Source organism: Gymnoscopelus microlampas (assembly GCF_963454915.1).
Source record: "Gymnoscopelus microlampas genome assembly, chromosome: 2".
NCBI classification, from domain to species: Eukaryota; Metazoa; Chordata; class Actinopteri; order Myctophiformes; family Myctophidae; genus Gymnoscopelus; species Gymnoscopelus microlampas.
In genome coordinates, this window is record NC_139939.1 from 36,214,844 (window position 1) to 36,354,282 (window position 139,439).

General features: G+C 42.3%; 2 protein-coding genes across 2 annotated transcripts; one reads left to right on the forward strand and one right to left on the reverse strand.

The window, feature by feature from the left end:
* Nucleotides 1-17,662: 17,662 nt before the first annotated feature.
* smox (spermine oxidase) lies at nt 17,663-41,758 on the forward strand. The gene is made up of 9 exons (XM_084082993.1): nt 17,663-17,766; nt 25,205-25,439; nt 28,580-28,806; nt 33,119-33,292; nt 34,019-34,489; nt 34,887-35,038; nt 36,619-36,776; nt 40,298-40,458; nt 41,324-41,758. The coding sequence occupies exons 2-9, from the start codon at nt 25,232-25,234 to the stop codon at nt 41,474-41,476; spliced, it is 1,704 nt and encodes a 567-aa protein (XP_083939119.1). The 5' UTR covers nt 17,663-17,766; nt 25,205-25,231; the 3' UTR covers nt 41,477-41,758.
* A 5,871-nt stretch (nt 41,759-47,629) lies between these two features.
* Nucleotides 47,630-121,633, reverse strand: fbxo41 (F-box protein 41). The gene is made up of 15 exons (XM_084043625.1): nt 121,571-121,633; nt 104,933-105,838; nt 104,335-104,564; nt 86,082-86,292; nt 69,744-69,817; nt 62,022-62,452; nt 58,228-58,466; nt 57,698-57,813; nt 56,890-57,042; nt 55,978-56,073; nt 55,755-55,873; nt 55,077-55,235; nt 54,791-54,906; nt 52,405-53,692; nt 47,630-52,093 (listed from the first exon to the last, which is right to left on the reverse strand). The coding sequence occupies exons 2-14, from the start codon at nt 105,494-105,496 to the stop codon at nt 53,630-53,632; spliced, it is 2,571 nt and encodes an 856-aa protein (XP_083899751.1). The 5' UTR covers nt 105,497-105,838; nt 121,571-121,633; the 3' UTR covers nt 47,630-52,093; nt 52,405-53,629.
* Nucleotides 121,634-139,439: the final 17,806 nt, after the last annotated feature.

Genomic DNA, 139,439 nt, shown 5'->3' on the forward strand with positions numbered 1-139,439 from the left:
CAGATTGACTATTTTATTATTAATACAATTTATATTCGAATATAAAAATGAATATTCTAATATAAAATGTTTATTAAATGTTTATTTGACAGCGACCATACAAAAACCAATGTATCAAGTTATAAAAACAAACAAAATATATTTGTTATTGGATCCGAGCACATCATTTTTGGAGTTAGCTGGTTTCTGCCCGACAGCAACGAATTATACAACCTCACATGAGCTGCATAGCTTTTTAGTAAAACAATAACTTACCACAGACTTGTGTGCTGGGACACACCCAGTGTTGTCACTAAATATAGAAGCCTCAACCAGTCCTCAGTTGAACTTGAACCAAGAGAGAGGTCTGATTTTACTTGACCCCACACACACACACACACACACACACACACACACACACACACCTCTCTGTCTCTATCGTCTTACCGAGGACCCTGTGTTCTCGCAACCAAGTCAAGTTGCGCGGCAGCAATCAAACACCCTTTATGACTGCACTGGACTATTCAGTCCTTTGTGCCTCCTCGCTGCTTTCAGACATTCAAAGTGATTGCTTTGCAAGATTCACGCACGTTAGGTTGTTGCCGGGGAAACACTTTTGCGCCATCACAAAAGGCAGCAGCAGTAGCAGCTAGCTGACTACACCAGCTCCCCGTTCCTCACAGGGTTCCTGTGCACTCACTGTCGAATATCCCATCACCCCTCCTCTGCCCCCGGTGAATGAAAAGCTAGCCCCACTCCACCCCTCTCTCCCCCATCTCTTTCTGGTCCATGGAGGATGTCCATGTGAGTGGACGGGGAGGTGGCGTGGGGAGACGTTGGACAATTCAGCAGTAGAGCCAATGCTGGCCACCAGGCTCACAATGTGAGGTCTCTAGTCTGTATACAGCACTGGACCAACACACAGAGAGTCCTTTCTCATGAGTCCTCTTGCTCAAGCAGTCCCACGCCAGCATTCCTCTGTTCCCCTAATTATGCAGCAAACACATGCCCATTCACGTGCCAATCACGTAACATGGCCACCTCAGCTTCGTGCCACTCAGTAACATGATTAAGAAACCAAGCCGGATGGTTTGGTCCAAGAGGGCAAACTTAAAGGAAGGTCAGAGATGAGTTGGAAAGTATTGCATAACAGTGATAATAAAAGACTGGTTGATAGTGTTGATGTGCCTTGAAGCGACAAACACGGCTCCATGCTGTGTTCCTTCTTTAAGGTCTATGAGCCTGGAGCTAGGGTTCATCTCATGTCAGAACCATAATCATATTAATAATATACCGTGTTCTATAGAACTTTCCCCCTCAGCCACCTGCACGTTTCCAACAAGACACTTGAATTTTTATTGCATTTAGCATGGGAGAAATTCACCCCTGTAACAAAAATAAGTCCCAGATATCCCAGCTGACAAGGTTCCATGAAAACATGGTAAACCATGCAGCAGAAATGAATACAAACAAAATGCATAAAGAAATGCAGAGCATGCTTCACAACAAATGAAGTATTTAAAGGGAGTGTAAGTGATATATTTTGGTTCAAATGTGATAAATTCCAATATTGCTATATCAATTCAATTACATTTCAATTCAATTCAATTACATTTTATCAAAGTGTCAAATCACAAGTAGTCTCAAGACACTTTACATGTAGAGCAGAGACCCAACATTGTTCCACCCTGAGCAGGCAATTTTGCGACAGTGGCAATGAAGAAGTCCCCCTTCACTGGAAGAAACGCCAGGCAGACCCAGGCTCTAGGGTGGGCGACCATCTGCCTCGACCGTGTCGGGGGGGAAAGAAAAAGAGAGAGAGAGGCGAGACAGAGGGAAAGAGATACAAGCAAATACAAGTAGTAGCAATAACAATAATAATAAATATAATAGTGTAAGATAGTGTAGTATATAATAATATAATATAGTATAACAATAATGTTAGATAGTATATAATGGTATAGTATAAGAATGTTAAGATAACATACAGTTGTGGTATAGTATAATATAGTAGCAATCCACAGTCGTGTTCCATGGAGAGGCCCGGACCACAGTCACTGCACTCGATGTGTGTGCATGTGAGAATGTCAGTGCAAGCTGACAAGGGGTTTCTATGGCACTGGGAAAAAAAGCACAATAGTTGAAGATTGCCAATTTTCCTAGACTTCAAATGTTACTGTCATATAAAAGAGAGAGCACTTTCCTTTTTTCTTTTTCCATTGAATATTTTAATGAGCAATGAAAATGTATGGGACACTCTTGGTACTGTACACTCTTCTCAGTGCAAGTCCAAATATTTTTTATACACTAAGCACTACCAACATCATGTTGATTATATCTTGGCCACGCACCAACTTTATTCTGTCACAAAGACAGAAAGAAACACTTAGGCAGGAAGGGAGGTGACGGCAGGACCCCTGTTGGGGGAAGTTGAGTGATTATTGGCTCATAGTCAGATCAAGTGCTAAGGCATGAAAACGACACCACTTGAGGTTTTGGACAGGCGACGAAGAGAGACTTCAGTTATCCATTTAAACTCATGTGAGAGAATACATTTTCCAGACATTAAACTAACCAAATATGGAGTTAGACAACACAACAATCTTTAGGAAGCCCACTGACAGAGACGACCTATTGATGTTTGAGACTCACCATCTAATGCCATTAAAAATAAATCTTCCAATTACTCAACTCTAGGTCTACAAAAAGATGCAATACGCTACACAGGTTCAGAGACGAGGGGTGTCCACTATCCAGACTTCCAGAGTCATGCCTTTACTCAGCGATAGAGCATTGAACAAAACCAAATCTAAGGACCTCACTCTGCTAATTATATATTAACACATTCAGTTCTGTTATTAAATCCACAGTGATGAAACGTTGGCGCGTTCTGGCATCTGACAGAACACAAAATAATAACTTTCAACATCTTCCTTTGTTCACTTTCAAAAGAATAAGAAAAGAAAGACATTGGCAGACAAGCAGACCAAAAGCATTCATTTCAGGAAATTTCCCTTGTAGATTATGCACCTCTTGTTCCACCATGGTGAAAACTGATAAACTCCATTACAGGCATAGAGGAAAAGAGAACAAAATCATGTCTCTAATTGTTAGAAAGGCCACACTGACCTTACCTAATGATCATGTGTATTGCCTTGAGGTCACACCGACCTTACTTAATAATTGTGTTCATTGCCTCCTGCTTCGGATTGGTTATTGATTCATACTAGTTTACTCTGATCACAGGTGCTATTCATTTGATTAAGCTACTTATACCAGCTGTTACTCATTGTGTTTGGCTCAGTTATAGTTTGAATGACCTGGCTGGGAATTAGTCCCTCTCTCACTCTTCAGTTAAACCGTGTACTACAGGCTCCTTCTATTCTTTATTTTATGCTGTGTGTGGATGCACAAAGACCACAGCTTTAATAAACCCCCTCAACTGGAAAAGTCTGGTTGTCTCCGCCAGGCCGAAAGGCATGGCGAGAGAGTATGTTTTGCCCCCTGTCTGTCCGTCCGTCCGTCCGTCCGTGTGTCATTCTGTCTGTGTACAGCTAATCTCCGGCACCGTTGGCTTGCTCGCAGTGAAACTGTGCACACACACTCCCTGGATGCCACAGAAGAACCTCTGCTCTGCCCACATTTTTTCACATGGGTCTTTTATAGCGTCCAGACCAGTCCGCACACGCATTATAGAACACATGAGTGCCATCAGACGCAAGGACATTAAATCTCCTATTGCCAGACACTTTATGGAAGCCGGTCACTCTGTAGCAGATCTGTCATTCTCAGTGATAGAACAAGTTAAAAAATCCAGAAGAGGTGGTGATTTAGACACCAAACTCTTACAAACTGAATCCAGATGGATTTCTCACTTGCAATCTGTTAACCCGGGTGGCATGAATGAAGACCTTTCCCTCCAATGCTACCTATAGGAACCCTGCATATAGTATTTTGTACTCATTTGTATAATTTATTTCCAAAAATCCTTAAATGTTACTAATGTGACTGTTTTAACAAATGTTTTTCAAAAATGTGTATCAAGAGAATGCTGACATGACTGGACTGGATGCATAAACTGTTTGCAAAGTGAACTTAGTGATTCAAATGTAACACAAATGTGTAATCCTGTTTTTTTCCTATCTGCAAATGATCTGTCCGCCCTATGGTAACCATGGTGATGACCTTGAGTAGTGATCCTCAGCACCTGAGCTGAGGTGATCAAGCACCCTATAAAAACAGTGTATTTGTCTTTGTCCAACCACTATAGCACTGACGAAGGTCCTGGCAGGACTGAAAACGTTTTGCTTTTTAATCCACTGAGCACCGAGCACACTATGGGCATCACAAAATAAAGAAAAATGTTTTTCTTTAAGTCTCGTCTAAGGAGTTTTTCCTATACCTCCATGCAGTGAGCGAGTCTCCTTCTGTCAGTTTACCTTTATGTTTTTCGAGACCACCGCACCTGCAGTTAATCTTCACCAAAAGGACAAAGAAAGGCGCAACAGTTCTCCTGTTCTTTTATAGCGCCACCAGGAGGCCGATTTGTGCAAAACATATTTTTTGACAGTACTCCTACAGATTTTGTCCAAAAATCCCGCAAATCGGTACACAGTATCTCTATAGACATTAATCGAAACGGGTCTTTCATATTTTTCATACTCCATCCTGATTGGCTAAAAATGGCTTCCAAAGTTTGCAGGAGTGCTCCGTTTTGAACAAAATGCCTCAAATCATGAACACAGCATGCAATTGCCTTGACATTTTGCACGTACATTTCCACTATGCCGAGGAAAAAATGCCAATTGAACATTTTCAAATCAGCCTCATGGTGGCGCTATAACAGGCCAATTCGTGTTTTTGCTGCACCGATCTGTGTAAAACTTTGTAAGCGCACTCCCTAGAGGTCAAGGAAAAACCCTTGCCCTGCATTTTTCACATCTGCCTTTTATAGCGCCACCAGGAGGCCGACTTATGTAAAACATTTTTTTAATATTGCTCCTTCTGATTTTATCCACATTTCACGCAAATCGGTACACATGATCTCTATAGTCATGTGATCAACACGGATGTGTTTGATTTTTCATATTCCATCCTGATTGGCTAAGATTTACATCTAAAGTTTGAAGTAATGGCTTGTTTTGAACAAAATGCCGCAAATCATGAACGCAGCATCCGATTGTGGTCAAACTTTGCACGCACATTCACACTATGTTGAGGAGCAAATGCCACCCTTTTAACATTGGCCTGTTATAGCGCCACCAGCAGGTCTAATTTAGCAAAACAATTGTTTTGAACAAAATGCCTCAAATCATGAATGCAGTGTCCGATCGCCGTGCAAGGCCTAAGAAGAAATGGCTACCTTTTCACATTGGCCTATTATAGCGCCACCAGGAGGCCACAATAACCTACCTGACCTGGCGGAGACCTGTGCTCCGAGGAGCACTTTTTCTAGTTTTCATCTTATTTTAGTTTTTCTTTTATTCTTGAGAGTATGTTTTGCACCCTGTCCGTCCGTGTGTCATTCTGTCTATCTGTGTACAGCTAATCTCCGGCACTGTTGGCTTGATTGCAGCGAATATGTGCACACACACTCCCTGGATGCCAATTCAGAACCTCTGCCCCACATCTTTCACATGGGCCTGTTATAGCGCCACCAGGAGGACACTTTTTGCAAAACACATTTTTGATAGTACTCCTACAGATTTTGTTCAAACATCACGCAATTTGCTACACAGTATCTCTAGTCATTAAACTAAACAGGGTCTTTCTGATTTTTCATATTCCATCCTGATTGTCTAAAAATGGCTTCCACAGTTTGCAGGAGGGCTCTGTTGTACCTACCAAAAAGTGACCTTTTCAAATGGCCCGGATTTACAGAGGACTAAGTCTAAAAAAAATCGAATGCAAATTCTCTCTATCACACACACACACACACACACACACACACACACACACACACACACACACACACACACACACACACACACACACACACACACACACACACACACACACACACACACACACACTTCCAATAACAGTCACAACACAACCGACCTGATAGTGTAGATCAGCCTTCAATTCCAGAGCCACAAACCAACAGTCACTGAACATGTTTCACTGCCACACCGGGCCCCAACAGCAACAGAGCTACAGCAACAGAGCGTGGGGTAGCGTGGGGTAGCTATGTGTGTGGGGGTGTATGGGTGGGTGGGTGTGTGTGTGGGGTGTGTTTGTGTTTATAAAAGCTCTGACAGCAACAGAGCTACATCTTGAACAACATCAGCACATGACACGTACAGCATCAACAGCATACAACAAAAACATCATACAACACAAACTGCAGCAGCAGAAGCAGCATCCAGCAAAGGAAAAGGTAGGTATGTCACAATTATTACATAATCACCTGATCGCAAGTATTTGAGATAATCGCAATACTTTTTCAGATAATCGGCATAATCATTTCCATGTTGAAGACATTGTTCATATGTTTTCAAACATTTTCAAAAATAGTGGAAATAGCAGACTGCTATTTCCACTATTCATGTTTTTTTTTAAAGTATAAAGTTATTGAATTACGCAAATTATTTGTCATATCTGACTGAAATCAATATGTCATAATCGTGACAGCCCTAAAGAGGTTCCTACTTTGAGTCGTCTTCATCAGCCGTCTTCAGGGGAAACCCCCGAGAAGGACGAGGTCTTCGGCCGTTCGGCCGTGCAGACCAAGTCTTCGGAGGAATCCACCATGCAGACAAACCCATGGATAGAGAGAGATCTCCAGATCTCCATCTCTAGGGCAGGGCATCCTCGGATGAGCCTTCCAGCAGGCGTCTCCCATCATCTTCATCCTCCATACATCAGGTTGGCTTCACCAGTACTTTACATCTCTCTGGTTAGCTTCACTAGTACTTTATTAGAGGTGGATGGTCTGGGAGGGTGTTACACTGTAGGTGAGAACCTCAGTCTTCTGGGCATTTACGTATGTGTGTGGGGGTGTATGGGTGGGTGGGTGTGTGTGTGGGGTGTGTTTGTGTGTGTGTGTTTATAAAATAAAAAAAGACTACATTAGGGAGTCATCTAGACCTCCTAGTTGTAGTAGTGAAGCCCAGTTCTTGCTCCCCTCCTCCACTGATGGCCTCTTCATAGTCCACGCTTATAATGAAGAGGAGGGGGAGGGGGGTGTGTCCCCTCCAACACCTCTGCCAGCCTTGAGTATCTGAATGAAAGAAAGAAAAATTCAAGTAACTGAGAGCCACATATACGTATACTGTATCCTGTCACAACATACAGCCTAGTATACGTAGAGCTTGTAGATCGGCTATTTTCACAATGTTTGCCTCTTTCTTACGTAATATTTGACCATTTGGCCAATTTAGTATTAAAAGTCATTAAATTGTAAACTTTATAAATGTGCAAATACCCTGTATACACTTATAGGGCATAGCAGTGGCGGCCATTTCGTGGTGTCACAGATAGAGAACCCATTAATTTTTCCCATGGAGATTTAAGAAAATATTTTTTTATAAATTATTAAGCCTGGAACCAAGCCATCCAGGATCCTGATGATACTTACTGATACTTGAGTAAAAGTACCAATACAGCAATTTTGAAATACTCTATTACAAGTACAAGTCTGGTATTCAAACTTTACTTCAGTAAAAGTACAAAAGTATTGGCATCAAAATATACTTAAAGTAACAAAAGTAAAAGTACTCATTATGCACAAGCGTTACGATGTGACGCGTTGTGACTTGTAGATCGGCTATTTTCAAATAGCCTAACTACTGTATATACAGTAGGCTATAGGGCTAAAGTGGTATGTTTTGTAATAATAATCCAAATCTACAAAGTAGGCCTAACTAGTAACCAAAGTTTTCAAATAATTGTAGTGGAATAAAATACTTGTCTCTGGGATGTAGTGGAGTAGAAGTAAAAGTATTGGAAATTTAAAATACTCCAGTAAAGTAAAAGCTCCTCAAAATTGTACAGTACTTGAGTACATGTACTTAGCTACTTTATACCACTGACTAGGCCTGCATAGCCTGTCTTAGCATCACAATCAAACACAGCTCAACAATACAACATGACATGTTCACTTCACATCACATCACACAACACAACAATGCTTAATCCTGACTAGTTGTTGCTTTACCAACTAAGTAAAATAAAATAAATTAAAATAAAATGAAATTAAACACACATTCCATCAATTCCTTTAATGCTAAGCCGCTAATTAGCTAAGCTAGTCACCTGCAGAAACTCACCTCTGTTTGGTCAGATGGAGAAAATGTCTTGTCACAAGCGTGTTTATAGCAGCTTTCACCACTCTGGTAAACACTGACAACTCTACTCAATGTTCATGTAGAGTAATGTTACATTATGAGTTGTTTATTTTGATCTTTTCCTCCAAACATTGCAGAGCCTGTAACAAACTGTGTGTGTCTGTCTGTCTGTGTGTGTGCGTGTGGGGGGGGGGGGGGGGGTTGACAATTGGAGGACTTATAAAGCCCGCCCTCTCTCCCTGCTTGGGAGGGAGGGGTGATAACCTCTCAGGGCAGGGTTTCTCAAAGTGGGTGCCCCTTGGCCAGTGGTGTGAAGTAACTAAGTACATTTACTCAAGTACTGTACTTAAGTAAAATTTTGAGGTATTTTCACTTTACTGGAGTATTTAGAAATTGCAATACTTTTACTTCTACTCCACTGCATCTCAGAGGAAAATATTGTACTTTCACTCCACTACAATTATTTGAACTTTATTTACTAGTTACTTTGCACTTTTGCAGATATAAATTATTACATTATAAATCATACATTAACCACTTTAGCCCTAGTTTATACATAGGCTATTTGAAAATATCCGATCTACAAGCTCAACAGGTTGTTGTGAGCTTGTATATATATGTATATAAAAAAAAAAAAAAAAAAAAAAAAAATATATATATATATATATATATATATATATATATATATATATATATATATATATATTGCCATGTATGCCATCCATTTATATTGTAGTTATGTTAGGTTCATTCTTTAATAAACATTTGTTATTTATTTTACACCTGATTTTCCTTCCCTTATTTGTCATGGATTTTAGCCAGCCATGACACTGGGGACACCCTGCCCCCCTGGATTCGCTGTTTATCTGTGCCAGATTACATTATCTGCCATATGTGTTTCTTCAAAACACACTACGGTCATGTGATCAAGATGTATGAGTCAGACCCCATTCCAATTAGCTATGACTGGCTTCCAAAGGGCCCTGGGTAGGCAACCCGGCCTGGCGGAGACCTGTGCTCTGAGGAGCACACTTTTCTAGTTCGTTCTGTGTCCTCTAAATCGGGACACACCTCCATACCTTGCGTCACTCTAAACCACATTCCCTTGAGACCCCTGTCTCCTTTACACTAATCATTGTCTCTCGCCAGGCCGAAAGGCATGGCGAGAGAGTATGTTTTTCACCCCGTCCGTGTGTCCGTGTGTCCGTCCGTCCATCTGTCTGTGAACAGCTAATCTCCGGGACCGTGGGCCCGGTCGCTGCGAAACTGTGCACACACACTCCCTGGATGCCAATTCAGAACCTCTGCCCCAAATATTTCTCATGGCCCTTTTATAGCGCCACCAGGAGGCCGATTTGTGCAAAACATATTTTTTGACAGTACTCCTACAGATTTTGTCCAAAAATCACACAAATCGCTACACAGTATCTCTAAAGTCATTAAACGAAATGGGTCTTTCAGATTTTTCATATTCCATCCTGATTGGCTACAAATGTCTTCCAAAGTTTGCAGGAGTGCTCCGTTTTGAACAAAATGCCTCAAATCATGAACACAGCATGCAATATCCGTGAAATTTTGCACGCATATTCCCATTAGGCCGAGGACGAAATGCCACTTGAAAGTTTTCCAATCAGCCTCATGGTGGCGCTATAACAGGCCGATTCGTGTTTTTACCTATAACTGCACCAATCTGTGTAAAACTTTGTGTGCACACTCCTTAGAGGTGAACAAAAAACCTTTGCCTTGCATTTTTCACATTTGTCTTTTATAGCGCCACCAGGAGGTCAACTTATGTAAAACACATTATTTTATACTACTCGTTCCAATTTTATCTTTCGATTGCGGTCAAACTTTGCACACACATTCACACTATGTTGAGGAACAAATGCCACCCTTTTAACATTGGCCTGTTATAGCGTCACCAGCAGGTCTAATTTTGCAAAACAAATGTTTTTAACAAAATGCCTCAAATCATGAATGCAGTCAAGGTCCAATTGTCGTGCAAGGCCTAAGAACAAATGGCACCCTTTTCACATTGACCTATTATAGCGCCACCAGGAGGCCACAATAGCCTACCTGACCTGGCGGAGACCTGTGCTCCGAGGAGCACTTTTTCTAGTTTGCAATGATTCACTCAGTGAAGAACCTGATGTATGTTGAAATGTGCTTAAAATATTGTTGACTATTGTTTATTGTGGTTTATTCCCATTTTATTATTATGGTTAATTACTATATATATTTCAATTTACACATACATCTTCTCAGGTGTAGGTGTCATCACAACGATTAGCAATTGGTAATCAGAAAGTATATCCACCTGTTATCAACCCTTCCCCCTTTAAAGGGGGAATTAATGCTGTCATTTGTACACACTGATGAAGGCTGGATGGCCGAAAATGTTCTGTAATTACATAATGGACGATTAAAGAACAAGTAGAAGTAGAAGAACTGATTCTTTCGGAATGCAAATCTTTTTCATTGATATGAAAATGACACCTGCCACCAGATTAAATGAGGTTATCGATGGAGGTCATGTGCAAGGCCAGTGGCTAAAGCCCCAATCGTAAACAAATAAAGCTGTTATGATTTATTTGACCTTGTAATCTGAATGTAGTGGGGGAAGCTTAATACAAAAGAGGATCAGCTCATTGACATGTCCACAGACTCTGCCAATTCTGTCATTTTATGAAGCACTTGTTAAGTTCTGGATGAGTCGTCAGACACAATTCATAGAGCTTACAGTAAAAGCAAATGTATTTTACCTTTTGTAACTAACATATCACTGTGACAGTGGTATTTCCACACTGGCACACCTGAAGAATTTGTACAGGGCAAGGACGGAGCCAGAAAATGACATAATAGTCTGTCCCTGACCACATCTATAGCCAAGAAGAGACATGGACCACCTGTAATTATGGTCCATGGACCAATGAACCAGTACACTAAATGACCTGCTGACCTAATGACGCGCCAATGTTGTCATTTACTGGGAAGTCGAAGGTCAAGAAGTTCCACACAAAAGTGTTATGGGAAAATGATATATCCAGTCAAGGTGAAGCTGATTAGAACCAATATGTTTATTTGTCGAATCCAACCACATCAAAAACAAAAACAAATTACAGATAGAATGGAATAATGAAATAATAGCACCCATACAATCATAAATGATAAATCAATATTTGACAGTCCAATACTGCCATAACAAAAGGGAGTAAGAATCTCAAGAAGGGAAAGTATCGTGCAATATCAAGCTAACAGTCATTATTTAATTTTAAGCTTCCCCCCCACACCATGGCCATTAAATAAAATACTTTCTTAAATTTTGCTGGTGGAAAACATATCCAGCAAATAAAAATAGTAGCAGGTATATAAAATCACAGATTAATGTGCATGGTTAAAGTGACATGGATAAGAAAGAAATCAGCAGGTATGAAAACACATGAAATAGCAGGGGGTATAAAATCATCGTTTCATGCTTAGTTAAGTGCTAAGCATGAAACGATTAACTTAGTGCTTAGTTAAAGTGGCTCGGCCATTATATCTCTATGGTAAGTCTGTGGCGCTGTTCCTCACTCGGCCAGCCAATCAAAGGGCTAGCTCACCTTTGTAGAATCAGCCATCTTTTGTTTGGCGTTTCTGCGGACAGGATCACAGAGTGGTAAATATGTTTTTATTTACTGATAGAACACAAAAGTACATTACTAAACACACATGTTTTGCATATCCGGTCTAGAGCGGACACGGAAACAGCTGTTAGTGTTCATGTATGTGTGAGTGGAAATAATCAGATACAGTAGGTGGGATCTAAACCCAGACTGAACGGTAAACAGAATGCTCTGTTCAAACTGCGCGCATACTACTACTTATCAGTGTGTCGTTGTCTGATAAGCCGTCTATTTGATTGATGAATGGCCCAAACAACACAGTTTACAGAGACCACCCATCCCCCATCTGACGACGTTGTCAGCGCTCTGTCTGACACAATAGCCTAGTTAAATTGTTCGATCATTAGAAACTCTGCACTCAGGTCAGGATTATATTACATAAAAATGAATAGCTTAATAAGAATGACATTCGCTATGTCTCTGAAACAGTGTAGTTGACAATACTTTTCAAGGGGTTTAGCTTGCGGTGAGCTGATATATATGACTGTGTCATTTCTTGTTTTCACCTTGAGCAGTTAAGAAACACACTACTACTCTGCCTGCTACTGTCCTGGCTCTTCAAAGGCTCTGGGGGGAAGTGTTAACTAACTCAAACCTCTCTCAGCTATTGGCCAGCAGACTATTGGCAGCCTGAGGTCCTAATAGTGTGCCATAGCTGTGCCCAACAGACCTAGCCCCCCCTGCCTTTTGGGTGAGTCAGGGATGACGAAAGGCGAGTACACCCCAACAAAAAAGCAAACCATGGCCTTGTGGGTAATGTCCGGGAGGACAAATAGGTTAAGGGAGCACACCTGACAGAAAAGCAACCTGATTACCCAGCCACTGGGGATGCACAAGTCGGTCCCAAGCCTAGTCAAATTGGGTAGGGTTGCATCAGGAAAGGTGTGTAAAACCTGCGCCAAATCAAATATGCGGACAACAAAACAGATTTCCATGTCAGATCGATTGCGGACCGGATTACCAACAACCGCCACCGGTACTGTACAACAGGGTACCAGCAGAAAGTATGCTACTGTTGGGCAAAGAAGGAGAGGTGGAAGGCAGTTCCGGAGGCAGCAGAGAGGAGGAAAGGTAAGAGGGTGGGGGTGAAAGTAGGTACTTTAAATGTGGGCACTATGACAGGCAAGGGCAGAGAGCTAGCTGATATGATGGAAAGAAGGAGGGTAGATATGTGCGTCCAAGAGACCAGATGGAAGGGGAGCAAGGCCAGGAGTATCGGAGGGGGTTTTAAACTGTTCTACCACAATGTGGACGGGAGGAGAAATTGCCTACTGTAGGTATAATCCTAAATGAAGAGTATATCTTGCAGTTAGGATGCAAGGAGTAGAGGTGGCAAAGGTGAAGGAGTTTAAATACCTGGGTCAACTATCCAAAGTAATGGGGAGTGTGGAAGAGAGTTGAAAAGGAGAACGCAGGCAGGATGGAACGGATGGAGGAAAGTGTCAGGAGTTATCTGTGACAGAAGGGTACCAGCAAGAGTGAGAGGGAAGATGTATAAGACAGTAGTGAGACCTGCCATGCTGTGCGGCTTGGAAGTGGTGGCACTGATGAAAAGACAGGAGGCGGAGCTGGAGGTGGCAGAATTAAGGATGCTACGATTCTCATTAGGAGTGACAAGGTAGGACATGATCAGAAATTACTACTTTAGAAGGTTTGGGGGTAAAACAAGAGAGGCGAGGTTGAGATGGTTTGGGCATGTGAAAAGGAGGGATGAGGGGTACATTGGGAGGAGGATGCTGAATATGGAACTGTCCGCCGTGCCAGGTAAGAGGAGAAGAGGAAGGCCAAAGAGGAGGTTCATGGATGCGGTGAGTGATGACATGCAGGTGGCAGGAGTCACAGAGGCAGACGCAGAAAACAGGTCCAGATGGAAACTGAGGATCCGCTGTGGCGACCCCGATGGGAATTAACCGGAGGAAGAGGATTAAGTTAAAGTGGCATGGTTAAAGAAAAACAGCAATGTAAAGCAGCGGGTATTGAGTCACCATCTCTTGTGCACGATATTAACTAAGTATATATTAACTCAATGGTTCCCAAAATGTGGGTCCCCAAATTATTTTTGTAAGGTTCCCATATGATTTGCTTAATGTGCAACATTGTTTTCTCACTCAGCAGCAAACAAACCAACATAGAGTATAAGTGTATACAGGGTATCTGTACAATTCTTAGGGTACAATTTAATGATTTTTAAGACATTTTTAATACCAAATTGTCAAATATTACGTAAGAAAGAGGCAAACATTGTGGAAAATAGCCGATCTACAAGCTCACAACGTGGTGAGCTTGTAGATCGAGTCAAATTAAATGTAATGCCTACAATTCTAAGTGCTTGTCAGGGTCCTCAGTTCAAATATGATTATTTTGGGGGGTCCCGGCCTGAAAGGTTTGGGAACCCTTGCATTAACTAATAGTGTCTGTTAGTGCTGCAGCAGAGAGTGCAGACATACTACTGTATGTCTGCACTCTCTGCTGCACTAACTAATGTATTCTAAGTGATATGCCTGAGGGAATACATGATGACAGGGCTCAGTCAGCACTTGTTCAGCAGTCTGATTGTTGTCAGGTGAAAACTGTTCAGAAGTCTGGTGGAATGGCTTCTGATACACATATCGCTTGCCCCGGCAACAGCAGTGTCAACAGGTTGTGGCTGGCATGGCGAGTGTCCTTGATGATCCGCCCAGCCATGGCTATTAGCAATATTACACTGATGTAAATAGGCTGTGATATGTACTGAATGCTCTGTCCTGTCCTCTGACTTGTGTTTGATTGTTTATTCATTGGAACTTTTAAGCAGTGGTTCTCAAACTTTTTAATGTCAAGGACCCCCCAAATTGATATGTAGTGTCCGCAGACCCCCTTCTGAAAAACATTTTGTACCAGGGACCCCCATAAGAGAGAAGACACTTCAGGTTTAAAATATACTATTCTTCTCTACTATTCTCTACTCTACTCTACTCTATTCATTCTACCATTTCTCCATGACTTGTTTGGACCTGTGAGATAAACTCACTTGACCGTGAATGCTGGCTCAGCCTCATTTTCACCTCTCATACAGTTACGGTGTCATTGGCTATGCAAAGCAGAACAGACAAAACGTTGATGACATCTGAGAAGTGAAACCATATGTGACTGAATTATGTCACTTGACCTCATGATCGAAACCCTGAGACCAAATGCATGGAGGTAACCTTTCTGAGATGTTGAAGTGTCAATTCCCCGCAGAAAGCCCATGAAACGAAGAAAACAAGAAAACAGCCAGCACACAGTAAATGTCCTTTTCACATATATTTTTTATTTGACCTCTCCACGGTCAGAGCAACAGACGTGTTTCAACCTAACAGTCTTCCTCAGTGTTGCCAAAAAGCCCAAAACAGGCTTCCCCTGCATCTTGTGGAGCTTCCTGCTCAGCACCTTGAAACTCCTGTAGACAGACACACATGTACATACAGTAGGCACTAGGCACACAGACATACATACATACATACAATTTCAAAACACACACACACACACACACACACACACACACACACACACACACACACACACACACACACACACACACACACACACACACACACACACACACACACACACACACACACACACACACATGCATAGGCCTATTAGGGTTTATAGGTAAAAAACTACAAGTTATAAGAAGTTAAAAATCTATAAGTAAAAAAAAACACAACACAGTTCAAAAACAACAACTATATCTACAATATAAATTAGCTGACCCAACTGCCACCCCCCACCCTCCCACCAGTGCTTCATTGTACAGTCTAATGTCCCTTGGGATAAAGGAGTTCTTAAATCTGTCTGTGCTGCACTTCTGTGATCCAAACCGCTGAAAATCACTGAATGTGCTCTTCTGTGAGAAAGGGCTGTGTGCAGTGGGTGGCTGGCATCATCCAGTATGGATACTGTCTTATAGCCAAAGTCCTCTTCTCTGCCATTGTGTGTCCTTCTGTCTAGCATTGCCTCCCCAGCAAACCACAGCATAAAAAAGGACGCTGGAAACCACTGTCTGATAGAACATCTGCAGGAGCTTCCTGCAGATGTTGAAAGAAGTCAGTCTCCTCAAGAAATACAGCCTACTCTGTCCCTTCTTGTAAAAACAGTCTGTGTTTTCTAACCAGACCAATTTGTAGTCAAGCTGCACCCCCACTTGTATGACTCGACCACCTCAACCTCCAACCCCCCGATGGAAACTGGCTGTGGGGTGGGGCGGGGTCTCCGAAAGTCAATCACAATCTAGTTGGTTTTGGAGACGTTGAGCTGTAGCTGGTTCAGCCGGCTCCAGCCCACAACGTCCTCAATCAGTTTCCTGTACTCTTCCCCCTTGATACACTGACGATGGCAGTGTCATCAGAGAACTTCTTCAGGTAGCATATCTCAGAGCAGTGTGTCAAATCTGCTGTGTACAGGGTGAAGAGAAAGGGGGGGGGGGGGGTGGATTGCATCTCCAATGCATGCAGCTACACCAAAATATTGAGTATGTTGTCTAACCACAATGTGTCGTCATGGCATCAGGTGCAAACAAATCACTCAGCTCCATATATTGGCACACATTGGTGCATTCCCATATACTGATGTCATCAGGGATCTCCATATATGGGCATTAAAGGGACAAGGACTGATAGATAGGCCTACAGAGATCTCCATATGGTTATATCAGCATGCCCACATGGGCATATATATACTGATAATATCATGGATCTCCATATTATATATGCATGGGCATAAAAGGGACAAGGACTGACATACAGGGATCTCCATATATGGGCATTAAAGGGACAAGGACTGATAGATAGGCCTACAGAGATCTCCATATGGTTATATCAGCATGCCCACATGGGCATATATATACTGATAATATCATGGATCTCCATATTATATATGCATGGGCATAAAAGGGACAAGGACTGACATACAGAGATCTCCTTATATGGGAATAAAGGGGACAAGGGCTGACAGATACAGAGATCTCCATATGTGGGCTAGTGGATTGGCAGTGCAACGTAGGTGTGAGGGCTGCGTAGTGGCTCGAACCTCTAGTTATAGCTAAAGTTGTGTTGGTGTTGTTGGTGTTGTTTTCTTACAGTGGTGTGTAGGCCACTGCAGAGTAATCTGACAAATGCAACCCTCAAAACTGTTTGTAATGCTGCAAGGTAAAAAAAAACTAAAAAAACATATCTACAAGCTCACAGTATAGATCGACTATAGGTTTGAAGTGGTTAATAAATCAATGCTTATTTTTATGGGGTATGGGGACCCCCTGGAACGCCCCCAAGGACCCCCTGACCCTTTGATAGGACCCTTTGAGAATCTATCTATCTATTTATCTATCCATCTATCTATCTATCCGTCTATCCATCCATCCATCCATCCATCCTTCCTTCCTTCCTTCCTTCCTTCCTTCCTTCCTTCCTTCCTTCCTTCCTTCCTTCCTTCCTTCCTTCCTTCCTTCCTTCCTTCCTTCCTTCCTTCCTTCCTTCCTTCCTTCCTTCCTTCCTTTCCTTCCTGCCTTCCTTCCTTCATGAGATGATCAAGCACAGCACACACAGTAGAACAGATGATGAGTCGCTCAGCACTACACGGCACAGGGCAGGCGCTCCGCACCGAGGGGCCGGTCTTCTTCCGCGGATAAACGACGTCATCGTCCTCCTCATATTTATTAATCGGAAGGCAACGGCCACGGAGAAACTGGCTGCTTCTGGTTTCAAGACACATCAATACAAAGCGGAGCAGCACCGGGTTGTAGGACAACACACTACACACAAAGCCAAGCGGAGCGTTTAGAGGCATTTAAACCTGAAGACCCACGGAGTGAGGTAAATGATGATGATGGTGATCACCGCCTGTCTGAGGCTTTGATTTGATTCATGACAGAACAGCTGACGTGTTAATGATCCCCGTCATTAGACACTAGTCTGTGGGAAATGTGGTGCTTAGATTCCACACTGTAAATGTATGAGTAGATCGCTGACTTTAGTTGTTGTTGTGAGAGATCAGATCCATCCTTTAGCGTAGCGAGTTATTTGATAGACTATAGCCTAATAAAATAATAAAACGATACATACATCTAAACAGAAGCCTATTACGTCAATTATGATGATATTATGCATGATATTTATACATAAATATTGGTGGGGATTTAGATTTTGATGTGTTACAGATCAGATGTAATATTTTCCGCTTTATTTGAAAAATAAATGTTATTGTATTAAAACAAAAATAGAAAACCCTATCCATATGGTCAGGGTTTTCTATTTATTTTTCTTATTTTTTTGCGATTTGCGTTATTATCATGGTTATCATAGTAACTGTAACTGAAATGAACTTGTGTCTTTGTTTCAAAGTGCAGAGAGCTGCCACTCTGGCACATAGCTACTTAATTACGTGGCAGCGATGACTGGGATACACCGTATAGCCTACTCACTGTTCGCTGCTGTCAGCAAAATAACAGATAAGACGAGGACAATGTCATCACCACTATCTTCACTTTTATGCTCAAGTCGTATTTTATGGTTTTACACATTCTCGCCGACTTGGCACATAATTCATTTATGTCTGTCTGCAGCCAAAAATCTAAATCGCCCAAGACAAACCGCGAAGAGTCGCTGTATTCCCGAACCTTATGTCCTCAAAGTTTTCTTTTTTGCCTTAATACTGTTTGTTTGGGGTAATTGTTGAGTTCACGTGAGGGTGACGGGTGAGGGGAGGGGGGGGGGTTCGCTCCCTGCTCCCCTCCAGCCCCAGTCATGAACTGAAAGTAGGAAATGTTTCAAACTGCATGAACCCTTCTAACAGAGAAACACCACCTGTCATTTTTATTGTTGGGTCGGCATTAACTGTACTGTACTGGCAAGTTCAACTTCTTTATGACAATGTGTGTTTACGTACAGTGTTGATACAGTATGGGCTCTGTGTCTATTTATTTAGATCATAACGGTGTGGAATTGATTGGTCAAGAAGGGAAGGAGAAAGAGTAGATATGAGTGGCAGTGGGGGTATCTGCCCTCTTGAAAAATATGTGTGTGTGTGTGTGTGTGTGTGTGTGTGTGTGTGTGTGTGCACACGTGCGTGCGTGTGTGTGCGTGCGTGCTTGTGTGTCATCTTCAACTTTGAGTCAAAGTTGTTGTTTTTTCCTCCCAACAAAATAACAACAACATGCTGTGTTGGTGGTGGTGGTGGTGTGTGTGTGTGTGTGTGTGCGTGCGTGCGTGTGTGTGTGTGTGTGTGTGTGTGTGTGTGTGTGTGTGTGTGTGTGTGTGTGTGCGCGCGCGTGTGGTTGTGTGTGTGTGCGCGTGTGTGCGTGCGTGCGTGTATGTACTGTATGTGGATGGAGAAGCATGGGGGAGGGGGGTATCTCTATTTCCAACATCCCTGCTTGGGAACTCCGGAGACGGAGTTTGAAGAGGTGTGGAATGTCTGGGTCTTGGCACAGGGCCCCATACACCAGACCAGAGCACACACACTGCCAGGGTATTATTATTATTTATGTTTAATGCGTTATAGGAAGTGTTGTTAAGTTTCCGTACAAGCACACCCTGGCAGAGACTGATAAAGCAGTTGGGGGAAATGATGGCATGCAGCTGTGTAGGGTGCAGTGTGAGGACAGTTGTCTGGATTTAAAGCAGATGGAAATGCCCAGCGTGGGTGGACCTGAGTGAGACCTCAGTCTGCCTCTCCATCAACATATACTGTACCTCCTGAGCCTCAGGGACCACCCATTCTCCTAGAGAAGAATAAATGGGTTGAGGGGAGAAAAACAATGAGTATGGGGGATTGTGTGTGTGTGTGTGTGTGTGTAAATTAGTTTGACATGACACCCCAGCCCTAATCCTGTGTAGCACTAGCCAGACGATTGCAGATCTCCGCCTACCGATCTGTACTGATTCAATGTAGAAACTAAAACTGAGTGGAAATAATTCGAAGAGGGGAAAAAACTGCAATGCAGACCAATGCAAAGTGTTAAGGGCGGCCCTTCGTATTGGGACACTGTCAGGATACGTTTTCAAAGCAGTAGACATGCATTTGTCAGCGGCCACACTCACCGCTGTTCTAGCCAATATATTGAATTTAGATGGTACCCAGACGGAGATCTCTGATCGTCTGGCTGTGTGAGACTAACCCGTCCTAGCTATCCCCACAGACTACATTGATTGTACAAGCGTTGTGTGACTAGACTACACGTTCTGTTTCATGGACGTTGATGTCAGATGGCTGTCACATGTCATGTGCATTTTCAGGCATTTACTGTAGTATGGACAGAGATGATTTAAGCTAAAACTCTCATGTGGAGAGAGATCGTGGGGGGCCTGAGTGGAATGAGAATGTTTTTGAGGACACAAAGGTGATAATTAAAGTGGCCCAAAGGTAGCAGTAAAATAGCTCAAGTCAAGTAGTCCGGCAAGTTTTATCAAGAGATTTGTAACCGGGACAGCAACATCTTGAAACGGCCGATTCTGCAAATGCCTTCTAAATCAGTAGTTCTCACACTTAAAAGATTTTTTTCAAAAATGTTCAAAAATAACAGTTGTACAAGCTTGCAGTGACGTGCTGTGAGCTTGTATATCTGCGAGTGTACAAATGTACAGTATTAGACCACGGTCACAGTTACAAATGGATAAATTAACACTGAGGATTGTGCGATGTAGGCCTAAATAACAATCAGTCCATTTCGTTCCTGCTCAGATCTGTCTTGACGCTTGGAGGATGTACTGTAGGGCAGCCGTTTCTAGGTCAGCCTTGGTCACCCCCACCTCCCAATGCCCTCCCTCACACAGGCACGTGTGCACACAAACACACGCTAGAAGGCCAGCCCACCAATAATCTGTGGTGGGTGAGTGCACTGCACAATCCTGACTGTTGATTTAACCCTGAGAGTGTAAAAAATGGGCTCACAGCGTTATATTAACACTCAGGATTTCCCAGGGTGGTGACATGTGGTGAGTGTATTAAGCAGAAGGAGATAATAGCAGCCACAGCCAGGGAGAGATGCACGGGCTGCATATCTCTGTGTCTGTCTGAGGTGTTCAGACACTTTCTATGTCAATGTAACTGCAGTTTTTGCATGTGTATATTTCTACGTTTGTATTTTTGTTGGTCTCTGGGTCTGTCCCTTTCTCTCTCCGTCCATCATTTGTGCGAATGATGTATGCAGTATGTACTGCTTTAGGAATCGTGATCTGCTGCACTGCTAAGATGAATCTGTGTTGTACATCATTTTAGATATAGGTCACATACATTTACAAGCAGCCGATGGTAAGGTGTCCAAGGGTCACCCTGGTCATTGTGTCGTGACTATGTTCCTGTATTCCTGGAAAGATTGTGCAAATGAATAGCTGAGAGAATATAAAGGAGACAAGAAGATGAAGGGGTGTAGAATTATTACTTTCTTTATGATGAGAAAAGAAAAACAATGCTGTATGGAATACAGAGATTTTGTCCTTTTTACTCAGCTACATTATAAAATGCAAGTGTCTTTGGCTCTTCTGGTCTCCACTCTATGGTCATGTGATGCAAGCAGCTGAGGGGTCAAAAGTGACAATGCTGAAGGGAACAATCTGTGAAGCTGTAATTGCTGTTCCTTAAAGAGGAATTTCTACCCATAATCTCATGGATTAAAGTTCTCAGTTACCACGACTGATTACAGTAATTTCTATAAGATTAAAGAGTATTGGAATGGGTCAAACTAGCAATTAAATGCATGTTCTATTGTTAAAATTGTAAATTGATGTTCATTGATTTATCTTCCATAAAACCCTAATGGTCTTGGATATTTCAAAGGTTAAACCATCTACAATTTCTTCAACTAGTTCGCTGTACGTAGAACAGAAAGAACATACTGTAGGTTTATAATGATAGTACCTAAACATCATAATTGTACATATTGTGCTAATTGTTTAGGAAACACAGCGCTATTGTGGAGGACTCCTTTCACGCTGTTTCACAAATCACAGATTGGGACAGCATAACAAAAACACTCAGTCGTGAGATTAGTTTTTGCTCTGCGTTAATCCCTGAATGCATCTGAATGTATCTTGTCTCAGGCATCACTGTAATTGTCTCCGCCAGGCCGAAAGGCATGGCCGAGACTTATGTTTTGCACCCTGTCCATCCGTCCGTGTGTGTGTGTGTGTGGTTCCGTCTGTGAACAGCTAATCTCCGGCACCGTAGGCATAATGCAAGCGAAACTGTGCACACACACTCCCTGAATGCCAGAGCAGAACCTCTGCCCCAAATTTCTCACATGGGCCTGTTATAGCGCCACCTGGAGGCCGATTTTTGCAAAACAATGTTTTGACAGTACTCCTACAAATGTTGTCCAAACATCACACAAATCGGTACAGAGTATCTCTATAGTCATTAAACGAAACGGGTCTTTCAGATTTTTCCTGATCGGCTAAGATTAGCTACCAAAGTTTGCAGTGCTCCGTTTTGAACAAAATGCCTCAAATCATGAACACAGTGTGCAATTTCCGTGAAATTTTGCAAGCAAATTCCCACTAGGCCGAGGAGGAAATGCCACTTGAACATTTTCAAATCAGCCTCATGGTGGTGCTATAACAGGCCCATTCACGTTTTTACCTATAACAGCACCGATCTGTGTAAAACTTTGTATGCGCAATCCCTAGAGGCCAAGGAAAGACCTTTGCCCTGCATTTTTCACATCTGCCTTTTATAGCGCCACCAGGAGGCTGACTTATGTAAAACAATTGTTTTGATATTACTCCTTCAGAGACAGTAGTGTTGTAGATGGCTAGTTAGATTAAGAGTCCATAAGCCTGAACAGACAGGTTTCTGACATGAGCCTTGCATATCTCATCGCCTGGAGGGACGATTGGTCTTTGATTGTTAATTCACAAAAAATATATAGTTGTTGAATTGACCTGCTGGCAGAATTGGCCTGCTGGCAGCATGCATAAGAGATATGGCGCTGATCAGCCTATTAGGATGCAGAATTAGAAACACACACGCACGCACGCACGCACGCACGCACGCACGCACGCACGCACGCACGCACGCACGCACACACACACACACACACACACACACACACACACACACACACACACACACACACAGACACACACACACACACACACACACACACACACACACACACACACACACACACAGCCACAGCTGTGAGTTGATGTTTGGAATAGAGTATTTTCAAGCAGTTTGACTCCAGCGTGTTTTCTCTCTACTGTACCATGTGGGCCTCCATGTGTCTAGTGTTGCTGCGGTAACAAAGCAGGGAGCTGGTTGGTTCCAGAGGCAAGGGCACGCAAAGCCATTGGCGTTCTGCTCACATACAGATGTCCATGAATCAACTCACCATATTGTTATTTAGAAGGTTACTGAACTTCAAAGCTGACCCCATAGCTATAATTCCAGATTATACAAGTGTAAGAGATTCAAATTATTGGGTTTTCCTTCAATTTGCAGCAAGACCCCTCAGAAAATATTGCAATGAAATAACAATGGAAACAAAAAACAACAACTAAAAGAACAGTGGGGGTGTCACCACAAATTTCACTATACGATACATGATATTGAGCTCACGATAATGATACGAGACAATATTTTAAGTTTTTTGTTTGTTTATTTATTTTCAAATTATCATCAACATCAACGTTGCCCATCATCTTCAGTTTGCTGTGGTGAAAGTTAATACACTTAATAATGTCAGGATCTGTCTCCTTGTACTTTTATTATGTAGTGATGTTTAGTGTTATCTGTTTTGCCTAGTTACTGTTACCTGTCTTGTCTCACCCAGAGTGTAGAAGAGAGAGTAACGTCAAACTTTGATCTCGCCGCAAAGCGGGCTGCTATGGGCTATAGTTCTAAACATTGGAACTATTTCATTGAGCTAGACAGAGCACTTTCGCATTGCATTCTTCCAATGTGATCAACAGTAGTGTCAGAACTCTCTTATATGGCTCTGGTCTCACCTTCCTGTGATTTCTCGTTTTCTCCACCTGTGTTCTGTTAGTCTCCCAGCCAATCCCTGTGTTGATTGTCTTTGAGTTTCACCTGTGTCTAGTTAGTCCTGACTCCTGTGTCTATTTAAATCCTCAGTTCCTTACCTTCTCTGTGCTAGATCACATCTTAAATGTTGTCATGAAGTAATGTTACAATCCTGTTCCTGTGTGTTAAATGAGAATAAATACTTAGCATTAGCACATGTCCAGTCCATATATGAACAGGACGTACAGTATCTGTGTGCTCGCAGTCGCCACAGAGACACCCTTGAACTTTATATAGTAGATATTTATTTATTCATTTATTTAAATGTGCAATTATAAATATAACGTTTCGGGTGCCTGTGTGTGGAATGTATTTAAATAATATGAATTATGTGCAGTGTGTGTTGGTCCTGCCTTAATAAAAATGTTGTTGTTTGAATGATTGTGTGTTGTGTATGCACAGCTGTGTGTGTGTGCGTGCGTGCGTGTGCGTGTGACAGGCAGACAGGTCCATTGTCCATAAGCCTCGTTGACTGGCTCAGGGTGATTGTGTAATTATTTTATAGCTTGTAAATGATGTGTTTGTCACGACCACTACATCACAAACAGGACTGTGTGAGTGAGTGGGTAGTGCTCTCTGCTTTCTGTTGTGTTATGTAGATGTTTAAAAAGCTGAGAGACAGCAAAATTAAGACACTAGTAGGATTTAATGAGGCCAGTTAATGATACATATGGATGCAGAGACAAACATCCTGACCACCAACAACGTTGATAGATGCATAATAGTGATTTTTCTGAGCATTTAAAAACAAAAAGTGGCTTGCTGAATAGGGATGGGCATTGGGGCATTTTCTTGTAAGTACACGTGGAGTGTTGACCTGACCGGTTAAACATAGCGTGATCCTTGATGTCATATTTGTACGATTTCATTTTACATGACCCATAAGCCTAACATGACAACTGTATCCCACGGTTAACCGTTTAAACGTTCCATCCCTATTGCAGACTACAAACTGTGTCTTTCAGTGGAACATTTGGATATATGCTCAGGTTTAGAATTAAATGAAATGGGTTGATGCAATAGATAGTGATTGAATAGGTTTTGAAGGAATGGTACTGTATATATTTCGCTTCCAACATATTCGGCCCCCATCTCTTACCCTCTTCTCCTGCGTAGAGGTCGGACGTCCCCCTCCCATTCCAATCACATGCTGTCTCCCTCTGTCTATGTTCTGTTTTCCAAACTTTTAACTAATTTATTTTCTTTTTTTCCTCCTCATCTGTCCCCCAGCACCCCTAGGAGACGAGCTTGGACGGCATGCAAAGTTGTGAAATTTCATCAGACGGTACTGATGATCCTCTTAGTAGCGGCTTACGCACTCGTCGGCAGCCTCGAATAGTGGTGATTGGCGCTGGCCTGGCAGGTCTGGCTGCAACCAAGATCCTCCTGCAACACGGCTTCTCTGATGTCACAGTCCTAGAGGCGTCAGAGCGCATTGGGGGGAGAGTTCAGAGCATTCAGCAAGGTAAGAAGATGTGATATTATTTTTTTATTGCCTTACGTCAATGGACAAATATGTTGTGCCAGGGACCGCCATAAGAGAAGATTTCACAAGATTTGTCAAATTGTTTTGAAAATAGCCAATCTACAACTTCACAGTTGATTTGCTGTGAGTTTGTAGATTGGATTTTTTTTTAAAAGCCAAACAATAAAATAGAGCTTGAGAGTTTAAACTGTTCCTCATTTTGCTGGGAACCCATTGGAACCCCCTCAATGACCCATGGGGGTCCCTGGACCCCACTTTGAGAAACAGTTGTTATGTACAAGCTTGCATAGCGGCACGAAGTGACCCGCTGTGAGCTTGTATATCTGCTATTTTTGAGAACCACTGTTCTAAAACCTGAACCTGAAACCTGAAAAACGTATGTTGCTATATATATAGCTGAAAAAGGTGACAAAGGGCATGCACATGAAACAACAATAAAATCCACACACCAGAATGTTGCTCCCTGTGTGGGTATTTATATATTATTATTATTATTATTATATACTGTATGTAGCTAAAATAAAAAATGACACAGATGCTTTCCCTGCAGGCCTCTCTGTTAATTCAGTTACTGGCAGAAGCATTGTGTATTTTGCCTTTGGGAGGACTTCATATTTGCCTTTACTTAGTGTCTTTGTGCTGCATATGATGAATTCAACTGCAGTTAAAGGTAGGGTAAGTGATTTGCATTGGTTAAAATAAGTGTTAAATAGCTCTATATTCTGATAGTACTCATTGCTATAGAGTGTTTGTTCAGTAGTAGGAGTCTCCTTGTCTCTCCAGCTCTTTATTAAACAGAAAATGCATTTTCGTTTCAGTTTCAGTTTCATTTCCAATTTTATCCAACCAGGACAGAGAACTCAATCAGGATACATATTAAACAAGTGAAATTGGAAGTGATGACACTAAGAAATGAGCAGGCAAAATTGGAACTGGAACACTATACAAATTAAGCTTAAAATTGGTACTTTCTCCTGATTGGCTGAGATTTTGACACCTACCGAAAAATGTATTTTCTGCTTATTAAAGAACTGGAGAGACATGGAGACTCCTGTTACTGAACAAACACTCTATAGCAATGATTACTATCAGAATGTAGTATTTTAACCTTTTAACAAAATACATTTTGTTTTAACCCAAAAATATCACTTACCCTACCTTTAAACTATTAACTGATTAGTCAGCATCTAATGTCTCTGTTTTCCATGGAACAAAGTTTAACTGCCTCAATAGTGGATATCATAGGATATACAAACCTTTGCCAGATTATGATCAATGAACGATTATTTAGAAAATATATATCTACAAGCTCACAGTGCATCGCATCGAGCTTATAGTTCGGCAATTTTAGCAATTTTTGTACAAAGAAATATAATACAGGGTTAAGTGGTTAATCAGATAAATCAATTCAGTCAATTATAAAATATCTATTCCAATTTTTCCATGTCGATTCAATGACATATAAGAAATAAACCTTGCTCCTCGATTATTTGGTTATAAGTCAGTTTATTGGTTCTAAATATCAGTTTCGATATATTTTTGGTTAATTTCCCAGCCCTAGCTGGAGCCTGGGAGCCTAAAGGATCTTGTGTTTCATGATTAAGATTTGTGTCATGTAAATCTTTGTTCATCCTCAGCCTATCTTATATAAATTAATCTCAAAAGACATCCGCTACTGACACTGGGTTGGTCCATTGTCCTCTGGGAAAACTATGAAAGTGACACCATTCGTATGTAGGTTTTAACTGGGGTGTTGATTGAATTGACTCTTTCCTTTGACAGTCTTATCACCCCATCACACCAGCCTCTGTATTGCAGCTAAGCAGCGAGCACATTTTGTTTTTGTATCTTGCAGTTTCATTCACTGTGAACTTATGTAAGTGCTCTTTTAAATTCGTGTCATGATAATCTCACGGTAGGCATTGAAGTTGAAGGGATACATTTTACGTAATGCTTATTGCTTACACAGCACACCATATGCAAGAGTAGAGTCACCATGAGAGGACAAATCCATGTTTCATTAGAATAATTCTAATACAACAAGTTCATTCAGGTTTACTCTTCCAGGTCTGGTTGTTCTGCTTTTTACCTCTGAATGACATCTCCTCTCCCATAAAGTCCTCCTCTGCCTACTCTAATAGGCCTTCTTTGATTGAAAATGAAGGGTTAGGGGTTGATCATTATATGATAACGATGATTAACCTTATTGTCTGCATGCAATGTTGATGCTCCACGACTGAAAGATTAATTCTACTGTTGCTCTTTATGTAAATCACCTGCAAAAGCCCCTAAAGGAAGAAAGTAAGAGGAAGACTATCATAATCAATGTCTAAATAGTTCTTCAAAGCAGTCTAAATACGCAAGAATATGCTTCCAGCATGGTTTCTTCAGGAGTTTGCAAAGTAACAAATATAGCCTAAAAGCCTTTACACTGATCTCAGCAGACGTGAACGGGAATCATTTGTGTTTCCCGTTCAAATCTGCTGCTGAGCCAATCAAACAAAGCTATGGAACACTGAACCGGGACAGGAAACGGGTATGCCACCCTATGGAAACCTGAGACTACAGTTATGCACAGAGCTTATAGGCTACAAGTTAAATCTGAGTCTGAAAGGGTTTCAATGTTCATTTGTCAGTGCCGTGCATTCTACACTTCTCATCTCTGGCCTACCTAGAGGGAAAACGAAGTCACAGCGACACATTGCCGGTGATCGATCAAGCAGCACTAATAAACGTTTTGTGTCCCCTCTCTTCTCTTGTCTCTGCCTAGTAGACTACTAGAGGAAATACATACTCTGACAGTAACACTTGTCACGTGTGTTGCGCGTGAACAAAGACACACACACAAGCTGGTGTACGAGGAAGCAGCCCCAATATCACTGTTTCACACGCACAATGTAGATTTGCTTCATTCTTGTTAGTCTGGCAGTCCCACACTGGTCTCTTGTGTATTTCAGAGGCTGACTAAATACATGCGTAATGTGTGCATATCAGGTATCTATCTATCTATCTATCTATCTATCTATCTATACCGTATATATACAGTACATAAGAATCTATCCTACCCTATTCTAATCCAACCTTCCTGTCCAATTCTAATTTCATTGTGCCTCTTACAGGAACAGCAACTTTGGAGCTAGGAGCCACCTGGATCCATGGAGCCAACGGTAACCCAGTGTATCACCTGGCAGAGGACAACAGGCTGCTGGAGGACACCACGGACGGGGAGCGGAGCGTGGGACGCATCAGCCTGTACACCAAGAATGGCGTGGCCCACTACCAAACGAGCAGTGGCAAAAGGATCCCCAAACACCTGGTGGAGGAATTCAGCGACCTATACAACGAGGTTGTACATGTACATAATGTCTACGGTACTTACTGTATGAGTGTATGTGAAAATGTGCTTCTATGTGAAACATAGAAGATAAAATATGATACAAGATACAAGGTTTCCGGCCGACGATATACTGTATGTGTTCACATGCACATGGGTCATGATATATACACCTACCCACTCAATTCCAAAGCATTTGCACCTGGGGTCAAACACACACACACACGCACACGCACACGCGCACGCGCACGCGCACACGCACACGCACACACACACACACACACACACACACACACACACACACACACACACACACACACACACAGAGAGAGGAAGAAGTACACTGGCCCACTCAATTGAAAACATGTCTATATTTGCTTGCATCTGTGCACAATGTATTGTGCAGTGACCTATCGGGGAGCTGGATTGAGGTTACATAAAACCTCATATAGCATATTTGAACCAGAAGCACATACAGTATGAAGGTTTGAATTATTTGATCACCCAGGTGCGCATGCAGCCCCGCTGCACAGGCACACCGTACTACACGTTTTGATGTGGCTGTGCCTGTACTAGTGACACGTCTCTGTGTGATCGCCTCCTTAGAATGTAGATAGCAACACAGAAATAATATGTTAAGAGCCAGATGCACAAAACTATAAAGACAATTGTCTTATATTACTGTTCCCTGTCACAAGCAACTCAGATGGCCTGACCCTTTAAAATGCCAGGTGCAGGGCAGAAGCAAATATCAATGAAAAATAGAGGCCGCACACTGGGTCATGCTCCAAAAGATTAAGGATGTTGAGGACGTCTGGGGATACACTGTAAATGATCAATGAAATTACACTGCTGTGTGCGTAAATGCACACAGCTTCCCTCAGCGAGGGAGAGAGACCTATCATTTCTACTTTTTATGTTTACGGTACTAGTTAACGTTAGGGAAGGGCTACTTCAGAAACAATAATTTAAGTCACTGTGTCGCTCAAATACCGGCAGAAGTGGATGTCTCAGTGGTCCATGAGTTGATGCAGTTTTCCCAGTGGGATAATTTGACAGCGCGAGAAATAGGCTGTGTGTGGAGTGACTGCGTGTGAAGAACATCATTTGTGTGTGTCTCGCGATCATTGCGTGACAGTCGGTAGCTCTGTTAAAATGCTGAAATTCTACCAGCTAAAATAGTTTTCCGTTTGACAAGGTAGCTTCAATAGCTGTGGTTTCCATTAAGGTGAACAAGGTATTCTGTGTTGATGAGAATTATGGTATTTTCCTATTTTCTTGTGATAACCTTGTTACCCACTTTGGGTGACAGTGAAGCCGTCGGCCTTGCAGAGGTTTATTTTGGACCCAAAGAGAATGGGTTCAGTTTTACCCTGGTGTAATGATAGTTTGTTATCAGAGAGCCAGGTGCAGATTTGACAGAGTTCAGAGCTAAGGGTTTTTTCAACCTGCAGTTTGTCCTTGTTCGCGACCAGGAGAGCCGAGTCATCCATAAACAAGAACAAATTGCAGTCACAAGCTGATGTCATGTCGCTTCATATACTAGGAACAGTAAAGGCCTAGTATGCTTCCTTGCAGAACGCCACAGCTCACTGGGAGGGGTGGGGACAGGGTTCCGTTCACCTCCACCACCTGTTCTCTTCCCTCCAGATAGGAATGCATCCAGTTCACTGATGTGCTATCAAAACCGATTGCTTTTAGCTTATCAATCAATATAGATAGAGTGATTTACGGTGTCGAATGCCTTTTGGAGATCCAGCATGACCTTGCCGCAGTATTTGCCCGCGTCCACCTCATGTTTGGTTGTTCAAATAGAGTAGGCATGTGTCAGTGGAATGAGATGTTCTGAAGCCAGGTTAGTACATTCGTACATTCATTTTTTTTTCAGCAAGATACTTTTCAACGTGTCATCCCGACACTTAACGAGTCACCAACAAATTCTTAAAAGATTAGATTGTGAATATTTAGGATACATACCGGTATGTTTTTACATTATAATGATAGTTTTTTTAATAAAAAAAAATCTTCTTCTTTGTTTGTTTTTCCAAATATAAAATGTCCCACGTACATGGACAAGTCTTGCCACTGACACGTTTGTCCATGTATTGTACGGACATGTTGATGAACCCTGATTATGTGGCAGCCATAGTAGTATCAAAGTTATGTCCATATTATGATCATGGATATGCTATGCGATATCTAAAAGTGTGAAAAACAAATCCTTCATTTCACCACGTCTTTAAGTCCTCCACCGTCACTGTGTTGTGTTCTTTGGGATTACTGACTCCAGCTTTGACTCTGGTACTGGTATAGACCCCTTAACAGACGACGTCATACTGGCTGCGTGCAGCCAGTATGCGCGCAACGAAACCCATTATATCAGGTCTCGTTAGGACGCGTCTCACTAGCCAACACACACAAGAGGGGGTTGGGGTGTGCTGAAACCAGTGCACCCCGAAACAGGTTGGGAATTGATTGCGTGAAACAATCACCTGTGCGTCCAGGCTCAATGTTAGTAAACAAATAATTGGTCTATTGTCTGTTCTTTTGGATTATGTGGCACCGACTCTGGCACATGCACTACTAGGTTGTACTGATGAGAAACGTAATTAATATTCTCTCATTATCTACATTTTTGTCATTTAGAAGAGCGTCCGTCCATCTGTCCATATCTGTTTGTCCGTGGCTAATCTCACAAACTACTGGGCTAATCAGTGCCAAAATGATTGTGCACAGTGCACACTGCCAGTAGGCCAATGAAATAAATCCCAGAATATTTTTCACATAATTGTCATTTTGTTTTGTTTGTGTGATATTTCACATTTTGTGATAATCTCATACTGCCACCCTCCACCTGACATTAGGGATTAGGGAAAACACACTGTTATTAGACCGTGCCAATGCTTATGTTTACTTTTCTATTCTTCTTGTATTTGTTTTGTATACCATTTCTCTTAACACACTGTATAAGGCTTCTGTGTTTGAGAGAAATGCACCATTGAAGTCATTACATACTTAGCCAATAAACAGATTGTGATTGAGGTTGTCATGCCCGCATTCATTTGTTTTCAGTGTTTTTGTGGTTCTAGTCTTAGATTGATCCAAGAGCACATTAATACTAAGCATTGATCTGATCCCTACACAAGTTGACACCCTGTGCTGTGTAAGAAAGGGCTTATTGTTCCCTCTGACAAATCCATCAAAACAACAAGTTTGCTCAAATACTGAATAATTACATCATAGGTTACAGTTACAGACTTAACCCATTAAAACCGGGAATACATCTGTGTAACCACTTAAACCATTATTTTATACTTTGGCTATTCAAGAATATCAGATATACAAGCTCAAAGGGCGCTATGAGCTTGTAGATCTGCACAAAAAAAATCGTGAAAATATGGTGCAAATCTTTAAATATATATTTTTCAACATTGTTTACTCAAATCTTTGCTTCTGGAGATTCTACCAATGTCTTCTAAATCCTAACAGGTTTATTCTTTTTTTTAAACTTATGTTGCTATATATCAGTGGCTCTCAAACTTTTTCATGTCACCAAAATGATATGTACAGTATTTGTCCGCGGACCCCACCATCTCAAAATATTTTGTTCCAGGGACGCCCAGAAGCAAAGATTTGAGTTAAAAATGTATATATTCAAAGATTTGCACCCATTTTCATGAAAAAAATAATAAAGTAGATCTACAAGCTCATAGCGCTATGAGCTTGTATATCTGCTATTTTTGAATAGCCAAAGAAATCTAAAATGACTCGGTACACAACTTCTGTCTTTACTCATTGTAATGCCTGATATAGGGTGCGTTCAGAAATGCGCACCAGGAGCACACTCGCCTATTCATTTGTATTGGCTAGTGCGCCAATGGATGCCAAGAAATAAAACACTCCAAAGTTCTATAAAAGGTGAACGTGCCACAACCGGAAGTTCTGGTTGTGGCACGCTCATGGCTCTGTAATGTGACATGTGAGCTTGTAGATCAGATATTTTAGGCATGCGACACCAGCACACGCAACCAAGTATACATCAGGCTCATGTCTCGTCCTATAAGTCTACCATTAAAGTAGTAAACCTGGCTAAAATCTGAAACAGCATTTAGCAATGTGTTTTGTTAACACGTTGCGCGCACACACACACACACACACACACACACACACACACACACACACACACACACACACACACACACACACACACACACACACACACACACACACACACACACACACACACACACACACACACTTCACAGTGTATCAAACGTCCATGTAATAACGTCCTTGGGCTTGTCTACCTGTCTCTGTGTCCCAGGTGTATGAGTTGACTCAGGAGTTCTTCCAGAATGGGAAGCCAGTTTGTGCAGAGAGCCAGAACAGCGTGGGCGTGTTCACGCGCGATGTGGTCCGAAAGAAGATCATGTTGGATCCCGATGACCTGGAGAGCATCAAGAGGCTCAAACTGTCCATGCTGCAGCAGTACCTCAAGGTACACATGAATCTGAAAATGTTTACACACTCAGAGTTGTGTGTGTGAGTGTTATGGCTGTCCTAGTCTTGCGTATCCAGAGAACTATTCCACAATCTCCGAATGCTACAGTATATAGAGTATGGAACTACACCTCCCAAAAGCCAAGAAAGCTTTTCTGTTCACGAAAATGTATTTGAAAATATCTTTAAAACATATTTTTGAATTCCCATTTCTGATAAGCAGCAAGTTACATATGCTTTGACTAATTTGATTTACAGTATTAAATTAAATTGAGGCGAGGGCAAATTCAATTTAGGCGAGTAGTTGCGAACGCGGAAGGAGGCGCGCCGCCTCCGCCCAAGTGGAGCTTACTATGAAAGTCTGCTCGGCTTGTGTGTGTGTCTGTGTGCAGTGCACTGCCTGGGTGCGGCCAACAGAGTGCGCCAGAGTGCAGCTACAGTCAAAACACAAACACACACACACACACACACAAAAAGTCTGTAAATATACAATATTTTCGACCTGCGTTCGCTTCCAGCGTTCGCGCGTCTTACTTGTTTATACTACTCAGTCCTTACTGGGAAATGCCAGGATTTTTTTTTTTTTATTATCTATGCTTTTAATTGTTAATTTAATGAGTGTTACACGGTATGTGTTTGTTTTGTTTCATTGTAAGTATTGTAGGTAAAATCACTATATCTCTGGGAATGTCTTCCTGACTCCCTGTGTGTCATTCCTCCCCAGGTGGAGAGCTGTGAGAGCAGCTCCCCCAGCATGGACGAGGTGTCGCTCAGCGAGTTTGGAGAGTGGACAGAGATCCCAGGAGCCCACTACGTCATTCCAGAGGGCTTCATGAAGGTGGTGGAGGTCCTGGCACAGGACATCCCCTCCCACACCGTCTGCCTGGGAAAACCCGTCCGATGTATTCACTGGAACTACTCCACCAACCAGCAGGAGGGGGGGGAGGAGATGGCCGGGGGCAACGGCCATCTAGGATACTGCGGCGACAACCACAACGAGGACCGCCGCCGTGGCAGCGGGGGGGGCCAACCTCGCGGCAAATATGACCACTTGATTGAGGGTTGCTACCCCATACACGTGGAGTGCGAGGACGAGGAGTGGATCGCAGCCGACCATGTGATCATTACAGCGTCTCTGGGTGTGCTGAAGAGGAGCCATGAGTCCCTGTTCTCCCCCTTGCTGCCCGAGGACAAGGTGACTCTCAGTGAACATGTCAGCATATCTAGATGGTACAGTGCAGCGTAGCAGTTAATTCATTAAGACCGGGAAAGCATCTGTGTCATTTTAGATTTGAGCTAAAAAAGCATTATTTTATGCTTTGGCTATTCAAAAATAGCAGATCTACAAGCTCATATCTGCTATTTTTGAATAGCCAAAGAAATCTAAAATGACACAGATGCTTTCCCGGTCTTAACCCATTAAGACTTACTTACTTACCTACCTACCTACCTACCTACCTACCTACCCACTTACTTACTTACTTACTTACTTTTTTAATGTCAATGTCCCGTAATTGTTGAATGTCATGTTTTTATGTTACGGTAAGTGGACTTGCTTGATAATAAACTCAATGCTTCATTTTCATTTCAAGGTTCTGGCCATTGAGAAATTGGGTATCAGCACCACAGACAAGATCTTCCTGGAGTTTGCTGAGCCCTTCTGGAGCCCCGAGTGCAACAGCATCCAGTTTGTCTGGGAAGATGAGGCTACGCTTGAGCAGCCAGTGTACCCAGGGGAGCTGTGGTAAGATGAGAAATGATGAGGGAAGGTGGGATAACATTATGAAACATAATGGCACAGTATGATGACACAAGTTAACAACAAAAAGAGTAATTGGGTTACAATAGCTAGGATAGACAAATCTTGGGAGGAAGAGAATAAATGATCAGAAACTCAAGTGCAAAGTTAATATATCAACAACTAGAGTTTCGGGGGGCTACGCCCCCCTCAACCCCAGCCGCGCACGGGGCCCAGCGTGGGTGCGTGTATATTGGGGTACCCAAATCGCCGGAGTAAAAGTGTCCAAAAGGAAAAAAAAAAAAAAAAAAAAAAAAAAAAAAATTGGAAAAAATGTTAATAGTGATTGTTACTTTGGTGGTCCGCGGACCCCCTGGTGGTCCGCCGACCCCTGTGAGTGTTGGGACCCCCGGGGACCCCCCTGGAACATGGCGGACCCCTTCGGCAGTTTTTTTTTTTTTCATGCACGGTTTGCTTGTTTCTGTCGCTTGTTTTTTAAAACCTGGCAGCAAACTTGGCAACCCGACTGACATCACTGACCTATCCTTGGTATTTGTACTTCCGGGTTGCATAATGATGACATCACTGTCGAGTCCTGTGGTGTCATGAACCTAGGCAGGTTTGTTTACCAGATTAGCCTGGGCAGCGTGCTGTGCTGTGGCTGTTTGTTTTTGTGTTTGGGATGAACATGGCACGTGAAGGACGGACATATTGTGATCGAGACATGAGTGAAGTGAAAGTAACGGCCTGGGTGGAACAAAGGAGGTACGTAAGAAGGGGGGGGGGGGGTTGAAGCAAAGGAGCTGTGTGTGTGGTGTTGTGGAGGACATGGGCAGAGTGCAATGGCGGCCGCTCGTGTTGTTTCGGCGAAACCCGTCGCCGTGCGGTGTCGGTGGTGTGCACGGTAAACGGTACGAAGCTGCCTCCCCTTCCGTTTTGTCCGACATTTGGTGAGTAGAATTAATTATGTTGCGCGGTGGAAAAGGTGTAGTGAGCAATGAGATGTCCCCTACGCGACGCGTAAATTCAGCGCGGCCGCCGTGGCGAGTCAGTTGGCGACATGTGGTCTGGCGGTGCGTTGTTTATTCGATAACAGAGCTGTGGGGTGTCGCACCGAGGGTGCGGAAGTCGCTCGCCATTTATATAGTTAGATACCGTCAACGAGTAACTTCCCCAGTAGAAAGATGGTGTAATCCACTGGGATGTTCCAACAGTGTAGGGAGAGTTGGCCCAGAACATAGAAGTTGCTGCTTGTGTGCCTCATGTGAACCATCGAAGATTACTGTTTTCTGCTCTGTGTTTTGGTTCCTTTGCGCCCGGATTAACTCCAGCATCTCCTCAGCCATGAATGTTATCACATTGCAGCAACCTTGTTTGGTGGCTGAATTTCATCCACGTTTGACCAGTGCAAACGTAGAATTGTATCACTACACTGACACTGTGTGTGTGTCTGTGTGTGTGTGTGTGTGTGTGTGTGTGTGTGTGTGTGTGTGTGTGTGTGTGTGTGTGTGTGTGTGTGTGGGTGGGGTTAATGTATAGTATAGTAAATGTGCAGCTCCAGTCTAATACTTCTTTATTGCCACCAGGTACAAGAAGATCTGCAGCTTTGATGTGCTGTACCCTCCGGAGCGCTATGGACACATGTTGAGTGGCTGGATCTGTGGCCAGGAGGCTCTACTGATGGAGCGCTGCGATGATGAGACTGTAGCCGAGGTCTGCACCGAGCTACTCAGGCGATTCACAGGTAAACAGGCCATAAAAGAGCTCCTGTCCGCAATTTACAACAGGATTTTACAGCAGGATCTAGGAACCAGGCACGCAAATCCCGGGGGAGACGGGGGGGGGGGGGGGGGGGGGGTTTCGTCCCCCCCTAGCTTCAGATTGGACCCCCCTAAGTCATTTAGTATAGTAAAAATAAATGTTAAAATAATTCATTTTTTGATAATAAATCAGTAAAATCAGGCAAAAATAAGAATTAAATAACATAACCCTAACCTAACCCTAAACCTAACCCTAAAACCGAAAAAAAGTAACCAAAAACCGAGAAGAAACGAACAAAATAGGCCAAAAAAACTAAGCGACCCCCCCCCAAGCCTCAAGCCAGATTTTCGCCCCTGGTAGGAACAGGAAACAAGCCATCAAGGCTTTTTTGTGTCATCCTTAGGCATTTAGCATTGCTTGCGTAATTGTACTTGCTGTACTGTTTGCAAACTGTTAATCAATCAATGGTGCCATACACACACACACACACACACACACACACACACACACACACACACACACACACACACACACACACACACACACACACACACACACACACACACACACACACACACACACACAGCCACGCACACAGCATCAAAGAAAAGGTTATTGTTCTTGCTTAACAGTGGGTTTCACTCACGGTTAGCTTCTATGAATCAGTAAACTAACACTGTCACAGTAACCCTTGGTATGTTACATGCTCAAGTGCATCACCGCAGCTCTGCCAATTTTAGTGCAGTGACTCAATAGAGATTGAGCTTCCCCATTCAGTTCTTGTGTTGCACATAAAGGAAATCACGTCATCAGCCTATTGCTTTGAGGCGTGGTGATTTCCTAGCAAAGAGATTTTATCAATGAGTCAGATACTATGTAGGCTATCTGTAGAACACTGGAATGACTCATAACTACCCCTGGGTCAGTAACCGCTTTGGTCTAAAGATAAAAACTACTGTATGCTAAAGTTTTCCCAGAAGTTAGAGAGAGTGATTCCTAGTTAGGAGGTCATAGGCTTGAGCCCCGCCTCAGCTCATGTCTCCTATTCCTACTCCAAAGTGTAACAGGACCTCAATCTCCATATTGAACAGAAACTCTACCAGCTGAGTCAGTGTGGCTAAAGCCTAACTCCTGCTTCTAAAAGTGTCGTGTGACATGTTGCAATTATGTATTTTCAAAATGATGTCTTTTCAATATGCCATGTATAAAACACAATGATAAGGTAACTTCGACTAAACATAAACATGAAAAGACATTTAGTGTGTTGGTTTACCTACTGTACAGTAACTGTCAGTGGGCTTAACATGTCAGACCAGCACGTGACTCACTCACTGTGACTTATATTTCTATTTTACTTCCATGACTTGTCTCCTATTACTTGAGAGTAATAGTGTGAAAAGTATAGTACATTTTGAACAAAAAAACTAAAGACAAATTGTGGAAAAGGCTGAAAAAGAGGGAGATTTAGAAGGGGAAAAAAGGCTACCAATAATGGGAACTGCACCTTGTGTACTGTGTAACTTTGCACATCAGTTACACATGAGCAGCTCTAGCAGATCTCAGATGGGCTTAGAGGTAGATAGTTAATATTAACTCCCAACTTGATTGCAACACTGGAAACTTCGATTTGTACGTATACACATAGTCCTCCTGAAGAGGAGCATAGATCCAAATCCAAGCATTAACTCTCTAACAACTTGGTGAGAGATGACTACGCTGATCATCAGCGCAATTCAGCGCGGTTACAACCGAACCGGGCTGAGGTGGACACACCAGCAGAACTGGTTCTCCACCATGCCGAACTGAACTGTACCACGCTCAAAACCCTAATGGAAAGGTACCTTTATAGTTTTCTGTTAAGAAACCTGTGAACCCCATCCTCTGTTTCTGATGTTTAGTAGCATACAATGAATGTTTACCCTTCTCAAAACTGACATAAAAGGGAAAACTGCAGTATATACCCTGTATAGGGTAAGGGTTTAGACAATGCTTTTTAAACTAATTGTATTACTATTATTACAGAGTCACCTCCTGTTTGACCTTGTAGGGAAGAATACTTGGTCCAACTGCCTGCCCAAGCCAATTAGCTCAGAAATGGATCACATGTTAAAGTGCTATGTTTAGCATTATGTCAACAATGCAGTTACTGTCACTGCATGATTCACTGGGCTCTAGATGCATACTGTAAACGTACACCCATATGTATACAGTATATGCATGTACTATACACACAAACACAAACATACTTAAACATACACACTAGCAATTATTGTATACTTCTATTGTATACTATAGTTTTTGTGTATGTTAAAATCACACACACACACACGCACACACACGCACACGCACACGCACGCACACACACACACACACACACACACACACACACACACACACACACACACACACACACACACACACACCAGATTTAGGTCACTAATCCTGTCAGCTGTGTTTTCATTATATACAGTATATACTAGCGTGTGTCCTTAGAGACCTATGGGCTGATTAGTGATAGCAGCCTTGGCTTGATTGTCCCAGTGACCTGACTGACACTCAGAGTCACTGATAATCTTTACTTGAACTTCACTGTCAGACCACTCTATTGCTCACAGAATGTGTCTGTGTGTCACACAAATTCTTTCCCTGGCATAACTCGGACAGTGTCCCACCGTTTGGTCTCAAACTGGCTGTGTGTGTCTCATATGATCCTGAGGTGTCCAGAGCTGAATGGCAATTCGGACGGACTAACGGTTTCCGAGAACCGAAAAATCACAAATGTCTGTATGTGTCGACCTGCTGCGGGTCTGAGAAAGAGGCAAAAATGATTTGTGTGTTCTGGAGATTGTATGCATCACATTTCAATGTATTTATTTATTTTGGGAAATTTCCCCCCCTTTTCTCCCAATTCAGACATGCCGATTGCCGAATTCCCCATGCATGTGTGTATTCTTGTCTGCTGACCCCTACTGGTTGGTCTTCACAGTTCAACACCCCTGCTGACAGGCCTCGTACCAGTCTCTGGTGCAGTGGCTTCTCTCCCGCGCACACGACCAGTTGTCCTCGTTTGGATGCCCGGCCAAGCCGGAGGCACCGCAGAGGATTTGAACTTTACGCCTGCTCTACCTAATGCGCCCAATGCAATCAATTTCGGCTCAATAACAGAGCATTGAATCAGTTGGAGGTTGGGGTGGAGGTGGTAGGTTACTGATGCAATCATGCAGTGTCAGGATGCAGCGAATGAGTAGCATAGGGGACTGTCATTAAAGAGACTGTCTGGTTTGTGAGGATTAATGTGATTGGTGAGTGCAACATCATCAGTTGACTCATCTGTCAGAGAGCTATACCAGCTTGACTATGTGACCTGCTTGAACTAACGCAATGCTCAATTGAATAAAGTGAGTGCTCAGTGACAGAGAACATCCCTAGATCCTTATTATATAACGTAATGTGGCACTCTCACTGTTTGATTTTGATGTTCGTTCTTCTTTCCTCTATCCACAGGGAACCCTGACATTCCAAAGCCAAGGCGTATCCTGCGCTCATCTTGGGGCAGTAACCCTTACATCCGCGGTTCTTATTCCTTCACCAGGGTGGGCTCCAGCGGCGGGGACTTCGAGAGGCTGGCAATGCCACTGCCTTATGCCAAGAGCACCAAAGCTCCGGTGAGTTAGTTTAGAAGAGCACAGTTTTGCAGCATATGTTTCTAATGCTCTTAACAATGTGATTCGCTGTACAATGAGTGGGCAGGTAATGTACAATAGGAATAAATGGACATGACGATTTTATGTGCATTTTCACCATGTACAGGGGAAGAGTACACACTTTATAAAATAAATATGGTTATTTAGGAGTCCTTGGTGTGTTCACAATACCTCTGTGAACTCATAGGACCTTGCTAATGTACTGTAGCTGTGTCATCATTACTGCGTCACCTCATAGCGAATTGAGTTATGGAGTCATGGCACCTGGTTTCAGGCCCAGAAGTCTAGACCCTGAAACATGAAGCTGCAGTGTGTGTACATGTGTCTGTGTGTGGGAGAGTGGTGATGGTGGGGACGGTGGCGGTTCATAGTAATACAGGCGTGGTGGGGGAGGGTTTTAGTGGTGAATGCTGACCTCTCTACAGGCCATGAATGTCTTTTTGCAATTTCTTTTCAGATTTTACCTTTTTTACGTCTTTGAAAAACGCTTTGTAAATGTTCACTTTAGATTAACTCTATTTCAATAAAGGCTGTGTTCCTTTTCTTCCTTCCAAAGTCCCCCTGGGGACAGTCTGAATAGGATGGCTTAGAGACAGGGAGGACTTGTGTCAACATGAAATGTGGTTTTACTTCTTTATTTTTTATTACTCTTCATTTTGTACCTGCCAACTCCTCTCCTTCACCAACCCTCTTGGCTGTGTTATTGTCATATGTGAAATATGACATGAGAATGTGACGCTGAACAGGTTCTCGTGTGTACTGTATTATGAAATGTGCTGGTTCTTACTGTTACTCCTCTCCACTCCACTCTTCCCCAACTTCTCAGCCTCTCCAGGTGCTGTTTGCTGGTGAAGCCACCCACAGGAAATACTATTCCACTACCCATGGTGCTTTGCTGTCGGGCGAGAGAGAAGCCACTCGCCTGATAGAGATGTACCAGGACTTGCACAGTGCTCAAACCACAAAGCCTAACATGTAAACACGACTAAACAAAACCACTGACTAGTGAAAACAAATAAAACTCTGTGATTAAAACTTTCTGTATTACTAAGAAAAGTGATTAAGTTATGACATAATGGTAGCTGGGGCATTATAACAAATAAGTATTATTTTTACTGTATCATAGATCTAAGACGTATACTAGATTTTATTTGAGACTTATTGTTCAAATGTTGCCAAGGGTCCTGTACTTTATTGTCTTTATCATTCTGTTGTTGTTTTTTTAATCAGTACAATTATGTTTATAATAACATCATTTATAATTTAAGGTCTTTTTTTTTGTAAGTGCCTTCTTGTACTTATATTATGTTGTTTCAAAAGAATCATAAAAATAAAACTGATACAAAAGATATTCAAATAAAATATTGTAATTGTCATTTATGGTCATAGCTTCTTCTGGTTTATTAATTGAACAACATTATAATAATTTTACAGAGGCCTGGAAGTGCAAAACACAGCTTTACAAAAAACAAACCTCTTCTTGTTCTACAGAAGCTTTCCTCTTCTGTAGGATGTTCTGAAAGCCAACATACAGAGGAGAAGACAAGGTGAAAGGGGGACAGAGAGAGAGATGCAGGCAGTTCAGTGTGTGAGAGAGAATATATTTTGCCCCTATGCCTAATGTATGCTCCATCATACAAACAACATTGTCAGCAAAAATTGCAGATGATTATCTACAAACTAGATAGGCTATTTTCGACATGCAAAACACAAGTTTAAATCAGGCTTAAGTGACCGTCAAGACTTCCACCCACATCAACTTTAAGTGAACAACTTTAAGTGAACTAATATAGTGAACTGTACTTGTCAGCCATCTGTTAGCTCAATGGGTTGAGACGCAGTATTCATGATCCAGAGGCCATGAGTTCAAATCCCATTGATGTCTTTCCTATGATTCTTTCCTTTGCAGACTGGCTTCCAGAAGATCAACTGAAAACTACCAGGAAGGCTATATTTGTCATCCAACTGTTAGCTCAATGGGTTGAGACGCAGTATACATGATCCAGAGGCCATGAGTTCAAATCCCATTGATGTCTTTCCTATGATTCTTTCCTTTGCAGACTGGCTTCCAGAAGATCAACTGAAAATTACCAGGAAGGCTGTACTTGTCAGCCATCTGTTAGCTCAATGGGTTGAGACGCAGTATTCATGATCCAGAGGCCATGAGTTCAAATCCCATTGATGTCTTTCCTATGATTCTCTCCTTTGCAGACTGGCTTCCAGAAGATCAAGTGAAAACTACCAGGAAGGCTGTACTTGTCAGCCATCTGTTAGCTCAATGGGTTGAGACGCAGTATTCATGATCCAGAGGCTATGAGTTCAAATCCCATTGATGTCTTTCCTATGATTCTTTCCTTTGCAGACTGGCTTCCAGAAGATCAACTGAAAACTACCAGGAAGGCTGTACTTGTCAGCCATCTGTTAGCTCAATGGGTTGAGACGCAGTATACATGATCCAGAGGCCATGAGTTCAAATCCCACTGGTGTCTTTACTGTGATGCTTTCCTTTGCAGACTAACTTCTAGAAAAACAAGTTAAAACCACCAGGAAACCTGTAACTCTCAGCCAACAGCTTAGCTCAACTGGTAGAGCGTCTGTCCAATGACTTGACTTGACTTGAGTGGGTTCGATTCCCACTCGAGTCAAGTGTCCCCGGTAACTTGAGGCAACGGATAAATTGAGGAAGGAAGGAAGCATCACTAAGGATATCAGTCAATTTATCCGTTGCCCCAAGATACCGGGGACACTTGACTCGAGTGGGAATCGAACCCACTCAAGTCAAGTCATGTTATTGGACAGACGCTCTACCAGTTGAGCTATGCTGTAGGCTGAGAGTTACAGGTTTCCTGGTGGTTTTAACTTGTTTTTCTAGAAGTTAGTCTGCAAAGGGAAGCATCACTAAGGATATCAGTCAATTTATCCGTTGCCCCAAGTTACCGGGGACACTTGACTCGAGTGGGAATCGAACCCACTCAAGTCAAGTCATGTTATTGGACAGACGCTCTACCAGTTGAGCTATGCTGTTGGCTGAGAGTTACAGGTTTCCTGGTGGTTTAAACTTGTTTTTCTAGAAGTTATTCTGCAAAGGGAAGCATCACGAAGGATATCAGTCAATTTATCCGTTGCCCCAAGTTACCGGGGACACTTGACTTTGAGTGGGAATCGAACCCACTCAAGTCAGGTCAAGTCATGTTATTGGACAGACGCTCTACCAGTTGAGCTAAGCTGTTGGCTGAGAGTTACAGGTTTCCTGGTGGTTTTAACTTGTTTTTCTAGAAGTTAGTCTGCAAAGGAAAGCATCACAGTAAAGACACCAGTGGGATTTGAACTCATGGCCTCTGGATCATGTATACTGCGTCTCAACCCATTGAGCTAACAGATGGCTGACAAGTACAGCCTTCCTGGTAGTTTTCAGTTGATCTTCTGGAAGCCAGTCTGCAAAGGAAAGACATCAATGGGATTTGAACTCATGGCCTCTGGATCATGAATACTGCGTCTCAACCCATTGAGCTAACAGATGGCTGACAAGTACAGCCTTCCTGGTAGTTTTCACTTGATCTTCTGGAAGCCAGTCTGCAAAGGAAAGGAAAGACATCAATGGGATTTGAACTCATGGCCTCTGGATCATGAATACTGCGTCTCAACCCATTGAGCTAACAGATGGCTGACAAGTACAGCCTTCCTGGTACTTTTCAGTTGATCTTCTGGAAGCCAGTCTGCAAAGGAAAGAATCATAGGAAAGACATCAATGGGATTTGAACTCATGGCCTCTGGATCATGTATACTGCGTCTCAACCCATTGAGCTAACAGTTGGATGACAAATATAGCCTTCCTGGTAATTTTCAGTTGATCTTCTGGAAGCCAGTCTGCAAAGGAAAGAATCATAGGAAAGACATCAATGGGATTTGAACTCATGGCCTCTGGATCATGAATACTGCGTCTCAACCCATTGAGCTAACAGATGGCTGACAAGTACAGCCTTCCTGGTGCTTTGACTTGAACAACAAACAAGACAAATAACTTTAAAAACATGTGTTACAGCATAAATATAAATCTTTTTCATGGGGGGCCCTGACACTACATCTTTTCACATTGGGGTCCACTGCCCAAATACATGTCAATTTGGGGGGTTGACAACAAAACGTTTCAGAACCACAGATTCCAAGGAAACAGCTGTAGGTGAATGGATATAGTCACTGACTAGTGAGCCGCAGGTAACAGGTTCAAGCCTCAGCTACAGCAGCAAGTCAGGATGTCAAATCAAATAGGTATTATTAGGAGTGAAATGGTTGTGTTTCTTCACCCCAACTGCACATGACATCAGTTTACATGTACGTTATTTTCAGTGATGAAGACAAACCGCACAGACGTTCACTGTACTTTAGTACATTTTGTAAACTTATGACTCTGAGTAGAGTATAGCCTGACTTAAACAAACAAATAACAACTTAGTATAGTCAGATTATTTTTTACACAACTTACATTTTGTAATCAAACTACCGAAACGAAAGTTGGTCACCACCGAAACGAAAGTTAAATCCGAAATAATCACTAAGTGTGGAGGCCAAAATTGTTTGTTAGTTTGCAACAGGTAAGGAGAAAGTCCACATTAACAGACAGTCATAAATGATGAACTGTCTTCACTTTACTGTAGGGCACATAATAACATGTACAAAGGATTTATAGATATTTTAGGAATGTTTTACAAAGCATGTTAAACATGAACAAACACATTAACAGACAGTTGTAAATGATGAACTGTCTTCACTTTATACTATAGGGCACATAATAACATGTACTAAGGATTTATAGATACTTTAGGAATGTTTAACAAAGCATATGTTAAACATGAACAAGCTACCAATAGCTTGTATATATTATGTAACATCAGTTACAAATGATTTAATAATCATTTACAGATGTATTATACATGGCTTATTCATGAATAGTTACTAATACCTTTATAGATGATTTGTAACCGTAGTTATAAAGGTTTTAGTAATCATTTACGAATGTCAATAAGCAGGTTGTTAATGATTTGTTAATAGTTTACAAACTGCTTATAAACGTTTATAAATGCTTTAGAATGGGTCGTTAAAAATGATTTAATAATCTTTTACAGATGTATATAAATGGCTTATTCATGAATAGTTCACTACTTACTAATACTTTACAAATGATTTGTAACTGTAGTTATAAAGGTTTTAGTAATCATTTACGAATGTCAACAAACAGGTTGTTAATGATTTGTTAATAGTCTACAAACTACTTATAAACGTTTATAAATGCTTTATAACGGGTCATTATTGTAAAGTGCTACCAAATATTTTTGTAAAAGTCAATGGGAAAAATGCATTGAGTATTTACTTCCTGCACCAGGAAGTGGGCGGGAACTGCGACGCTCTATAGCGGACAATCTAAGGGCGGAGCTTACTGGTCAAAGCGATAGATGTGTTCCTCATGAGTCAAGGCACAAGTGTAAGCAAGTTTCACGACTTTCGGCCAAACGAGCTATGACTTTTGCCTGTTTAAAGTTTGCATTTTCAAAAAATTGCTATAGCGCCCCCCTTTGGCCAATTGGAGTGAGATTGGTTTCAGTGATATTTGGAATGACTCTCTACATTACTGCAACGTTTCAAAGAAATGTGAGTCTGCATGTATGTGTTAGGGGCAGATGAATAATTGTCATAAAACTGCAATAGTTAAAACCTATGGATACATGGGATTTTTGAGCAATCTGCACGAAACGTTTAACACTTGAACTTTGGACCTCTGCCGACAACTTCTAAGCGGCGGAATTTCCATAAGTGAAAAAATGCAGAAGTTTGGAGCCAATGACTGTTTTTCATATAATTCAAAATGGTGGGAGATCTAAAGGTCAGAGGTCAAAAGACAGAGGGTGAAAGTTGTTCAGCATGAGGAGACGCATATGTGTATCCAAGTTTCATGGCTGTAGGTCAAACAGGGCATGAGTTGTACCTGTTCAAAGTTGACATTTTCAATTGAGTGCTATAGCGCCACCTTTGAACGAAAGATAGTGAGAATTCTTTCTTGATCGTTTTTCATGACCATCTACCATATGGCCGAGTTTCGTAAAAAGCGACAGCACGGTTCAGCCAGAACTGCGAAAAGTGGCAGAATCGGAACAATAAAGGGAATAATAAACCGGGTCCAGAGCTGAGATCTGGCCCCGTAATAAAACAGGTCCAGAGCTGAGCTCTGGCCCCGTAAAAAGCATGTGGCTGGTAGCACAGGAGCAGGATATTAGCATTTCCTTCACCTGTCTATCCACTTTTTAATGACGAGGGCCAGTGAACAGTGAGCAAAGGAAAATGGCACCGTGCCCGTGTTACTTTGCCAAAGTGACAGATGGTGTTAGAACAGACCCCAGTCTCTACTCAATTCTCTTGATTTGTCTAAGGCCAAGTATTAAAATATCCTTAACACTTCTATATCATGAGAGATAGGTCAGTGTTTTATAAACACAATAAAGTCCCTCGTTTGAATCCACTACTTGCTACAAATGTTACAAACATTTTCCAAGACTTTGTGGTGCTGGAGATAAGGCGGTCCTAGAAACACCTGTCCCTGGTTCAAGTCCACCTTTAGGATCATCTTCACTTTGAATCTAAATCCTATTAAGCTTCATAAAACATTCCTTTGATATAACAGTTCAAACTAATGTTTTAATCATTAGATCAGTGTTCAAGTGATAATCAGCGTCACTGGTTTTGAATTGTATTCACACTATGATTAAGCAACATTTAATTAGCCTGGTGTCATTAGCAATAAGCAAATCCAAATATTAGATTATCCTTTCCATGTCTTATACAATTTTGGAACCCATCGATAAAAAGAAAAAACATGTATTTATGTCTTATGTAGCTTGGAAGGACATACAAATTTAAATGTGTGGATGTTTAAGTTAGTTAATGAATAATGACGACTTTAGCTACAGTAACATTATTTCTATTCACAAGCTGTGAGTTTTAAAATAATATAATTGATAATGTATGATAATCTATGATCCTAACAAAGGACACCAGAAACCACTGGACACTGAATGAAAGTAAGCCATTTTATTGATGTAATGAGTGGAAATGGGTAATAAAACGTTTTCATTTTCTATTGCAGTGGTCTGAGCAAAGCATTCTCAACTGGAGGACTACATTTCCAGCATCAAAACTTCCCTTTGTCTGAGTAGCAACACAAATTAAGTTTGGTTAAATAAAAAAAATCTGCATATCTGTCTGTGACAGTCAACAATATATATATAAATTAAATATTTAAAACATAAAATAAAAGAGGGTGGGGTGCACACTTAGTTGCCCAGATAAGTGTTGAGGTAATGTGTATAATACTATTCAGACAAATGGGCAGAGTACAATCATTCAATCAGACAGGGAATATATACATGAGAGGTACGTAATAAATGACCTTAAGACTGATGCACACACTGTATTAACTAAAACCTTGGCATGACGCTGGTCTTAGAAAAAAAGCTTTTTTTTCCTTTTGTTTTCAAAACACACAGTATATGACATAGTGTTACAGTGCCAAAGACAGATCAATAAAATCATCAATAAAACAAAACAATAATAGTAAACTGAAAGTGCTCACAAGGAAGCACCTTAGCTTGACAAGCTATGTTTCTGATGTAAAAAACAACATAATAAATAATTTCACAAAAATGTTGTGTAAAAAAAAGTTGAGATGGTAAGTGAATGCTGAAGTAAGCCACACATTATTTTGGCATAATACTTGGCAACTTTGTCTTCTGTTTTCATAAAGTAAATGGTCTGAATCTTCAGCAGGTCCTGTTTGAGAGTTAAGCATAATACTGTACTATTAGTGAGGAATTTGAAATCAAAGTAGACAAAAGCAAAATAACATAAACAACAACTTGTTCCTACTCAGCGATCATAAGTCAACAAATAAATCCATGTGAAAGCCTATACAGTCATTAGCTCTACTTGTGATAACGCAAAAACATTTGGATGTGGTCAACTCAGGTCCAACCATCAACTTCAACAACGATGACAGATATGAATATGTGTGTTTACCCATTCAATGAACGCATACAGTAGGCCTACTGTGTCATTTTAGATTGTTTTGCTATAACCATTATTTCACACTTTGGGCTATTCAAAAATAGCAGATCTACAAGCTCATAGCGCTACGAGCTTGTATATTTATTTATTTTAATTGGGAAATTTGTGCAAATCTTTGTTGTTTTTTTACTCAAATCTTTGCTTCTGGGGATTCTACAAATGTATACATATATATATTCAAAGATTTGCACACATTTTCATGATTCTTTTTCAAAAATAGTAGATCTACAAGCTCATAGTGCGGCAAATGACACAGATGCGTTCCCGGATTGAATGTGTTAAGAGAGAGAGAGATAGAGAGAGAGAGAGCATAAAGGGTCAAAGAGAACGCAAAGGGACCAATATGCTTGCACTGGAAATAAATGTTGCCAAAGGCCGACTGTACATCAAAGTCTGTTAAGTCCTGGTGCTTCACTGGTGATTGTTCCACATATCCCGTCCACGTCACGATCATAATAAATAAGTAGCCCACAGCCTACAACAACAGAATCTATGGATATGGGTGTGATATTGGCAGAAACCGATGATTGTTTAAGACAAAAACTGATGCCCAATGGGCTGGTAAAAGCGCTCTAGAAAAAAGTGCATTATAGGCTATTATGTCAAATACTGAGAACATTTAAAAACAACACTCTAATAATAAACATCTGTATTTTTTTTCTCTCACTAGTGCAACGACATAATTGATTAAAATAAAGAGAAATAGCATTTACCTGCAAGCAATCAAAGCTCTTAAAACATCTAAATAGATTCCTCGCCACAATAGCAGAACATTTAAGAAGGCAACTTAATGATTGATGCTTAAAACACAAACATGCCAACATCATTAGACATTGCTCTCTTTTTTTTATAGAAATAAATAGTTGAATTAATTAATTCATCTTTATCCTCTTCTTAAATATTTTTTCCAACTCTATATGACTCTGATGCACATTGAATATAAAGTCTCTATAGTACAGAACTGCAATTTTCAAACACTACAGGTACATAATATAATTCTCTATGTTTACTCTTTTGTTCAGCTTTGGAGAGAAGACGTTTACAGAATGATCTGACCTATAATTGTCCACTTCGTCCATCAGAAGATTCCCATTATTCACAACCTTATTATTATAGAACATCAAATGTCATTTTTTTTTGTTTGTTCTTTTTACAAACAACCTATGTACAGTATTTTAAGTCTTAGCGAAGACAGGATTGTCTGAAACTCAAAAATCGCCAAGTGCATTGTGTTTTCTCTACTGTGTCAGCAAAAGTAAAAAAAATAAATTAAAAAAAGCAAAATAATCGAAAAGAAAATAATCTTGAAGCCCGTTTGAAGCATACAATGTTTCAGTAACCCAGTACTAGCTTGTCACAATATACTGAACTGGGAAAAACATGGAGAAAATGGAGACCTGCACAACTACACAATGTGTCACATTATGAATTTGGAAACACACATATCAGCGCAATAAGCAAACTGCACAACTCCTCATAAACATATCGACTGTGGTAGAGACCCAAAGAACAGCATGAAGCATAATTCTTTTACTTTGTCAAACGACCATATCGCTTGCTGAAAATAACCGATTTTCAATTGCACGTCCATGTCCTTCAATGAAAATAATTGACTTTCAAATAAAAACAATTTAGGCCTAAGTATATAAGCGTTTCATCATCTAACTGAGAACATTGAAAGAAGCCCATTCTACAAATAACATTGAAAGAAGCCCATTCTACAAATATCTTGGTCCACTATCTTGGAATCAGTCATCTACTGTATAGGAGACTTTGCTGCCCTTTATGCTTCAAAGGAAGATCAATAATAGCATTGAGTTTTGACCTAATCAAAAAACACATCATATAAATGCCCCTTAATGATACACTATTAACTTTGGTACCAAAAAAAACAAAAACATTTCAGTGGGACACCATAGCAGGGAATTAACTTTGCACTTATTTCTATCTCTCACTGTGCAGTTTCTGCTCTTTGACATTGCAGGGCATTGCTTTAGTCTCCTCATGATCGGGTACGTGTTAAACCTGGAGACGAGGCTAGCTGCATGGCTAAATAATTACACTACAAGTTTAGGAAAATAAGGAATGACTTGTTTTGCAGCTGTGCCATAGCTTGTCAAAACAGATACTTGGGATATTCACCCTGATGAATAGTACTTCAGAAAAGTTCAGGAGCATCTTTCAAATTCAAACATGACAGTTCTGTGGAGATGTTAAGTCTCTCTATCAATAATATCAACTTTGATAACTTGACCACTATTATTGTTGTTGTTGTTGCATTCCCGACCATGTTAATGTTATGAGCTTTGCTGCCCAGAACTCTCTAAAACTTAATACTGTCAGTTAGGGCCATACAAAGATATGCTATAGTAACACTTCAGCTTGAATAGATGTGATGCTATGGTCCTGAACATATGTTGCTGGCACACGCAGTACATACTGCAAAGATAACTCCCAACAGCCCTGCAAAACGTTCAAGTGTGTAGTTGCCTTATTAAATCAGCAGATGGCACCATAGAATGCTGACTGAGTTCAGTGAGAAATGGAGAGGTACTTGACCATGGGAAGCCCTTTAACTGTAACAGTTAGAGATGCTAAAATATATGAAGCTCCCATCACACTGTTAACATAAATGGTTTCACCATGTGAGGCATGAAAATACTGTAAATGGAGCAATATGCACCATGTTCTCAAACTATAGTGAGGACAACCCTGTTCTTTTTCTTTTTTTACTAGCAATGCGCCATTACACGGATGTAGGCTACATCAATTGTGCATTTAACTGGGAGTTAGTTGCCTATTGCAGTGGTTCTTGAACTTTTTCATGTCAAGGACCCCTAAATGTATTTGGCCGCAGACCCACATCGGAAAATAATTTGTGCCAGGCACAAAATGTTTCAAAAATATTCTTAATTTTTCACATTCTTTCAAGATTTTTTTGAAAATAGCTGATCTACAAGCTGTAGACGCGTCGCATTGTGACGTGTCATGAGCTTGTACATCGGCTATTTTCAAATAGCCAATGTATTATAGGGTTATAGTGGTAAAACTGATATTGATGCTATATTAACACATTTTTCTGGGGACCCCCTGGAAACCCCTCAAGGACGCCTGGGGTTCCCCAGACCCCACTTTGAGAAACACTGGCCTGTTGGACAAACAGCCACATTGCACGTATTCTCTGCCCCATTCTGTGGCATGCCAGAGAAAACACTCGACAGCATGAGAGGACACACAAATAACCCAAAGCTCCAGTCTGTACAAATGGTAGAAGAGCTAGGAGAGAAAGGCATTACGAATGAAACTGCAGCCTTGTTTTAACAACAGCAATTCGATACTGCATTCTAGTCTGGCGCTCAAGAACCAACTCTGGAGATATTACACAGTTAAAATCTGGTGTGTCAATTTCTCGACTCGATTGCAGTCGATTTTACTGTATAGCCTACGAGCGCAAAAAGGGGGAAACATCCTCTTAACTCTTTGACTGCCAGAGTTTTTCAGAAAAGTGTGCTCCCATTGCCAGAGATTTTTCATTGAAAAAAAAAAAGTACGCAGGAGCCGAGATACAGAATGTTTAAGTTTTAAGTTAACAAGGAAGTATATGGGAGTCTAGATCTTCGAAAAATCATATCTCCTTGGTCTTTGGGTCAAATGGGCCAAAAAAAAAAAAAAAAATCATTTAAAAAAAAAAAACTTTTTTAATAATTTCGTCATTTCCGTCCATGGCCATGATAGCCATAGTACCATCGGACGGGAATTCCCGTCCGGGGCAATCAAAGAGTTAACCACTTAAACCTCAGCATCCGTATATTGTGGAGAAAGCTTTCGCTGAAAATAGCAGATCGACAAGCTCACAACACGACAGAAATGGTACTGGTATAGAGCCCTGAGGGACTCCGCTTAACCATATGGGGTTTAAGTGGTTAAACATGTCAAGTCCAGAGGTGTGAGACAGGAAGTCGGGGAAATAAGAAAACAAAAAAACATCCAGTTGAGTTGGAAAGCAGAATATGCTGATGCAAAGGTTTTCAAATGCACAGTTGCCATGACAACCACTCAGCCATAGAGCGTCCGTAGAAGAACTCATGGGAGTGAAGTTCTGTGTTATCTTTTACACATTGCTTTTTATTCTTTCTTTCTTTTCAAAATGCAGTAATCTTCTTCTTTTTGACACTGCTGGGAGCTACATGTTGAGTTATGTGTAGAAACAACATGGTCATTCTGTCATTTCTGAGTTGTGGGAGGGGGCTGAGTGAAAAATATGTATCGTGACAGCGGCCATATTTCTTTCCAATGTACACACGCACACACAGAGACATGCATGCATGTAGGTACATACGGACGGACACAGCCTCTAAATATAGGCATCCTAGCTTGAGATTCTTGAAAGTATAACATCCTCTGTGAAAAAAGAAATACAATTATTATTATGTTTTTTTGTTTGTCTTTGTTTTTGTTTTTTGCACTTTCACCAGTTTGTGTTTAAAGGCAGGGGTTTGGCTCCATTATGTCTTCATGGCCCACTTGGCCTAACAGCGTGGTGCTGTAGAACAACCAAAAGAAAACCAAGGATAAAGGGTTCTATTAAGTTACCTTGTTCTGTTGCCTCAGAGCCTCTGTCTGGCATACGTAATACTATTGTTAGTTCTGTTACCAGGGGAGGTGATCTGGATTCCCCCAACTGGAATTGTAATGAGCATGTTTTCCCCAGGTTTGTGTTATAGTCAGAGATTATGTGGCGCTAGCCCGAGCTGGCTGCTGGACAGTCATTTGTTAGCTTCCTGGCGACCTCGCCAGTTAGCTTCTGGTTTAGCTTCTCATTTAGCTCTCTAGTTTGCTTCCAGGTTAGCTTCCCAGTTCATCATAGCGTCTGTGGTCATCTGTTATTTGAACTGTTAGTGCTTCAGATGCAACCGTACAGTACATCCTGTGAAGAGGAGTTACAGTAACAGAGTCAGTTGAGAGTGGCTAAAGCCTAGATGACAGTCACTATCTGAGCTGTTTAGCCGTGCAGAGGATGTTAGCAGAGACTGTCAGCTTTCACATGGAGAATTTTGGAGAAACCGGGTCTCTTCTTCAGAGCCTGAAATAAAAAGTCAGAACATAGGTCTCATTTTAGGTCGAGGTGACTTCATTATAAAACTGATAAGAAGCTTAACATAAAGGAGCTGGGGAGGGGCAGAAGAGAAACAGATATATCGGTTATCGTAATTAAGGGATAGCGCATAGTGGGGGTGCTCCTTCCATTCCGACATCTCGCCACTCCGACTAGTGGCTTCCGCGTGCGGTTAGGGTTAGGGTTAGGGTTAGGTATATGGTTCGTTAACGTCGGAAAGGCGAAATGCACCCCGGTCCTCGCATAGTGCCAAGGGATAGCGTAGGGCACACGATAGGGACCATTGTGTGTACCACATACTTGTCCCCCGTTCTAGTCCAGCTGGATCCTGGGTTGCATACAGTAGTACCCCCTTCACCTGATTTCTGAATCTGATGCTATGAATTAATAACCCACCTTAAGAAAAATATAACAACAAGTCAAAGTGTTACAATTATTACCTCCCTGAGCAGATTCATTGTAAACTGGCCATTAAGTATAAGTCCAGTCAATATATTCAAATCATTTGGCAAATTCTATTCAGTGACAGTTTTGCTAAGCAAGTTTTCAATTTAATTTGGTTTGACACTCAACTTGCCAATGTTTTATCATTAAACAATTAAATAAATTATTCCATTTTCCACTTTCTCTCACTACTGTACCTCCTGTAGTACCTCCGAGTACCCCTAAGAGTACACATACCCCCTTTTGAGAACAATTTAGAATTTAGGCATTTAGCAGACGCTCTTAATCCAGAGTGATTTACAGTAAGCAAGGAAAATACAAGGAAATAGTAATCTAGGATCATAGGTAAACCAAGAACCTATCATAAGGATCATCAGTCCTTCCTCTCTCTCTACACTCTGCTATAAAAAAAAACTCAAGGGGAGCTGACTTACCAGCTACTATGAATCGCAATAGAGGCAGAATAGCCTGCTGTACCTGACTCATAAATAAAAGATCTGGATTGTCCTCCTCTCTACTGATTAGTCAACTGTGTAGTATTGTGGAATGATCTGCCAATGTAAAAACACAATGAGGCAGCCTTCGAGGTCCCAGGTGTAGTGGAACATAGCGAGACACTACCTGTAGCTTGTTCACCATCTCTTCAAATAGTTTCCTGGCCTCGGGACTGTTGGGGTCCTCAAAATAGTCCTCTACACCAATTTGAACCACTATGGATTTCAGATTACGGCACACACCTGCAGGAAAGGAGAAAATATTCATTTGGGTGTGTTTTCCTATGTTAAAGCATATGTACGGTAACTAACATACACTTTGCCTGGTTTATAATTAAAGCTTTCTGTACTTTATCACTGTAGTGTTTCACTAGGTTTACCCATGTTAAAACAGTGTGTGTATTTCTACTCACTGTTGAAGTGGAGCAGAGCCTTGGGGGTGACAGGGGTGGAGGTGAGGACCAGCATTTCCAGACCTTTCAGTCCTTCCCGGCACACCTCTGCTGCTACTTCCTGGTTGATCTCACTCACATGGTCCAGCTCCAACACCTGCAGACGCATACAGTTCCTTGCTGTGTGTGTGTGTGTGTGTGTGTGTGTGTGTGTGTGTGTGTGTGTGTGTGTGTGTGTGTGTGTGTGTGTGTGTGTGTGTGTGTGTGTGTGTGTGGGTGTGCAGGTGTGTGGGTGTGTGGGTGGGCGTGCGTGCGTACGTGCATTTGTGTTGTGGGTTCAAAGATGCAAAGAGAAAGGAGACGAGAAGTAAAAAAGAGAAAGCGGAGTGAAACAGTAGGATAAGAGAGGGACTATCAGAGTCAGCGTAGTACAGTAGCCCCGTCTGTATCCCACAAGCCTAATATCTCCCATGGCTAACTTTACAAATACTATGGGACAGAAGTCCCGAGCTGAGCGTGCTCTACTGTCAGTTAATTAAGAGAAGGACAGACGGATGCAGACTCTCAGTGAACAGTCTATAGAAACAGTCCGCACTCAGAAATTCTTTACATTGTTTTATTTACCGCAGCAGCAGTCATGACAAACGGATGTGTTTCGGCTAACCAGGCCTTCATCTATAACTTTTACATCCTACTTACCCAATGAGGCTAGTCCCTGGATGCCACACCCAGCCCCACCCACACCCAGGGCACGGAGGTGTGGCCAGCATCTTCCAATGGTCTGTAGGCATCTGTTGCTGAAGCGTGCAGGTTGTTGGCTGAAAAGCAACGAGAATATTTGCAGCAACAATGAACACACTGTAAAGAACTACAAACTACACTCCTTTAATACAGAGCAGAACCAAGAGGAGCGGTCCATTACCATGGATGTAGTGGCGCCACCTGCAGGGAGATAATGTCTCTACAGCCGGCTCCGAGGGCCCAGATCACCTCCTGGCCAACTGGGTCTGTGGCACTCCTGCAACAGACATATGTATATTATATGTAATATGAGGAGTGCCATTTTCTACTAGAGAATGAAATACAAAATAATACTTAAACCTCAGAACGTCAATTTATAATCATCCATCTCTCTCTATCTCTCACTCGCTCTCTATCTCTATCTCTCAGACACACACAAACGTGTCACAGACACTTTCACAGGAGAGGGCAATACACACTGCAAGATGTAAACGACAAGTTCTGTGTGGAACTGCTCTGAACAATTTAATAAAAACGAGGTCAAATGAAAGTCTGAGGAAGGGGGAGAGCCCGAAACATTCAGCAGCACTCAGGTACAATAAAAAAAATCCTACAACTGGAGCCCACAGTGTGCGAGCGTTCTCTTTCAGTTTTCATGTTATATCTTTTCGCCCAATTTTGGGTGTGGATGTGCATGTCTCTCCTCCCTTCAAATGAAAGCTGTGCAATGCCAAGTTTCCCTACCACAAACCAACAACAATGCACACGCCACCATTACTAGCGTCACTGCGAGGTCATGCTGCATGCAGGTCAAACCACAACGCCAATCACAGAGATGGATACATGTGTACATGGAATATACCTTAAAACGTTACCGCTTGTATTGAAAAGCTCTATGGAGGAGACTGAACAAGATCTCTGCAAAACGTAATCAATTGTCCCAAAGCTTCCTCTAACCACAGACACACCACTTATAACCACTAAAGCCCCAACATCCTTATTGCGGGGAAGGCTTTCGCAGAAAATAGACAATCGAGAAGCTCGATCTGTGTGTGCGTGTGTGAGACAGCATGTGAAGCAGGTTGCGTTGTACCTATATGTGACAGCCTGCAGGGCACGGCAGTAGCAGCTGGCCAGCCAGAGGGAGCGGTCAGTGAGCAGGTTGGGGCAGTGGGACACCTTTAGGATCAGCAGGTTGCTGCCTGTAGCCTTCAGCAGAGCCTCCAGACCCTCCTCCAAGCACCCACTGAGGACGGAGAGAGAGAGAGAGAGAGAGAGAGAGAGAGAGAGAGAGAGAGAGAGATAAAACCAAAACGATCGATCATCCTCCTCTTTGTCATTTGATGTCCTCTATCAATTGTTTAGTTCATGTTGGGATGTATTGCTGCAATACAATGTGCCCTACTGTAAATGTAGATTTTCAACAATACATTTTCAACAATACATATAATCGGGCCTGGAATTTCGTAATTTTAGGGGTCCATTTTTTGAGGGCACAAAGGCCAGATTTAAGGGTTAAAGATGATTTGAAATGCAATATGTAGACTATGTGCAGTGAAATAAATAGATTATAGTATTTACAATCTGATCCATGCTCAGCCCTGCACCAATCAAAGTCACTGGATTGGTTTAAAGATGGGGACTCAGGGGATTCAGAATCTCAACAAAAGACGCTGGTCTCTACATGAAAAGAAAGAGACACTGGTGTCTACATATTGACAAGAAAGAAACAGGAGAAAGTGGTATGTCATCTGGGGAAATAAGGCCACTGTGGCCTCAGGGCATGCCATTTTTTGAGGGGCACAAGGCCAAACTGAGGTGCAACGACGGCCACGGCCTTCGTGGCCTCTGCACAGTAAAATCCGGAATGCTGATCCTGCTGTGTGTCGAGTGTGTCTCACCGTGTGCTCTTGAGGTATTCCTCCTTAGTTTCCTTCTTCCCTCTCTGTCGTGGTTTGAGGTTCTGCAGAATGAGGGAGTGAGTCTGGGTGCACCACTGGGACATTGTGCTCAGGAACTGACAAAGGAAACATGGGAATTTATCAATACTGTATGAATGAACACTACTGATAAATGTGAATAGAATAGTGAAAAGCCAACATACTGTACAGGCAGTTTACTGATGCAATAGCATTCTAGGTGTACATGCTAGGTTTATGACTACTATATCAACAGTGTACAGTACATTAAGTCTTCACAGATATTGTCGTTTTATAAAATGGGTTATCAATCCGTACACTGACTAAAACGTTAGTTTTTTATGTATTGTATTGATTTAACAATAAGAAAGAGACAGGACTAAAATAACACAGAACCACAGAAATGCTACCTGGTGACCACAGTTTATTTGGGGTAAACCCAGCTAATAAAGCAAGTCTTGTGTATTTAAAGTAACTGAAGTACACATCTCTTCTGCGGCCGTGGTGTTCACCTTGGAAGAGATGCGAGCGTTCTCCAGCAGCACTCTGGTCCACACGGCCGGGTGACGTGCCACAAACTTCCAGTCGCGGCAGACCTCGGCTGCCCGCAGCAGCGTCTTGGTGTCCAAGTATGTGAATATGCAGAAGAGAGCAGCGCGCATCTTCAGGATCTCCGGGCTGATCACCTCATTTGACTTAGATGGGCTCTTCTCATGGCGACAAGGCCTACTATACCCCCCCTCTGAACGACCTGGGAGAAGGGGTCAAAGGATGCACATTGTGTTTGTTTGTACAAAGCTCACTGTACTAGCACATCTCAAAAAGAAAGTATGCAAATATTATTTACAATCACAAAAGAGACCTCAAGAGAAAAAAAAAAAAAATTAAAGGGATATGGTAAAGTGAAACATTTCCTAAGAATGTTTTATGTAATCATATCTTACACATTGACAAGATATTCTCTGTATGTCCATTTGGTGGCGCTAACTGTCAACCTGAATCGCTTTCTGTATGCATAAAAGCAGTTCATCTATTTATACCACTGGCTGATACACAAGACCATTTCTTCCATCCCAGCATGCATCACTTCTCGATGAATCATGTTATCTTTGGCCTTGGACAGCATCCTCAAAGCAACAGAGCTTTTAATGCTTTCTGTCTCTCTCTCTCTCTCTGTATCTATCTCTCTCTCTGTATCTCACTCTCACTCTCACACACACACACACACACACACACACACACACACACACACACACACACACACACACACACACACACACACACACACACACACACACACACACACACACACACACACACACACCACCTACACTCAAGACGTCCAGATGAGCCCAGTGCCAAGCTGTGCCCCATTTACTTGGAAAATGAATGAATCGTGTATTTGTACCATCTGACAAAACCTGGCACAGAATAAGGAAGAACACGGAACACTGCAACAGAACAGGGATCTCATTAACAGGATGATTATGTAGCAAGAATCTACTTGCAGTAATGGGGGAAAAAATCACAGAGAAGAAGACTAATAAAAACATATTTGGTGGCAGCTTTTGACCCAGTTTTGTCTCTTTTAGACCTGCACAGCTAAATGGTACATTTTTACATTCAGATTTAAACGAATACTCTGGATTCTTCTATATGCTGTTAATAATAATGACAGGAGCATAGGGCATGCTGGAGCAGCAGCTTGAATTAAGGATCTTGACAGTCTATGAAGTTAACAACATTTTGGGACCCATGTCGAAGAATGTGTTGTACAAAACTGTCTGTCACCAGACACTGTAAAAATCCTCTGTTACTTTAACTCTGCAAGTGCAAATATTGATCCAAATGGACCCATCAATTTTGGTCCATTAAAGGTTACAAAGAGTTAATTAACACTGTGGCTGTGCAGCTGACAGCTGACATACAGACACACACACACACACACACACACACACACACACACACACACACACACACACACACACACACACACACACACACACACACACACACACACACACACACACACACACACACACACACACACACACACACACACAGAACATAGCACTAACAATGCAATATGTTGTTCACTCATCCCTTCTATAACAGCAACCTTTCAGAAATCAAATATGAGAGCCCTGGCCTCCACTGGGTCCATGTGACCCTATTGGCAGAGGGAGAAGTGTTTAGTCAGTTGCTGGATGAGACAGTCCCTAGTAGTAGCACACAGAGGGGTCTTTAACATTTTTCAGCCAAAGGACCCCCTAGCTGAAACTTGAGAGATTAAGCAGGGACCCCCACTACATACTGTATAAAATTGTATTTTCATAGATTTCATAGATAGACCAACACCAAACCTCTTTGCCGAAAATAGCCGAGCTTGTAGATGTTTTTGGCTTAAGTTATATTCAGAATATGGATAATAGGGTTCAAGTGGTTAAAATATCCAATCACACAAAGCTTTGGCGACCCCCCTGTAGTAACGTGACCTAGGGGCCCCGGACCCCCTGTTGAAGACCCCTGCTGTAGCATCACTACAGTAAATGGTAAATGGACAGCATTTTATACAGTGCCTTTCTAGTCTTTCCGACCCTTCAAATCACTTTACAATGTACTTCACATTCACCCATTCACACACACACATGGCGGAGGAAAACCATGCAAGGCCCCAACATGCTCATTGGGAGCAATTAGGGGTTCAGTGTCTTACTCAAGGACACGTCATCATCGCGTAACCAGGAGGAACCGGGGAACGAACCTGGAACCTTCAGATTCCAAGACGGCCGCTTCACCTCCTGAGCCACTGCCATCCGTACAGTACAGTCACAACTCACTGTGACCTAGATCCTCAGTCATTGTTGTCCTGGGAATCACCTCTAGGGCAAACTATTCTAGTACTGCCTTGTGGATAAGGACAGGACACCTCTAGATTTGTCAGGTATGCTGTTAGGTAGGATGTTAAATAGACAATTTGTGATGTTAACTGTTTACCGATGCAAAAACTGTTTTGATTACGTGCAATACGGGCAGAGAAAATACTATTCTTGAGTCTCATCCACACAGAACTGACAATGAAAGTTTGGTTCTCGAACAGTTCTCGAGGCCATTGCCCTTTTGGCAGAGAATGACACCGCAGGGAAAATCTGGGGTACTATCAGCTGCTTTGATGATACATGCAGGGTTAAAAGTGTTTTAAAAAAATAGCCAATGGTGTGACTTCATTTATATCATTGATAAAGGATTCACATAGTGGAAGAGAAAACTTCTACAGTCTGATGGTAATTATTATCGCTACTTTTATCACTGCTTTTGTATTGGCTGGAGGTAGCTTCTATTTTGGGTATGCAATTCTCAAAGTGCTACTAATTTAGTAGCCTGGGATCAATACCATTTTCAGGTTTATTTCCGGAGCGGAAATAACTTTACGTCATCAGGAGGCCGGAACCAACGACCGGAACCACCGGCGCCGTGCACCTCCAAAATGATTCCCCTAGTTTAAAACTTGTTTAGTTTGGTATAATCGTTTCTTTTGGTATAATAATCGTTTGGTATGTCCATTTTCTATTCTAACGCGTAGCGCGACTAGCGAGACTAAACTAATTAATTCGCATTATGTGGGGAACAAAAACAATGTGACGCCAACCGGAACCCACCAACGGAACCACAATTATTTTTTTTCGAATACCAGGCTTTCTTCCGTGGTGGGAAGTCTGGTGACGCGAGGTTACTAATTTAGTCATTTAGTCGTTGGCCATTAGAAGTGACATACACAAGCCTGCATTCAACTTTGATAATCAGAGATTATTTAAGGAGCTAAGTCTAACACTTACTACAGAGGGGGCTTACTTTGAACCCAAGCTGGACCTGGTTGACACAGTGACACGCTGATAGTTCAGTATCTAATACCATACTGTTTGCTGTGTGTCAATGTTCAAAACATACGATGCAGGCAGTTCTTCAAGCAAAAGAAGTCTATTATTACTCAACAGTGCAAAAATAAGTATTCAAATGATCACCTTTGGGATCCATACATATTGAAGCATGAAACATGCCAAACAAATTCTCGCACCACAGCGACAGCGGTCAAAAACCTGTTGCCCTTCTGGGTCAAACCTCCTGACAATGACAGTGAACTTCACAGTTAAATACCTGCGCACATCAGAGCCACCCCATGTTTACACAAACCCGAAGAACACATTTGACATTTTTACCCATTTGGCTCCTAAAGAGGTAATTATATTTGAATCATACGCTTCTTCCTCGCTGTCTGGTAATAATACATTTCCATAATGGTTGTTACCTGTGGAAGGGCGGTATCCTGACCGGCTGTGGTGAGTATGCGAGTGAGAATGGGGGTGGTTTGAATGGGGAGGAGCGGAAGATTGCTGGACCTCAGCCACAGCCCTCCTGTCCTGCTCCCACACCTCCACCTCGGATTCGGTGGTTCTCGAACCCACGTCCGACACGTCCCCTTCGTCCCCGTCCTCTGTGCTGTTCCGGTATGGCCGCCGCTGCCAGTTCTGTATCGCCTGCTTACGGAGGCCCCAGCTCCGAGAACCACCGACCCCAGTTCCGCCTCCTCCGGGGGAACGCTCATAACCCCCCTCGCCCAGCCGGCAGTGGACATGGTAATACTGGGACTCAGGGCAGTCGTCCATTGGGTGCATTTCCACGCTGTCGCTATCATAGCCTCCTGAGCCCTGGGACACCGACTTCCCCCTCCCTGACGCACTGGGGGAAGAGAAGGAGTAATGGGAGAGAGGTGAGGAACTAGTAAATAATAGCACATTTATAAAACATGTAAAACACAGTTACATTAACAATGAAAATATTACTGTGCAGTTGTCCAACCTACGTGTTTCAAAGTGATCTACACACATTCACACCTAACCCATTGAATTGAGCACCTGTTACTGTAGCTGTTCAATTCAATCTCTAACTCAGTGGTGTGTCCTACCGTGTTATGTTATATACTGTACGTAGTGTGACCTGCAGAAAATGTTCTACGCCAAGCGTAGCCATCCAAAAAACGTCCGAGAAAGCGTATCTGATACGCAGGAGGAGGGGCTGGGGGTAGCAAGAATGTAGACTTCAGTTCAAATAGCCTTTTTCATGAGATAATGTGGCGTCTGAAGTGAAGGCCTATGTGTGACTATTGTCTTGAGGTGATAATGACCGCTGGCCATTGGAGTTTTTAAGTAATTCACACATTAACTACTTAACAATAGAGTGGTTATTTCATTCGGCGACCACGCACGCGTGTACATAATATGCGCGCATGTGTGCGTGCAGGTGCCGTGAGTGTGGGAGGGAATAATTATAGTATGCCCTCCGAAAAAAACGAGAACACACCACTGCTCTATCCTCTGTCCTGTTGGCTTCTGAGCAGCTCCACTATCGGTACTACTGTACTACTATTACTACTATGACTACTGCTAAAAGTAGTGTGCTATAAATAACTACAGCTGATGGAAACAAAACGAGCACTAGCATTATTATTTTGTATTGGATGATTATAATATAGGTGACAGTGTTATTTAAGTCTAGATTGTTTGCACACTTGGGTTAAATGTAAGAAGGCTCTGAGGACAGGACTTCCATTTGAGAAATTCACACGTGCCTACAGCAGGGGAAACTGCTGAAGCACTCAATGAGTCACGGAGCGACAAGTCTGACAGTGGAAGAGAGCTGCATTTCAGAGGAGCTGCAATAGCATGGAGACAGCTTTCATACATACTGCTAACAGCACTTTACAATATAACTTCCCTCAAAACAGAGCAAAAATAATGAGCAGCTAAAAAACATCAGCCTCTGCAAAAAGTAGGACATGTTTCTGTCTTCTGACTTTGTCCCCTGCCTGCTCTGCTCATTTTCACATGAAGCAAGAATCAGTGAGTCTGCAAGCCTCGCTTTGTAGGATGTTACTCGTTATAGAATGACAGCTGATAATGCAGGCTGCCAATTACAGACAGTTACATCAATATAAGTGACATCATGTCAAGTGTCTGCAGCAGTCTGGATTGAATAACACGGTAAGCTACAAATATAAATTAAGTCTACCCTAAGCTTACCCCGCCAAATCGTTTATTATGTCAGCATTCTAATTTAATCTGGGTCAATACAATCATACTGTCTGTTTCAACTACTGTCTAGCAACATCTTGATTAAATGTAGCAGCAAATTGATTAAAAGTAATTCCCCCATACAAGTGATGAAACGAGTGGTAAATGGTAAGGGCTGGTCTCAAACATGAGACGCTCCTGTTGCAGCTAATTAATGATTTAAGCGTACTGTATGTACTGTATCCTCTGATTGTTAGGAGTGTTGCAGAGTAAATGCAAAGCAGCTTTAGTGATTAGCCTTGTAATCTCTGATACTCTGCGTCTAGCTCTCGGTTTATGCATGAAGTAAAAATAGCATCATTTATAATTTATTATGTAGTGAAATAGCTCTGAATAAACATGATTAGATTGAAATACTTACAAACGCTCATACGGTGCATACATACATACAGTACATACAAACAAACATACATACAGTATAATTTACAGTATATTTCAGTATGTGCATCAAATGTTAGAGTTAAAAACAGAGACGTAAAAGAAAAAAAACATAAATACAACTGATTTCTGATGATGTTTTTTCCTAGCTTGACATGTTAGAACCCACCCACTTCCATTATCTCCACATTTCACTTTCAGTGAGCATGTGAGAAACAAATCACACCTGCCCATCACATTAACTATGGAACGGTAACAATCAGCTAAAAGGCTCAGAGTCTACCTTTGATGTGCAGAAATTTGACACATGTCAGCCTGTGGCATGTTCTGGAACTGTAAATAACAGTCTGAACACACAGACTGTGTCCTTGCAGTTTGAGTAGCTGGTACACAACCATCCTTCTACTCCATGGTTTCCCATGGAAACAATGAATTGTGATTACAAACGGGCTGATCCTGAGCTACTGATCAAAGCTGAATCTAAGCAGGTTGATACTGTATGTCCATCAATTCACCTGCCCAACTGTGATTTACTGTAAAACATTCCTCAACTGTTTATTGTACATATTTGTTGTTTGTTTGTTTGTTTTTGTTTTCTAACTGTTTATATGATGTCTTGCATAGTAGTGTACTGTATATGTGTCTGTCATTAAACGATTCGATGAATTGAGTACAAAGGACCCCAAAGGAATCAAGCCACAGGCTTTCTTGGGTTTAAAATCCTCTTAGCAGACCTGTGCTTTTTTTTGCAAACTGCTAATTAAGTATTCAATCAATCAATCAATCAATCAATCAATCAATCAGACAAACACTGTATGGTGAGGTTATAAATAAGATCGAAGAAAAGGTGAATATTTCAATTGTACTAAGATGTGTGTGAATGGGTTGTCTATACTATTACACTAGTAACGTGATGATACTGTAAAGGCACTATGGCAGATGCTCAGTTCAGAATGCTCGGGTCAAAGGTGTATCCCTCAACCACCCGCGTGGGTATTACATTAATAGTGATACCCCGTACCATCAACAGCAGCTCCAGTTGGGGTTGAAATTATAAGGTGTTTGAGACATTTGTAGGCTGCCATTGCAGTGACTCATAAATGTGATAATTCAATAAGTCAGTCTCCTTTACATACATTTAGGACCCTAATTAGGTCAAAGTTATACAGAGCAAAAGCTTAAATCAATGAATCGGAATAATTCGCTAGAGCTACGCAACTACAGTAATTGGGATAACATCATTACCTGACAAATTACAGCATGATGGTACTGTTTATTTCAAAGTAGTGGACAATATTGTATAGCGTGAGCAATAGAGACATTCTTTTACATATACCGTAACTGTACCCCATAAGTATATTTTCTAATAAAATAATCTGTTTCAGCCATGCAATCTAATGGGCTATATATGTCTTCCAACAGTGCTTTTTTAGATTATTTTAAGTTATGTCAGTTTTCTTGGTTAGAATAGTGGAAAGAGATGAGACGCTGTCTAAGCTTGTAGATCAGTTATTTCTGCTACTTTCAGGCGACACCACTGTACAACAAAGTATAAAATATGGCTCTGCAGTTGCCTTTTTATTCTTATGTATCTGCAACAACAATGAAGGTTGTACAGTACACATGTACCGTATAGGTATTGGCTCTCTAACCTTGAAGATGTTCTCAATTTAGAGTTATATACTCCTGTGGGGAAATTCCACCTCTGCACTTGACCCATCTTAATATTAGGAGCAGTGGGCTGTCACTGAGCACGAGCAGTACCCAGGGACCGGCTCCAGCTCTAATGCCAGTGTTAATGTCCTTAACATGCATATGTTTTGTTTTGTGGTGTGGGATGAATCCAGAGTCCCCGGAGAAACCCCATGTAAACACAGGTTCAAACACAGGAACTTCTATCTGTGAGGCAACAGTGCTAACCCCTGAGCCACAAGGATGCCCCATGCTTCTTGCATGTAAAAAATTACAATAAAGAACACGCTCTCTGTTATTATTCCAAATGTATTATTCTTGGGTGTTATTCCAACTGTGAAACCTTCGTCATCTTTGGGTGTTGACATAGTGATCTATACTCTAAGTCAGTAACCAAAGATGATGAATACATGATGTGTTCATACGTCCTGCAGCTAAAATGGCATTTGGTATCACAGCAAACAGACTGCACTTTTGATGGATTATTAATAACAAAAGACAGAAGGCAGCCAGGACTTCTGTCAGGACACTATCTGACAAGAATTACACATGATTCACTGCGGGAAGGCCTGAGAATGGATTGCGTGACATCATGTTTGGACACACATACTGTACATGCACCAAATGGGAACACCTACTGTATCACGCAGAAGTGTACGTAATTGCCAAAGTGTGTGAAAACTCATGCAGAGATGCTGATAAATATACTGAACATGCAAATGTCACTCTCCAAGTGACTAAACATACGCATGCAGTCCTGGTAAATGGAAAAGATTCGACAGGGACTCAAATTCAGAACAAGGGGAAAAGGCAAGATAAATACAAGATGAAACAGAGTCTTATAGTCTAAAATGTGTCAAACGGCATTCAGCTCAGTGTTTTTCATTGTTCTTCATAAAGCCTTGGAATTTTGCGCAGGGTGGTGAGGTGAGAGATTGAACTTTGTAAGTCACTCTGGATAAGAGCATCTGCTAAATGCCTACATTGTAATTGTAAGATTAGAGCAGTGGCTGCTAGTTTGAATCAGAGAGAAACCTAAACGAACATCTGGATGCGAAAAGTGGATGAGAAATGTTCCCCCGCCTTTGACAACGTACTACTGACAATGTACTACTGACAATGTAGGCCTTTTGCAAAGCACTTAACCTCCATTAGGCTAGGACACCAAAAGATAGACCACCTAAGGCAAATACACCATTCTGGCTGAGATGTGTCAAGGGGGGGGGGGGGGTGTACAATAACTCCCTATAAAACTAACAAGAACAGAAGTGAAATTTCTTCACAGTTAAGAAATATAGGGTGCGTTCGGATATAAGGCACCGAGCGCACTGGTCCAATACAAACCAATACGTGAGTGCGCTACCGATGCGCAAATCCAAACACAACCATAATGTTCAATGTACAATGTATAGCTACTTATAATTGGTTTACTTTAGGCCATCTCATAACTAACAACACCTGACAAAATATGTTGCCGTAGTTAGTAGCTAAATGGAATGAATGAATTTTGATTAGATGTCTTTATTATCCACAAGGGAAAATTGTTTTGCTCAGGTCAATGCATACATTCAAGACAAGACAATACATAAATATACATGAATGAATGAATGAATAAATAAGAACCATTGAAGATTCTTCTAATTTGTTTGTTTGACAATTATGGATACTTTGCAGGTCAGGTATGATAAAATAACCGCACTTCACTGCTACTTTTTACACCAACGTATTACATTATAAAAGTACAGGGCAGCTCATAGTTGGGACTTTATTTATTTATATATCAGGGACAAAGCATATTAGTCAACATTTCTGTTACCACATCAATATAAATGTGCCAGATAATGAGCTAATTTTCATCTGTAGCCCTGGGCAAGTTGTTAAAATTGGTGGCCTGGAAATTGTCAATATGATATACACACATATGAACACAATACACAAGTATATACTAAAAGTAACAGCTACAGTGTATGTAAAATCAAAGAGGGCATGTAACAGCAGTGTGAGAATTGAGGAATTGTATGATTACCCATTTTTGCAAGTTTGGTTTATTTCATGCCATATCTTAAGCTTAAGTTTAAAAAATGTAACTACAAGAGTGCTAAGCATAGTGATTCAATGCATCCGTGCTCAGTCGACTTTCCCTGGATGAGTACAGCATATAAAAAATGGATAAGAGGTTGTGCAGCTGTATTCTGAGTGGCAGAGTGCACAGGATGTCACAGTAAAGTATAACTGTACATTACAGATATATTTTACATTCCAATTCTCAACACTGTCTAGAGATGTGGGGCTAGTCTGGTCCAGTTCCATTTCTGCATGACTAACATGATATGTTCTGTGCAGTGTACTGTGTGTGCCCTTCTCTGTGTGTGTGTGTGTGTGTGTGTGTGTGTGTGTGCGTGTGTGTGTGTGTGTGTGTGTGTGTGTGTGTGTGTGTGTGTGTGTGTGTGTGTGTGTGTGTGTGTGTGTGTGTGTGTGTGTGTGTGTGTCTGTTCTTCCTGACATGGAATTAAACCACCTTGTATCCTTTTATAAATGGAATGTATCAAGCTGAAACAAACAGGACAGACTGTATCCCGTTGTCTCGATATGAATTAATCCCTCAACGTCAAGAGTATGACGCTTCACTGGACGAGTCTAAGTAAATGAAAGACCCAGCAAAATTCTCTTCAACCTCGATGACTCGCCCTGAGCACTGTCCCAGTGGGTGCCATTAGAAAATCCATTATCTGTTCTGTCACCAGTGTGTTAGACGTTTAATTCACTATGACAGTCTCTGTTCACCACTCTTTTCTCCAGCGAGGCCTTGAACAGTCCTACAGGCATGCTAGAAGCATGGCTAGCCCTCTGGTAATATAATCAGTATGACATCGATTCCCAACCTGTGAGCTGACAATATCACCCCCAAAAACATTATTGGCAAAATACAACTTTTAAGATTTTAATGACAATATAGCATTAATATGAACAAATTAATGTAAGAAAATCTTGTATAAAAATCATTGTGATACCAATAAATAGGAACTTAAATACACTATGTTAGTTCCATTGATCCCAGCTGGAACACTGTCATCGGAATCGATCGTTAAAATAAACATGTTCTGAAAATGCACGTGGCCTCCCCATCTGACCACACTGCCTGCCATGTTACGTGGTTAGATGGGTGGGCCATGAACACTGTCTAGACTTTTGATTAGGCCCTGATCCAGCAAAGGTTGGGAACCAATGCAGTATAACCATCGTAAGAAACAAATTCATAGTCATACTATAGTCATAATTTGGCAACTGCGCGCTCATAAAACCCCACACTTCATCGTTCATAATGGTTTAGTGCACTAGTGTGAGGTATACTCATGAGACTTCCTCTGTACTAAGAAATGCTCATATCTAAATCCAGTTATGGCACAGTTGGCCCCTGGCTCCATTTTATGTCGGGTCTATTTATAAGGCGAGGCAATTGCTATTCTTATTTAAAGAAAGCCTCTTTGTACTAACTAGAGTTTTAAAAGGTCTCAAAGTTCACAACTCATAACTAGGAACAGGATTTCATATTAACAGACATTAAACAGTACATACTCACATGTCACACATATAAACCCGGAAGTCATTTTCCCACAGTTTCACCACTCAAACTGTTGTCTCTGGCTCTAATGGTACAGTGGTTAATGCTATGGATTAAAAGTATCTTCAATAAAGGTATTAAATAAAGGTATACATCTATCTATACACTATGATGCAGTGTATACTGTATAACTGGAAATGGTGTGTTGTGCAATAGTGCATTGTGCCAGAAGCAGAACATAATGTAAGAGTCCAGTTCAATAGCTTACCCTGTGCTGGGCGAGGAGCGTCGTTCAGACACCTGGTACATGCCCCTGGTACTCCCAGAAACACTGGAGTTTCTCTGGATAGAGACACAAGGGGAACAGACAGGAGTTACAAGAGAAAACAAACAAATGGCAGCATATTTGTTATTGATACGCTGATGATCATTTTCTACTATCAAATATCACTCTTTTTCAAACACAAATCATTTACATCCTCGACTGGGGTCCCCCAGGGGTCTGTATTTGGCCCCCTACTTTTTTCCTTCTACACCCAATCTGTTTGCCGAAAATAGCCAATCTGCAAGCTGTGTGCGTGTGTGTGTGTGTGTGTGTGTGTGTGTGTGTGTGTGTGTGTGTGTGTGTGTGTGTGTGTGTGTGTGTGTGTGTGTGTGTGTGTGTAGGTGTGGTTATGCATTCAGGGAAATCATCTCTTCTCCAGTTTTAGTCTTTCTTTTTCTCGCCCTAAGGGCAAATCCTCCTATAGTCACTCTTTCTCACACTGTTCAAAGCAACCTGTGTACTATTGGTGTGTGTGTGTGTGTGTGTGTGTGTGTGTGTGTGTGTGTGTGTGTGTGTGTGTGTGTGTGTGTGTGTGGTGTTTGAGATAGTGCCAACAGGATTTGTGAGCACCAGACTGGTGTGAGGTGCTGCAAAGGGAATGCAAACACTCTCCCCCCCACACACGCACGTGCACACACACACACACACACACACACACACACACACACACACACACACACACACACACACACACACACACACACACACACACACACACACACACACACACACACACACCTAGACCTGGGCTTAGTGCCAGTTGAAACGGATGAGAGAATAACCATATAAACTCAATCCATCTCTTTCGCCTCATCCCAACCAGCAGTGAACGCTGGGCAGAGCAGGAAAGGCTGATCCTCCAGAAATGGAATGGAACACAAAGCATCTGTCCCATCCATCTAGGGCACACGGGGAAAACCCCTTGAGTGGACTTCAGTCCGATTTCTAATACATTGTGTGATGCCGTCGCGGCCCGGAAATAGCCAAATTACAAGCTCACAATGCGTCACGGATGCGTATGAGAGAGCATAAATTATGCATTACACTGAACTGATTTATCTCCTTCCCCTGTTCCTCTCCCTAACCTCTTTTCTCCTAAAAAATCCTGCTTGAAAAGTAACTGTGAGTTATAGCTTGAGACCAATTTATACTTCATTGACCACCTACTGTACTGTATGTAGAAACCGCATTTAGATGTTGCAAGATAAAGCGGCGTGGAAGAAGACAGACACACGACACACGTGTCATCGTGGTTGTTGTCAGATTATAAGTTCCACAAGATCTAATGAAGGATCAACAGCCTAAGATAATGCAGAATGTCGTCCTCGCCCTTCACATTTACAATTTAGGCATTTAGCGGACGCTCTTGATCCAGAGCGACTTACAGTAAGCAAGGTAAACACATCAAATACAGAGAGGCAGTGTCGCGCCTCAGTAATCTAGGATCAAAGGTAAAACCGAGAACCTAGCATCAGTCTAAACAATATTATACAAAAAACGTAAACAATAATCTGTAAATTTAAACTATAGAAATTATAGGATGCCGGGTAAACCAATGAACCTAGAATCTGTCTAAATAACATGCTATCTAAATGACATTATCCTTTGCATAAGACTGCATGGTGGTCAATGCTAGGTCAAGAGCTACAGGCTAAGGCGGAGTCTAAAGCTCTAAAGGTATAATATAACTAGAGGGCGGATTGCCCCGCCCCCAGCTATCAGTTCAATGAATGTGCTCAGTGGCGTTTTGAAGCACCCGGAAGCTTGCCGGAAGTAGAATTATTGGTTCGATTTTGACCACACATAGAGTTATGAGCATGCGCACTAGTGTCCTTTTTGCGTTCTAGGGCAGCCCGTGTGTCAAGGATTGAACGTGAGATATTTATTAAGTACACTCGAGATGCCTATGTATATGTAAATGCATATGTATTTATGTATAATATGTTTACATATTTATATCTATATATATAAATATCTCTCAGTATGTTTTGCGCGTGCATGTATTTCTCCCCGCCTGCAGTTCCAGCTCTGGCACTGGGGTGGCAGCTTCAATGTTTCTCAGCAACTCTGGGGGCTTGGTCTAAAGAGGTGAGTCTTCAGGTTACGGCGGAAACTTGGGAGTGAATCTGCAAAGTGTTGCGGTTCCATGCACGCTATAAAAACAAGAACACCTCTGCACTGTATGGGACAGAGATTTTGAGCAGATGTGTCAGAAAATAACCAAAAAGGAACAAAGTAGCAGATCCCGCATTTTCTCAAGCTTCCAACTACAGTATAACTTTTTATTATATAAGAATAAGATACACGCTGACGTTTCGCTTTGCGACATGTCAGCTTGAGAGGTTCGGCACCCATAGCATTTCCTGGGTTATTGCGTGGGTTAAGTAGCCTCTCTCTCCCTAGCTGGGTTATTGTGTGGGTGAAATAGGCTCTCTCCTACTCCTTCTACCTCTCTCTTTCCGTCCCTCCCTCCCTCTCGCGCTGACCAAGCTCTGGTGTGCCATTGGAAACATCTAATCCACCCATTAGACTTTTAGATATCTTGTGTGCAAGGGAACATTTTGGTCAAAGGGCCACGGTGCCACCAAAAGCAGTACTGTTCATTCATGAAGGTCTACACAGCAAATTCCATGGCAGTCCAGCTAGTAGTTTTTAAGATAACTTGTGACCAAAGAGTTGGACGGGTGTACATTGTCGTCAGGGACGTGCACAGATAGACTCTAGGTGATGCTAGAGCACCTGCCCCTTTTTTTTCAGTTTACAGCAGGGGTCTTCAACAGGGGGTCCGGGACCCCTAGGGCGTCCTCAGAGTTACTACAGGGGGTCTGCCAAATCTTTATGTGATTATGATTTTTCTTTTTACCATAACCACTCGAAACCTAGCATCCCTTTTCTGAGGAGAACTTTAGCAGATCGGCTATTTTTGGCAAAGAGGTATAGGTGTAGAGGGAAAAAAGAGCAGACCAAGTAAACAAAAAAAAGTATAATTTACTTGAGCACCTGCCCCTCAAAATGTCTGTGCACGCCACTGATTGCCGTCCTTAGACATTAATAATCAGATGAATCTGTAGTTGAGCAACAACAGAAATGAAAAACAACTGTGATCATAGCATCAGTATTACGTCCTAAAAGTTAAAGGTCAGGGCTGAAAAACTGTAACATTTTAAATAAAGCAATTCAAAACGGATAGTAACCCATTAAGACCAGGAACGCATACCGAGTCATTTTAGATTTTTAGCTATAACCATTATTTTATACTTTTGGCTATTCAAAAATAGCAGATATGCAAGCTCATAGTGCAGCACCGAGTTCCGCGCTATGAGCTTGTAGATCTGCTATTTTTTGAAAAATCATGAACATTTGTGCAAATCTTTGAATATATATATTTTTAATGCGAACATTTGTAACTCAAATATTTTCTTCTGTTTTTTTTTTTTTAAATCTGTGGTTCTCAAACTTTTTCATGTCAAGGACCCCCAAAATGATATGCATTTGGCCACGGACCCGCATCTCAAAATGTTGTTCCTAGAAGCAAATAGTTTAGTTAAAACTGTATATATATATTCAAAGATTTGCACACATTTTTACATTGTTTTTTTCTTTTAAAGCAGATCTACAAGCTCATAACGCGGCACTCTGTGAGTTTGTATATCTGCAATTTCTTAATAGCCAAAGAAATCTAAAGTGACACAGATACGTTCCCTGATTGAATGGGTTAAACTACTAGAATGAAACAACGGCAGCGTCCTCTCATGTCCTCCGCATGACATCCTCTGCATCTCTACAGCACGTCTCTAACTAAACAATCTCTGTAGCATTAGAGGACGTGAGCAGGCGCTGGTTTCCATGGCAACAACACCGGGTTGTGCAATGGTGAGGTTGTTCATCTGCTTCCCACAGTGGAGTGTTAGGGTGTTAGATAATGACTCAAATAAGAGACACCTCTGAGAATAGAAATGATCCCGGAATATACGGTATATCTCAGGTATGTAATTTAATCACAACTTAATCAGGCTAAGAAAGAGAGGGAAAGGGGCCATGTTGCAAACTGCAGCACAGTGCAGCATGTGCAGACGGCGAGTACGCGTTGGGTTTTGAAACACACGTAAATCATTCCATGAGTAAAGCCTAAGTTATACATTACATTGTCGCACCACGCTCTCGCTCGCTGAAAATGACTCATTTTCAGCACGAAGCGTTAACTTGAATGTCAGTGTGACAAAGTATAACTTAGGCTTAAGTCAGCTATAAATAGAAGGGCAGGAGCCAATGGAATGTCTTGTGTAGGTCAGATAATGACATGGTGACGTAAGATTCAGTTTGGGAGGAGGTAGGACAGATTTACAGCCATTCCCAGACCTCTGGTGCCAAATGCCAAAGTCAAGTTGAAAAGTTTGATTTGTTATTCAGTCATTATGTTTTAATGTTGTTTTATGCTTTTGCTTTTCTTTTTTTGCTTTATTGTTAAATTAGTTGTACTTTTTCTGTAAGTGTATTCTTGCTCTGTAAAGCACTTTGAGCTGCATTTCATGTCATGAAAGGTGCTATACAAATAAAGTTTATTATCATTGTGGTAAAGACAGACACTGCCTTTCCCACTTTACCTTTATAGCCTCACATGTTCCATTATTTTCATTATTTTCTGTTTAACATATGCATTTATCATACTACTCATTTCATATTCATTTCATTTATATAAACAACACAGAGACAATTGTTTGTTTAAAACATAACCACTTTATTGTATATCAACAGTTTAAAGCTCCTCACCACCCCAAACAAACACACATACTTGCCAAGACCACTTCCTGGTCTGAGGATCTGGAAAGAGTAACACATGACCACAGTGCTCCTTATATGGAGGGTAGGGGAATTGGGACATACCATTTGACAGGGGAGTGTGGGATTTTGCTGTATAAGGTATATTATGATGGAAAAGAGGTATGTGGTTAAACAGGATTAATACTTACCTTTTGATTGTTTTGAATCATTTCTGTAAAATTTGGAAAATGTTTTCTTTGTGTGAGTTCACTTGTAATTTTGGGGAATGTGTTGAGGTTGCCTGTTTTGTAGGACATGGTTGAGGCCACTAAGGAGAGCCATTCAGGTAGAGGATATGAGTCAGTCTAGTCTCAGGCCTGAGGAGGAAAGTCACGGGCACAATGCGGCTGCTAAAGCTCTGCCCGGTATCTCAGTCTGACAGAGTCAGTTAGTCTTTGGACATGTTGTTTGTGTGAAGCAATGTAGGTTTATTGTTTTGTTTTTTTGAATTATTTTTTTTTAAACTATTTTTTTGAACACTATTTTTTTTTGTGCACTTTAAAGAAAATAAACCCGGATTATCACAACAGTTGGTTTGTCATTCTGTCTACCTAGCCCTCATCCAAAGGAACTCTATTACATATGGTGGCAGTGGTGGGATGAGTGGCAATCAAGGGTGACAGATCCACCATGACAACCAAAGCAACTACCAGATCCGGGATACGCAAAGAGGGCGGCAACCAGACATCTTTTGTAGAGGATGTTGAAGAGGAACCGATCCTGAATGAGGAGGAAGGAGCCAGGGGTGATGGACCACCAGAGACGGTGGAGAGTCTGAGCCACACCTTCAAAGCCTTCCTCCTGAACCAACAGCTGAGAGATGCAAAGAGGGAGCAGGATAATCAGACCCAGGAGCTCCGGATGCGAAACCTTCAGCAGCAGTTTGGCCAGGTGCAGAATGAAATACAACTGGAACGATTGGAGCGAAGGTCGCTGGGAGCACACACACCGGATGGCACTACAGCGCCCCCTCCTGTTGACCTCGGGGAATTGCAGTCGGCCAGAAGGGCTGGTTCTCTTGGGGTTCTTCATGAGCAGGGGGCGGAGTCTCCTTCATCAAGCCACGCATCTGCAGCACCACCACCGATTAATTGGAAAGGGCCGAAAATGCAGCCCTACAGGGAGGATGAAGACATCGAACACTATCTTGCCACTTTCGAACGCATCGCGTTGGCTTGTCGGTGGCCCCAGGACAACTGGGCTCTTCATCTTGTTCCCCTCCTTACCGGCAAAGCAAGAGCAGCTTATCTAGCCATGGACATTGATTCTGCGATGCAGTTTGACCAGGTGAAAGCAGCCATTTTGCAAAAATTTGAAATTAATCCAGAGACGTACCGTGATCGATTCCGTTCCAGTAGAGTGGAGGCTGATGAGACTCCCAAAGAACTTCAGACACGGCTGAAGGAGCTTTATGACAAATGGATGAACCCCAGACAGAAATCCAAGGAGGAGATTGGGGACGCCATTGTCATGGAGCAGTTCTTTCGCATCCTCAATCCAGAGCTGCGAACGTGGATCAAAGAACACGATCCGGCTACGTCACGAGCAGCAGCTGAGTTGGCAGAGACCTTCCTTGCAGCCCGGAGGTCCTCCAAAGGCTACCCGATGGGAAGGTCAACCACTACACCTCTCTCCTACCATGGTAATCCCGGGGGTGGTTCTGGTAGTGGGTCTAGGAACTTTAATAGATCTCAAGATGCGAGACAGCAGGATCCCCCTAATAGGAAACCAGATAGGAAGGATCCCCCTGTGTGTTACAACTGTGGTCAGCCAGGACACATTAAGGTAGAATGCCCAGTTATTGCTGTTAAGAAATCTCACTTGAGTTCTGTGTATGCTCCTTCTCCAGAACAGCCAATACTAAGTGTGATTAAAGTGTGTATAGCAGGTCATTATTGCAAAGCTCTGTTAGATTCAGGAAGTGACCAGACTCTCATTAGAGAAGACCATTTGCCCAATCAGATGTTGGTACAGGCAAGGCAGGTTAATGTAACCTGTGTCCATGGGGACTGCAAGCCTTTTCCAACAGCTGATATATCTATTCAGATAGAGGGACAGGAGTACATCCTCAGAGTAGGGGTGGTAGCACATTTGCCCTATCCCGTAGTATTGGGAAGAGATTTGCCAATACTCTATGAGTTATTAAGTCAGTTCCAGGGTTCTAACAGTTTTGGTGCCCCACACTGTGTTTCAGACAGCCACAGGGAAGCCCTGGTAGTTACTAGATCCCAACGCTCGGATTTAGATCAGGGGTGGGAGGAGCTAGCTTTTGCTGGGGAGGTGGCCAAGCAGAGCAAGGGGAAGAAAACCCGCAGTCAGAAGCGTCAGGAGAAGGTTTGGGGAACTAAGTTAGTAGAGCCCGAGCCAACAATGCCAGACATAGACTTTGACATTTTGCCCAGTAACGTCAGTGTATTGCAGAGACAGGATGAGACACTCAAGAAACTGTTTGAGAAGCTTGTAGATGAGACTACAAAGGTTTCCGTTCTTGACAAGGAAATGTTTGTGGTCAAGGGACATATTTTGTACAGGCGCACCAGTACAGGGGACCAATTGGTGGTACCAAAAGGTTTGAGGCCCACAGTTTTACACCTAGGACACTCAATACCCTGGTCAGGACATTTGGGTCAGACAAAAACCTATGCCCGCATAGCTGCACGCTTTTACTGGCCCCAAATGTACCTGGAAGTATTAGAGTACTGTAAGACCTGTGCCGAATGTCAGCAAACCGCCCCAGGAAAGAAAGGTGACAGGGCCCCTTTAATTCCTATGCCAGTGATAGATGAGCCCTTTTCACGCATCGCTATGGATGTTGTTGGCCCCTTAGAGCGTAGTTCATCAGGCAACCGATTCATCCTTGTTATTGGTGACTATGCTACTAAGTACATGGAAGCTTTTCCCCTTAGACAAGTTAAGAGCCGCCAGGTCGTTAACTGTTTAATACAGCTATTCTCAAGGGTGGGGGTCCCCCGGGAGATAATTACAGACCAGGGAACCAATTTTACGTCAAAGTTTTTGAAAGAGGTTTATCGTCTCTTAGGTATTAAGGGAATACGAACCACCCCCTATCATCCGCAGACCGATGGCATGGTCGAACGGTTCAACAAAACCCTTAAAGCAATGCTTCGCAAGTTTGTGTCCAGTACGGGTGCCGACTGGGACCAGTGGCTTCCGTTCCTGCTCTTTGCCTACAGAGAGGTCCCCCAGGCAACAACAGGTTTTTCCCCTTTTGACCTCTTATATGGACGTCATGTCAGAGGGCCTTTGGACATTCTGAAAGAGGCCTGGGAAGGAGAGCAGCCAGCCAAGCAGGTTGGAGTGATGTCCTATGTGCTTAAAATGAGAGACAAACTGGAGCAGCTAACAGAATTGGCACATGCAAATATTGACAAGGCACAGGCGAGGCAGAAGAAGGGTTATGACCAGAGCAGTAAACAACGCACTTTCCAACCGGGACAGAAGGTGTTGTTGCTGTTGCCCAGCTCTGAGAGCAGCCTCCTGGCCAAGTGGCAGGGGCCATTTGAGGTCACTCGCAAAATGGGACCGGTGACCTATGAACTTTACCTGCCAGAGCGCCGGAAGAAACATCAGACTTTTCATTTAAATCTCTTGAGGGAATGGAAGGACAGAATCCCTCTGTCTCAACAGCTCCTGGCCCGAGTTGTCACTGATGAGGAAGAGTTGGAGGAGCAATACTTCCCTGCATCCTCTGAATCCTTTTCACTCCCTGATGTAAGTCACCTTGGTCCTTCCAAGCAAAATGAACTAAAAGACTGTTTTCCTGATGGGCTGTTTAGTGAGCGACCAGGACGCACAGACCTGGTTGCTCATGATATCCATGTGTTGTCTCCGGAGACAGCACCAATTCGCCAGTCCAGCTACCGCATTCCAGCCACCTTAGTCTCAGCACTCAAAAAGGAGGTGGACATGATGCTGGACATGGGCATCATTGAGCCTTGCAACAGCCAGTGGTGTAGTCCAGTGGTGCTGGTGCCAAAGAAAGACAGTCCAGACTTGAGGTTTTGTATCAATTTTATCAAAGTGAACAGTGTTTCTGCCTTTGACGCCTATCCTATGCCTCGTGTAGATGAAATGATAGAGCGTTTGGGGAATGCAAAGTATTTGACTACTCTTGATTTGTGTAAGGGATATTGGCAGGTTCCCCTCACTGAGAGAGCTAAAGACATTACAGCCTTCCGAGTGCCCTCTGGTCTGTATCGTTTCACAGTGATGCCCTTCGGCCTACACGGAGCAGCAGCGACATTCCAAAGGCTCATGGACAATGTTCTGAGCAGCCTACATCGATGATGTCATCATCTACAGCTCCACATGGGAAGAACATCTCCAGCACCTCTCTGACATCTTCCAGCGTATTCAGCAGGCTGGGCTGGTGGTCAATGCTAAGAAATGCCAGTTAGTTAAGTCAGAGGTCAAGTACTTGGGGTATGTAATAGGGAGAGGCCAAATTCGCCCTCAGATTGACAAAATTGAAGCTGTCCAATCCTGCCCACCACCTACGACCAAGCGTCAGGTCAGGTCATTTCTCGGCCTAGCAGGATGGTATAGAAGATTTATAGCCAATTTTTCAGACAGAGCAGCACCACTTACAGCCCTGACTCGGAAGTCCTGTCCTGCAAAAGTCAAGTGGACACCAGAGTGTGATGCAGCCTTTCAGGACCTCAAACAGTGTCTGTGTGAAGATCCTGTCTTGCAGAGCCCTGACTTTTCATTGCCCTTTACAGTGCAGACCGATGCGTCTGAGATTGGTCTTGGGGCAGTGTTACTGCAGGGGAGAGCAGGAGACCAGAGACCTGTGCTATAGGTGAGCCGCAAGCTCTACCCAAGAGAGACACGTTATTCCACTATTGAAAAAGAAGGTCTTGCTATCAAATGGGCTCTTGACACTCTCAGGTATTACATCTTGGGAAAAGACTTTCTTTTAGAGACTGATCATCGTGCCCTCCAATGGATCCATAGGATGAGGGACACAAATGGCCGAATAGCACGGTGGTACCTTTCTTTGCAGCCCTATAGGTTCACTGTGAAGTACCGTGCTGGAAAGGACAATGTGGTGGCTGATTTCCTGTCCCGCAAAGGGATGTAGGGGACAGGTCTTAAAGGGGGGGATGTGTGGTAAAGACAGACACTGCCTTTCCCACTTTACCTTTATAGCCTCACATGTTCCATTATTTTCATTATTTTCTGTTTAACATATGCATTTATCATACTACTCATTTCATATTCATTTCATTTATATAAACAACACAGAGACAATTGTTTGTTTAAAACATAACCACTTTATTGTATATCAACAGTTTAAAGCTCCTCACCACCCCAAACAAACACACATACTTGCCAAGACCACTTCCTGGTCTGAGGATCTGGAAAGAGTAACACATGACCACAGTGCTCCTTATATGGAGGGTAGGGGAATTGGGACATACCATTTGACAGGGGAGTGTGGGATTTTGCTGTATAAGGTATATTATGATGGAAAAGAGGTATGTGGTTAAACAGGATTAATACTTACCTTTTGATTGTTTTGAATCATTTCTGTAAAATTTGGAAAATGTTTTCTTTGTGTGAGTTCACTTGTAATTTTGGGGAATGTGTTGAGGTTGCCTGTTTTGTAGGACATGGTTGAGGCCACTAAGGAGAGCCATTCAGGTAGAGGATATGAGTCAGTCTAGTCTCAGGCCTGAGGAGGAAAGTCACGGGCACAATGCGGCTGCTAAAGCTCTGCCCGGTATCTCAGTCTGACAGAGTCAGTTAGTCTTTGGACATGTTGTTTGTGTGAAGCAATGTAGGTTTATTGTTTTGTTTTTTTGAATTATTTTTTTTTAAACTATTTTTTTGAACACTATTTTTTTTTGTGCACTTTAAAGAAAATAAACCCGGATTATCACAACAGTTGGTTTGTCATTCTGTCTACCTAGCCCTCATCCAAAGGAACTCTTTTACAATCATTATTATTATTATTATTATTATTATTATTATTATTATTATATAAATCATATATATTTTCTCCAGATGCAGTGTCTACAACAATAATACAGTGATTAAGACAACTACAGATTTAGTATAATGGACAGATAGTAAAGACAACATAGTGTGAGCGGTGTTCCTCAAATGTTCATAAATGACAAAGTGGTGCTGTGGTGCGCAGAAAGGGGGGTTGCGTGGCAGGCCTCTAGGGGAGTATGCCTTGTGTAGATCGTGTGCCATGTGAGGGGGGTTCGACCAGGGAGTTGAGTAGCCTGACTGACTGAGGGAAGAAACTGTTTGCAGAGTCTTGTGTTTCCGGGCCCTGATGCTGCAGAACATTTCTCCGGAAGGCAGAAGGGTGAACAGTCCGTGGGAGGGGTGGAAGGGGTCTCTCTCAATGCTGGAGGCCCTGCTTATGCAGCATCAGTGAGTGGTAGATGTCTATAATTGGCAGTAGGGAGCATCCTATGATTTTCTCAGCTGTTCTCACCATCCTTTTCAGGATCTTTTAGGTGGTGCAGTTTCTGCACCATGCAGTGATACTGTCTCTCTCTCTTTGGTGGAATGTGATGAGGATGGGGGAGTTTTGTCTTGTGATGTGAACACCAAGTGCTCTGTGCTTTTGACAACCTCAACTGAGGAGCTGTGGATGAGCAGGGGGAGTGGTCAGCATGGGCTCTCCTGACGTCAGTGATGAGCTCCTTACCATGGGGGAAAAAGGTGCAAGCACCCCAGGCCCTACGGCTCACTAGGCTGTTTTTGTTAGTTCATTTTTCAAGGATGATGTAAAGAAAAAACATTCTTTAACACGGCAAAATGCATGTATAATTTAATTTCATTATTATCCTGGAGACAATCTGAGAGTGTGTTTATTTGATGCTTATTTGATCTGTTTACGTGCAGCTGTGCTTGTCCCTATCTCTGAATGGGCCTTGTAATGTTATAGACCAGTGTATATCTACTTCAGGTGCTCCGTATACTGCTTTGCTCTCTTGGGTATTTTATCCCCATGTGGTGCTGGTTCATGGCGCACATGGCCTGTCGCTGTCCATCGGCAGTGGTGCTGAACCAGTCAGCTATCAATGCATGTAGAGCGACGTGTGCTGTCCTTGGTTTGTCCACTGTATCGCAACTGACAACCTGTTTTCTTTTTGTGCCTGGCTTGTTTGGCTCAATAAGTCAGTGGTTCTCAAACTTTTTCATGTCAAGGACCCCCAAATTGACACTTATTTTATCTCATTTCTATCTCTGGGGCCCCAATTCATATTGTAAAATGAAATGTTCATTTAACTCTGAGAGTGTACAAATGGAACCAAATGGACCCGTTAGGGTCCATTTGGTTCCATTTGTACACTCTCAGAGTTACAGACACATAAGGATCAATTTGGTTCCTAACTATTAATTTGGCTGGGGACCCCCTGGAACCCCCTCAAGTACCCCTGGGGGTCCCCGGACCCCACTTTGAGAACCAATGCAATAAGTGACAATTTGTGTTTATGATTCAAGGGATTTATTGTCACATAGATGTACGAGGGAAAAACCGATGCACTGTGAAAAAGCTCCCAACACGTCGCCCTCCCCACAGCGACATTTTTACTTTGATAGCCTATCTTTACATGATATGCTATCAGAATGGCCCCTCGAGAATGATCCATGCTCTGTGTGTTTGTACGCCAGTAGTGTGGCAACTCGCACACAATACTGTTGTGCAAGGCGTTTACTTGTGCATATTTATGCATTATATTATAATAATAAGGCACTTTTCATTCATAGTTCCTAAAGCAGGCGCCTACAGTGCAGTTGTTCATGAAAATCAAATGACCAAACTATTTATAATAATAATAATAATAATAACGCACTTTACATTCTTGCGAATCTCAAAGTGCTACAGTGTTTAAAAGCATGACATAAAAACAGCATAGGCAACCAAACAAGTACAACATGGGACCCAACTAGGCTAGACTAAAGGGTCAAATTAAAACTAGGTAAAAAACAAACAAAACAAAGGCCCAGGAAAAATTAAGAAAACGTTTTGTTTAAAAGGTTGGTTTTTAGTCCATTTTTAAAAGCATCAGTGGACTGTGGTGCTCTCAGGTGTTCGGGGGGGGGGGGGGGGGGCATTCCACAGACATGGGGCTGTATAGCAGAAGGCCGGTCGCCCATTGTGTGGAGGTTGGTGTTGGGAACAAGGAGAAGGTTGGTGTTGGAAGAGCGGATGCTTTGAGTGGCGGGTTTTGGGGCGAGGAGTTCTTTGTGGTAGGGAGGAGGGGCATTGCCGTAGATGCACTGATGTGTGAGAAGGTAAATCTTGTATTCAGTCCTGAAGGAGATGGGGAGCCAGTGAAGTGAACGGATAATGGGTGTAATATGATCGTATTTTCGCACTCTCATCAGGATCCTAGCAGCGCTGTTTCGAATGTACTGGAGCCTCTGGAGGCTCTTGCTACAGTAGGGTTCCCGATGAGTAGTGCATTGCAGTAATCCAGCCTGGAGGAGACAAAAGCATGGACTAGTTTCTCAGCATCTGGCAGGGTGAGTGTGGAGCGGAGTTTGGAAATGTTCCTGAGGTGGAAGATGCACACAGATGTTTAATGTGTGCAATTGGCTCTGGCACCAGGCTTGGTCTTACAGTAGTTATGTTGAGAAACAAGTAGTTCTCCATGTACCAGGGTGTCAGTTGCTCCACCTCCTCCCTGTATGCCGACTCCTCATTGTTGGTGATGCAGCCCACCGACAAAAAAAGGGTTGAATCTTCCATCTTCCGTAAGTGAATTGTGTGTGCAATGTGGGTATTACATTTGTTATAATACATATATTCTATTTATTCATTGTACATTTTGTTTCAAACTTTTGTAACCCATTTTTCACACAGAGCACCGAACTGAGCTCATGCTTCCTTCAACGCATGAGGAGTGAGCAGGCCGCTTCTCACTCCTGACAGGGGGGAGTTTCCCCTGTAGAACATAGCGCGTGGAAGGAACCCGTTATTCCAACCAGTTTCTTTCCCCTCCATCAGGCACCCCGTCTGACCAGGGCGAGGCAGTATAGTGACCAGGATTACTGCATGTTTTTTGTGAGGGTACCTACCCTAGGGGACACAGGGAGAACATATAAACTCCACACAGAAAGGCCCTTTCGCCAACCCCACCTAGGGTATGGGCACTGATGACGTGGAGGAGAGAACACGACCCAGGCGCCCACAGCATCCCCAGCAGGAATCGAACCCAGGAGGGTCTGAGGCGAGGAGACAGCGCTACCGACTGCGCCACCGTGCCCCCTCAGACTTAGTTTTGTTCCTTTTTTATGTAACCACACCTTTTCACGTTCATTGCCATATGATGTAGCCACAGCATCCATTTCAAAGATCTGCACATGATGCATTACAGAACAAGCGCCATATGTGGGTTATGGGCAGTGTTGGGACTAACATTGGATGTGGGGGTTAGAAAGTAACACGTTAATGTAAGCTGTATCTAGTTACTTTTTCCAGTTTGGTAACATGTTACAGTTACTGTCATTTGATTGGTCGCGTTACTTTATGTGAAAATAGTAGACAACTTCAGGAGATTAAAGTTTTATTATGAGCCGACTTCTACACTCACACTAAACCAGTCCGTGAGCTCCCCTCCACTCACTACACAGCTGCAGCTGCGTGGCAGCGGTACTACTCGCTCTGTGTTGAAAGTGTTATTGTTAAGAGGGGACAATCGGCTCAATTCGTACCTTTTTCTGTATCGTATCAAAAAAGTAAAGGTAGTTCTGGAATGCTACAGATGTCTGTAATTCCGAACATTGTTTTTAGCCAGCCTGACTGCGACTCCATGTTGAATATAGACGCGCGTTCATGATCAGGAGCGTGCATGTACGTTCAACATGGAGGCATGTTCAAGATGATGTTGAGCCGTCTGCTCCAGTCTAAAGCCATGGCAGAACTAAAAATACTTTTTTCAATGTTGTTGCTGGAGACAAGATTCCTATATCTACTAGTTTTCACCACAGTGAGCTACAATATATGAAAGTTGAGAGTTTTGCTTATATTCTCCACAAGAGCAACGAGTAGGGGTCAGCAGAGACAGGACTACATGGGGGAATTGGGAATTGGCATAACAACTAAAGAAAACGCAGAAAAGAAAAAGAAAAGCTGCAAAGGGGCAGGCATGGTAATGGTTAACTTCAGCTGAAAATCTGCAGTTACATTAGCACAGTTAGAACACATGCATGTCTCGTCATGTTATGTCTGACCACTAGTTTCTGAAGGTTGACATATCGTCATTACCATTAAAGCTGTTGTCTCCGGCATCATTAAGTCCATTATGCTCTGGCGTGTTGATGGACTACAGAGGCATGTTACTCTATAAAATCAATACTGATGCATTATTCAAAAAAGAATTGCTACTTTGAACAGCTGAGGATCTATTAACTGCCCTGAAAGTTTCAGTTCAAGGAACATTGTCATTATGTGGCCAAGTGTTCACGCACCGCTCCCTAGCCTAGGACCCAATCTAGTCAATCAAGTATTTCCTCCTGTACGTTACTTAAGCATTGTTTTCTGTTCTCATCGTCTTTCTCAACAAAGATAAAAACACTGTTTATGAAAAGTGAAGTGGAGTGGCCACTCTCTTCTAACCAAAAAGGATAAAGATATGAACTGTAAATTGTCGCTGTCAGGTGGAAACCATGTATGTCGAAAAAAAATGTATGTTCCTTTTTTTATTATAAAAAAAGTAAACATTTTGAAAATAGCGCTCTATAAGCTCACAAGGTGTCGCATCGTGACATGTTGTTAGCTTGTAGATCTGCTATTTTCACTACTTTTGTGTGACACTCTTGACTTGTATGATGAAGTAGGGCATAATTTACAAAGAAAACTAAAACATTTGAAACATGGCGATAAAATACATTCAGCACAAACACTCTTACTAACATAAATGCCTGTTGAAGGTGGAGTGCTTCACCACTTAAACTCTATACTTGCTCTATACTTGGTCCACTCCTTTTTTCCTTCTACACTAAATCTATTCACCAAAAATAGGCAATCTACAAGCTCACATCGCATCGCAAGCTTATAGAGTTGCTATTTTTTCCTAGTGTTCGCTCCAGCATAGTGGTGCTAGGGTTCATTTGGATCACAGTCCTAGAATCGAATTCTGCCAGCACCTGTGCCTGCCTTAAAATTAAAATAAATACACCTAGTTCACCCAAAAAATGACTTATTTTCTATCAATTACACACTCCATGAAGCCCTGAATTCATGGAGATATTTTAGTTTTTGTCGCATTCCTAAGCCAATAATTTGATGACCGGCGGAGTCTCCTACTGACCGATGACCCGTCATCAAATTATTGGCTTAGGAATGCGACAAAAACAAAAAATAATCTATGACTTTAAGGCTTCATGGGGTGTGTAATTGATTGAAAATAAGTCATATTTTGGGTGAACTACTCCTTTAAGACCCCTCAGACCCCTTCTCTTCACCTGGCGTCCATTGTTGCCCTTTGACCCTTGCAGGCTGCAGCGTCCCAGGCTGCCGTTGGGTGTGGTCCCACAGCTGCTGATGATCTGGAGTTGCTTCTCAGCGCGGTCCGCCCGGTCCAGCAGCTCCTCAATGAACTGCTGCAGACGGACCTTGGCGTTGGCCTCGCGTGCCGCAGTCTCCTGCAGGAACTGGTCAATCTGGGCCACTTCTCTGAGCACGAAAACACAGAAAACACGGATATTAGTAGGAATGATTAAGCTTTTTGTGGCATTTCTTCTCTTCACTACAAAGTGAAAACACATCACTTGCAACAAGAAGCCTACAGGCTACACAGTAAAATCCTTAGTGTATAAAAATGTACACTTACAGGTCCATTTGGTTACATTTTTACACAGATTTACATACTGTTTACGCATCATTTCAGACACATTCTGCACCTAGGAACATGCTTGTAACTGATCAAGCATATTTGATATATCTGCTTTTTAAGCAGCATATATCTGTAATTTTAAGCGCACCTTGTGGGACAACATGAAGCGCACCTCTCTCCTTTATGCATAAGCATTTAAGAAACTGGATCATGCAAACGTGACGAGATTCTGCATTCTGCTGGAAACAAGATACATCTGATGCATTTAATACGATACAACTGCTTTCAGTTGTGTTTGTTTTGTGACTACTAATGCATTTATTTTATGAGCAATCGTTGCCCAAATTAAATGTCTCTCAGTTGGAGTTTTGTGATAGTGTCCCTCCAAAATAGTTTGGTGTTCTATTACTTACATGAATCCATTTCAGCATCAATGAATTTAGTCTTGCCATTTATTATTGCATTTCCACCATTCCACTGCACCTTTTAAGATCTGCTTCAAATGCAGAATGCGTCTACTCTAGAGGGCAGTCCCGTTCACTGATTGCCTAATTGCTGTAGCTGCTACCTTGGTGAATGAATCTGATGTTAATTCCACGCATCTTACCAACGCAAAATGCACTTGAGGTCCGGGCAATTTGCACTGTGCCTTTGATGTACGTAAATCTGGCCCTTAGAGTTAAATTGACATTGAGCATTTTACTGTGTAGGTGGTAACTGGTTGAGCTGCCAGGGCACCCCAACTGGCTATTTATACACAGCTGATGTGTTATATAACTAAATCCCACCAGATTCTTTCTGTCATGATCTTTCTGTCAGTAGTGTTATAGAAATCTCTATTTCTCATGCAAAATGTTAGTACAGTCTGTAGGCAGATACGATTTAAGATCACTGAAGTTCCTACTGTATAGCGATAGTGTATTTCTGCCCCCACTCACTCAACCTTACTGCATCATTCTTTTCTCCCCACCAAATCTCCACAGATCGTTAGCTGTGTCTCTCATCCTCCTCTCGATCTCTTTTTCCTCTCTTGCTCGTTAAAGTGGAACCACATTCCAGAATGCCCAGAAGGCCAGAGTCTTCCAGAGGGTCTGTCATTGTCTCCTTTATCTCTGTCTTCAAGTGTTTTCTGTGTCCTTATAGACAGTGGGCAGGCCTCCTAGCTGTCTGAGCAATGTAGTCAGGAATGCTTAACCCATTAAAACCGGGAACGCATCTGTGTAAGCACTTTAACCATTATTTTATACTTTGGCTGTTCAAAAATAGCAGATCTACAAGCTCATAGCGCAGCACTCAGTGCCGTGTTATGAGCTTGTATATCTGCTATCTTTGAATAGCCAAAAAATATAAAGTGACACAGATGCTTCCCGGATTGAATGGGTTAACAAGGTTTTGTGACGGCGCGCCGGCTGACGAGAGCCAGAGAGGAATTTCCAGAAACAAAAGACTCAACACTGGACATCAGTAAGGTACAGTAGACAGACAGATAATAGGGGACAGAGAATTTTAGAGACATCTCTGTTGTTGGTTTTAACAAGCTCATGTCCTAGTTTAGTTCCTTTAAATAAAACAAACAACCCCAACCTGCATATCAAACGTCTAAGTGGATAACTTATCTTAATGTATCTTATGTTTTCTGTATATAGTCCATTGTGAATATGGGTTGTGTTGTGGGATGTTGTGTTCTCCCACTAGGGGCAGTAAAGTAATGGATGTGAATTTGTTTTAACAGCCTGGAGTGGTTTCCTCAACCCATCGACGGGATTTGATGAAGGCCCCTGAGGGCCACATTTATGGTACTGTAACTTACTGGTGAGATTATTTTATTAGTGGCTTTTTGCTACTTCTTCATCTCACCTGTGCCCATTACTTGTTTATTTCCTATGTTTCAGAATATATATTTTTCTCACTGTATACATTCATCGCTCTGCTTCAGTTCTATTACAGTATTGCGCAAATGAAAAGTGCCATTACTGTACATCTTGCCCATTTGTCAATGCTGCAGTTCACTACTGATATATATGTTACAGGGAAATTGGAAAACCTGTGAAATTGAAAAAGGAGCGCTCGTTTTCACCCCCCCTTTGTTATCGATTCACTTTGATTGCGACGTTAATCTGTCTATGTAATCAACACACCTGTTACTAGGCAATTCTGTAGAACGAACACTAGAGGGCAATGCAAGCCACACTAGAGCCCCCCCCCCCCCCCCACCCACACACACACACACACACACACACACACACACACACACACACACACACACACACACACACACACACACACACACACACACACACACACACACACACACACACACTAATTAGAGTGTGTCGTGGATAGTAACCCATGAAAAGATCTATTCTCCCCCTACCGGTTTACAACTCGGTCTGCTGAGTCGACTAGCAGACCATCGGCCGGTCGGCGTGGGGGAGGTCTGCTGAGTTGGTGTGCCTCCGTCATGGACAATAACTATTATCACTGTCTCGCGAGTTAAAAATACAGCGTTACTCGGCTCAGTTTGGCTAACCGCTTCATTACCCAACCTGCCATAGAATATTTCTCTCATATTATCCATTTTATTTTCAGCGCTCCTCCGCCTCGCATCAAAGCCCCGCCTCGAAGCCCCGCGCCTAAAAACGAGCATACCTTTCCAATTTCCCAACGAATGCCAATTTCCCTGTAACATATATATATATCAGTGTTTCCAACATGGATGATCAGAAATCGGCTAGATATAGTTTATGAAAAATCTGAAATACTGGGAAAAAAAGTTATAAAAAATAAAAAATAAAACAGCTTGGTCAAGGTGTCTGCCAGAGTTAACCTTTCCTGTCTTCAAGCATGGATCTCTTAAAATATGATTCCAAAATGTGTAAGTGGTTGATTAAAGGTGGGAAATTAATTAGCTGTCAAAAGCAACCACGTGGGCGGGCACATACACACAGACACAGACACAGACACACACACACACACACACACACACACACACACACACACACACACACACACACACACACACACACACACACACACACACACACACACACACACACACACACACACACACACACACACACACACACACACACACACACACAAATCAGATGACAAAATTGAGTTGGGGCTTTATGTGATCCCACTGTATGTGATGCCTTCTAGAGACTGTCTGTCTCTGTAACTATACATTATGTTAAGGGATTTATGACAGGTTTGACACAGTTTCAGGCTTTAGTGAGGAGTTTTCTTATTCTCTCAGTCAGCCATACTCTGGCCTCTCTCTATCTCTCTCTCTCTCTCTATGATTGGGTGCGTGCCTGTGTGCGTGTGTGCGCGCGCGCGTGTGTGTGTGTGTGTGTGTGTGCTTGCGTGTGATCGTGCATGTTCATTCATTCACCCTTCATTGGCTCCCACTAGAGCCCTGTTTTCTTAATGCCACTCCTGCTGAACCCTGTTCAAGACCATGGGTTTTCAGAAGAAAAATAAATCAGGGGTTACATTGACAATTCTATCTCAGCACAAGGGGATCCCAAGAATAACTACTGCTCTCTTTGCTTTCCAGGAAGGATTGTGGACCTTGTCAGACTTGAATTACAGATGAGGTAACAGCTTGTAATACTGGTGCTCAACAGTAAATTGGATATGCAGTGGGCGAATCACTGGGTGTAGCAGAGCTTTTTGTGTTACAACAGCATGCCGGGTCCAACTGCCACAGTGATTAAAACAATTTTTAACTGCTCTGCCTTTAGACCTACACATACTGTAAGTCAGCTGTAGTATAGCACATTTCACATACATTTATAACTATCAAGCTAGTCTGGGGCTGGCACAAATTATTTTCAGATGGGGGTCCGTAGCCAAATATACTGTATATTAATTTGGGGGTCCTTCACATATAAAAGTATGAAAACCACTGCTGTAGACAGACATCCGCAGGGTCCGAGCAAACATACTGTATAGCGGACCCTGAAGAGATGTCCACCAAGGAGCAGTTCTTTTTTGTGTCCCTGCCTTCAATAATCTCTGTGTGTCATTACGTGCAACAGATTTATTGCATGCAAGCATATTTTAACCATTGTCACCACCACTGTGTGAGTTAGAAGAATGCGTGAAAAATATGCAAAAATGTTTGTTACACTAACAGCTTAACACAACACGGACAAACATAAAATCAAGTGAGTTGGTGTGATTTTGGACCCATCTATCTGAGTGCGCCTCTGCCAACTAAAATAGTGATTCATGAGCAGGCGGCTCACTATCTGGCGGTTGACCTGGTCCAATCAGTCAGGCGGTGTACTGTAATCGTTGACACCCAGATTTGCAGTGCACTGTGATTGGCAAACGTCACACTCCCTAGCCTGAGCCTCTCCTCCCACATCGGCACGCGGTGAGACGCCAAAAGACCAAACACGCTGGCACCACTGTGGCTCATGAAATTGTCAATCATCACGCAAATACGGTCCAAAAAACAAAACAGGGCCCTTTAGTTTCCCTTAGAATATACTGCATGCATGATGTAGTTTATGGAACATAGTGACTTTATTGTCATCCAGTTTAGCAATGTGCACAATTAAATAATTATGCAATTTCCAAAATCTGTGAGAATTATCATAATGAACAATTGTGTTCACGACACATTTATCATTTTTATCATAATCAGAGCTATCTGCAATAATATATCTTATACTTTCTTATTACAGTATACTTATACTATAAGGGGTACATATTTTACAAAATCCTACACTGCAGATTTGGATAAACACAGGTCTACTCACTTCCAACAAAACATGAACTTTAGCTAATTTAAAAGTGTAACAGACTGGTTTTCCTTACAAGCCTTCCCATAGGGGAACTCTGCACCATGGCTACATGATGCCTGGCAGTCAGGCAACTTGAAAACTGAACTATCTCTCAGAGAGAAGGGAAACCAGAGGGGAGAGACGGAAGTAGTGAGGAAGAACAGGGCAGAGAGAACATGACAGATCAAGGGAGAGAAAAGATAGAAATAGAAAAAAGATTCTACTGTCAGATAAAGGAAGACGTTGTGTCCAGAGAAAGATCTGAAGCTAGGCTAGAGAAAGTGAGAAATCAGAACAAACACTGTGAAAGAGGATAGACAGACAGACAGACAGACAGAGGAAGCGACAGACAGGAGGAGGAGATCATTCTGTGTGATGATCCTGATACAAAAGCACTCCTCAGTCTCAGCGCATTACTCACATCGTTCCACACCAACACCTTGGACAAACACAGTTGAGCCAGGAGGTGACAACTGTGCACACATTTACCCAGACAAGCCCTCGGGGTTGTCATGCCGTTTTGTTTTGCTTTATGTTGTTTAAAGGGATAGTTCACCCAAAAAATAATTTTTTTTTCTATCGATTAGTCACCCAATGGAGACTTGAATTCATGGATATTTTTTAGTTTTTGTCGCACTCCTAAGCCAATAATTTGATGACCAGCGGACCGGTAGGCAGCGGTTCCGGTAGGAGACACAAAGGAGACTCTTTGTGTCTCCTATCGGAACCGCTGCCGGTCATGAAATTATTGGCTTAGGAATGCGACAAAAACAATAAAATATGGAGTCTGCATGGGGTGACTAATCGATAAAAAAAAAGTCATTTTGGGGGTGAACTATCCCTTTAAGTTGCACAAATATGATCATTTTCATATCTATGATTTTATCTCAAGTTTCTAACGTGACCAAATGCTTTGTCTGTGAATGCACCTAAGCATGTGACTGTCTACCTGTGTGTGTGAGTGTGTGTGTGTGTGTGTGTGTGTGTGTGTGTGTGTGTGTGTGTGTGTGTGTGTGTGTGTGTCTGTGTGTCTGTGTGTGTGTGTGTGTGTGTGTGTGTGTGCGTGCGTGCGTGCGTGCGTGCGTGCGTGCGTGCGTGCGTGCGTGCGTGCGTGCGTGCGTGCGTGCGTGCGTGCGTGCGTGCGTGCACTCTATGCAAGCATTTGTATATATGCATAATAATACTTCTATATCATACTAATACATACATGTGTGAATGTGACAGTTATTTTCATGGCCAGTTGGCCTCTGCTTAATTTAAAATGCAGTCAACCACAAGCTGATGGTGCGTTTAGAAACACTATGTCAATGAGGGACAATTGTGATGTAGAGCTGTCCCTGGATGTAGATATGAAGTTAAGGGTCGTCCACACACCAGGAATGATAGCTATAATGATAATGATAATGATGTGAGCATGTGAGGAACGATAACGTTATGTAAACATGTTGAACGTGAGTGTGGTGAAATGATATCGTCCACCACTGTGTCATCATAGTTGTGGTGTGGACTACACCATCGACTTGAGGTAGAATCATTTTGACAATTTTGACAAAATGACATATTTATAGTTATCGAGTAATCAAAGCTGCACAATCCATCTCGCCATGTCATTATTCCACAAATGGAAATACATGAATACATACTGTATACACAGCAATGTGTGGTGTAAGCTGCATATTGGCTACTCCTGCTGTCACATACAGGATGGAATAACAGTATACGCAAGCTGGTTTCACTTTCACATTTCACTGTCACTTGACAGCCAAGGGCATTTCAGCACACTCAAACTTCACAGCGATAAAAGGCATAATGAATAATGAATAATGCACAATCTCAGTGTTACCATGTTAATTAGGATCGCCGATTCAGTTTCCTCTCCGCTTTGTCATCATCACTGACAATTAATTCAAAATGATTCCCAATTATTACTATTCATCAGAATGGAGCTGATTGATAGAAAGGCTTGTGTGTGTTGCTATTAGTAACCATCTTGATTTGGCAAGACTATCCAGGTGCTACAAAGGTGATCCAAATCTGTGAATGGGTGTTATTATTCCATTATAAGTTATTATTACAGAACTAGTAAGTGACATTTTCAGCCCTTGAATTAATTAGGTGCTATTTGTGATTAGATTGGTTTGGAAAATTCATGTTATGTCTGATAACAAGATGATGGAGGGACAGCAGAGTTACTAATATTCATTATACTAATTTGGTTTTACTGTTTCATGCTCAGGAAACTATTTTCACCATGGTGCAGAAAGGCTCTACAATGCATAGAATCAAATCAGCTCAGTATAGGATGCAGGGACACAGCAACGTGCTGTATTTAACCCATTAAAAAGTCATTTTAGATTTTTGCGTTGGCTATTTAAAAATAGCAGATATACAAGCTCACAGCACGTCACTTTGTGCAGTGCTGCGAGCTTGTACATATGCTATTTTTGAACATTTTAGAAATATCTTGAAAGTGTGAGAACTACTGATTTAAAAGGCATTTGTAGAATTGGCCTCAGATCTTAATGGGTTAAAAGAAGAATAAGAAAAGAACATAAACAGGCTCAGAGTGAGAGACAGTGAGTTTCCACAGTGATGCATTCATTGACCTCCATTTCCAAAGCTGTCCACGGCTGACGAGCGTGACTGGTTTCCCAAGAAGCCACTAGTCCAGGTATTTGCTCCAATCAATCAGGGAAGAGTAAATATTTCTTAGAGTGATGGTTGACATCCCCCCTCTCTCTCTCCCCCCCTCTCTCTCTCTCCATATGTTTTAAAATGTATGAGAAGGAGCAGGCTCCATTGTCTATTAATTAATGTAAAAAGTGTACAGTATATGAAAAAAATATGCATTATTGTTCATTAATTAAGTATTCCATAAGCAATGTTTTCGTTGTTGTTGTTGTTGAATATCTTTAAAATTGTGTCATATTTAATTATAATTAAAACCTCAATGCATAATAAACAGAAAAAGGAACATTTATATTTTACTTTGTAGGTTTACGTTTTGCAGAAGAACAGAGCAGTCCTTTCCTCTTATATATAGCTACACACACATCAGCAGAAACACTATGGGCCCTATCTTCCGCCTTGCACAAGATGGCGCTAAGCAGCGCAGATTGCCAGGCGCTATGGTATCTTCAAAATATTGAACCACTATCAGCTCACTTGTATTAGGTTGCACTGGAGGAGAAGCATGTGGTGGCAAAAGAATAGTGTAATAGTTTTTTATCTATAGTGTAAATAAACCAGACATACTGTATTAAGTTACTAGGTGTGCGTGAACAAAGCCGCATGGACGAAACCGGCTGCTTGCAGGCATGTCAACTAGTGACGTGACCGTCTACGTCTGCTTTGACCAAACGAAAATCATTATCTTTCCTTCAGTCAGGGTTGCAGGGTGCAACAGTTAATCAAACTAATCAATTGGGCAGAAGTGGCTCAGGAGGTAGAGTGGCGTTCGATCCCCGGCTCCCCCAGAGTTATAGTGTTGAAGTGTCCTTGAGCAAGACATGAGTCTGACTACTCTCGATGAGCAGGCTGGTGCCTTGCATGGTTTCCTCCGTCGTTAGTGTATGAGTGTGTGTGTGCGTGTGCGTGTGCGTGTGTGTGTGTGAATGTAATAAACATTGTAAAGCACCTTGGATAAAGGCGCTATATAAATGCACCTCTCAAAGGCGCTATATAAATATAAGGCGCTATATAAATGCACGTGTCTCTCTGCATAAATGCAGAGAGACACGTGGAGCAGGATGGTCCATGAAGGCACAGCACACCATGAAAAGGACCTCCACCGTGCCGCAGAAGCAAAGAGGCAACAGCGAAAGGAGAGATCTTCCACCAAAACAGCTTCTCACACCACCACCACCACCACTACCCAGTCAACCATTCACATATGCCCCCACTGCAATAGAGACTGTGGATCAAGGATCAGCCTCTACAGCCACCTGAAGACCCACAGATGACCAGACCCACCGACAGGAGGACAATCATACTCGTTTCGAGTGATCGCCGATGATGATGATGATGATGATGATGGTGTGTGTGTGTGTGTGTGTGTGTGTGTGTGTGTGTGTGTGTGTGTGTGTGTGTGTGTGTGTGTGTGTGTGTGTGTGTGTGTGTGTGTGTGTGTGTGTGTGTGTGTGTGTGTGTGTGTGTGTGTGTCTCTGTGTGTGTGTGTGTGTGTGTGTGTGTGTGTGTGTGTGTGTGTGTGTGTGTGTGTGTGTGTGTGTGTGTGTGTGTGTGTGTGCTCGCAACGGGGTTGTGAGCTTGTAGATCGGTTCTTTTCTTAGTATTCCCCACAATAGGAATGCAAGGGTTCATGTGGTTAATGCAAGTCACATTTTGCTTGGCTCATTCTGCCTGGTCAGTACAGCAGTATCAACCTTGGTTATTGATAATGCTAATACTGCACACAGTCCATACTAACTCCCACTGGTCCCCTTTCCCTCAATCACAGCTGTTAACCCATTAAGACCGGGATCTGTGTCATTTTTTAGATTTATTTGGGCTATTCAAAAATATTTTATTATATATATATAATATTTTTTACTTCTATTTACTACTATTTGTGCTTCTGGGGGTCCCTGGAACAACATATTTTCAGATGGGGGTCCGCGGCCAAATGTTTTGTTCATGCAGCAAAGACTTGAGAATGAAATGTTCGCTTTAAAAAATATATATATTCAAAGATTTGCACACATTTTCCAAGAGTTTTCAATAGCAGATCTACAATCTCATACAGTATGAGCTTAAGCTATGAGCTTGTATATCTGCTATTTTTTAATAGCCAAAGAAATCTTAAAATGACACAGACGCGTTCCCGGTCTTATGGATTAATGAGGCCAACTCTTGGTCTCGCTCTCTGGCTTGACAGCATCACTTTGTATTCTGGAGCATCTTTCCACTCAAACAGAGAGCGTCTCCTTTCAAACCCCAATGGTTCTAATCAGCCCCCCGCCCACAGGAGTAGCCCAATTCTCTCACAACTTGCTACAAAAATCCCTCATGAAAAACTATATAATCTACTACATTTCATTTTCCACCTTCACATGTGTCTCCTTCTCTAATAATCAAAAAGTGCTATATATTTCATCTCGCAATCTACTTCCGGATGGTTCGTTTTGCACCTTCTCTTGCCACATCGGTCACGGGAAAGAAATAAGCACTGCCGTGGTCTATGGAAACGACGAGCCCAAAAGTGCACCCAAATAAGCCCACAATCGCTTATACAAACAGTCAGACCTGGCAACGCAGCCTACGCCAATCATGCGTGAGAGATCTACAAGCTATGGGGCAGAGACGCCACCGTATCTTAGCAACTACAGCGCTCACTCTCATTGGTCGTGTCACGCTAAGAGCAGTCTCCAGACAATGGCATCTCAGAGAGCTTGCTGTAGTGTTTATATATCTATGGCTGTAGCCATCACAGCCTGGGTGCCAGCCTGCTTCGCTGCGTTCGGCGGACTTCTTTTCTCTCTCCAGAGAGAAAACAAAATCCGCCGAACGTAGCGAAGCAGGCTGTCACCCAGGCTAATCACAGTCAGTCGCAGCGACGACGGACAGGGCGCTGTGATAGCTGCCATGTCGCTAACGCTAACGTGGTTGTCATGCCTGCAGCGGCTGTGCAATCACTTTGTCAACAATGCACGTTCGTGTGGTGAATGTCAATATTGCTGCTCAGTTAGTCCATTGTAGATGGTGTATGTTTGTGTGTGTCTTCTGGAGAACTATGTAGCTCCACAGCAACTACAGTAACTAACGTAATGGCAGGACCGCCCCGTGCTACGCATGTTAGGCTGCATTATGGTCATGTAGTAAATTCAGATAATTTCGCTCAGATTAGAGCAGTGTTTATCAACCCTTTCAGGCCCCCCTCCCCCCCAAATAAACGTACTTGATCTGGGGACCCCCCCCCATTCTGTTTGACTCCGTTCCACAAGTAAATATTGTGAAAATAGCCGATCTACAAGTTCGAAACGCCTCACGTTGAGAGGCTTTGTAAGCTTGTAGATCGGCTATTTTCTACATGATTGCTTCTTTCTTAGATTATTTGACAATGTGGCCCATGTTTTTATAGTATAGTTTGTTGACTACTTTTGTTGCAGAAATGGTCATTTCCTTTACTTTCGTTTTTTTATTGTCTCCGCCAGGCCGAAAGGCATGGCGCAAGACTATGTTTCACCCCCTGTCCGTCCGTCTGTGATAGCTAATCTCTCACATCGTTGACTTGATCGCAGCGAAACTGTGCACACACACTCCCTGGATGCCAATTCAGAACCTCTGCCCTATTTCTTTCACATGGCCCTGTTACAGTGCCACCAGGAGGCCGCTTTTTGCTAAACACATTTTCTCACAGTACTCCTACATATTTTGCCCAAACATCGCGCAAATCGGTACACAGTATCTCCACAGTCATTAAAAAAAAAGGCTCTTTCAGATTTTTCATATTCCATCCTGATTGGCTAAAATGGCTTCCAAAGTCTGCAGGACTGCTCCGTTTGGACCAAAATGCCTCACATTATGAACACAGCATGCACTTTCCGTGCAACTTTGCACCCACATTCCCACTATGCCGAGGAAGAAATTCCACTTGAGATTTCTCTAATCAGCCTCATGGTGGCGCTATAACAGCCCGATGTGGAGAGTCAGTGAGAGCTGGATAAACGAGGTAAAATGTGTCAAAAGGAGTCTGTACGGCTGTCGATACATGAACACATGACGTCGGTCGGAGAGGAGATATTGTGTCTTTTGGACAAACAGCAGCGTGGTGCTGATGTTTGTTGTGTGAAGCAGCTTAATGTCAGAGTGTTTGTGTTGGAGCGCCTCAGTGCGGCTGCAGAGTTCATGTGCAACCTCTTCCAGAGAGAGACAGAGACACTAGAAACTCTGCTGGAGAAAAAAAAACACTGCTGGGCATTGACTTTCATATGGACATTGGTCTACACACTGCAGGTATATCTGCTACACACACAACATCAAACTAAACACTACAGGTATGATGCAGCGTTTGCATTCCAGCCAGCATGCCAGCGTAGTTCCCATATGGTTTCAAGGTGGGCTAAACCATATGGACCCAATGTCAGCAATGTCAGCGGCATCCACTTCAGTCCCAACTGCGATGCCCATGCAGGCTATAAGTAGCTTCTACCTGGCCCTTAGGTGGGCCCCAACTAGCCATGTTTATGTGGGACCAAGGCGGGTCCTAACTGGGTTTGCCCATGCAGGCTTTAACTGGGTTCTACCTGGGCCCTAGGTGTACCCTAACCAACCAGAGTGCAGTGCCCATCCCTCCAATTGTTGTGACGTCAGGGCTCTCAATACTGCACATTGGTGGAGGAGGAGGGGCCGCAGGGCGACCGCACACATCGCTGAACCAATGGTAGCCCACGGATGTTTCCTCTGGGGATTTACAATCTGCCCCTCTATGCCACATATCATCCGCACTACAGGGTCTTCACTGACCGAGCCACGGCCCCACTGGCCCTCATGACGCTACGCCACTTATATGAGTTGCCAAGTGGCCGCGGGCGCTACGTGGGCGTGGCCGCGGGCTAGACGCGAGCCCCCGCGTAGCGGGGGCGAGCTTCTAGTTATCTCAATGAGAAATGGGGTTGTTTCCATGGTAGCCTCAGTAGGAGTAGTAGTAGTGAAACCTCTGCATGTGCCTCCACTTTGAGGGAAATTAGAAAACGGACTCAATTTCATTCCAAAATAAGATGTGCACCAACTAATACAAAATGTAATAATAATAATACTGAAGAACTGCTACTGAAGGTGACGACTTTCGGTCATGAAACAGGACCATTTTAGAGAATGTTGTAATCCTGTGTCTTTGGCTGCGACCTTGCAGGTAGTATACACCGCTCTGTCGGTGTCCGCTGCTCAGTGTGTCCAGAATGTGTTCTGGTGCAAAGCAAAAGCTGGTCGCAGCTTATCACGGATTACATGCTTGTTTGTCAGCCAACAAATACTTCTACAAAATAGATACTGGAGGCCTGGACCGCTGGCGTAGCGGTCTGGGCACCTAGGCTACAATGTAGCCTGACAGCGCGTTGCAGGTTTGAGCCCCGATCCCAACGGCCTTGCTGCATGTCACTCCCTATCTCTCTCTCCCCATTTCCTATCCTATCAATAATAAAGCGAGAAAAAAAAAAGATACTGGACACGACCCTTCAACTGTAAGGCTCTTGTTAAGTCCCTTTTTGCAGTTCATGCTACTGTCCAAGCTGCATACAGTAATGAGACACTACTGTCCACTGTAAAAATATAGTAGGATTATTGAGCGGTTTTGGCAATGCCCTTTGTCATAGAATGTTTTCTTTTTCTGGGCTATAAATGGATGAAGGAATACAATAGGCCTACTGCTGCAGCTGGATGTTGTACTATGTATGGAGGAAGGTGACAGACACAGTCAAATGTCTTGTTTTTCTTCTACAGTAAGTGTCCATGATAATGACCACTCCACCGCTCTCCTTACACACTCTTTTTCATACAAACAAACCTCAAACTTGTTTCAAAATGCATCAGCAAAGTTGTAAACATAGTTATTCAGTGCACACATAAATGCAACCAGACAGATTTCTCCACCCTGAGAGCTTACAAGCATTAAGATTAACCGTGGACTCTAAAGGGCCCTATCTTGGACCCAGTGCAAAGCAGCGTGAAAACGGAAACGCATGTGTGATTGTTAGTTTCCAGCCGATGCAGTCGTCATTCACACCCACCGCCCTTGTTTTGTAATTTGCCCTCACTTGGATGTGTTGATCTTTAAACTGGGAGTGGTCTGATGCAACGCTATCTTAGGCACAATGATAAGTCAAAAAGCAATTAGTAGCCTAAACTTTATTGCTGATAGATTATGTTCCAATACCTCTCATCCTGTAAGAATGTCAAGATATCACGGATGTGTCTTGTATATAAATGAGGAAGGTGGTGTGATTCTTTGCATGCCAAAAATGACAGTCGCCCTGTCTACTGAAATCATTACAGTATATCACATTATTAATGCTGCAAGATTGGCGACACACTAATTTTGCTCAGCAGAAAATTGTTTACGTCTCCTCCAACTGTGTCATTTAAATTGCAATGTGCTTATCTCAAGCACACCTAGCTCTTAACGAAAATGGGAGAAGACACTGTGATTGGTCTAATTTATGTTATGCCCAAAACACACCCATGAACTCAGAGGCTCACTATAACCCGTTTATGCCTGGCGCTGAGCTTTTGCCCAGAAAACGTGCCGTTTAATTAGCGAAATTGGAGCCAGACGCACGCCCCGCCCCAACGCAATTGTGTCCTGCATTTCAGACCATGCGAATAGATGGTCTAAATAGGGGCCCTTGTGTTGGAGATGAAGGGGTAGTAGTTTGAGAGTTGGCCAGGGTGTAAAGGGAGGCATGGATAAGGACTGTTCAGTTTTAACATGGTCAAACTGTTTAAACTGTTTTTGAGCGGTGCCAACCACTCCAACAAGTGACCAAGTGTGTTTGTATGTATGTACACTGCATGAGCACGGCAACAACAGTTGCAGCTGTTTGCAACACAAAGATGTAACCAGTTACACTAATAAACACAAACAGGAGACAGTGCAACACATGCGCCACTTAAAGACATGCACACACACACACACAGGCTGGCTAAGCACACGTGCGCCTGAAGCGCACATGTGTGTGCGCACGCACACACACACACACACACACACTACTAAAATGACCGATCAACAATTTGAGTAAAAGTACTCATTAAAACATCTTCTATAGCTGCCCTTGCCAGCGTTTCCGAGCTTTTTCACTAACCTTTGAAAAATCGAACAATATTTTTCTTTACAAAGATCACTTTAAAAGACGTAGCTGAGGCTCGTAGAATAGGAGAAAAAAAAAAGTGTGCCGCCGCGATAATCCATTCCATAGTTGGCCAGTTGAATGACAAAGAAATGAGCAGACAAAATTGAAAGTGGAACGCTAAATTTGAAGCTGATAAATGGGTACTCTTTCCTGATTGGCCGAAATTTACACCTGAAAATATATTTTCTCTTTATTGAAGAGCTGGAGGGATGGAGAGACCCCTGTTACTGAACAAACCCTCTAATGTTTATATCAGAATATAGAACTTTAACCTTTTAACATACAGCAAACCCTGCTGAACATTCACCATCTATGATGATCTTTTTCCATCTCTGAGACTCTCTCTATTCCACAGTCTGAATGAGCTCACTGTTCAGCTGCCAGCTTTCCTTTAGAGACTCAGACACAGACACAAACTGGGGCTTCAGGCGTTACTCTGAGGCAGTCTACTGATCTGTAACTGTTAATTCCTAATACAATAATATTACCATTATTGAACTCTTTTGGGAAAATCTTTAACAATACAGAGAGGGGATGGCACTGCATCAATGGTATTCAGCTGTACCCTACATGTGTGTATCTACTGCAGTTGAGACATACACAGCACAGCACTGCTCTCATTGTCACTGTTCTCAGGGACACAAAATGAGGACAGTGAAATAGGGTAGATGGCACGCGACCATTTCCCACAACAAATGGGCTAAAGCCTCCCGATGGTATTCTAAATTATCGAGCACTTACAGTTGTATATGTAGCGTTCACTGTACAGTACAATGGAGTGTGTGCAGTAATATTAGTGGTTGTGGTTGATTTGTGATTAGAAGCTGTGCCCTGAGGAGTGTCTGACTGTGTCTATTGGCTGGTGATGACGTTTAGCTCTGATAACAGACTGCAGGAGTAGAGATGAAATAGCAATAATAATAAATAAAACACAAGGAAGGGGAGGGCTGGGCTACTCAGAGATTAACCACTTGAACACTAGCATCCCTATTCTGGGCATGTCATAGTAGGCAAACATTTAGCGGGGCGGTCAGCAGAACGTGTTTCACCAATCCCCACTGTACTCATCACTGGGGGCGGATGGAGGACCATACTGTGTGTGTGTGTGTGTATATATATATATATATATGTATGTATGTATGTATGTATGTATGTATGTATGTATGTATGTATGTATGTATGTATGTATGTATGTAAGTAAGTATGTAAGTATGTATGTATGTATGTATTAAATTAATTGATGTGTGGGGCAAAACATGAATTAAATGAAAACGTAAAACTTTATAATCATGTGAAATGAAGGCCAGGGGGGGCACAAGCTAAACCGTTAAGCTGACGGGACTCATCAGGGTCGCGACGAGCTCACGGATTTGTTGGTTATTATTTATTTATTTCGCCGTTCAACTTTGTTTTTCTTTTTTTGACGGGAGGGCGCGGGTGGTGAACTCGAAGGTTATTTTTATATATATATAAAATACAGTATATAATGTGTGTGTGTGTGTGTGTGTGTGTGTGTGTGTGTGTGTGTGTGTGTGTGTGTGTGTGTGTGTTTGTGTGTGTGTGTGTGTGTGTGTGTGTGTGTGTGTGTGCATAAAAAACTTTTTAAACACAACAAGACCATTCTGAGCCTATCACATAACCAGTACATAAGTAACCTCCAATTTGTAGTGCTATTCAGTATTCACACATGAAGCGAGAGAGAGAGAGAGAGAGAGAGAGAGAGAGAGAGAGAGAGAGAGAGAGAGAGAGAGGGGCCAATGATTTATGTGTGAGCTGTGGATCCAGCTGCACAGTGAAATCCTCAGCATTAATTTATTACTGAGAGTGTGCATGGACCCATACGGGTCCATTTGGTTCCATCTGTACACCCTCAGAGTTATGCTGAATGCTGAAGGCAGTGTCCTGAGCAGCTTGAGCAGGCAGACAGCCCTCTTAGGACATACTTATAATGTACAGGAACAGACGGACAGATGTAGCTAACATCTGGCAGGCCAACAAAGCCAACATCAGGTAAAGTTAGCCAGTAGGAGGAAGGTAGTAAATTATGCTAACATGTCTTAATATTTTGTGAGAGCGTATTTACAAGTGTGCGTCCGTGTCATAAATGCCCAGTATTCAGTGGTCATCAATGAGTCCACAGTCCGCACACGGACAGATGTGCCCATGTCTGTGGCAAATTCTTGATTTTGAGAAAAATATATATACCTCAATATTTAAAAATATATATATATATATATATATATTTTTTTTTTTCATTACAATGTAATTTCTTTGTTCATGTAATGAGCAATGAAAGCACTAACTGATAAGACCCAATTATTGAAATCCCAAACATGGAATAGACTTGTACAATGCTGTAGAGTACAGTGGCTGACTTGCCAGTCTTCAGTTTTTCTTCACAACAGGTAGGACACTGATTGAATTCATGCAAAAATAGTATCGTAACTAGAAAAGCGCATATAAATTAGATGTATTATCATTCGAAAATGTGTAGCACATTGTGTGTAGCACACTGTGCGTGTGTGGTAATATTGACCGCTCATGTCTGTAGCAAAAATATTATTTTGAGGAAAATGCCCATAACAAGCTGGCATGGTGATGACACCTTTCAGTGTTTCTTAGTGTGACGTGTGTATTTGTGCCCAGATGTGTGTCTCATCAGCCTGAATTTCCATTTTGTTTCACTTCATTATTCATTGTGAAAGTGTCCCATTGCAGCCGTTTTCTGAGATGACCGTTTAATTACATCATTACATTCTCATTCATCATTGCAAGGACGCTGATTGGCCCAGTTGGTATTCCAGCTAAATTGGACGACAACAACACCAAACCCCTGAGATTGTAATATAGATTCAGGGACTGGAACCAGGTCATTTTTCTTTGAACATTTGAACAGGATCTACAGTTCAGAGCATTTGAGTTCAAACATGACTTTGACAATCAGATTGCTTGGCTGAAATTTAAATGATGATTACCCTGAGTGATGCTTTTGGTATCTTCCTTCCTCTTGAACTAACAAACCATCCAAACATGCACACAGAAACACACTATCACGTCACATAATCTTGCATCCCAAGTGTTTCTCAACCAGAGGTTTGGGTCAAGGGATGTTCAGACAGAGTTTCGTACAAAGAATATCTTGAATTCCAATCGGGTTCTCACTTTTTTGTAGGATCCTAGTATGAAACCAAATGAGGGCCACTACTTCGCACCATTATGTAAATTATGTCAAACCACTCACTGCTGTTTGTGGTTCAGCTCGTCCTCCTTGCTGACCAGGTCCTGCTTGAGGCTGGCCAGCATCTCCACGGAGACGTCCACCTGTCGGGACAGCTCGGAGGCCTTGTCCTCCAGGTCCTGTTTCTCCTGGCTGAGACGGTCGCTCTCATGCTTGGCCCGATCCAGCTCTGAGCTCTTCCTCTCCAGCTCCACCTGCAGGCGACCCACACGCGCCGCAATCTTCTGCTCCACCTGCAACAAGCAAACAAGCGCAAGCATTCATACTGGCGGAATAAAATATGAAACGGAACAATTAGGTTTGCTTTTGTTTTGTTTTACTTTAATTGATTCTAGTCAACTGAATCGTAAGCCTGTAACATCATGTTGCAATCTTCGGAGACCTTCAGTTTAAAATAGTGGCTTTAAAGCTACAATCCATAAGTTCTATGTACCTTGTCTCCTTCTCCCGACGCAGAGAGGTAATTGCAATGTTGTCCAAACTATAATATGTCGCTGCATTTAGTATCCAGTCATTTGCACCATCTGCTTCAAATACTTTTAAGATAAGATAAGCTTTATTTACAGCTGAAAGACATTTCCACTAAACTTAAAATAATCACCTCTTCGGACAGTTTCTCCAGTCTCTCGTCCAGCTCCAGGCGTTCAAACGCCCTCGCCTTCAGCCTGGCAAGTCCTTCCTCGTAAGCCGCCTCGACCGCGCTGGCCGCTACGTTGGCAGCCACCGCTACGGCAGTGCTGCTGGGGTTACCGGGTTGACCGGGGTCCGTCATTGCTTTCTTCATAAGAATCTCCCCCAGGGGAAACTCCAGGTTGGGGAGGTACCGGGCAGCGGCGTTGGTGTTTGCCGGGTTCGAGCCCAACTCGTCCGGACAGGGAAGCTCGCGGCAGGGAAAGCGAGAAGACGAAGTGGAGGAAGGTCGCAGCGGCTCAAAGGGGTCGTTGTTATTGCCGATGGCGGACGGGGAGGTGAGGAGGGCGGCTCCCTCGGCCACTAAAGCAGGCAGCAGGGCAGCAGCGTCACACACGCTGTTGGACTTGGAGAGGACGTAGAGCGTCTCGTAGGTGTGGTTGTACTCCAGGTGGGCACGCAGGGACGACAGGCTCCGGAAGCGCTTGTGCTCCCCGCAGCGAGGACAGCGGTAGGGCAGGTCCAAAGAGGCCATTCCGGGCCAAAACTGACCGCCCGGGGGAAGGAGGAGTGCGCGTTAGAGGTGGGCTCTCACGCGGCACAGAGACAGCAGCGGTATGAGGGCTCACTGCCCACCCAGCACCAGGCACATCTTCTCATGATGAAAAAAGGAAAGGGGGGGGTCGGCAGGTAAGGCAGTGTTTAGGGGAAGTTGCTGGGACCCAGAGACAAGATGGAAGAGTCCCACCTGATCATGTAGTCACACATAGCTGCAAACACTACGGTCTCCCATGATTCTTCTCTTCTGACAAAGGCTTTACAGTTTCTCTTCTTTTTTATTTCTGCCCCTTTCCCTCTGGTCCCTTTGCCTGAGGTCCTGAAGAACAGAGGATGACAAATGACAGAGAAACCGTTAATGATGCCAAATTGTACTTTGGCTTAAAGGGACATATCAGTGCTGTTGGTTTACACTACAATATAGGCTATTATTGTGTGCATTTTAGCAAGAGGACAACTGCTAATAAAATCAGTCACCTTGCATGATATACTCGGAACATGAAATCAATCAGATTTCAGATGAGCCCCTTAGACGAGCTGTCTTACATCAAGGACAAAGTTGGAAATAAGAATTACATTATACTGTTACATGCTATCTTCTGGATGGACAAAACATTGTGACGAAAATAAAATGTTTATAGAAACAACAAACCATGCCATGACTATTTAAAGAGAAATAATACTACTAGAAAGTTATTAGAGTGAGATACAACTTCATCTGTGACTCAGTTTGTTACAGTTAAAGGGTTTATTTTGTGTGTTTGTTTCACAAACAAGTTGAGGGCAAATGAAACTATTCTGCTGATAATGCAACAAAGTCAATGCAATCGAAATGAAGAAAATAAACTTGTGTCTGCAAATGATAAGTCTGGATGTCAGCTTGAAGGCATCTGATGCAGAGGACTGTGCCAAATGCAGCATGCAGCATACTGTACAGTAAAGGGGCTGTAAAGCAATCTTCTTCAGGGGGATAAAGGGGGGGGGGGAGAGAAACATGCCTACGCCATTCTCCGTGCTGATATATATATATATATATATATATCCGCCCGTGGGGAGGGGTGACCGCGGGCCGGGGGGTGCCGCGACGGGACCCACGGGGGGGAGGAGGGGGGGGGGGGGGGGCGCCACGACGGGACGCGTGCGGGGGAGAAACCGTGCGACAGGACGTGCATTAACCCCAAGTTTGCAACTACTTTCGCCTGCGCCCTTCACCGGGTATGGTCTAGTAGTGTATAATCAATACACTTGCCTTGTATTGTCTAACATGGATGTTTGTAGGCATGAATTCAAGAGGAGGGGCTGCTGATTTTTGACTGTGTAAACACGCAGTCCTAATAGACATCCCTCGAAAAAGAGGCGTGCACTTCCGTTTATATTTACCCCCACCCAGGAAAGGGGGCGTGGCTGTGGAAAGGGGGCATGCCTGTAAAAAAAAACGGTGCTATATTTCTGTAACGTTACAAGATGGAGGCAGTATGCCTTATGGATCACAGGTCATGTTGCATAACGTGCTTGTACAACGATACAAAGTTTTTAACACATGTAATCTGTGTCATGCACAACACATACACAGTCAAATGTGATATGTTTATATCTAATTAATTCTTGTTTTAGATTACAAACTGAAATCAAACACTGACAATGAAGACGAACACAATAAGCAGTCAAATAATGTCTTTACTCAATCAACAGACAGGTAGACATCAGGCACATCTATGGCTGGAGCTTCTAAGGATAGGACAGCTGCTCTATGTATCCTCAGTTTAGGGTTGGGGTTAGGTTTAGATTTGAGGGAACATTATTTAGATATTCATTATTCATTATATTTTGTTGTATGTTCCATTTTCCTTCCTTCTCCATAGGGGGAATCATCCTAATTGGCACACGGGATAATACACATTGTTTTTTATCTTTGATTACTGTTTCTGGTTTTTACTGCAATTTACTGCAAACCTACAATCACTGGTCACAAAACGTGATAATCAAAACTTCACCATGACTGAAGAACTGCTTTCAGAAATACACTCTTATCCAAGAATACCAGTGCATACTTGAGTGTTCATTAAACACTCAAGTATCAAAATGAACCCTTAAGGGTCCATTTTGCTGTGTTCAGGCCCAAGAGAGACGAGCAGGAAAGGGTAAAATGCATCAATTCTGCTTAGCATTCTGCACAGCAATAAGTCTAGTTAGTCAACGAGGACATGCTGCATAATAAACAAGGTAGAATTCAATCGTAGTTGAATAAAAGATTTTGAATGAATGCATTACCAAATAGCTAAATAGAGACTAACAAAATATTTCCTTTATCCCCCACCCCCCCAGAATGAATAATAGCCTAATACTTTATAGCTCTCAAACACTGGTGAAACGGTACTCTAAAGTGTAATCTAGACATTTACATTCAACATATTATGGCAGCACGGGTCCATTGAAATCCTATTTAAAATTCCACCCCTTCCATCTGCCAATGAGGCCTTAGACACCGAGCGCGAACTGTGGTCACCACAGCGAGGAACATAGGATAACTGCTGTCAGCCAATTAGCCAGCCACAGATACCCTCGGTTTGAAGAATCCAATTAATTCAGCATGGTGACTAGCAGTGACTGCCGTCCCTCCCTTGCTTTTCCCTTACAGTGTCAAGGTGGGAAAGGAGCATGTGCCATGGTTGGTGGACCATGCCACGACCCTCGGGGAGCCCAATCCGCGTTACCACTCTCAACTTCAATAAAACAACATTTGCACATATATGCCATCATTACAAAGTTGAAGTTGGTTATGGCCGCTAACGCTAACTTGAAATTCCCTTGTAAATACTCAGTCTGTGTCCTCAGTATTTACAAAACATAGCTATTTTGCCAAATAATGATTATTTAAAACACTTCCAGGCTAAACAGGCTCATGCACAAACGACACTGGGTGCGTGCACGTGTGGGTCTCCATGCGCATCTACTGTAGCTCATTAGTCTATAACAAAACATTACTGAGAGAGAGAGGGGAGAGAGATCTTTACTTGTGTTATAGATCCTTCCTGTGTGCTGCAGGCTACACTCACTGCCCCTATCCTCTTCCATTTTAGAATGGTTGTACTTTTGTGGTTATTTTGGTGAAATTATGCAAAATGTAATATATTGCTCTACACAGCCCGTAATATTGTAAAGTAACCTATTAATTTAAAATGACAGCAACTAATATGTAATATAAATGATTACATTTTGAAAGTAACACTAACTTGCCAAACAGTAACACTGCACACAACATTTTTCATGGCTACTAGTATCAGTGGCAGCTGTGAGAAAAGAAGCAGTATCATTAGACTGTGCTTGCACATTTCAGTCTGTTACCTCTAGAATTTCAGTTGCTTTGTTCACCAAGTACATTAGCTGTACAGTCATTTGTGTTGGTGAAAGTGGTACAAGACCATATCATCACTCATGTAGTTGTGACGCAACTAAGGAACATGACAAATGGTACATGGGAATATATACTGTATGTACACTGGTACTGAGGGCTACATGGAAGCTGAACAGGACATGAATGCAAGAAATAGAATGTGAGCACACTATCGCACAGTAGTCCCACACACCGTATATTGAAATAATAAACACACCTTGTACTCATAAAATGTCATCCTTTGGTCTATGTACTGTACAACGGGAGCCACATAAGATCATGAAACAGTTATTGTATACCGAGTCTGAGAAGGAAAATCATTAAATAAATGAAATATAAACATTATTTTACAATATTGGAAATGTAGTGGAGAGAAAGTAAGTAAAGTAAAAAAAAAGTATCCAAAAATTCAAATACTCAAAAATGTACTTTAGTGCAATTCTCAAGTAAATGTACTTTGTTACTGTGCACCACTGGCAGTGGGTCAAGCAATGCGCACCCACTTATTAAAGCAGAGGGATTTCAGTCACAGTCGGTGGACTGCAGACAGCAGGATTTTCCATCTGTTTTACACGGCTAACTGAGGGATTTAATTGGGCAGCAGGAAGGAAGTAAGGCGGCTTGGTGGCCACGTGTCATGTCCTGCCAATGGAATGCAGCTGTGGTGTCCCAGAGGACCGACTTTAATGTCTCAATATAGACGGGCAGATAGGACTGCATACAGACAGACACAAAAACAAACCGAGAAACAAGGACAGACGCGCAGACGGGCACATAGTATAAACACTATCGGCTCAAGTTAAGAAAAACAGACACTGACAAACACACATAGGCCAACATTATATAATAGAGAGACATCCCCATGGCAAGTGCAGCATTCACTTATCTTTAACTCTGCTAAGGCGATGTACTGTAACTGTCCTTTCTGTTATTCAGGATAATAACCTATACTGTAGGAAACTGGCTTCATTGTTAGACATAAGGGGAAGGTTGGTGACAGAGAGAGAGAACATGAAATGTAAAATAAACTTTGCAAAACGGTGCTCAAATACAACAGGTGCACAAGCATCATGCTAATGCGATGCAGTTGCTCCTCGGACAGAACTACATTACTTCTAAGGAAAATGGGCCGGTAAACCACGTGGAGAGCTACTTAAGAGAGGTTTCCCTCCCCCTGGAAATGATTCCATTAGAATGGTGGAACGTTAACAGCCTCTGTGATCTTAATCCTAATTATTGTTATTTATTGTCTGAGACTGACTACCTTAGCCATTATGTGAGCACCAGGAACGTCAAGCTGTGTAGCCAACTGCATTTGAGCTGCATAGATTAGGACGCCATTATTAAAAGGAGCCTAATGTCTACTATTCTGATAAACATTCATTCTGTATACATGCATGTTTCATTTCGGGTTGGGTATGTAGGTCATGATAACTGTAATTCAGCCGTAGGCTACACCGTTAATTAATTCTTATTTTTTAATTAACTAAATAATGATGTCGGCTAACCAATTGCGAAACTGTACATTAGTGTCATTCCTAATGTACAAGTGATGATGGTGACCGATGATGCTGCACTAAAAGACCACTTGAGGCTTTGGGTAAATTGAGGAAAGGAGTATGCAATGACATGCAAGACATGGGTCGTCAGCCGTTTTTGAACTCATGAAACCGACATACTGTACTACCGACAGAGCCATCAAGATAACCCAGCTTTCAGAAAGCAATCAACTGACTGCAAAGATTTGGAAGCCTAATTTCCACTTCTTTTGAAAATCAGTTATTTAAGCAACATGGTTGTACAACAAAGATTAGCCCTAATGACTGTGTAGCGTTCATGACTGTATTTATCATATTGCTTACAATGGCCGATAACATCCCCCTAATTAGCTCCTTTGTTCCCTTTTCCATGAAGGACTGTGTAGCATCAGAGTGAATCTCTCTGGAACAGCCTTTGAACGGAGAACCTAGTTTTTAAAGACCCCTCATTGACCAACTCTAATAACCTCACTTTTATTGTCTGCTTCTGCTCTATCAGCTTTCAAACAGTCAATGGAGACCTTAATGATAGGCCCATAAAGTATAAGTAGTACTGTAAGAGGGCTCACAGCAGTAAGGGATTCTATCTGGCACTGGTTCATTACAGTAAAGCCTGTGTCTCGATATTGGCAAGAATTCCCATGATTTTAAGCCTGGTTGCAGATCAGTGACCGAAGACCATCGAGGTCAGCATTAATTATCCTTTAATGTGAAAGGGCTCAAATTCCCGATTTTGCCAACCAAAAGCCATCACACCCACCGTCCACTCCAGGTCCGCCACAGAATCAATGTTTGATTTTATCAGCCGACTCAAAGTCAGAGTTGCGTATAGTTATTATTGCTCAAAGACTGAAATCTGCGACAGCTGCCAAAGACCACTCGCCAAGTCTTAAATACCTTTGTCTGCAACGACATGTTGCCAAATATGAAACAAGCTTAAAGGGCTTGAATCAGACAGACATAATAAAATAAATAAATTAAATAAAAACTCTTTACTTGAAACTGAAACAGGCTGCTCCCTTTGGCTGCTATAGTCTGCTGGGTGCAAGTAACATGTTTTGATAGATATGGGATGGGGAGCCAGTGGGAGCAACAGCAGAGGAGGGAGAGAGCTGGCTTATTTTGAAGCACTTGTTTTTGAAGTGATAATAAATAATCCTTACACCACTTATTTATCAGTAGCAGCTTTAAGAGCCCGGGGACATCGATAGTAGTAGGCCTACTTTAAAGACCAGCTGAAATGGCTTTTTACAACCATATCGTGAACCTATAGTGAAACAGGGGCTGGGTGTCTCAGCCAATCACAGTCTCAGCCTAAACCGTGCCTGTTTATATTATAACCCGTTGATTGTAATAACTTACGTTATAAGTACTGTGGTAACAGGTACCGCACTGGGTACTCCAACACCAGACCATCATTTGTAATGGGTCAAATAACATGGTCTTGAAGGCTATTTCATTACAGACAGCAGTGTCTATAAAGATTCTGTCCAAGGACTGTGTTCTAGAGCTTGGTAGGCAGGGTGAGAAAATGGTCTGATGTGGCTGTGCCTAGGCCGGTGGTGTGTGATGTCTGATATACGTTGGAGGGAGCATAGCTTGGAGGTCCAAGGGGAAGTGATGGGTGTGCATTTTGTATAGGATTGTAGTAGCGGCAGACTGTCAACTGTGACGAAGGCTGGGGATGGTACGTTTTGTACAGGCAGTGTCATGGTCCACTCCGATTAATTTTTCAGGGCCTTTTTTCTGAATGTTGTCAAGCAGGCTGAGATGAGTATGTGGAACACTCATACAGCTCAGTGAGGCATATTGACACAGCAGCTTTTCTCCTCAGATCTCCCAGTTTCTGACCAACCCTGATGGAGATGTTGGTCAGGTGTTTCAACATAAGACAGCTTGCGGTCTATTGAGACTCCCAGGTCAATAATTAGGGATATAAATAATTTACTGTTTGATCATTAACCAACATTAGGAATTTTGACCGATATAACACTATCAGTTAAACAGGAAAACAAATGTATATATATATATATATATATATATATATATATATATATATATATATATATATATATATATATATATATATATGTATATACACACAAAACATGAGTAACTTCGCTGAATGGGAGTATGCTCCAAGGGTTGACGTTCCATGCTGCTTTTAGTTTTAATTGGATAAGGCAATTTCTGTCCTTAAAGTAACGCTTGGAGGCAGCCTCCATGTTGTAAAGCTTGCACAATTAAGGAAGTTAAACAAGGTTCAGTATTGGCAAGCATTCATTCCCTGAAGAAGACCTTTCCAAGTCGAAACGTTGGTTTTCATTTAAATAAATCCTGCATTGTGGCTACGAGTGTACAGCCTTTTCTTTACTTTTATCAGTATTGACAAGCGGCAACTGCTGTGGGATTTTTATTACAAAACTATACATTTTTGCAAAAGCAATCAAATTATGTCCTGATTGAATCATATTTTAGCCTTGCATCAATCACAAATTGTGTAGTTTGATGACTGATGCAATAAAGTACTACTGTATGCACGACATGCAACTAGAAGATTGAAGTGACAGCAAACCAGCAGCTTCCTCCAGCGTGTGTAGGAATTAGGAGATCATTTTTTCCCCCTACCGGCTAGAGTGGTGGATGGTCTCCATAATTTAGTTACCACCTATATTAACAGTAAGTGAGACCCTCAATTCCTATCAGATTCATTTAAAAAGAAAATCCTATATACAATATATCTTGAACCTTTCCTGTCCTTACTTTTTAATTAAGTTATAATTTTCTAAAATAATCTGATCAACCAAATATTGCTGAATAGTAATATACATTAGACAGCATCAGTGGATTGAGTAAGCCAAGCCATATTGAGAGAAGACAGCAAGACACCACATAGAGTCTGAATATGTGAAATATTACTTAGGGTCTAAAGCATGTTTCTCTTTGCAATGAATTGAGGGTGTTAGTGCCATGAATATGAATTACCATCTGTGCATCTTCACCAGAGAGAGACCTGTACTCTAAACTTCTAACAACTCTGCGGTGCAGTCTTTCCAATAGAATTCCATTACTCTGCACAAAGTACAACACATCCATCAACTAGCCATGGCCCCTGGGGCCAGTCTAATGCAGTACAACATAAAATCCTCAGTGTTCATTTCACGTTAAGTGAGAAAACTTTGGTCAGTTTTTACACTTTCAAATAGTATTTTCCCTTTTGGATGGGTATGTTATAATGCAGTGGTTCTCAAAGTGAGTCCGGGGACCCTCAGGGGTCCTTCAGAGGGTTCCAGGGTGTCCCCAGCGAAATGAGTGACAGTTTAATTTCACTATTATTTCACCAGCTATACTGTATGTTAACCCAATGAGAGAATGTACAAAGGATGGATTATTCAGATCATAGGTTTTACTTGCAGTTGCAGAATTCTGTACTCAATCTAATTTAATGACACAAATCTTCTCTTATGGGGGTCCCTGGTACAACATATTTTCAAATGGGGGTCTATGGCCCAATATGAAAGTAATTTAGGCCCCACTCCTTTGGGGTATTTTTTTGTCACTATACATTTGCACAATATTATGGGAAATGATGGGAATTTACCCATCCTCAAGGTCCAATATGGGTGACGAATAAATGATCCAAGAATTTGCAAATATTTCAAATCACACTATCAATTTGGTGATTTCTCATTCATACAGGTTAATGCTTTTATTCGTAGTGGAAGATAGACACAATATGACCAAAAAAAGAGTTAAGCCATCTCCCCTTAAGCTGCTAGCATTACCACTATGTATGTCAATAAAGTACTACCCATTCTGATTTTATTTCAAAATAATTCTTTACTTGGAGAAGTGGAAATGTTCTCAGTTCAAGGTTCTTCAGACCCCCTATGTTTGCATCTGCCATGTTCTACAACAAGAGCTACTAATTCCATGTGCAAGGATTTGACATAACTACTTGCCTACAATTTACCAACTATACACATAAAGCATTCTAAGTATGCTTATAATGCATTATAGACATAACATGACATTATAGACACTTCATAGGAAGTGTTAATAACGTATTAGCTTCCAACAGGATGCATGGTTGTTAATGTACATATTAATATTTGAGTAGGGATCGGAATTGTGACTTCTGCTATAAAGGTCTCTCAATCACTAGGGTCTAGGCCTGTGCTGCCATGAAAACATTAGCTGAATCCCGCCAATGTAACAGGCAACAGTACATTTCTAAACTCAACAGTACAGTACAGTACAATAAATACATGGTAAATGGTGCATTTATATAGCGCTTTTATCCAAAGCGATTTACATTGATTGTGCCATTCACCCATTCACACACACATTCACACACCGATGGCGGAGGAAACCATGCAAGGCACCAACCTGCTCATCGGGAGCAATTAGGGGTTCAGCGTCTTGCTCAAGGACACTTCAACACTAACTCTAGGGGAGCGCCCCAGCCCGGGATCGAACTGGGAACCTTGCGGTTTCCATTTCACTCTACCCGGCCACTCTACCCCTGAGCCACTGCCGCCCCTGTACAGTACAGTACAGTACAGTACAGTACAGTACAGTACAGTACAGTACAGTACAGTACAGTACAGTACAGTATAGTATAGTACAGTACACCAGCTGTACAGTACAGATTCCTCTCTAAACTGGAAGAGAGTTTTAGTGAAATCTCCCCAGGCCTGCTAAGCTTCTCCATGGCCATGTCAAAGTGTGTTAGTCCAGAGTAAGCTGCAGTATGGGACTTCAATGACAGCCAGAGCATACAACCTCAAGGTCTCTCTCACCTGACAGTAGAGGGCGGGCCGAAACTACTCATGCTGAACAGCATTCAGAGCACGTTCCCTTATGACAGACAACTACAACTTTCATCCCAATGGGTAACAGTGGTGGTATAGAATACTTAGTTGACAACAGCTAAGGATAAAATGGTTTGGCGGATTTATATCTCCAACAGACCGGAAGGCAGAGTTTATGTTTTCGCCCCTGTACGTGTGTCTGTGTGTCTGTCAACCAAACAGGTCTTCCTCAGCGGTCATTTTACTTTGCCAAATTGTATATACCTGCTATACCAGGTCGCTTTACGTTTAAGTCTATTCTGATTGGCTATAATTGAATTCCAAAATTTGCTGGTGGGACCTATTTTACTTCAGAAATTGTCCCAAATTGACTCACCCTTTGTCACATTTTGACCCACAGGAGCAGTCCTAATGTCACTGTTTGTTGTAGAAACATTATTTTATTTTTTGTATTTCTCCCAGTTAGGTACAAATTATCTCGGGAGTCATGTGGCAATGAGTTTCAAACAGTGTTTTGATACTCCACACTGTCTGCCTGTAATTGGCTTCCAAAATTTGTGGGAGGGGCTTATTTCTTACAAGAAATGCCATACATCATGAACGCAACATCCAATCAACCCCACATTGGAACCGCATGTGGAGGGGCCTCTACGGAGCACACCTCCAAAAGCACTTTCACTTCTGCAATAAATGTGTGATGTTGTATGTATGTCATAAAAACATTGTATGCACTCGGGTTTCCTCGGGTTGTGACAGCTGCAACCAACAATTTACTAGGCAAATCCGGACTGGCGGAGATAAGCGCTCTGCAGAGCACCCCTTTCTAGTTTGGCCTTTATTTAGTTTTGACTTAAATATGGACATATTTATCATTGTCAGTGATGTTGAACACTGCGCATCCCATGTCTCTGACACTATCGAAAAGGACGCATTGAACTCAACATCGATGCGTCCAACTTTACCCTGCTAAAGCTCCATTGTGAACAACAAATCCATGTTGAAATCATTCCAGCGGATATTGTCATTTTTTGCACTCAGTTGCATTTCTATGAGTAACAAACGTCGACATAACAAGGATTTATTATCGTAGACTCAATTGTAACACTTTGATCGTTAATAATTCATAATAATAATTCAAAGATATAATTCATAGAGGTATAGATACACAACCATTACTTGCATAATGTATGTTCTAATATATTTGTTTCTTTGAATATTAATATTAGATGATGCATGCAGCTTTAAAAAGTTAAAAGGTTATTAATGTTATTAATAAACTATATTAATGTCATGGCATCACAACAACAACCAATAGACACAGGAGAATAATAAGGCTATTAAGGATAGCACATCTCTGCATGCAGTGACCCAGAATGTCCATGACTAGTATGACTCTGGCCATGCAGGATCAAGATGGAATAGCGAATGAGATGACAAATGTTGGCCTGGGAGCGAGCCCATTTCCCTGCCTCTTTACTGCCTACTATTGATCCAGGGGGCTGTGTTCACAGAAGCAATTATCCTCCATTACCCATGAATCATCATCACACGCTAACATACATATTCGCAGACGATCTCTACGAAACGCTCAGAAACACTGGCTCCTCATTCTTCCATTTTCTACATACTGTAACAGGCCTAACATCGATGAATTTTATACATTGGACAGAACATGGCTACCAATTTACAATCATCATCATCATCATCATCACTGCCCGTTATACCCGTTGGCAAGTAGGGCAACAACAAGATCTTCCACGCCACTGTCTGTCTGTCTTTGGGCATCACCATTTCACAAAGCCTCTTCCACATTACAGATAGTCCCTTGTTGGTTGAATCCCGACAGACTACATTTCAAGGGGAGTATTTCTATCGGTCAGTCAGACAGACCGTGACTTGCCAACATCCTGGCAGGAGTATGACGTCTGCTCTATTGAGATTCTCCTCCTCCTGCCTTCGTGCACTCATCCCTGAGACAGGTCACTCATTAGTTCCTGTCTAGACATCCGTCCAGTCCTGTTGTACTCTCTTTCTGACATGTAGACTTAGGCCCGACATGCATGTCTACAGGGTGAGGGAAGCACAGAGCCAGGGTACAAACACAACATGACAACTGCATTGTGGGGAATGGTAGGTCTAATGCCTTCCTGGGGCTGGGGACAATGGTGCGAAAAGTGGTGCGAAAAGCTATTTCAATAAACAAGCGACATAAAGAACAAACATCCCAGGAGGTGGTGCTTGCATCGATGAATGGCTCCGTCTTATCTGCATCAACACTGCAAAGGTCAGTCAAGCCAATGAACAATAAAAATGGCATGCTAGCAAACACTCACTGGGGATTATTACACAGATCAGCAAAAGTGGACAGTCAACGCCTCTGATGCAAACAACACCATAGTGAAAATATGAATCGATGTTTCACTACGAGCTCTATCTGCATTTCTTGCTGATACTATCTGATATCCATAGATAGAATTGAATTGACTGAGCACAGGGTGCCTAGTGGCTCAACCAATTAATGTATCTGTGTACTAGCTAGGGCTAGTACACAGAAAGGTTCCAGTTCCCGTTGTCTGCTCACTTCCAAGTTCTCTCTCCTGATTGGATAAAATTGATTTCCATACTTGAAAATGTTTCAACCCCCTAGGTGGGGTTGGCGAAAGGGCCTTTCTGTGTGGAGTTTGCATGTTCTCCCCGTGTCTCCTAAGGTAGGTACCTCACAAAAACCCTGATGGAGGGGAAAGAACTGGTTGGAATAACATGTTCCTTCCACGTGCTAGGTCCTACCGGGGAAACTCCCCCTGTCAGGTGATAAGAAGTGGCTCGCAAGCTCCTCATGCATCGAAGGAAGCATGAGCTCAGCTCTGGGCTCTCCCTAGGCTGGCAGAGGGAGAGTAGCGGCCAGGATTACATAGGCAATTGGCACTAGGTGAAAAAATGGGTTACAAAATCGTGGGATAAAAATGTAGACACAAAAAGTAAATGCTTCTGTTTACTAAAGAGCTGGACAGACGGGGAGATCCCAGTTACTGAACAAAACATTATGATAACAATATCTGAACATATTAACAAAAAATATCACTTACTGCACCTTTAACTTGGCACTGTTCCTAAATAAATTCAAAGGTTCAAGGTTTGAACAAAGCCTGAATCTACAAACCCAAATAAATAGCTTTGGGGCCAGCCCTAGTAGTAGGGCTGCACACTGAAAATCGATGATTCAAGTAGTAAGTCAGAGATCCCTCAGTCAACGGAGATTCTTTCATTTGAGTAGTCACTCAGGTGGTGGGGGTTTTGCCTGTTGATTTCTTCCCAATAGTGCCATAAAGTCAATTTCACTTACTTCTAAGTTAGTCTACCTACGGGGCAAATCGCTGCAAATAATTGTTCTTGCAGGCAGTGTGAATTTACCTTCCCACATGTCATACCTTTATTTCCTGTCTCACTCCAGTACAGTAAAATAAAACAGAAAATCTTTAGAAGTCATCAAAATGACATCCAAAGCGTAGATAGAGGTTCAGAGATTATTTGGCAGAGCACATGTCTGTCTGTTGTCTATTCATCGTTGATGAGAATCAATCCACACTGAACAGTGTGAACTGAACTGCTAAGCCACCACACTGACCTGTTATCTGCTGGACGACAATGAATATGAACCAATATATGTACCATTACATCTCTAACAGGCAAACACACGTTCATGCTCAATGAACACACACGCACACGCACACACACACACACACACACACACACACACACACACACACACACACACACACACACACACTAAACATGGTACAACAGGCAATAAAATATTCAATGGGACATGCAGTTCTATGAACAATCCTTTCAAATGCCACTGCTGCCTGACAATAACTCATGGGAGATTCCTCAGGGACCAATGTCATTTATTTAAACACTGGTGGTTGGAACAGTGGAGGGCATGCTACTGAGAAGCAGGCTTGTGACCAGAAAGTCACCGGTTTGAGTCCCTGAAGCAGTTGCTGGAAACATCTGGCCCGAGGAAACTAAGTGAATAAGAAATATTGCCCACTGCTACCAAATCGACCGGGGCATCCCTTTTCTGGACATGTCATTATAGGCAAACATTTAGGGAAAATAGCAGATCTAAGCTCACAACAAAAGCTTGTAGATCGTCTATTTTTACCTAGAGAGAGGTGCAATTTGGTGGTTAAAGGTCGAGACATCTAGACATCTAACGTCTAGTCAATATATTCTAGAAAGGGACACAGACAGATATTTGGATTTTCGGTTGTTCTGGACAACCACTGGTCCAACTGAATTCCTACTCGGCACATCACACCCTAAGGTCCTCTGCAATACAAACGACAAGTCTTAAGTTCTTGGGTGGAGGACAGATACACAGACAGAGATTCTGTGCATTTATACATATAATATACATAGATCAGGGGTAACCAACCGTTCCATCAATAACAGTTGGATTGGTGGTTCTGGACAAGCGACTGATCCGTCCGACTTCACACTGAACACGGACAGTTCCTGTGCGAAGGACAGATACACACACGCAACTCACACGCTCACAGAGATTGGAGTGATTTATTTGGAGGATAAAAGTTATTGGCACCCCAACATTGCACCCCTCTTGTGTCGTGTTGGACAAATCTGAAACATACCGCCTCAATCTTGATCTCAACTGTGTGTCATTTATAAACTCTCTGAATTAAATTTACACTGAGGATTTTCACTGTGTACCTTCTCTAGTTCTCCTCCTTAACTTGACCATTGCCAAACTGCTTTCTCACTGTCTTTCACAACACTGACGAACGATGTAGCCAGGACAGTAAAAAGTTGTGCACAACATGCAGCCATGTTACTGTATGAACATATGAATGAATGCAAGCCCAAATACAAGATCTCTCTCTCTCTCAGGCCCGGCGCTAGCCGAGACAACGGTGGGGCGGGTGCCTGTATTCTTTTTACGACAGCAGCTGAAGTCTTTGTCATGTCTGTCTGTCCTCCTGGTACACACAACACCACTGACCACTTTCTTAACACACTGAGGAAGGCTTGACACCAAAACGCTATTAAATAAAAAGTACCAGTAGGTTTGTTTTTTTGACTCGCAGTCTTGACTTAGGGGGCGAGATGGTCCGGTTGAGGGGGCGTCGCCCCCTCACGCCCCCCTGTGACGCCGGGCCTGGGTAGAAGACATCTCTCAATGGGTCTGGTCTTTAAGATACTCAGAGGATCAGTGCCCAGATAGATGTCAAACTACTTCTCTAGAGTGAGTGATGCCCAGCCCATCATGGGCATAACACCAGAAAGAGCTCATCTGACCATAAAGCCATGCAGTCATTTCAGTGTGACACAACCATCAATGGAATATGCTGTGGGATCCAGCTAACCAGCTAATATCTTGCCTATAGGGCCCCAAAGGGCTAGCAGCTCTGAGGATTGGTTACCAAAGCAGTAGGCGTAGGTTTGTTAATGGCAATTCTCGATGCTCTTCTATAGCCCCAAATTGGAGTTAAATGTCACAACACGTTTCGGTAGAAGGAGATCTCCAATTGTCTGGCAACTTGAATGAGTCTCAGTTGCTGCACGTTACAGTACAGAGGACTTTTGCCACTTGTCAAGAACATCGAACATCTGTTTGAATGGTCAACCTGCAGGCAGCAGAATTTGATCTCATTCTCCTGAAACAAACCACATGTGACTGCCATTATCCTTCCAAGCGTAGACCTGCTGGGTGAGTTATTGGCTGGCAAAGTGTCTCACTTCAGCTTGAATGGTCTGCCTTTTGTCACATCTTATACTGCCAGAGCTAAGCACACAGGCATGAGAGAGAGAGAGAGAGAGAGAGAGAGATGGGGGGGGGGGGGGGGGGTAGGTTGCTGCAAGTGCATAATATCCATGTGATCATGATTTTGTGTGTGTATGCTTTTGTGTAGTGTATAGTTAAATCAGGCCCAGTAACAATCAGTCATACTTTGGCATGCATGCAGTGTGGTCACACTGCAGTTTCCTGCTCTGTCAAATTTGGCAACCTTGTTTCAAAGAGCTGACTCTGACATATTAGGCTAGGCCTACAGCACCTCAGTTTGAACTCTCCCAGGGGAGCATCCTTCAAGACCAGCCCCTCAGGCTCACAACGTGCGCGGGGTAAATCTATACCGAAATACTCTATGCCCCCTGTTTTAAAATGACCGCAGCAAGACTGTAGTCGTGATTATCTTTGGTGAACGAACCATGCCCTACTTTATTCATGAAATGATGTTAGACGTAGAATTAAAATAACAGGTATCAAAGAAGGCGTATTTCACCTAAATCTGGATCATCCACGCTTCAAGCTATCCAGAGTAAAAGGCCAGTCAAGGTCCCCTTGCATCTTCACAAGCAGAGCCAGGCTTTCTGATGAATGCCAACTGATTATTACCAGAGTCAGTGACAGTAAACAATCTGCATTGCTATGGGTTATTAGTATTCATATTTGCCCTGCACCCGGATGGATCAATCACATTCAACACATGAATGATGTGGGTGTGGACGAGCAGCATAACCGAACACATCAATGGATTAAAACAAATGTAACAGCCTAGCTTAATAACAAGCCCAATAATCACAACGCATTAATTTATTACTGACGCCCATATCATGCATATTGGCTCAAAAGGAATTGATCACGTCCAGAATTTCCCTGTCGCTCGCATCCGCGTCATTTAAACCTTTGCATGAACCGCAGAGTGGGCAGTGTCCACGAAATGACCATTCTACACACATGTAGTACACCTCACAAGGACATGCACATACGTAAAAACACACGCGCAATGTATCAAGAAAAAAAAGCCGTTTCTCACCTCGTAATCTTCTCCCCATTTTTCGCTCCAGCCCAAGGAACCGCTCCAGCACTCCGTTGAATGACGTCACGCGCCCCACTCTGCAGCAGAATCCACCGTAGGCCTGCAGTACCGTGCAGTACCGACAGGGACAGAGGGGAGGGATGGATGGATGGATGACAGACAGAGAGAGACTGACACCAAAGTAACCTCTCTGCTCCAGACTCAGAGAGAGGATTTGTCAGCAGTGTTGTTAGATATGAGGACCGAGACGAGAGTGATGCACAGGCTACCCGGGGGCTGGGGGACAATGGAGAGAGAGAGAGAGAGAGAGAGAGAGAGAGAGAGAGAGAGAGAGAGAGAGAGAGAGAGAGAGAGAAGTGTGTGTGTGTGTGTGTGTGTGTGTGTGTGTGTGTGTGTGTGTGTGTGTGTGTGTGTGTGTGTGTGTGTGTGTGTGTGTGTGTGTGTGTGTGTGTGTCTGTGTGTGTGTCAGAGAGAGAGAGAGAGAGAGAGAGAGAGAGAGAGAGAGAGAGATAGAGAGAAGAGAAAGCATCCCATTTCCTCCCATCCTCTAGGATTGTCAATTGGCCAAAGCTTTCTTTATTTAACATCCTCTCAGCTGTCAATCACTCAACCACTAACATGTGTTTCTTAATTTTAACAAAAGTAATGATACACATGTATATTTTTAAACATTTACCTACATTTTCAACACAATTTGCCATTAAAGGACACAAGATGTTTGCATGGTTCTGCAACAAACAGCGAAATGTGTCACATTTGTGGGGGCCCCCTATTAGTCTGAGTCAATTCGCTTTTGATTCTGCATTGTGTAGAGGCCCCTCAACGTGATTCAAATTTGGGGCAGAGTTCGGGCTAATACTTTAATAGTCAGTTTGGAAAACAGTACAGTAACAAAAGCTATGCTAATAAAGGATAACTCAAAAAGCCCTGGGCCTTGTTTCCATTGTGGTCCATTGTGCTCAATTGATCATCAAGACATACATACATTAGATATCAGCAACAACACTAAAAGCAATACTAGATTTACAGAAAAATAAGTGGTGGGTGGGTGAGTGGCAGAGAATGACACTCCCACGAGACTCCTTCTGTGGAGTTCGTTGAGGGAGTGTGTTGTTTGACAACAACTCTGGGGGCAAAATAGTGGGGAATAAGATTACCTAAGTCCAAGTATAATTTAAGGACAGACATGTTTTTAGGTCAGTTTTAAAAACTGACCGGAAACAACCTCGAACATGGAAGAAACCCGGCCACCAAACAACATCAGAGCCCCTCAGGGTTGTGTTCTGACTGAGCTAGCCACAAGTAACTCTATGCTAAACTGATATCTGGCATCTAGAGTTGCAATACCAAACCTTGACAGCCCATTCATCCAAACAGAAAAGTCCTATCTGATTGTATTAAACAACGTTAAACTCACCAAGATGGCAGCTGTTTGGAAAGCTTGGATTATCCTCTTTGTATCTGTCAAGTTTTTTTTTCATAAAAATCCACCGCAGACATGTTATGAGCTACTTTCTGTCAATACATTCCGTGCAGGTGTTTGAGTTTGGATGCACTCGTTGGAAATCACTCAACGGTCCTGCGTACCACCTGTTTCAAAATTGCTCATAATGCAAGAGGCAGCAGGACGTTTGGTTAATGAAAGCGAGCGCTTCCAAACTCAACAATTTATTGACAGAAAGTAGCTCATAAGAGTCATAACATATCTGCGGTGGATTTTCATTAAACAGAAACTTGACAGATACAAAGAGTATAATCCAAGCTTTCCGTGGAAAATGCACACACTGTTGTGAGGAAGGCAGTGCCTGTACCACCTAAGACAGCTGAGGAAATTCAAAGTCTCCCAGAAGATCCTGAAATCCTGGATCTCTACACAGAACATTCTGACTGGGGCTATCACTGTCTGATATGGAAATAGCCCCTCTCGGGACGAGCGAGACAGGCCAACACCTGCACTGTCACAAAGCCAATACAGAGAGACACAGAAAGAGCTTTTTCCTTCAGACTATCAGAGTTTTGATGACCCAACTTATTTTATGGAATTTCCCGGATCAATAAAGATCATATTATTTATATACTTTTTTTCTATCTATCTATCTATCTATCTATCTATCTATCTATCTATCTATCTATCTATCTATCTATCTATCTATCTATCTATCTTTGCCAGGTGAGCTATATTTAACCTGTAAATATCTGCTAATCTGCTTTTTTTGTTTGACAAATGTTTTTGAACATCACTTTAGACAAATTGTAAGACCTTTGGATTGTATCTAGCTCAGAATTGTTATGTTCCCTCAGCCCTATGTTCCCTGAGCCTTAAGTGTATGTTGCCTCATATATCAGATATCAGATATTTTTAGCAAGATATAAAAGTTATAGGAAGAATTGTTTACAATCCACACAGGTCATGGCAATGGGCATGGTATGTCACAAAAAGGTACATTTCTGAGTATGTACCTTATCAGAGCTATGCAACACTTAACAGTGTTAAAGAAGAGATTACCTATTTGGGCTGGATTCTTGACAAATACCTGACAGGTGAAAGCATGGCAACAAAGGTGATCAAAAGAGTAAATCAAAAACAAGATTTTTGGGCAGAATTTTGTCAACAAAAGTGCTCAGTACTCTTTCCGGAGCCCTCACTCAGCCTCTCTTTGACTATGCTTGCACCTCCTGGTACTCCAACATCTCAATGCCACTAAAGACTAAGCTCCCAAAACAAACTCATTCGACTACTTCTCAGCCTGGGGCCCATAGAGACACACGGGCGGAAACGGAAGGCCTACAAATTCACGCCCACTTTTGAGACAGCGCTGCTACTCGGGGTCCGTTACAACGATGAACTGCAGCTCTCAATGCAATCTTTATGAGAGGCATTGTAAAATACCGTCATTTCATTGGTTAACTACTGAGGCTGTAGCAACTTTTTTGGTGTTCTAATAAAGTGTCCCATTTATTTGATTTGTCCTTTTTAATGTCCCATATCTGTCATCTCGATATACTACCCACAATATACTATAATATACTCCATCAGTATGTCAAAACCGCTAGCATCGGAGATCTAGACTTTAAGTGGTCGCATGGTATATACGTCACGGACGCATCCCTTGAGGTTTTCAATACCCAGAAAACTGGCGAAAGTGGACGTTTTCAATATGTTTTGGTCATTATCTCTGGAACAGAAGGTCCAATCTGCTCAGTTCAAAGCTTGTTGGGTGCGTGACGTTGAGGACATTAAGCACGCAATGACACATTTTCGGGTTATTTGTTTTTTTTTAGGGGAGGCGAGATCTTAGTTGGGCAGGCGACCGCCTGTCCTGCCTCTACAGTGTACACCACTGGTCGGCGCTCGGCGCTCGTAAAGACAGTGATGTCACTGAAATGCGACAACTTGTCTGTCTGCCGTCTACCCTCTGCTGTGTTAACATTATGGGTAACTCGTTAAAGTGGCAAATTAAATGTGAAACACATCAACTATTAAGAAAACAAGAAGATATGTTGACAAAGACACTCCATACATTTGGAAACATATTTTCATTTAAATCAATATCGTCTCCAGTTAATGCAGGATCATTTTAAAAGTAGGCTAATTCTCATATCCTCTCGCAGTTCGTCGTTCTAACGGACCTCGAGTAGCGGCGCTATCTCAAAAGTGGGCGTGAATTTGTAGGCCTTCCGTTTCCGCCCGTGTGTCTCTATGACCCACCTTTTTCCCACACATTTTGCTAATCTGGAATGGCTCAGGGTAGAAAACAGGGTTAAACAATTAAAAATGGGATTGGCTTTCAAGATAGTCAATGCGACTTTGCCCTCAATGCCCTCAATACCCATCTGACTAAATACCTCCAAAGAATTAGCGACACCCACAGCCACAATACTAGAGGGAGCGTAAACAACGATCCGGTAACACCCACATATAAAATGATGCCTATCATAAAAAGGTGAATAACTTCCAAACGAATTCACGCAACACCACAAAACTTTAAAAAAAAAATTGTCTGGCCTGTGATTAAAAAGTAAAAAGATCAGATTCATATCATAATAACACATCTCCTAGTATTATTATTATTATTATTTAGTTTTGTATATAATTAAAAAAGGGTATTTTTTTATTCCAATTTGAGTAATTCTTGAATAATTTCTCTGAAGTGCAGATGATCAGTATTTACTTTCTGCAGCAACTAATACGTTAATAAGGTCACACATCTGTGTCATTTTATGCACGAGAGTAGTTGCTTATGATGGCACTGGCGTCCGGGGGGGGGGGGGGTCTCGTTCTATGGGATGGCACCCTGGGTGGAATGGGGGCTCCCCCTTCCTTCAGGGGACCCCAAAAGGTGACTGCAATAACAGTCACATTATGGAAGGGCCTTCTGTGATGCTGAGGGAACGAACATACAGTAGGGCTGAGGGAATATAGGGCCTAATTTGGATGTTTTCTGTTTTTCTTTTTCCTTTTTCTTTTCTTTCTGTTAGGGATTGAAGGAACATATGACTCCGTTCACGGAATAATATTGATCTCTTATTGCACTATATACAATACTTTGGTCATCCTTCTGCTGCATGTATGTTCTGTATTGCTAATGTATAGGCTATGCTATGTGTGTTCCACTATAACCTACCTCTCATTCTCTGACCCTCACAACCTTCCCAGTAAGTCTCAATTAAGGAAATGAGGGGAGTTGGCAGCCCACAAGTGCACACAATATGGGTGATATCTAAGTAATATTTATGATCAGTTTTAATGAAGCTGCAATAAGAAGTGATAACTTAACTGTGCAGAAATCTGTCATTGTAGAGAAATGGCCCACGTTTGCTCACTCTGTAATTTAATAGTAATCGACGTGTGTGTGTGTGTGTGTGTGTGTGTGTGTGTGTGTGTGTGTGTGTGTGTGTGTGCGCGCGTGTGTGTGTGCGCGCGCGCGCGTGCGCGTGCATGCCCATGTTCATTAGTGTTGCTGGTGCACCACTTAGTGGTCAAAGTGGGGAGGTACACCATACATACCTTCAATATTTGAGAATAAAAGAAGGTTTATGGTTCATCGCCCACGTTGTGAAGAACAATTGTAGATGGACATTTACAGTAGGCTACTACAGCTACATGGAAATCCCAGACATGCAGTGACTATAGGCCTATGTGCCACAAACCTGTTAATGTGGGATTATTACATCATAATATTGAATGTCAAATAATGGTTTGATTAAATGTTTTTTGTACCTGTTGTTCCTGATGGGGAACACATTTGCCTAATCAGGCTATTAATGACTGTTTAGTTCACATTAGTCTGGGAGGGTTAGCGTCGGAGCTTGGACAGCAGGGGCGCGGCCACTGCGTTGTGATTCAAATCAACAGCCAATGAAGAAAAGGGGGCGGGATCCACATGCAGTGGGTGATGCATCTAAATAGGATCGACGGGAAGCAATTTCCCCTTGAGAAATTTCGGCCGCCATTGTTGTGTACTGCTGTTTGCCTCTCGTCGGACTTTTTAGACGAGTTGCACAGCTCTCAGACCGGTAAGAGGCGTGTCCGCTCAGATTCAGAGCGTGACGTACATCCCGCCCACAAATACCAGGGCTGTGGCCCAGAAGTTCCTCGCCAGAGCTGGCGAAAACTTCTGGGAACTCAGATTAAGTTCACATAGGCTATTCATATTTAAATATAATGACATGGAGAGATTAAACCAAAACCATTCACGTACCATTTTCATCACCCAAATGTTGAAACAAAAATGTGACATGCTATTAAGAAAGCATGCAATGACTTCTTCAACCCAATTCGGTGCTTAGATTGATCACATAGCTATCTGTATATAGTATACACTGTATGGCCTATTGGCCTTCAATGGATATAGGCTAGCATAGAGGCTATCCATTGTCCATGGAAGTGCTCTTTTTGTCTTTTTGTGTATAGGCTATCTAGCTTTGAAGATAACTTTCAACATTGTGGAATAACTTAAATTTTCTTGAATAAAACAAGGCCTAGCCTAGTAGGCCTACACGTCCAAGTCATATTTTAGTATATTGACAATTCTTAAAAGGCTCTAATATTCTACAACTCATCCAGACGTGTCAGGAAAAAGATTGACATAATGCCTACAAAAGATTTTGAAAACTCCACCCCTTCGACAGACTTTGATAGAATAAGTGATGCTGTGCAGTTCTCAAAAAAACGTTTTAATTTTAGATTGAACACCTTCGTCCATCCCTCCGTTTCCATATTTATGAGAAGAGACTGACAGTCATTGTTGGATAATTACAGTGGTGAAGTTCTTTTGTTCTACAGATTGGTGGAGATTGAAACGTGCTGTGCTCCGCTTTGCTGGGCTCATGCAAACCTTCCCGCGAGGATATTATTAGTCACGTTTGCTTAGCAACCATAACACATGTTGGACTTTTTTTTCCTCGCCACAGGGAAACAATTTGCCAAGAGTTTATTTTAGTTTCTGGCCATGAGGATGAGAGCGGTGAATGAAAAGATAAGAGGCAGGGGGGGCAGCCTCTTTTATTCGCCTGTCTGAAGCTCGACAATATGAAGCATGCTGATGATGTCAATTGAAAGACTGTTGACTTTTGAGTAGACTCTGGAATGATGATGTCGGTTAATTCTGAATATGATAAATAAAAGTATGTGGCAAACAACAGGTAGCCGCCATCATGCCATGGGTGATCAAGCAAAAAACAAAATTGAGAGAGAGAGTAGAGAATCTTGTTCAAGGGCAAGGCACGTGATAATTAGGCTACTCCCATAGTTATTGTACTACTTGAAGACATTACCAAGATCAGTTCAGTTCAATAGGTCATGTCACACACAATATCCTATTCTTAAAAACACTATCAAGCTGCAACTGTGTGATGTAACAATATGCAGCAATGGCCATAACATAGGCCTACAGTTGTGCTTCTGAACAGCAGGGGGCACCAGTAATATTCCAAGAATGAAGGATGTAGGCTAAATAACAATTACCTTGAGATATATGACTAATGAATGATCAAAAAGTAAGTAGCTAATAGCTCAATTAAATGTCGACACGTATGACATTGTGTGTTGCAGAAATCAACAGGAGTGTGCAGGCCTATGGTATCTCTCTGAAATAGAATAATGGGAGAGCAATATGGTATGATGGCTAAAAATAATGCAGGAGGAATTACTTATCTCTGTATGAATGTAGCTACAGGGCTTTAAGTGGGCTTGTGGACAGAGACACTGTCCAGTCCTGGTCTGAGACACTGACACTGACCGAAACACTGCCTGGTCTGACTCTGATCTAAGTTTGTAACCAGGAGTGGATTAACGAATGGACCTAAGAGCTGACCAAGAGCTGACCAAGAGCTGAAGTCTCAGTTATTAACTTTGCATTTGTTGTTGCATAGTCAAAGGGCTTAGTCATTCGTGTCAATAACAGAGCCCCAAAAGTCCTAGTGAAAAACTGAAGGTATAGCCTAAACATTCACTTAAGACTACATCCTATACATTTGAAATGAGTGCTTATCCCACGGTTTATCTATAGGACTTTTAGGGGCTGGGTAGGCTACTCCACGCAATATTGTCCGTTCAACTCTGTGGGGAGAAATCCAAAGAGCAAGTACAAAACAGCATCATTAGAAGCTCTGTCTGTGTTGTTTTTAGTTATTGTGTAGTTGACTTTGAGTGTTCCTATGCTAAATCCTGAGATGCAGGTGAATGCATGTCTTATTCATATGCTGTTGGTATTATTTGTGTGTATGTGTGCTGTAAATCCTGTTGATGTACAGGTAGAGTATTGTGCTGTTGACCAAAAGTCAGTTTAACTGCCTTGGCAAAAAAAATGGGATCCTTTTATATCCGTACCCAGGGGCCCATTGTCTCATAATCCGCCTATTCTTGTAAGAGCTGATGTGTCCATGATGAACTATCTATTAGCTTTGTGTTCTTTTTGGAATCCTCAAGGATGACTGTGAACTTATCCATTCACACATTGTAAGTTGCACTACATAAGCATGTTAGCTGTAGCCTATGACAAAAATGTAAAAGATATAAATGCTCAATGAAATTGTCACAGGTAGGCTTGGATGCACGGGCTGAAGACAGAACTACGCCAAAGTAGGCCAGCTACTTGGAAGTTGGAAAGAACCTAGATAAATGATTAGATTAGATGTCTTTATTATCCACAAGGGAAAATTGTTTTACTGAGGTCAATGCATACATTCAATATAGACATTCAGTATCAAGACAATACATAAATAAACACCACAATTAACACACCTAGCAAAGTACTTCAATTCTATAAAAGATAAAAAAAAAAATTAAAAAAAAGAAGAAAAAAAAGAGACTTTAAAAGAAAGCAATGTCCTCATATAATGAATGATCATATTGCAGCCAAGATAAGACCACACACAAATTCATACTTAATTGTATAACCCTTTAGATACGTTTTTTCCTACACATTCTCACACTGAACCAACTGACTGTGACCTAGTGAGCCGCTATAGGTCAGCGAGTGGCCGTGGCGACTGGTGAGCGGTCCACTTCTGCCAACTCAGTGCTGTTCCAGTTTCAGATCGATTAACAGAGAATCTTAAATAATCCTGTCCGTGTCAACATTCGATGCAACAGGACTTCCCATCGCTTCAAATATCAAATCTGTCCCCAATTGTCATCCATTTGGCAACGGGTGTGAGACACTAGAGACAGTAGGAAGTTCAACACCTTTTTCATTGGAAAATACAAAAGAATGTGTGTGTGTGTGTGTGTGTGTGTGTGTGTGTGTGTGTGTGTGTGTGCGCGCGCGTGCGTGCGTGCGTGCGTGCGTGCGTGTGTGTGTGTGTGCATATGTGTAAATGTGCAACTGTAGACATTATACTTGCAGTCTGTGATTGTTTCACTTTCCAGTTTGTTTGCAGAGTTAGCAAAACAACTAAACAACTACAAACAGTAACACAGCCCATATCCATCTATTACCTCAAGAGCCAATTATACCCATTAAGTGGATGGAATGTGATGAATTATAGGCTAAAGGCTGAAAAATCACATTCACTGCAGTGCATACCAATGAAACTCATCCATAAACCCTCTGGTTATATTCCCATTTATTACTAGTCCAGATAAAAGTACTAGTATGGGAATCACATTACTGTACATATCAATGTGTTGAATAACGGATGATTAATCATTAGTCACACTTTCTACTGCATACTTGCTACTACCATTTCAATTTGTCTACCCAGGAGGAATTGCTTGAATCATATCTTATTAGAAGTTAAAAGTTATGTTAGTAACTATCAGAGTTATGTTTTACATCATGCTAACTTAGTTCTACCATAAAATAAGAATAGTCTGCATGCTCATGTGCGATAGATACCAGGACAAACATGCAGAGAGCAAAACCCGTTTAAACAACACCCTAAAGTCATTATTTGTGCAAAATGATGGTATACTATGGACTTGTTCATTGCAGCACAATTCATATCTGTGCAGGTTACAGCGCACCAAGTACATTTATCTCATTCAATGGGCAGAGCTAGTGGCTCTTTGTGTGTACAGACAATTCAAAACAGCTATTTAACTGAACGCCACTATGAAAAATTACTAATTGTGACCCCATTAATCTCCCTCTATAACCGCGCATGGGTCTTGTAGCAAAGCCCATGTAACACACAACAAATGTCAACGCTCCACATCTCCACATTCTTAGCTTCAGCCATGGATGTTGCCATAGTAACAAGAGTATGTCTTATCAAGTATGGCCCTTGTGATTTTTCACTGCAACTTATTTGGGGGGTTTTCACTGTAGGTATGACAACAGGCTACAGGGGTGTTGCATGCATTTTCATGTAAATATAATTAACAGGCATTGTGCGTGCGTTAGTTACCTCAACCATCCTTTGACCTAGCCTTGTCAAAATGGATGTCATTGTCTCCTGTTATTATTATTAATTAAGCTATAAATAGAAGCTTTTATATAAATTATGGGAAACTTTACAGTTGTAATTAATGTGAGAGCTGATATGATGGTGACATTAAAACATATTACTCCGCTTTGATGATCACTCACCACAGGTCATTTAGCTCTCTGCCTCTCTGATAGGTGGAGACCATGTTGACTATGTTATTGTTCTTTGTAGACAAAATGACTAGACATTAAGCACAAAGCATTAAGTTGAGGGATTGTGTTTGACTAATTTGTGTATTTACAGTATATATTCAGTATATGTAGATGTAGGTGTGTGTGTGTGTGTGTGTGTGTGTGTGTGTGTGTGTGTGTGTGTGTGTGTGTGTGTGTGTGTGTGTGTGTGTGTGTGTGTGTGTGTGTGTGTGTGTGTGTGTGTGTGTGCGTGCGTGCGTGTGCGTGTGCGTGTGCGTGTGCGTGTGTGTGAGTGCGCGTGCGCGCATGTGTGTATGTGTGTGTATAAAAGTTCATCCAAATTGTATATTTGTACTTACATTAACCCAGAGGAAGTCCACACATTTACACATTGTTCTATATTATAAAGTTGAACACTGGTGGTGACACGAAGAACTAATAATCTCCTGTCTATAAATATACTTGTGTGTGAGCATGCATTGTATACATTGTACTTGCAGTCAGTGATTGTTTCACTTCTCAGTTTGTTTGCAGAGTTAGCAAAACAACTAAACAAAACTAACACATACATTGAACCTACTGACAATTGTGGTTGTCTTGCCATAGTGGTCTAGTTTGGCCTCTGTATTTCACTCACATGTCAATCCCACAAAGTTCAGTTTGCGTTTGTACTCGGCAGTAGGTCTGTCTCACACCTTGCGCTTTCCTTCCCTTGTTGAAAATAACGAGGCTATTTGATGTGAGGCTACTATGAGCCATAATGAGAGGACTGAGCTGTTCAGGAGACATGAAAAAGCTCTTCAATCCATTTTGAACCACAAGCGGCCATTATGGGAGCAGGACAGAGCCATCATGGAAGTCTGCTGACTTTCTGAAATGTGGTGTGTGTGTGTGTGTGTGTGTGTGTGTGTGTGTGTGTGTGTGTGTGTGTGTGTGTGTGTGTGTGTGTGTGTGTGTGTGGGGGGGGGGGGGGGGGGGGTCATGATTGAGCCAATAGCTTATGGTGCTACCCTTTTAAATTAGTCATGGAAGGGGAGAACGTACAAAATCATTTAAATTATGTTTTACTCACAAAGATCAATGCACAAAGTGAGTAGGCCAAATGAGACTGTACGAGTGTACTTATTATGAGTAAAGTGCTTGTTTAATACAATTTAGGCATTTATCCAGAGCGACTTACAAGTGATAAATCAAAGTAAATAGCATGAACTAACAACAGGGCAAATAGCCACATAAGTAGAGTGCAAATAAAACTAGAGAAATGTGCTCCTCGGAACACAGGTGTCCGCCAGGCCAGGTAGGTTATTGTGGGCCAGTAATGTTTGGAATCCAGTTATTGTATAATCTGACAGATGCATCTTGTTCACACGACTACAGAGATATGGTGTAGTAATTTGGGTGAGGTTTGGACGAAAACGCTAGGAGTTGTAGTAAAAAGTGTTTTGCAAAACGAATGCAACATGGTGGAAAAGCTGACAAGGTGGAAATGGGCGTGGTTTATTTGGGGCGTTGTGTAATGATCCAAGGAATCCAAGGGAAATCATTTTTATTGTATGACCTACGGTTCAAGAGTTATAGGGTAAAACGTGAATCGCCCTGTTATAGCGCCACCATGAGGCATATTTGAAAAATGTAGGGTGGCATTTCTTCCTTGGCCTAGTGGGAAATGGTGGGAATGTGAGTGCAAAGTTTCACGGCAATCGGACGTTGGGTTTTGTTCAAAACGGGCCACTCCTGCAAACTTTAGAAGCCAATCTTAGCCAATCAGGATGTAATATGAAAAATCCCACAGATCATTCTTGATCACATGACTATAGAGATAATGTGTACCGATTTGCGTGACGTTTGGACAAAATGTGTACGAGTGATATAAAATAAATGTGTTTTGCCAAAATTGGCCTCCGGGTGACGCTATTACAGGCCAATATGAGAAATTGGTCCAGAGGTTTTCACTTGGCCTCCATGAGTGTGCATGCACAGTTTCACACAGATCGGTCCAACGGTACCGGAGACACACGGACACACACAGACTGACACACGGATGGACAGGGGCGAAAACGTAATATTCTCAGCTATGCCTTCACAACAATTTAGTGAGAAACTGGGATACCAGCTAAACATACAAACTATAGCATCTTATCTAAATAACATTCGTAACATTTGTGGTCAGGAAAAAAATATAATCTAAATAACAAAACGTATGTGAACAAGTAACCAACCATCTGCATAGTACTAACATCTATCGAATATAATAGGTGACAAGATGGGATACAAGGAAAGGGGAGTGCTAGTCTGAAGAGGTGAGTTTGTAGACTGCGGCAGAAAATGGTGAGTGAGTATGCAGCCCTGACTGACTGCGAAGGGGAGTTTATTCCACAGTTTGGCAGCCAGGAGTGTGAAGAGTCTAGGTAGGATGTGTGGAGCATTGACAAGGGTGCTTTAGAGGTTCGAACATACTTCCTGTGACGTGAACATTTTGGGAGGTTGAAGGCCACGTGTCATTGCATTCTGGACGTAGAACAGGTAGCAGATCATTTGCAACAGGCAGCCAAACTGGAATTATCAAGGACAATTCCAGTTTGCTGCTTGCTGCTTATCAAGCTGCATATGCTGGCCTTGATAATTCCAACTGTGGCATGCCTGGTCGCTGGTGGCTCAACCAGATAACGTGTACTATAGACCATGCTCTTGTGAGCACGAGGACCAGAGTTTCAATCAGACTCCCACCTTGTCTTTCATGTCTCTCTTCTCACGCTGGCCTGTGGTTTCCTGTCTCTTTACACTAGCTGTCCTATCTGAAATATAGCATAAAATGCCAAAACAAAGAAATCAATAAATAATTCCGGTTCTGCTGCCTTTTCAGTAAGTCTTTATGTCAGCTGCTTTTTATTAAATGTACAATTGAAAATGACCAAAAGCTAAAAATCATATATTACAGAGTAATACCTCTGAGAGTAAAAAATAAAGTCAATCTTTACACTCTCGGGGTGAAATTAACACTGGATACTTTGCTATGTAGTTGCAGAGTGGCTAAGGTCACAGATTCAAACCCCACAACATCCAAGTGCCCTGTGAAAGTGTTCTTGAATTAAACATTGAATGCTTTCCAGTTCACTTGTTCCAAGTCTTGATGGATTTAATTGAAAATAGTGCATATCGCTAATTTTTAAGAATTAGCATTTTTGGAGGGGATTTAGCATATATTTAAAAGATGTGTTGCAACATTCCACTCTTCTAAAAATGTAAGGACCCATAAAGATCATTTTTGCCTCATCAAGAAACAGAAAGTAGTACGTATGTATCGGTCTGTCCACTCTTTGTCCTTTACTCATCATGGCACACCTGAATTCATAGAGAAAATAGCCAATCTATGCGTAGTGAGCTTGTAGATCTGCTATTTTCACAGGGTTACGTTAAAAATGTTCTCCTATTATTACACGCCCATAGAGGGATTTCAGGTTGAAAGTGGTTAGAATGTATGTCTTAGGCTTAGGGTACAGAGTTTGGGAACCATTGCTGTACTCTCACAATATGCCAGTGTCAGAGGAGCGGCTGAAAAGGTAGGCTGGGCTCAGGAACACTTGAGTAACCATAATTTGTACACTCTCTGCGTCACAAATGGTTCAATTAACGCAGATGACTATAGTGGTATTGCCCTTATTCTCAAACCTACAGTTTAATCCGACCTAAAGCACAAAGAGAATAGAATCAAGAATCAAGAAGGATGTATTTGTCCCTTACTCATACAGGTACAAGCAGCAAAGTTGATGGGACATTCTGCAGTAAATAAATAAAACAATAAAACAAAATAACAACAAGATAATACAAAAAAGTAATAATACGGAGGTAATGAAGTTAAAAGAAAAAGAAAAAAGGGTGCTCCGTGGAGCTCATATCTCCACCAGGCTGAGTTGCCTAGACAGGGCTGTGTAAAAGTTGTGGGGTGCAGCCGTCACAAAATAAGGAAGCTTGGGGGAAAATTGCATTTCTACAAAATACTGTGCAACGTTTTGCCTTTGTGTCATACCTTATGGGCAGACGTGAAAGTTCCGGAGGTGCACTCTATCTATAGAGGCCCCACAAAACACGATAGCGATTTGAGGTTTATCGGATGTTGCGTTCATGATATATGGCATTGTTTGGAAGGAATAGCCCACCTCCCACAACACTGTGGAATATCAAAACTCTGTTTGATGGTCATTGTCACATGAATCCCGAGATCATTGGTAACTAATTTGGTGGGGGCTGGGGCATCATTTTCTGCAACAAACTGAAATTAAATTGTAGCATTTGTAGGGGGCCCCGGCCCCCGGGTCTAAAGCCCAGTCCACACCAAAAATTCATAACGTGACGAAACCATGTTACAGAGAAAGGTTGCTGTGCTCTGAATTACCCTGCAGGTTAACGCATGTCGGCTCATTGCGTTGCAAGTGATTCAACTTGTCCAATCGCAAATAGAAAAGAGAACCTGTTGCTTGCATGGTCTCTCTCTGCCTCTCTTTCGCTAAGAGATTTTTGTCATTTGTTTGTAAAATAGGGCCCTTATGCAAAATTTGGAAGGAGTACAAAACATATTGAATGATACATGTTTATAACATGACTCCAAAGATAATGTGTACTGTGAGTTTTGGACAAAATCTTAAGTAGCAAAAAGTGTGTTTAGAAGAAAATAGGTTTGATTGTAGGCCTATGGTTCCACAGTTAAAGGCTAAAAAGTAAAGCTGCTTAGCATAGCTACACCATGAGTCTGATTCGAAATACCTGAGGTGGAGTGTTTTCCTTGGCCTATTGGGAGTGTGCAAGCAAAGTTTGACGCCTATATCGGTCGAGCAGTTTGAGATAAACTGCACACAGATGGCAAGACAGACGGACTGATGGACCCACACACATAGACAGTGGCTGAAACTGAATTTCCGCCTCCCGGCCTGTCAGCCCCCCTGAGAAAATAAAAGTACAAAAAAATCATTGATAGATTGAAGAGTGTAATAAAAGGCCTGGCTGTGCTATTAAAGTCTAATCTTAACTTCATCACATGAGGGTGTTGCTCACCAGTTGTTTTTGGTGAGCGAAACCATCATGCGACGAAGAATAAATTAGGCTTAATACATATCCTCCAAAGCCACCACAGGCAAAGTCAAAACCAGAGACTAATTCACGATCTTGCCAACACCGCTGCCTCAAACCAATTCTCATGGTGATCACTTGAAACACTATCTGCAACATGAGATGGGGAATTGGCGTGAGGAAAGGAGAGAGGGAGTTTTTTTTCAAATGGGTAGTATAATGGTCTGATTCATACATATAAAAGGCAATTAGCAGAACATGTCTCTTTAGAGGTTTCCAATGCTCCACAGTGCCTGAGATCAAAAAGCAAGTTCTGTCTGTGTGATACACTATCACTTATGCTTGGGAAACGCACAGTAGTCATTATGTGGTCCCAGAATGGCAGCAGGAACAAGCTAGGCTTATGGCAACAGTGGTTAGATTCTCTCTCTCTCTCTCTCTCTCTCTCTCTCTGAGCTCAGTAGACTCCCAGCGTTTCTCTGCTGACTGAGGGCTGACTGTGATGATGATGACATACAGAATTGATCAGGTAAAGGTAAGGCAACTAGCAGGCCTTGTAATTAATATTAAATAATAATAATAACTTGAATTTATAGCGCATTTCAAAAACCTAAGGATGCATTGAAGAGAACAAGTGTCTCTTCAATGCAGACTTGAAAGAGTCCAATGTTGACGTCTGGCGAATTTCCATGGGGAGAGAGAGTTCCAGAGGGTTGGGACTGCCACACTGAAAGCTCTATATCGCCGAAGGTCCGCTTATTGGTGTGAGGGATGGAGAGGAGCACCAAGCCAGAAGACCTCAGGTTCCGCGCTGGGGTGTAATCATGGAGGAGGTCTGACACAGCTACCGTGGGGCTAGGGCATGGAGCGCTTTATAGGTGAGGAGGAGCAGTTTGTAAGTGATGCAGAACTTAACCGGAAGCCAGTGCAGCCTGACAGCGTGCCGCGGGTTCGAATCCCAATCCCGATGACCGCTGCTGCGTGTTACTCTCTGTGTTCCATAAATAAAGGCAGAAAAGCCCCAAAACATATCTTTTAAAAAAAAAGTATAATATAAGGAAGAAGCTGGAAGTTGATGAACCCATACATCCTTAAGCGGGTTAATACCCACAGCATGTTGAAATTAATTAAAGGCCCATACTGGCAGTTTGGCATGTTTAGCCCATTGACTATGACTCATGCTATACTTGGCGTTGCTGCCGAGAGTTGACCGTTTTCCAAAGCATTCAGTAGTTTGTGTGATTTTTGAGGACACCACTGGTTGTCATTAAATTGAATTCGGTATGGTATGAAAATCAACTTGCTCAAACTTTAAATAAAGGCCTGCACTCGCGCAGGAGACTCTTGACAAACTGCAGGATCCAACATGATTGGGTACGGTGCAGCAGGGAAAATTATTCAGGAGTGTCCACTGTCCAGTCTGAATCTTAAAAGGTCCATCGGCTCTGTTTCCACAGTACCTATATCCTCCCATTCCTGGAATTGGGAGTCAGGAGTCACTCTATTGGCAGCAAGCAAATCAGATTAGTTGTCATAAAGGTGGCATAGTGGACTATTTAAACACTATATACTTTGTTGACCAGGGTCCCCCAGGGGTCTATACTAGGCCCCCGCGACGTTCAGTGAAAATAGCTCACCGTTGTGAGCTTGTAGATCTGCTATTTTCATTGAACATTCGCCCTAGAATAAGGATGCTAGGGTTCATCCACAAACTGGTTGAATACTATATATATATATTACTATATAACATGAATCGCACGATTAAGGTGCACAGCATGATGTGCAGCTTCAGTGGGTGCTGCCAACAATCAAGACAATCTGCTAGAATGTGTTATGAATATGAGCAACTGCCAATTATTTTCCATCATGCGCTTTTTAAAATGTTTTACAGAAAAAGCATTACTGCTTGATTTCCACATTATCAAGAGAGAAGTAACCAAACATAGATTTGTAGACAAATGTAGACACATTTATTTGTACGCCATATAATAGGTGCAGTATGGTTTTATAAAATAATTTAGGTTAGACCTTGCCGATTTTATTTGATTGTACTAAATATGGTACATGTTGGCTTACTGTTGCAACTGTTTTTACATGTATTGGTGCTATACCTTTTTATTCATGGACAAGATACCTAGCCTCTCCGACTAACATTACAAGCTGCTGTCCATGTGAACACACTGCATTGCTGCTATATATGTCGA

Coding starts and splice junctions, on each gene's coding strand:
- smox (XM_084082993.1), top strand. CDS start 25,232: ATGCAAAGTTGTGAAATTTCATCAGACGGTACTGATGATCCTCTTAGT. Junction 28,807..33,118: donor TCAGCGACCTATACAACGAG/GTTGTACATGTA, acceptor TCTGTGTCCCAG/GTGTATGAGTTGACTCAGGA. Junction 35,039..36,618: donor GTGTACCCAGGGGAGCTGTG/GTAAGATGAGAA, acceptor TATTGCCACCAG/GTACAAGAAGATCTGCAGCT.
- fbxo41 (XM_084043625.1), bottom strand. CDS start 105,496: ATGGCCTCTTTGGACCTGCCCTACCGCTGTCCTCGCTGCGGGGAGCAC. Junction 104,565..104,932: donor TGGAGAAACTGTCCGAAGAG/GTGATTATTTTA, acceptor TGCTTGTTGCAG/GTGGAGCAGAAGATTGCGGC. Junction 56,074..56,889: donor CTGCAGGCTGTCACATATAG/GTACAACGCAAC, acceptor TGTCTGTTGCAG/GAGTGCCACAGACCCAGTTG.